This window comes from Talpa occidentalis, unplaced genomic scaffold, assembly GCF_014898055.3.
Source record: "Talpa occidentalis isolate TD23 unplaced genomic scaffold, MPIMG_talOcc4v2.1 talOcc4.5, whole genome shotgun sequence".
NCBI lineage: Eukaryota > Metazoa > Chordata > Mammalia > Eulipotyphla > Talpidae > Talpa > Talpa occidentalis.
The window spans coordinates 94,205,847-94,327,742 of record NW_023604861.1 but is presented as its reverse complement, the minus strand read 5'-3'; the positions used below and the strand labels follow the sequence as shown (position 1 = coordinate 94,327,742).

Below are 121,896 nucleotides of genomic sequence, written 5' to 3'. Positions count from 1 at the left end.
CAGGGTAGTGGGTTTAATAGGTAAGTTGGGAAATGTTCCTTCCTCTTCAATATTTGGAAGTTTAAGAGGGCATTTAGGGGCCTCCCCGGTGGCGCAGCTGTTGAGCGCTGGGTTGCGAAGCTCCCCGCAGCCTCTGCAGCGCTGATTCAATCCCCGGCTGCTACCCGGCCACAGGAGGAGGGCCCTACATGGCGCGCAGACCTCTGCCGCTCGCTGCTCCCCTCAGCAGTGTACTTCGGTCCTTCTGCCTGCTCTGGCTCTGGTGAATTCTCTCTCTCTCCCGTGCTTCTGACTGTACCCAGTGCTTGTATAAATAAATAAATAAAATAAATCTTTTAAAAAAAAAGGGCATTTAGATCTTTGAAGGTTTGCTGTTCGGTGGAATTTACCAATGAAAGTGTCTGATCTGGACTGTGATTTGGGGACTATTCACTACTAGCAATCAGTCTACTGATTTTTTTTTTATTTAAAGATTTATTTATACAAGAACTGGGGTATAAGCCAGAGGTGGGGGGTTGGTGAGAGGATTTACCAGAGACAGAGTGGGGAGCAGATCAGGTGGATCTACTGAAATACACTGCTGATGGGGGCAGCAGGCAAGACAGGAGAGGTCTGCTGCGCCATGTGGGTCAGCAACCTGGCCGGGGCTGGCAATAGCTTGATAGCGCTGTCTTTAACCCCTGCCCCACCAGGGAGGCCCTACTCAGATTTTCTTATTCCTTGTTCAGACCAAAAAGAAACTGACAGCAACACAGTTAACAGTGGATTTTAGCGCCCCGCTTTAATCAGCAGCTAGATTATACAAAACGAAACAATGGTCTTAAATGACACGTTAGACCTGATTGACTTTTTAAGTCATATTCTACCTCAAAAAAAAACACACCTAAATATTCTTAAAATACACACGGAACATTTTCAAGGATGGAGATGTTGGGATATAAAACAAGTCCTTACTGGTGGACTATCTCCTCATTAACTCCATAGCTGCAAAACATGTGAAAATTCACTTAGGACTTGATGTGGGGAGAGGTGTACCTACATTTTTGAGTATTGCATATGGCCCAGGAAGCAGGTGTTTGAAGGGCTCAACATAGGCTTCTGGTGTCTAACTGGAAACTGTGAACCAAGATTAAAGGCTAATCAGCCCTGTGTTTTCATTCATTTGCTTTGGTATGTCAAGGGGCTAATGGAACAATGTACATAAATACTTAAGTAGCTAATGGCTGTTTTCATCCTGTGTCCCTCCATTAGATGTCTTAATTTCTAACATTCTAGGAGAAAATATGAACAATACTCAGGATTCTGAATATGAATGGATGGGTCCTGGCTAGAAAGGGTCATAAATGTACATAACATGCATTAGTGTAGTATCCTTATGTCAAACCATACAGAGTAAGGATGAATCTGATCATCTGTGGAGAACAGCTCATGGGGTAGCCTTAGGAAATCTGATAAATAGGAGCAAAGAAGCCTGTGATGGCCTTTGTGAGACTGCTCCTGCAAACCTCACAAATTCCTGTTTGCTTCTAATACCGCCTAAAATTCGTCATTGTAAGCTAGAAATGCCAAAGACATTCTTGATCAAGTTGATTTTTAGTAATAACACAGTCATTGCGAGAACACATTTCAATCCTTTTGTAATCACAAGAGCTTTTTTAAGTATAACCCAATTAAAAAAGGTGCCGGCACATACACAGAAAGGGAGAAATGGAACATTCTTGCAAGCCCCAAGTCTAGGGGGAAGTGTGGCAAAGGCAATCTATATAAAAATAATGGCTACATTAATTACAGTATTTACATGTATATTAATTACAGTATTCAATCTTTATCCTGCCATTGTTTACTTTTAAGATGCACAATTTTTTTAATTTTTTTTTTAAGATTTATTTATTTATTTATACAAGCACTGGGTACAGTCAGAAGCACGGGAGGGTGAGAGAATTCACCAGAGCCAGAGCGGGGAGCAGACCAGGCAGACTGACGAAGTACACTGCTGAGGGGAGCAGCGGGCGGCAGGAGAGGTCTGCGCGCCATGTGGGATCCTCCTCCAGTGGCCGGGGAGCAGCCGGGGATCGAACCGGCGCTGCAGAGGCTGGGGGCAGCTTCGCAACCCAGCGCTCAACCACTGCGCCACCGGGGAGGCCCTAAGATGCACAATTTTTCACATCTAAATTTCCCTGAAATTGGCATACTATTAACCCAATACAAATTGAGATACAATTGTATAAACTTCCTTTAATCGTCATAAGACTGAGCAATACCAACATCACAGTATAGGCCACAAAGGCTAAGTCCACAACAGGCGAGGGGAAACCATACCCAAAAGTGTGTGAAGCCAATGTAGGTATGCGGAGCTCATGCTGAAGTCAGACCTATACATTCAGTATGTGTCTAAAGAACTGAAAACGTAGGTGCTGTTTCTGTTTAATGGTGACCCTTGAAGGATGTCTTGGTAAGTATCCAATTAGGAATCTGATCCAATTTACTTAGTGTTGTGTCAACTGTACTTCAGATTTAATCAAATCTGTATGCTGCATTTGTTCATCTATGGAGAACTTACAGGATGTGGAGAACTCAGAAAATCTGAGTATCAGGTATGAACAAAGACATGTTTTTATGTCATAGTAAAATATTACCATCTCAGTTCACAAGTGTGATTACAGTAACTATGCTAGGCTGGCAACTGCTCCTGATTTGCCCTCTTTATTTGCTTTCACTGGTGTCGGTGTCACTGTCACTATCGCTGTCACTGGTCAATGCAGTTAGATTTCCCAGGGCTTCCCTATAAGGAAAATAAAGCCAGAGGGTTACAATGCAATTCAGTCTGGGTGTGGAAAACTGCAGGTGCACTAAACTACAATAATAACAAATAAAGTTTCCAATAGTCAAATCTATCGGTCTCCCTGACTTAAATGACAAAAGAAATAACCATTTAATTTATACATCCTCACTTTTTGCCAAGGAAGAGAAAATTCCAGGGATAGGAGATCTATAAACATTTGAATGGGCGTATGGACAAATAATCAGTTCCATTTTGATCTTTCCATCAGACAGAAACCACTTACTGTTGTTCCTGGCTCAATGCAAAGTCTGCCATCACTCTCTTTGTCAGGCTCTCACAAATTGGTAAGCTGAAGGCACCTGCCAGCTTCACTACCTCAATTGCCTGGGCAGGGTTGTTGGATGCTTTTGCACTGTCCATAAACTCTTTCAGCAACTCATTCCTGTTAAAAGAATGGTAAAATGTCTATTGATATAGTAAGTCCTAAACTCTTCAACCCACCTCAGAAGAGTAACAAGCAGAATATTTTATAAAGGTCAGTCTTAAGTGCTCCACAGTAGCTTTGGAGGTAAAGTTATAGGAAGTCTAATTTTAAAGGGTCAAAGAGATAATGAACAGTGGTTCAATATGCATCCACTGAGGATCTATTCAATGTATCTAACATGTACTGCAGTTGCAAAACAGAAAAAGCATTGCTTGCCTTGGGACGCTTCAGGCGGTAGCAGCAACTGCCATTTGCTTGTCTATCAGAGACGCACCCAACTGCTGTGGGTGAAATAGATGAAAAAATTCCAAACAAAAGAAGGAAGAGTTAAGACCACCTAACAGGCTTCAACTTACCTAGGGATCTTATTATGCTTCCTGAAAAGTCCCAACATTTTCCTGTACAAGACAAGGTAGGAGAAAGATTATGAATACCAATAAAACATAAGTCAATCGGGTGACCACAGCTGTTTGCCTAGATTGAGAGACTAAGAGTCCTTGCTAACGGCAGTGGAAATTCCTAAAGACACATAGCAGTGAGCTTTATTGGTTCCCAGCGCCATTTTTAATCAGTCACCTGCAGTACTTTCAATCCCCTCTCCCTAACTTCATACACGTATATCACAAGTTTCACAGGCAAATTTAATTTGTTCCTAGTTTTGAGATTGGCTGGGGTATGTTCCTTTCATTGACGATTTTTTTCAGTCCTCCCAAGTAGGGACTATGTCCTATCGGCAGTGTGAAGAGATGGATGCAACAGATTATGTTCCCTTTCCTCTGTTACAATCCAGTATGCGATCCCTGTGTCCTAAAATTCCGGTATGAAGAGCAGGCTCAGATTGTGGCATCAGTCTCATGTAAGTGCTCACCATCAACCTGCCACATGCAGGATAAAGGAGAAACACAAACATTCAGCTCCCATGATTCAGCTGAGGTCCGTACCCCTGCGCCAATCATCACAGCCTGATTCATAACAAGTGTGCGCCAGCCTGAGTTAATGCATTTGAGCATCAAATGTTATGTCACTAGCAGTATGGCAGTTCATGTGTGTGATTCACACTCCTAAGACCATTTGAGGCAGCAAAGCCTTCACTTTTTGTAGAGATGGTGAAAAGCTACATTTTATACTGATAATCCTATGTTCAAATAAGGTTCCTTTACTGTGCTGAATAAGTTATGCACAAATATTCCACACACTGCTCTTAGAGGTAAAACACATTTATATCCAAAACAAAACAGAAGAAACAGTTAATTGTCACCACTACACCTATGAAATAATTCTTTAGTTGATATCTCTGCTTTTAGAAAAATGAATATGCATAAAGTCTCCATTCACAAACAGTATGTGAATAAAGTGCTGACTGAAATCAAAGTTGATTCTACTCAAGGCCATGTTTAGTAAATACTGGTAAATGCCAGTTTCCTGAAGTCCCAGTACACATTTTAAGCTGGGATGTAGGGAGAGCATCCACAAGTAAAATAATTCAATAACTAAATATCTAAAACATTTCAAAAGTTTCTTTGGTCACTTTGTTGTATTTAAGTGGGTTAGATAAGTGACTTATTTGCCCAGATACAGAAAACAGAAAGGTCTGTTTGCCCACTTAACCATACTGTTTGTTAAATACATCGTGTATTGGTTTTCTTCCAGAAGTCTGCTTTTCCATTGATATAGTAGGTCCTAAAATAAAGTTCTGTTACAATGTTGCTGGGCAAAAAAAATTCTTGGCCCAAGTCATTACTCAAGTAACTTAGTAAGTTCTTTGATGTAAATGTCACAGTTTCCAAGAACCTATCAATGATGTTGCATTGGACTTACTAAATTTGAAAGCTTGCATAGAAAACTCATTTGATACTCATTTGTGTAAAAATGAAGACCATGCAAATTAGAAAACCTGTACTAATCAGATTAAGTGTTTTCTGAGACCCAGGTATAAATACTTCTTATTTACACTTGTGGTAGGGTACTCACCAGGCTTCCTGGGTTCTCCCAGCCCTTAAAAGGAGGATAACTATACAGTTCAGAGAGGTGGCTGGCCATTCTGGAGTGGTCTGTCTGGCATCTTGGCTTTCATAAGTAGATTTGATATCTGCAGCACAGTCAGCAAATGCTACCTGAAGCTGAGAGATATTCTAGGAGTCAGCAGAGCTGCTGGATTGGTTTTACGATAATTGAAGTTCAGGAGACTCCACTGGCCCATTTAAACTGTTGAGCAGTGAATTTTTCATTAGAACAAAACATCACAGCACAAATAGTAGAGGTGAAAGGAAAAAAAACCTGGAAAAACACACTGCCCTGGGCAAACAATATAATTAGTCACTTCTTTTAAATCCACTATGGGTTTTCCTTTTAGATAGCAAAGAAAAAAATAACTGCAAGCTGCTACTGTCAAGACACAGCTATTTTCATGCTGCTTGCTTTGCTTTCTAAAACATGATTTTAGAAACATCCTGCAAGTACTGGGTTATGTCTAGATGTATAATTTTAATAACAGTAACAAAATGAACTTTAATAACAGTAACAAAATGAATGTCAATGTAGACCTACCTCTGGTGGGTGCTGATCCCTTGCCATGAGCACCAGAATCTCTTCTTTCAGGTCATTGCGGTAAGTGTGACCATATTCTTTACTATCTTGAAACAAAAAAAGAATGTAGTGAGAAGTGATCACAGTCATGTAAAGCCAACACCACTCTGGCTGACTTTCATCCAATGTCAGTTGTCATCCCTAATTCTTGGTGGATGAAAAGAAGCTGCTGACATCTATTTCAAGATTAAAAAAGGAGAATGAGTCATGATAAAAATGGACAGAATAGCAGATAAGTTACTGCCAGTAACCTGCTCTTGGTCAGGTGTTAAATACAGCATACACACTACAGTTGAGCGGGCACCACATCCATAGGCTAAGACTACAGTTTGGGCACTGTTAATGGTCTGATCTGTAAGTATTTCAGACCTGGAACCTTGAGGCAGGCAGAATCTGACTTTATGATCAGTCACCAACTATAGCCAACTTATATACAGAAGACACACCAACACATAGTCACGACTGTTAGAAACATAAGTTCTACTCACTGGTGTGCAACCAAACCACTGTGAAGCAACAACAGAAGAATGAAAAACCTTGGACTGGAGAACTAAATTTAGATTTAGGGTATGTTATATAGTTGGCACTGATCCTTGTTATGTCATGCCCATATCCACAAACCTCAGCTTATATCTGTAACATAGGTAATAATTTAGATCATCTTCAATATAATTTAATTCATACATTATGTAACATGAGCAAATGGCCTAAATTGGGGTATTCAATTTGGTGAAAAAGGAAAGTTTTCATCATACACAACGTTAACATGTTTCCTAGACAAAATGAAGCACCATATTACCTGGACAGATAAACTGAAACTGACCTTTCCAAACCTGAGGAATCACTTCTAGCCGGTTGGCCACATCTAATGCTTGGAGAAGATCTATCAATGTTTGGGAGTGGGGAAAAAAGACCTGATTAAAAGAAATACATCTTTATTCATCAGCAAAGATGACCACAAACATGTACAATGATAAATAACAAGCAATGAATCATCTTACTGAAGGTATCAGGTCCTTATACCACTTCAAGGTGACATCAATTTGTTCCATTGCACAAAGCAAATTGAAGAACTTGGAACTGCAATGGAGAGAAAGAGTATGTTTTATCTAAAATCCCTGTCTAACAGGGAAATTTTAAAAATGTATGATTGTGTGTTAACAATAAACAAAAACAGGTTGCAAGTTGCCAACAATTTCAAGTTACATGGGCCAATGTTAATATCTAGAGGTGCTAACTGTGCTTTCTGGACTTTCCAATGAAACCCTTATCCTCAACTGGTCATTCATGACTGCCTCCTCAGTATATTTTCACCTCATGATGAGATTTTAAAAGCATTCAGTGTGAAACAAAGATTTGGACACAAAGAACAACCATTACACACCTTAAAAAGGCGGCTGCCTTCTTAAGTTATTTTCAAAACAATGGTTTTGCCTAAAAGCAAACCAATTCACGGAGGCTACAGTATCTTCATCTTTAAAAACAAGAGGTTGTGACATTACCTTTAGGAACTCATAAATTCAAAAGTACAAAACGGGGTGCAAAGGAAAAATGTGTGGGTTTAAAGTTTTGTGAGGAGGGCCTCCCTGGTGGCACAGCGGGTTGAGCGCCGTGCTGTGAAGGTGTCCGCAGCCTCGGCAGCGCGGTTCAATCCCAGCCGGCCGGCGAGAATCCCACATGTGCCACAAACCTCTCCTGTCATGCCCGCTGTTCCCCTCAGCAGTGTACCTCAGTCCTTCTGCCTGTTCTGCTCCCTGCTCTGTCTCTGGTGAATCCTCTTACCCTCCCGTGCCTCTGGCCTGTACCCCAGCTCTTGTATTAAAAAAAAAAAAAACAAACAAAAAACAAAACTTTAAAAATAAAGTTTTGTGTGAGGAAATTAAACTTAGAAGATACACGTTAGACATCACAATCTGATACATCACTTTTACCAGACTGGTTGAATTTCAAAGCGCTCAACTAACATGTTGAATCTGCTGTGTGCTGTCTGAAATCAGAGACAAGATAGACCAACAGCCTCACACTTCAGTATCTACTAATGGCTGCTAAAGGTGCTCCACTAATATGCAGAAGGATACCTTTCCAACATACTTACTAATAGAAATTACGCCGATGATCAGGTCCAATGAACTTCCGATTGTCTCCAGTATTTAAAAGGCTATGTACTTGGTAACCAAGTTCTAGATCTCTGAGAGATGAGCACTGAAAATTTGCAAATGATAAGCATCACTCAGATCATTATCAACCAGTGGCTCATTACAGAGATAAAAAGTACAACTGTTTGTGGAAATACTTATGCTGATACACTATTGTAGTAAATGAGAAACTGAAGAAAAACCCCAAAACAAACCCTCAAGTTCTATTAAATTTAAATCAGAATTATTTTGTTCTAGTAATTACATACCTTTAGAAATCAATCCTACAAAAACACTTGGTCAAATACAGAAAAGAGCTCACTCTAGTGTAACAAAAAAAAAAAAAAAAAAAAAAAAAATCCATGAAGTAACTCCAAAATTCATATACAGAAGAAGAGTTAAGTAAATTGTCATCCTTCCCACCTATGAAATACTATGTTTCTGTCAACAAACAAAACACCATGAAATGTGTCTAGAAGGGATACACAGTAGATTGTAAAGTTACCTTAGAGGAATGAATATGCTTATCCTGAAACTGCTTTTAAATTTCTTATTATGAAGATGATAAAATGAAAAACCAAAATTATCAATTTAAAAGCTATTGATAGGCAAATATGAAATACTCTGAAACCGTATCTGAACACAGGTACGAAAAAAAATAATGTATACGATAAACACAGGTTAGGGATGTTATTATAGCTTAGTATAGATTTTAGAGAAAGAAAAAACCTAGAACCAAAGACACAAAGCAGTTAATAAGTGAAGGCGAGTCCCTTCATCTCCCCCATCAAACATAAATTGAGGGAATGGATAAAAAGAAAACAAAAGAAACAGTACTTACAACTCTCATGGCTGACTGGAAAAACATATCTGAAAATTAAGTTCATGACAGCATTGGTTACCATGGATAAGATGTATTTTCCAGTCAGTAATAATAAAAAAAAAGGCAACAAAATTGCTACTATGTAAGATAAACCTAAAGGAATACAAAGTTGACAGAATAGCAATGTGCCTTATGAGCTTTGGTTTTCTCAGAATAATCACTAAACTAGATCACACCTGGACCCTGCCACAGGGGTCTAGTAATGGCACTCAGGAAAACAGGCTCTCTGCCTTACACAAATAATTTCTGTACTTACCATCATCCGGGTCTTTTGGGGAAAATTTCTTTCCCATTATTTCATTCATGATATCATGGATTATTGAAGATGAGCCCTTTGAAGGGTTTTCTGCAAAACACGAAAGCACACTTCTGGTTACCACCACCAAGGGCACAGCATGTTACTCCAACTCTTGCATAGGCTTGGGTCAAAGCGGGGAAGGTACATACTTGCTCAAGTATGTATCCTACAGAGTGCAACTACCTATAAAATCTGGGATAGTTACAGGTTTTTTTCCATGAGCTGTGAATAGTCTTTTCCTTCTTAGTTATCTTCACAGGATTGTCTCTGTCTCTCTCACACACACCCCCACACTTGTACACTTAGAAAAATAGTATTTTTGCTAGTAATTCTTTATATTCTTTTTATAGATATATCTTTATATTTCTAGCATAGATGAGATGATCAAGAAAAAGAAAACTGTAGAATCAATGGCTATGGGCAGTCTTTTAAAAATCACATGAACTTTCTATCAATAGATCAGAAAATATACCTACAAACCCCCAAATATAGCACTTTATCTACATTCCTTTCTTACCTTATCTAAACACAAATTACATACAAAACAGTTATGATAGCAAGTGCATTTCTATAATTTCCTAGGCATGTTTCCATTTGCTCACATTTGTAACCATTTTATGAGTTACATAAGAACCTCTTTTGTATGTTTTCTTCAGTATTTTAGGCTTTCTCCCTTGGGTAAATTTCTAGAAGTTTTTAATGTAAACAATTTAAATACATAAGACAAACTAACCTAACACTTGCCCCCCTACCTCACTCCATGGTCACAATGTTACTTAGCAGAGGTACCGCTGACTTTGGTTAGCAACTGAATCATCAATGGTACGTGAAGGTAGAGAGGAATGCAATCGTTGGAGTCAGAAACACTACTTTCAGTACAATCCCACGAAGGTTAAGTTCTAGAAGATACACTCATTGTAGAAACTGTCTACCTGTTTCCAAGATGAAGCATATTCCCACCCTAAAATATAAAAAGCTTTTCTAGAAGTGAGTGTATGATTTTGTACAACTATCCATCCAAAATAATCAAGCTCTTCTCTATTGTTTTTATATATAAAGTATTACAAAAGAGAAGAACTAAAATTGCCTTTTCTGAACAAAGGGGTTCTTTTTCAGGTTGGGGAAAATGGACAATAATCATCAACAGATTATAAGTGCATATATATGTGTCTTCCAAGCACAGGGTAACATTATATATAACTCACTTAATCATCATACCCTGACAGTATCACTCAGGTAAGATCTTTAATGTATCCAGTCCCTTTTGATGCTGTTGCTAAATGGTAAGGATAAATTTCACCTCAAGTGTTTCCTGTTTTAGAGCAAAAGAACTCCCATGGGACTGGAGGACCTAAAAGTAGATGTCAAATGGGATCTTGAAGTTCTCCCACCAGGCTTCAAAATAAAATTAAGGTTACTATGGAACAGCATGTCCAACAGCTTTCTGTAAAGATGGGAATGTTCTTTGTATCACTGACTATGGTAACCAACATTTAGATGGGGCTAATGGGCACTATATGATGAAGGAATTTTAAATTTTAATAGCTATAACAGCTAGTTGCTATTAGCACAGGTCTGGAGAGCAAAAGAAACTCCAAATTCAAGTGCCTGCTGATCATTTCTAATTGTGTACCAATATTGCTAGTACACTGAACGACTTCACTCCAGCTCGTTTTACATCACAAAGGTTATTATTACTTCAAGCATAACTTCTTGCTTAGGCTGTAGGCTAACGTGAATTTGTGAATGCTCTATTATTATTTTTTTATTTATGCATACAAGAGCTGGGGTACAGGCCAGAGATGTGGGGGGTGAGAGGATCCACCAGTGACAGACTGGGGAGCAGAACAGGCAGATCGACCGAAACACACTGCTGAGGGGAGGAGCGGGCGAGATGGGAGAGGTTTGCCTCGCCATGTAGGTTTTTTCCTGGCTGGCCAGGGATCGAACTCACGCTACAGAGGCTGCGGATTGCTTTATAGTGCGGTGCTTAACCACCTGCGCCACCAGAGAGGCCCTCTTTTTTTTTTTTTAAAGATTTATTTTTATTTATACAAAAGCTGGGGTACAGAACAGGAAGACGGACCAAAAGCACTGCTGAGCGGAGCAGCAGACCCAACAGGAGAGGTCTGCCGTGCCATGTGGGAATGCCCCTGGCTAGGCAGGAATCAAACCTGCACTGCAGAGGTTGAGGACAACTTCACAGCGCTATGCTCAACCCGCTGTGCCACTGGGGAGGCCCTGTGAATACTCTATTCTTAACTCATAAGCAGAGAAGATAAGCTACAACAAGTACATAAACTTAAGGGAACAGGGTTAACTTTCTACACATATGAACATAAACTCATACATACCATGTTGGTAAAACAGCTGAATAACATAGTGATATGTTGCAAGCGAGGGTTCTCAAATAACCAAGCAGACAGGAAAAAGAAAAAAAGAAAAGTCAAACACGGCTATCCAGATTACTGAGGCACACTGAATTAAGAACAGTGATGCTGGTATGAAAGATGATGTACTTTTTCTTTCGAAGACACGCCCCAGCTCGTTTGATTAATGTAAAGGTGAAAAGGTGTCAAAAATCAAATCAAAAGTCCAGACCTATTACTAAAATGTTATGTATATTCTTCACTTAAGAAGACTAAAGCATACTGAATTGTATTCCAAAAATAACCTTATAAAACAATGAAAACTATATAAAATAATAGCACAAATTTGGGCTCAAATACCTAGTTACACTAAAAAATATCATGGGGTTTAAAACTTAGCTAATATACTAAGTGAACAATTCTCAGAATTAAGAGAAAGCACTTAAAATACTAAAAGAATCATTGTAATTGACTATAAAGAACATGAAGATAAAGGGGTTCCCACTCTAGTCAATACATATAACTAAGTATGCCAAATGATGGGAAGGAAATTTCCAACACATTATGAAAATAATAAAGAGTTTATGGTCTCTTTTTTGCTTCTCTGGACCTGAAACCTCTGGTCGGCAGACTCATTCTTTAGAACACATCCATACCTATTCCAATAGCTTTCATTTCACGCAATGTCTGTAAAGCTGGCAATTTTCCAAATGCATAAAATCTACGGAGACATTTCAGAATGGTATTGAAAGTCTGCAGATTTGGTTTTACCTTCTGAGCAACCATTTGTTTCAGCAGCTCCTAAATTAATAAGAGGTAGTTATTTTTTTTTTTTAATGCTGGGTAGATAATTTGTTAAATATTACATTTTAAGAAAAGAACGTTTCTCTGCCTATGTCTATAGCAAGTTAATAAATACATTCTTAAGTTACTAATTATGTTAGCAAGTTAGTACTGCTGCCTTTTAGAAGACCCCCTAGTCACCCCATTTCACATGATGAAGGTATCTAACCGTCTTTAATCCCTCTGGCTGGTGAGACTTCTGAATCTTAAGCAAAAGAACAGACTAGAATGGATGATGTGTTTTTTGTTTAAATGAGCAGCATGGTTTAAAAACGTGTTCCTATCCCCAGATTACTTCAATCCAGTGATTCCAATTTTTTTTAATTGTACCTGATAAAAAATTTTCAGAACACTTTTATATAGTAAAATATGTGAAATAAGTGAACAAAGCAACTTAGATCTTCCTGAATTCTAGCTGAATGCTCTGGGATTAAGTAGCTTTTTCTCCTCACATGTTAAGACACAGCTACTTCAATCACAGAATTGCTGAAAGAGCAGTGAGCAGGTAACCCCATCTAAGTAGACAGCACAGTGACATAAAATGCTCAGTCACATAAAATGCTCACTGAACACTATCTCCACCCCACATATTTGCAGCAAAACACTTTTGGGCCCACAGAGAAAAATGAAGGTAAAAATATCCTTACTAGTATGTTATTCCACTTTTCCTCAAATTTCTCGTTCGTTATCATTGCTGTTGCTTCTATCAATGCATTGAAAGTGTATACATCAGCTACAAAAGAAAAAAAAAAACTACTTCAACAAAATTTGGGGTTGAAGATTAACTCCAACATAGTTCAATTTAAGGCAAACTGATCATGTACATGTGGCTCCTTGCTCATTGCTAATGGCCAAAACCAGAAAACCACCCTTTTCTCTGGATTTCTATTCCTGCTTCAATCGCCAATACCACAAGATTAAAAGTGAGCCAGTGACTGAGGCAAGATTCAAGGATTTCACAAATTCTTGAGTGAAAAAAAGCAAAGGAGGTAAGTGGAGTTCTCCAAATACACTTACCATGTAGTCTGTTGTTTAATAATTCAGCATATAACTTTAACGCCTGCACAGGAGCTCGGTGCTAGAAAAGTTAAGTTAAAGTCAGCATCATCAAATTTGTTCATTTAAGAAAAATCTGCATACCTACAGTTCTAGGGATGTTCCTGAGAATACAGTGTGAACAAAACGAAGTCCTGGCGTCATGAAGTTTATACTCTTAGTGCAGTGATTCTCTACCCCTGTGCTTTCCAGATAACATCCTGGAGACTTTTTTTGGTCACATCTAGGGGGTGGTAGTGAGGATGTACTAAAGGCACACAGCAGGTAGAGGCCAGGGAGCTAACCATCCTACAATGCAATGGGGAGCCCCCTCAACAAAAAATTATCTTATCCCATTGATAACTACCTTGTCAATCATTCTAAGGTTGAGAACCCCCAATTTAGTAGAAACTAAAGATAAAATTAGAGAAATAAAACAAGTGTTACCTTCACCATTCCTCGGATCATTGTGCAGTAGGAATGTGCATTTTTCTCTGGCATTAGAGCAAAGATTCTCTCAGCATTGTTTTTTGCTCTAGAAGACACAAGAGAGTAAATGTGAACTAGGGAATACAAAAAAAAAAACAATAATCGCTACCACAATTTATTGAGTTTACAATGCTCCAGACATGGTGCTAAGCACTTTAGGCATGTAAATTCAAAAGTTTATTGCCACCAAATAAGGGAAATACGGCTGTCATTTCAAAAACAGGAACAATGAAGGCTCAAAAGACTCAGTTATCCAAGGATTTGCAATTAAAAGGTGGAAGACCGAACAGCAAGTTTTATGAAAAATTTATATTCAAGGTACTGAACCATACACACACAGGACACACAGTAATGTCTCCTCACTCCATTCAATCATATACAATTTCCAAGAGGCAACCAGATCAAGTAGTTTCTCCTGAAAGCTGCCATGTTCTAGCATTATGTATATGTCACATTATAACACATTTCTTTTGCCTTTATCAAAAACAAAGGTACCGGAGCCTCCCTGGAGGCGCAAGGGGTTAAGTCTCACCACCATGAAGCTATCCGCAGCCACTGCAGCATGAGTTCGATCCCCGGCCAGGGAGCTAACCCACATGGCACAGCAGACCTCTCCTGTCTCAACCACTGCTCCCCTCAGCAGTGTATTTCAGTCAATCCACCTCTTCTATCCCCGCTGTCTCTGGTGAATCCTCTGAACCCCTGCATCTCTGGCCTATACCCCAGTTCTTGCATGCATGCATGCATAAATAAAGGTACCATGTTATACTAACTTGTAAGCACCTTAATTTTCCCTCTTACCAACATGTCTTGGAAATCAGACAGAATCAGTAGCTGAGCCAGGATGGTACTCCAAAGACTATGCACTTAAATGGTACATGAAATTATTAAAAATTTACTAAAATTTAATTTTTGATTCTAGTCAATTTATTTTATCAAAACAGATTTTAAAATACATTTTGTTTTCTTAAGACACTACTACTCAGTTTATTTAAATTCTCAAACATTAAATGTTATTCTTTTGTTCAGAAGAGCTGAATACTTATGCTTCCTGGTCAGTACTTTCAATTTAGAACTACATTCTAGTAACTATGAATTCTTGTGTAATCAAAGATATTGAGTACTTTAGAATTTGATAACTATAAGGTAGGACTACTGACTAAACTACTAAAGAAACTATGGCACGTGAAGGTTTCGCAGACTTATTAAATGGGAAAAAAAATAAAGTGTCAATTTTTGCTGCTGGTTGGAGGTAAAGATCATATGCAGAAAGCCTAAACAAACGAGTGCCAATTGTGACATTTATACAGCACACTACAAAAACTATTTTAGAATATCACAGGATCACATTTTTTTCCAGAGGTGGCAGGAACATTCCATGCATCATAAGAAATTATAATACATGGTTCCAACATACCGCCAAATAACACCATGTAACTGATGAGAAGTCTTCTTCTTCGGTTTCTCATGGTTTTCCTCCGTGGCCTCTTCCTGAAATGAGCCATCATCATCAGAAACAAAAATATGATAATGGACTGCATTTTCCTAATCAGATAACTCAAAATCAAAAAGGCAAAGTAAACTCCAGGAAAAAAAAAAATACAGTTTAAACAAAAAGCAAAGAAGTAACTCAGTAAATGTTACTTCCTAAAAAATTAAGTGAGCATATTTACAGATGTAAGTCAAATTGGCCCTTAAATCAACAATTGGCAGCATGGTGGAGATGAAAGCAGTGCTCTGGATAGCCTGGTCCAGCAAGAGTAAAAGGAAATCCAAATAATATAACCTGTTCCCTCAGAAGCTGTTACCTGCCTTGACCCATAGAAACACAGTGTTCATTAAGGTAAAAGCAAGAAAAAACAACATATCTTGGTATGGAATATAGCTTATGGCTAACATTATACCAATACAAACTACGAATTTTTTTAAAAAGACTAAATCTTGTCCTTTATTTATAAACCAAGCTCTGGGATGAGACTGATGTTGCCCAGATCAGGACTAGCTCTGTTAACTGCGGCTGGAGGGTAACTGAGTAAATCAGGCCCCAGAATCTAGAAGATACTCTGAAAATATAGGGCAGGACAATAGCCCATTGCCTATACAGTTTAAGATTTAGTTACTTTGTACTAAGTAATCATATTTAGTGGCAAAAGATGAGAAAAGCTATACCGAAAGAAAAACACCCATAATCCTATCAGCAAGAAACTTTGATTTTCTTCCTTATGCATCTGAAAAATTTTTAGTAGACTGGAACAACATGGTATTGTCTAGCCTGCTTTCTCCATTTATCAGTAAATGCATCTGTCCATAACCATGCAAACCTACACTAGTACCCTCAACAACCACACAACACATTTACTACAACTTACTGACTACTAGAATCTAGTTTGCTTTCAAGATTTTCGCATTTGTAAGTATGAATATTATGAAAAACATTATATATACATCTTTGTTCACCAGATCCAAAGGTTTCCTAGGGATCTATTTCTAAAAATAAAACTTAGGTTTAGGGTCCCCCCCTCCCAGTGCCGCAGCAGGTTGAGCGCAGCTCTGTGAAGCTGTCTGCAGCCTCTGCAGCATGAGTTTAATCTCCAGCCAGGGAACAGCAACCCACATGGCGCGGCAGATCTCTCCTGCCTCGCCCACTGCTCCCCTCAGCAGTGCTTTGGGTCCATCTGCCTGTTCTGCTCCCCACTCTGTCTCTGGTGAATCCTCTCACCCTCCTGCACCTCTGGCCTGTACCCCAGCTCTTGTATAAATAAAAAATAAATCTTAAAAAAGTTTAGAGACAGGCTACCACCAGTACTCCCAGGCCAGCCTTTAACACCACACTATACTAGCCCCCCCAGGACAGTGCACTCACTCCTCTCTGGCTGCATGAAGTGTAAGTATTTGAGGGGGCTGATGTCTACTCCACATCATACTGTCACTGTAAATAGCAACAAACCTGCCTGCCCAAACTTGTCTGGTCTAAGCTTTGCCTACATGTGGTATAAGCAAGATTAAAATAAAGGAAACCAGGATTAAAATCCTCGCCCAAATTCCTCTAGTTCCATACCACTCGTTATCAGGGCTACTGTACCATACCACATCTCAGAATAAATCTTTACCTACCTAACACATGGCACAAGAACCTGCCTTAACTCTGAGAAGGTATTTCTACCAAGAGAAACTTAAAATCACTGCCAAAAGCCATTACCAAATCCTCTGATTGTTCACGTTGCTGGAAATGATAATCAGCTGAGGGTTCTTGGTCACCATAGTAACACAACAAATCCAAAAGACAATTTGTTGTTTCCAGAGATACAGTGGTGCCTGTGGGTAGGAGGGGAAAAAAGGGGAAATATTTTGATATTGAAGAACTACACAAAGAAAAATACAAAGATACTGAAGAACTAAAACCTATTAACTAAAACTCTTCACATTTTGTGTGAGCTGTGGCTTTTGGGCTATTTATTCAGTACCACCACACTATTTTATCAATAAACAGAACATTCATACCACATCACCTGGAGTGATTCAGACAAGGACATAATCCTTACTAGCAAGTGGTTTGCAATAAAAGATTTAAAATCCAACATGAAATCTGATTCTGTTCTCACTTATTTTATGTAGTCATATCCCCATGGTCTTAACTTTAATCTCCAAACTGAGATTAAAGCTTTTTGCCATTTAGCTTCCCAGATCCATTTTTACAAATGCAAGAACTATTCCATTTGGATCCAGGCCTTTATATAAACTTTATATAAACACGGTTATGAGGCAGAGTAACTTTTACTCACAACCAACTGGATCGTGTAACTGTGGCCACTTGCAAGCTCAGGTTCCTAGAGGGGCTTTAAATGAACCTAGTCACCTGCTTGCAAGAGCTGATCGAACATGTCCACAGAAGCTTTGACTTTTTTGAGCTTGATTCGTTCTTTCAGCGCAACTTCATTTGTATCTTCAATCTGAGGTTCAAAATACTCAGGCATTAAACACTAGGGAAATAAGATGGCTAGCATTAGTACAAATAGGTAAAGGTGAAAGGATAACTGAGTAGGAAAAAAATTTTTAGCACCAACACACCAAAACCAGACTTCACTGTTCTAATTCATGTTTCATGTGCTAAATATCATTTTAATGTGCTAATAAGCCTTTGTAGAGGATATTACTGGGGGTGAGGGGGAGGATGCTTTCTTTTCAGGTTTATTGAAGTTATCTCCTATCTTAGAAAGGAGAATTTAAAAGCATCCAAACAGGGGCCTCCCTGGTGGTGCAAGGGGTTAAATCTCATCACCATGAAGGTATTGGCAGCCACTGTAGCACGAGTTCCATTCCTGGCCAGGGAGCTACCCACATGGTGCAGCAGACCTCTTTTGTCTCACCCATTGCTTCCTTCAGCATGTATTTCAGTAGATCCGCCTGTTCCGCTCCCCACTCTGTCTCTGGTGAATCCTCTTACCCCCGCCCCCACCTCTGGCCTACACCCCAGCTCTTGTATGCATATATAAATCTTTAAAAAATAAAAGCATCCAAACAAATATTTAATATATATCTGAAGAATCCCATTTCCAAATAAATTTCCCAACTTAAAGCTAAACATTTTCCCCCACTAAAACCACCTTACTTCCTTTTTTTCTCCTAATCTTGGTTAAAAGTGCTAGAGTCCACCCACTTTCTAAAGTAGAAATTTTCATCCTTGATGCTTTTTTACTCTAAACATTTAACACATACTCTAAATATACACGCATATATATCGTATATATATGAAAGTCTTCTACTTTACACCAGGTACTAAGTTTGGCAATGGGGATAAAAAAAAGTGACTGTACCTCAAGACTAATGGACAAAGCAAGTAATACAACGTGAATGATAAATGACATGAGATCTTAGCAATAATAGGTGCAGTCTGCCAGTGAGGCAGGGCCCACACGGGAGGTTTCAAGGAAAAGTGAGCTAATAAGCACTTTGAAAGGGAGGTGGGAGGGTAGGGGACAAATCATTAACATTGTTGCCACTGTCTTAGTTCAGGATTTCAATATATTAACCTATGCAAACTCAGGCTTCCTTAATTATCACTAGCAGGAATCACTGCTTAAGCAGCAGAAGGGATGTGCCTGGATGTGTGTTTTGGGGAGCAGGGAATATGAGGAGGAATACTTCTTTAGACACAGTAATCTGGGGTTACTATTTCTACTAATAAACTCAGAAGGGCAAACACATCTGTTTCACTCACCACTGTATGAAAGTACTAAGTACAATGTCCAACTTATACCCACACTTCAAGATTATAGAACAAAGAGGAAGCTGGAGATAGATTTCAGAGTTCAAAGTAGGGGGACCCAGGCCAGATACTCAAGAATGCCAAATGGAGTGAAAGAGTGATTAAATCAGGAAGCCTTCAGACAGGAAAAAGAGAAAGTAAGTGAGCATGGAAACCTAAGAAAGGAATCAATGCTTGAGTAGACAGAATGAAACTGAAAAGGAAGTCAAAGAGGAAAAGACTGGATTCTGGTGTCACAGAAAAACAAATGGGGAAAAAAGATGGTAAGTAAACTATACAGAAAGAATTAAAAAGGCTTAGTATCGTGAGCAAAGGCGACTATACACGTAAAAGGACTTTTCATTCAAATACTGAAGCACTCAAGTGGCTACTCAAATATTAGCCATGAATATATCTGGTTTTACATACATTTTACTGTATTATCTGAAAATGAAAAGCAGGTACCTCTCCTTACCGGTATATGAGGTTCAGCTATGTCCTTCTGAAAGTATTTGGGATGTGAATTAATAATAAACTTTGCTGCATTCTCCCCAGACTTCTTTGCCAATAAAAATGAACGCTGTATGAAGAAAAAGATTAGGTACCAGTGTTTACATGGAACTTAGAGGCAAAATATCAACCCCCACCCCCACGGCTTAAAAAAAAAAATCTCACAATTCACAGAAAACTGATTAGAAGTTAAATTACATAATATCCACCCCTGCTCCTGTGTGTAAAATAATTTCAGTTCATTTCTTATCTATGGTCTGAGGTATAGAAAACCTAATGCATATGAGCCGAGTGGTTGTTATAATATCAAAGAGCCCTAGATATTCAAAACCAAAAACCCTTTCCATAGCCAATCTCTAAAAAGTTAACTTTTCAAAGGTTTTGTTTACAGCTAAGTTATACATGCACTCTTATACTCAAACCAGCAATATAAAACATAAAACTAAAAAAGTTACTCAAAAATACTCACAGACTCCACAGAGGATGTTGGTATGAGATAAGGATCATCTTGAAATGCATAAGGGAGAGCTGTAGCATCCTGTAGGGAAGACACAAAAGTTTCTTTGGTTAGATTTTTAATGAGAACCTCGCAAATTTTGGTGAGGACCAAAAATTATGAGTTTTAATTATTAACACGTGCAGAAAAATGCATGTTATATTAGTGCATATGTATATTTGTGTGTGCATATGTGTAAAAAAAACTAACACCTATACGGATTCTTAGCTTTGCAACACTTGGCAATAATTATGTACAACTTAAACACAGCGGTGGAAATCCCAATCCTTAAGATTTGAGTCTATCATGAGAGGATACTGATATTTATTTATTTTTTCTTTTTTCTTTTTAAAATATATTTATTCATTTACACAAGCACTGGGTACAGTCAGAAGCACAGGAGGGTGAAAGAATTCACCATAGCCAGAGTGGGGAGCAGCGGGCGCAGCAGGAGAGGCCTACACGTCATGTGGGACCCTTGCCGGTGGCCAGGGATTGAACTGGCGCTGTGGAGGCTGTTGGCAGCTATGCAGCCCAGCGCTCAACCACTGCACCACCAGGGGAGGCCCAGAGGATACTGATATTTAAACTCAGGGTAAAAGCCCTTTGAATTAATTAGTCTGCACACCAGCTTCCTGGACCAGGATTTCCTTCAAAGCATAGTCACTAACCATCCAAGAGTTCCACCCTCAAATAGCGGATACCCTCACTGGACCCTCTCAAAAGGTGGACAGCACAGCAGCAAATTCTCCTGTGTCTTGTTGCCCAAAGTAAAACAATCCTTTAAATTGTTCTAGAGCAAAAGCCACTCAACAGAGGCTCACTTACAACTGTGCCCAAATTACTTTTATTCCCCTCCTTTCCCCCAGAGCTCCCTTTCTTAGGCTTTCTGGGACTTTGTTCCATAAGAAAAACTCACCCTGTATCCTGAGTTTCTTCTGACTGTCCCTTGATGCTTTCCTTGTCTTACTGATCTGGACACTTCTGGGAGCATCCCCACAGTTCTCAAGGGAAAGCTGCTCATACCTAGGGCCTGGAGGCAGTATGTTTTTTGGATCCTAACCTCCTGCTGCCACTTTTAAAACTCATAATCCCTTCCACACCTCATCTGAGGTCACATGGTTATATCATTCCCTATTGGTATGTGAGTCTGAAAAAAAAAAAACAAAACCAGAGGTAGTAGTTTAAGCTCACCTCAACTTCTCCTGTTGCCTGGCTCTGGCTCTGCTACCCTCATATACCTATATGGGGCCTCCAGTTTTGGTAACATGCTGGATGTCTTTTAACTCATCAAACTTATTCTTCCTCATGTCCTTACTCAGATGCCTCAAAACCAAATGCATGCACAAACTTCCCGACATGGCTACTCTCTCTTCTATCTTTTCTCTGTAAATGGTACTGACCACTCTGCACTCCAATCCAAAGATCCTTTCCCATTATTTCTACTCAAGGAACATGTCATCAGGTTTGGGCAACCCTAGTGCTTTTTTTTTTTTTTTAAAGATTTATTTATACAAGCACTGGGTACAGTCAGAAGCACGGGAGGGTGAGAGAATTTACCAGGGCCAGAGCGGGGAGCAGTGGGTGACAGGAGAGGTCTGCGTGCCATGTGGAACCCTCGCCTGGTGGCCGGGGATCAAACTGGTGCTGCAGAGGCTGCAGGCAGCCTCACAGCCCAGCGCTCAACTGCTGCGCCACCAGGGGAGGCCCAACTCTAGCTTCTTGATACCCCTCCTCTACTGTCCCTTATCCCAACTGCCAATGCTTTAGTTCATATTCATTTGGTCAATATTTAGTGAGTTCCTCTTATGACTTAATCAATCACTTTTCTAGTTATTAGGGATATGACAAAATCCCCACCTCCAGATAGAGCTTAAATCTAATGGGAAAAAGAAACACTCCAGAAAAACACAAAACAAAAACAAAGCCCAGTAAATTAAAAGATTACTATGTAAAACGTAACAGTAGAGAAAAGGAGAAAAAAGTTTCAGAAAGTATCAGGGAAGGGCCTCCCTGGTGGCACAGGGGGTTGGGACGCAACCTATGAAGCTAATTGCAGTCTCTGCAGCATGAGTTTGACCCCCAGCCAGGGAGCAGCAACCCACATGGAGTGGCAGACCTCTCTTGGCTCGCCCACTGCTCCCCTCAGCAGTGTATTTCAGTCAATCTGCCTGTTCTGTTCCCCGCTCTGTCTTTGGTGAATCCTCTTACCCCCTGCACCTCTGGCCTGCCCCCCCCCATTCTTGTATGCATAAATAAATAAATCTTAAAAAGAAAAAAAAAAGTATCAGGGAAGGTCTCACTGTAAAGGCAATAAAGGAAAGACAGAGACTATCACAGGGAAAAATATTCCACAGAGAAGGAACAGCAAACATTAAAGCCAAAAGGCAAAAATGTGCCTGCTGAGAAACAAAATTAGCCAGGAGGCGGAGAGTAGCTAGAGTAGAGTGAGCAAGAGAGCAGGAAATTCACTTAGGGCTAGTAGGCAGACATGAGGGAAGTGTGAAAGAAATACCATATAACGTGTATGAGATCATGTAGGTTCTTAGGAGGCTTAATAGAGACTTGTTTTTATCTCTATTATTAGAGAAGTTACTTTTGCATTGTAAGCATAAAAGTGATATGGCTCTGTAAGAGGTGGAAGAAATAAAGTCTGTTGTAATTATAATGCAAAATATATGAAATGATGTTGGCAATGTGTTCACAATCTTGATATCATAAAGAAAACAGCTAACAGGCCTGAAATTACTATTCATAGAAAGGCCTACTTTTCCAAGGCTGGCATCTAGGGAGTTGTATTTGGGGACAGTTCCCACCATTCCCAATGCCAGTAAGAATGGATTCAGTGTGATGAAACCTAAGAATGTGGTTCATGCTAAATACCTGCTTTCCTTTCGGGAGTCTGAACTCGGTATATCTAATATAGAGTTGTCTTTGTAACTAGATTCCAAGAAAAACTCCAGTCCCTAATGACTTTTCCTGGCAGACAATTCTCTTGCTGGAAATTTAAACTTAAAAGACCACTGGTATATAATATAAAAATACTGAATTTGGAGACAAAATACATGGAACTATGTCAAGGCTTTAATATCCTAATCAGCCCCAGGTCATTCACTTTAAATTATTATTATTTTTTTTTAATATAGAGGCATGTTTATTTGTTTGTTTGTTTATACATGCACTGGGTACAGTCAGAAGCGCAGGAGGGTGAGAGAATTCACCAGAGCAGAGCGGGGAGCAGAGCAGGCAGAAGGACCGAAGTACACTGCTGAGGGGAGCAGCGGGCGGCAGGAGAGGTCTGCACGCCATGTGGGACCCTCCTCCAGCGGCTGGGGAGCAGCCGGGGATCGAACTGGCACCGCAGAGGCCGCGGGCAGCTTCGCAACCCAGTGCTCAACTGCTGCGCCACCGGGGAGGCCCCATTCACTTTAAACTTTCTAGGTTCACAACAGTTTAATTCTGGATAATGAAGAGGTATGAACATTAAATGTACTATTAGTTAAGTTAGACACAAACCGTATATTCTTACTTACCCTGTTTACCGTGGATGCAAGTGCCTGAAGAACAGCCACTTTATCCCTAAGAATGAGAATCACAAGTTAACCCTCATTAGGGCTTTTCACACAAAGCCAGTAAGTGATTGTACTCTCAGAATGGACTGGTGAATTAAAAAGTTCTGGTCCTAAATGAAGTTGGTTCTCTCAAGATCACTAGAACAACAAGTTAGAAAATGGGAAAACTGTCTAGTTCTTTTGCCTAAAGGTGCTTAACATACATTCCTATAATGTTTTATCTACACTCTCTGGTCAATACCCCACCCTGGGCTAGTGATTTCTACCCTCGTCTGTCTTACATATTATATCCTCTTAGCCATTTCCCTATTCATTCTTTCTGAAGCTTTCTGGAATACTTTTGATTTTATTATCTAAATTGGTGGCTCTTAATTCAAATATTTATGCGAATAAATCACAAGTTGTACTCTGGACCTATTGAAAACCTCCAAGTTCTATGAATTGTCACATGCATTCTTAGCATATTCCCAGATGATTCTGAAATACCAATCTGGTTTAGAACCTCCCAAATACAGACTAGTATAAGAGTTTCAGACCAGCTGTCCACTGGGCCTGTGGGTCCACTGACATACTGAAAAGGAGGTTTCAGTGGAATAACTGACAAACAAGACAATTTGATTTCAAATGTATTTTTACTTCTGCATTAGATTTCATGTTTCATTTCTAAGAGGGAAATAGGCAAATTTAGTAAAACAAGGTGTTTTTTTGAGGTAAAGTTTTGAACACAGCATTCAGTCTTTCCTGAGAGAAATACAGAAAATTTTATATTAAAATGGAATCACTTCTATTAACTTTGTTTTTTAAAGTCACGTTTATATAATCTTATCTATTTAAATCTTTTATCAAATTGACACACCTTCTAAGAAATTTCAGTGAAAAAATTATGGTATTCAGACTTTTTAAAGTTATTTAAAAAATGTTAATATATTTTCTTAAAAACAAATATTACAAGTTATGCTAAAGTGTCTGCCTGCAGTCATCTTTTTTTTTTTTTTTAAGATTTGTTTATGCATACAAGAACTGGGTTAAAGACCAGAGGTGCTGAGGAGGGGGGTTGGGAGGATTCACCACAGGCAGAGTGTGGAACAGAACAGACAGACTGACTGAAATACACTGCTGAGGGGAACAGCGGGTAAGTCAGGAGAGGTCTGCTGTGCCATGTGGGTTGCTCCCTGGCCAACCGGGGATCAAACTTGTGCTGCAGAGGCTGTGGATAGCTTCACAGTACTGTGCTTAACTTGTGCCACCAGGGAGGCCCAAGCCTGCAGTCATCTTGTGACCCCACTTATCCACCCTATTGAGTTTGGGTTATTTCCAAAACATTTGTGGTATTCTTATAAACCATCACTAAAAACATACACTGTTATTCTGTGTTTATGTAAGTATTATTATTCTACCTCATTACTTACATACAGATCTAATTTCTTTAAACGTTATGTAACTATCATGCCTCTTTGAATATAAGCAAGTGTGCCTCCAGAATGGCTAGCTGGTAAAGTATGCCCATTTTAAATTCGATTTTCCAAAATTCCCTCTAAATTATTGTTCCAACTGACTGCCCTATCAACCAATATATTTGAACACCCATCTGTTCACATCCTCTTCTTTGCAAACCTGGCCAAGTTTTAATATACATTTCTTTATGACCCCGGTTACGTATGCATAATGGTAACTGAGCTTCAGTCCCTCCCTAAAATATTTACACAAGGTCAACCTCTTTGGAACAGTTTTTATAATGCCACATTAATATTATGAAAACTCACAATGACTATATAATTTCTTAAAGTCTTCTGTGGCACCTGAGGAACTGGGAAATCACAACCTCAGAAGATGCTTCATATCTAAAATAAGGCAACAGGAACTTGTGGTTCTTATAGTTTCTTCTAGGTCTAAAGCATAAATCCCTAAGCCTGGAAATCAGAGGCTCTATATCAGGGGTTACACAGCTTTTCTGTAAAGAGAGTAAATATCTTCAGCTTTAGGAACTACTTGCAACTACTTAGTTTTGAGTGTAACATAAAAAAGTAGTTACAGACAATACTAACAAATGAGTGAAATTGTGTTTCAAAAAAAATTTTAACTGATACTGAAACATGAATTTCGTATAATTTTCAAGTGTCATGAAATAGTCTTTCAACTGTTTTTGAACTATAAAAAAATATAAAATTCATTATTGGCTCACAGGCTGTTAAAAAATAGATGTTAATTTGCTAACTAACGCTCTATGTCAACTACCTCATTTTCTTTATTCTTACAGATCATTTTTCACAAGTCTGACTGTACCTGGCCTCCTACCACTAGATATATCACCATGTCTTTTATGACCTTACCGCTCCCTCTGTCTGTGGGTATCATGTAAGGGTTTGCAAGAACTACCTTCAAGAGTGGCATTTTATTTTTATTTTTTTTAATAGGTTTTTTTTTAATAGAGGCATGTTTTATTTATTTATTTGTTTGTTTTGTTTATGCATGCACTGGGTACAGTCAGAAGCGTGGGAGGGTGAGAGAATTCACCAGAGCGGGGCGCAGAGCAGGCAGAAGGACCGAAGTACACTGCTGAGGGGAGCAGCGGGCGGCAGGAGAGGTCTGCGCGCTATGTGGGACCCTCCTCCAGTGGCCGGGGAGCAGCTGGGGATCGAACCGGCACCGCAGAGGCCGCGGGCAGCTTCGCAACCCAGCGCTCAACCGCTGCGCCACCGGGGAGGCCCTCAAGAGTGGCATTTTAAACAAAAATTTCAGGTGATTCTGATGCCAGTAAAATAATCTTAGCCCTTTTAAAGTATAAGTTAATCTCTACATTTTCAATAAAACTCACCTTGACTAGGGCAATTCAACCTCTCTTGATCATATCACATCCTATGTTGCCTCTAGACATGTGTATGGAATTATGTACACTTAGAACTATAACATCTAATGTATTTAAAAAAAGCAAACAACTCAACTAGATCTTATGTCATCTACCCACATCCTCCAAATGCTCTTTTTTGTATTCCCTGTTGTACCTATTTCAGGGATAGAGGCACAATGACTGGCAAAGTACTTAAAACTTCAATGCTATTCAGGAAAATGCCTTGTGCATGGATATGTATATACCTATTCTCATCTTGATTCTGATTCTTAGTTAGGCCAGGGATGACAGAAGTGAACCTGAATATATCCACATAATAAAATACAATGTAGTCATTAAAAAGTAAAAGCAGAGCATGAGACAGTATATTTACAAAACTATATGCATAAAATTGATATAAAAAGAAATGTTATACCCCAGAACATTAAAATAACTGCTATAGTCTCTTGAGTTCTAACTACTGACAGTCACTGTTCAAAGACTCATTCAATTCTTTGAGTAGGAAATTAACCATTCTGTGCTTTGATACAGATTAAGCAACTTATTTCTGAATAGTGTGGTTGCTGGTAATTTTCTTCCCTTTTTTGCATGCTAATGTGTTTATTTCACCCCGCCCCCCCACAATCTTTGGCAATAACCATATATTACTTGTGATTTAATCTTGTTTTTTTCTTTTTAAAAATGAACCTCGGCCTTTATATTGCACACAGGAATGACTTGACTTTTTGATGGGCCTTTAAACACATCCGTTTCACTACTACAAAACTTCTGCAAAGGTTTTAGTTCTTAATATAAGTTGAATAAATAAGGCAGTTCATTTAGCTATCTACCCAGTGAATTAAAAAGGCTGAATTCCATAATCCACAGCATTTTGTTTACTTTATTAAAAACCATAAAGATAATACTTTAGATTGGTCTCTCAACCATGAAAGAACTTCCTTAAAAAAAAAAAAACCAAAGTAAACCCCACTTCTTTTGAAGACTTTCATAATAACCGTTTTGCCATAAATACCAAACTTAGTTCAGAAGGTTTTTTAACTTTTGAGTAAATCTCCTTCCCACTCACTTACCACACTCCATATTCCTCTTTCTACACTGTTTTAAATTCTCAACCTTTTGAGCCTCCCCAGGTGGCGCAGCGGTTGAACGCTGGGCTGTGAAGCTACCCACAGCCTCTGCAAAGCCAGTTCGATCCCCAGCTGCTGCGAGGGTCCCACATGGCGCGCAGACCTCTCCTGCAGTGCCCGCTGCTCCCCTCAGCAGTGTATTTCGTCAGCCTGCCTGTTCTGTTCCCCGCTCTGGCTTTGGTGAATTCTCTCACCCTCCGGCGCTTCTGACCACACCCAGTGCTTGTATAAATAAATAAATATTTAAAAAAATTAAATGAATTCTCAAGCTTTTCTCTCCTCAGTTGTTCTTCCTTAAGTATGCTTTTTTATTGTTCCTCACCTACCAATGTTTCACTCATAATAAGCATTCAACCATTTGATGAATGAACACTGGTTGAATACTTACCAAGTTTTCTTTTTTGGAATGATGACTTCCTCAATGCCTTAAATGAAGGAAAAAAAAAAAAACAAAGCAAATCAGCTTCTGATACTACTATTAAAAGAAGTACCATGTGTTGATGTAAAAAATGGATTATTTCAATAGCTCTTTAAATACCTGTTACATCAGTTCCTTCAACCTTTGGAACAGCTACACCTCCAGAATAAAATCTGCAACAACAAACAAAAAAGAGTCCTACAGTTAATATTCATTAGTGAACGTCCCATGTTACCTCCCACTATGTGCATTTTCAGCCCAAATTATAGATCAAACTGACTAGACAACTCATGTCAATACACAGAGAAGACATGGCCTCAATAGCATATTCAATACCATTACAAAATGGATACAATGATTTTAAATCAGGGGAAAACTGGGAAACTTTTTTTAACACTTGAAAAAAATCTGAGCAGCTGTTTGAAATACAGGGGCTTTCAATTTTAGAAATGTAAAACACTTTGAAATTCAGAGAAACAATTTAATGAGCACCTCATGGTACATATCCTCATTTGCCCTTCCCTTGTAAATAAACCTTTTATTAACCTTTCGTGTGTGAGCATTGATAAGTCCTTTTAAGCGCGCGGGTGAGGACCCAAAGTCAGGCAACCCGTTTTGTACCAGGGCTGCCCTGTAACAATTACACAGAAGAGGAAATCTATTATCACCCAACTAAAGAAATGGTGAAACATAAAATTAGATTTTTCTTAATTTATCACTACAAATTACTGCCTTAAATATTTCCACAATCCTGCTATTTGTACTAAATGAAAAAGAATTACATAAATTTACACGTTCCAAGCTGTAAAAACCACAGCAATCCAAAGGGTTTTTCCTGATCTTTAGCACTCTGCTCTTTTTCTTAACACCTCTATCATGTATTTGGCCAAATATCAAATTGCCTTAATTTACGGAAATCTTGAGTTCTCCTCGTTCTTCCCAGCTGGTTAAATACGACCAGGGGTAACTGATTCTTTTTCTCTAGTTGCGCCTTCAATTACACTCCTAACTCCTGCGTAGGTTAGACAAGCAGTAAAACTTTTCATAATGGGTGGGTTTTGAAAGCCTTTTCAAAGACTTGGCCTCCGCGTGTTGGGTCCCTATAGCATGTGGCCGAGACAGCGCGCATGCGTATTCCACTCCACCCCCCCCCCCAGTTCCATCTCTCGGAGAAAAATATACGAAAGATTAAATTGACCTCCGAGTCTTCCTAATAGAATCCCCAAGCATTCTCTTACCTGTAACAGGGGGCCCACGCACACAAACCTGCCTGCCGACCTGACCGAGGCAGGCAAAGTCTGCAGCGGACCCTAAGCCAGCGGACAGACCCCAAGGCCGCCATCTCGGGCCGCTACGCACAGCATGTTGGGAAATCACGCCCGGGTCCCGCGGGGTTACGGGGGCGGGGAGAATAAAAAAGTGGGCGGGGAAAAGCTCGACTATTGGCTGCGACGGAATAAAACAAAAGCAATCATAGATGAGGTTACCAACGCATGCTATGAACAACTTCGCTATGAAAATTCAAGATTAAGCACCCTTATCTGCCTCGAAGAACTTTTATGAAATAATAATATTAATGTTTTATAAATATATAATTGTTTTTAGAACGAGAGGGCGGGTTCCGGCCGCGAGACTCTTCTCTTCCCCCCCCCAGAGCGAAAGTGAGCTCGTCCGCGGTCCCGGAATGGCCCTCGCGCGCAAGCGCACTTAGGTGTCACATGGTGGCGGCGAACCTGAGGCTGAGTTAAGCTTTTACCTGGGGCGATTAGAATTTTTCTCTGCATGTCAGAACTCAAAACTGACCTAGAAGATGTTGGGCTCAAAGACCATGCCCTGGCGGCGGCTGAAGGGCATTTCCTTCGGGATGTATTCGGCCGAAGAGCTCAGGTAAGGAGTTGGTGGGAAGCAATGTGAGCGTGGCTTGTGAGGTCCGCCCCGTAAACTACTGTTCCCGAAAGGTCTTACGCCCGGTTTGTCTTCTGAATCCATGGTTTTCGGGCGTGTGGCCTGCTGGGACTCGTAGTTCCGGGAACGTCTTGGGCTGGCGTGCGCTGCCTGGCGAGGGCCGGCGGGGCTGGGCGAGAGTGTGCGCTGAGAAGGATGGGGTTCCCCGATTGCCGCGTTTTGGGTCGCCCGTCTCCTCGTTAGTTAACCTCAGTTTGTGGAGCTTCTACAGTGTCTCTGACGCGGTTATTGAAGCTCATAGTCTTCTCTTGTCCTGAAAGTGGTTACCCTTCAAGACTCAACTCAGAGGATAACTTCTTTCTTTTGCCAGGACCCCCTATATTTCCCGCCTAATTATTAAATCTTAAGTCATTTTGATCACCGTAGCTTCTGACAGTCTTGACCATACCTTCAAAACTTTACTCTCTTCCCTGACCTTACTGTCTTCAGGTTCTATTTCGGTGACAAGTACTCTTCCTCCCTTAATCATTTTATCAAACCACAAATATTTATTGATCATACAGTTTTTGCAAGGCACTAAGCTAGACATTAGTGACACATTGGTGAGCAAGGTCCCTTGGATTCATGATCTATCTAATTCATGTCAGGCTTCTTAGTTGATTCCTTCTTTCCTCAAATCTTGTTTTTCCTCAAGGAGCTACTGGTTATACTACTTTTAGTTGTCATTATGCATATAACTTTATAATTTTGGGAGTACAACTTCACACCTCCCTTGTGCACATGCTTCACTTACCTTATCTTATTCCCAGCCTCCCCCACCCCATTCCATCAGTATAATTCTTAGAGTCTAAGAATTGTGCTTACTCTTCTTTGTTAGTTTGTTTTCTTTGGTTCTGTAAGTTCCATGAGTGACTGAAACCATCCAGTAACTGTCTTTTATTATCTGACTTATTTCATTTGGCATAATCACTATACGATCCATCTATTTTGCCCCAGAAGTCACTATTTCATTGTTCTTAATAATGAGTATATAGTCCACTATTTGAATATAAGTTCCACAATTTCTTTGTCCAGTTGTCTGTTATTGGGCATTTATGTTGTTTACATGGCTTTTGCAAGTAATGCTCCTATGAATGTAGAAATGCATAAATCTTTTTGTATGAGCGTTTTCATATTCTTTGAGTAAATACCTAGCATTGATATTGCTGGATCATGTGATATTTCCTTTTTTTTTTTTTTTTAGGGATTGTCCATACCCTTTTCTGTAGAGACTGTACTGTTAGGTTCTCAGGTGATTTGTGCAGGCATGTGGGGTCAGTGCTCACATGTTCCTGAATAGGACCATACTGTGAGCTTTCTAATGTTCTGGAAAACCCATTTTCCTGAACTTTCTCTTAGTTGAGAGCAGATTTAGAGATCAGACCTTTCTCACCCCAAAGCCATGTGTTTTCCATGAGCTGCTATGTAATGCCATATAATGAAAGATTTTGCTGTGCCAAAGACTCATGTTTCCAAGGAACTTTTATTGACAAAAACACTATTGATGCTAATTGAAAATGGATAAATGCAATGCTAGAAATTTAAAATGATCCCAGTTATGGTTTTTTAATGTACCTATAGGAAAAGGTCTGTGAACATTGTATAGTGATTTTCTTTTAGGTTCTAAGGTTTCAGTGGTTTCTTTGTATTTTATATTCTATATCCAAACAACGTTTCAAAAGCAAACTTGACAAGAATGTAGTTTTTGTGAAAATTAGTGTCTTATTTTGGTCCAAACATAAAATTCTGTGATGATACCTTCAGTAAAGCAGCTTTTATTTCTTAAAAGTTTGCAAATTTGTATTCAGTTTTCCTTAATTTGATATTCTTACATGCAGGGATTATTGGTTGAAATCGTCATTATTGAACAGCATGAGCTTTAGAGTTAGTGTGATCCATTTCTTGCCCACTCCATTCCCAATCTGTCTATTACTTGAATTGAATCTACCAAATTGCTCTGAGCCTCTTTCCTCCATTAAAAATTATGCATAGTGGGCCTCCCCGTTGGCACAGCGGTTGAGCGCTGGGTTGCGAAGCTGCCCGCAGCCTCTGCAGCGCCGGTTCGTTCCCCGGCCGCTGGGCAAGGGTCCCACTTGCCGCGCAGACCTCTCCTGCCACCCGCTGCTCCCCTCAGCAGTGTACTTCATCAGTCTGCCTGTTCTGCTCTCCCTTCTTGCTCTGGTGAATTCTCTCACCCTCCTGTGCATCTGACTGTACCCAGTGCTTGTATGTATGTATATATGTATGTATGTATATATGTATAAATAAATAAATAAATCCTTTAAAAAAGAAAAAAGAAAATTACGCATAGCGATGCCCATCTTGAAAGTCAAGACTAAATGCTGTTTTTAGAGCATTTAATTGGTAAGTACTTAACTCCTTTTTTATGAAGTCTTCCAATGTGCAAGGTTTGCACTAAATCTATTTTTAAAAAGATTTTACTGCTCTTATTCATTTAGACTTTTTTTTTTAACATTTATCTATTTATTTATACAATCACTGGGTACAGTCAGAAGCGCGGGAGGGTGAGAGAATTCACGAGAGCCAGAGCGGGGAGCAGAACAGGCAGAAGGACTGAAGTACCCTGCTGAGGGGAGCAGCAGGTGCAGCAGGGGAGGTATGGGCGTCATGTGGGACCCTCACTGGGTGTGGGGCCCTCCCGAGGACCGAACCGGTGCTGCAGAGGCTGCGGGCAGCTTCACAGCCCAACGCTCAACTGCTGCGCCACCAGGGGAGGCCCTAGATATATTTCGTGAGTAACAGCTGAGAGCAGACTCTGTGCCAAGTATAAGTACTGAGCAGCAGTAATCAGCAAGGCAGATACAGATTTTATTCCTTGGAGCTGTCCATGTGTCTGAAGAAACAGACATTAAATCATCACTTGACTATGGTTTTGTCAACACCAAAGAGGAAACATTTGAGATGTATGGGTAACCTTAGTTTTCCTGTGGTCTTTTTTTGTCTTTTTAGGAAACTAAGTGTTAAATCCATTACGAATCCTCGGTACCTGGACAGCCTCGGGAACCCATCAGTGAACGGCCTTTATGATTTGGCTCTAGGCCCTGCAGATTCCAAAGAAGTGTGCTCCACCTGCGTGCAGGACTTCAACAACTGCTCGGGACACCTGGGCCACATTGAGCTCCCACTGACAGTGTACAACCCTCTCCTCTTCGACGTATGTTCTTCCCCGGATGCCTGGGTCTCAGGGCTGCTGGTGGGGTTTCTGAGTGCACCCCTGTCATGACAGGTGGTGTCTGAGGAGGTTAGCTCTGGACACTTTTAGGTAAAGTACTCTTTACCATGAGATTTCAAACCTTGAGGAGCCAAATCTAATACATTCATCTTGGCTTTTAGCTCTAAGTCAAATGTCAGTTTGGTTCCATTTGAGAAAGAGCCATACTTGATTCTATTCATGGGAGGTTGGAAGCGGGGAGTGGGCAGGGAGATGCATTCAGATTCATGCCTGCTCTTCGTTTCAGGGACTTCATGTCCTTCAGAAGTCCAGGTAGACCCTCCCTGGCAATAGAGGGACCATTAGAGTTCTCCAAATTTCCCTGACCCTTCCAGCTTGATTTCTATGCTTGAGCATGGTGGCAAGAGGAGCAGAGTTCCAGAAGGCCCAACAGTGAGGTTAAAATGAGGTGCCATACCTCAATTAAAAAAAAAAAAAAAGAAAAGAAACAAAGAAAAATAAATTTTTTTTAAAAGGAAAAAAGGAAGCTCCAGTCTAGAGACTTACTTCACCATTTTTAGCTTTTTATATCTGTTAACAAGCCTCCAGGTTTTGTTTTAAGCTATAGAGATGATAGTGTACATTGACTTTTAAGATTTATTTACTCATTTTACACAAGAACTGGGGTACAGGCCAGATGCGCGGGAGGGTGAGAGGATTCACCAGAGACAGAGAGAGGAACAGAACAGGCAGACTGATAAAATATACTGTTGAGGGGAGCAGCGGGCACAACAGGAGAGGCCTGGTGCGCCATGTGGGGCCCTCACCGGCCGGCTAGGATCAAACCAGCGCTGCAGAGGCTACAGACAGCTTCACAGCGCAGCACTCAACCGCCTGCGCCACCAGGGAAGGTCCACTGTTTTTTTGTGTGTTTTTTTTATGATTTATTTATTTATTTATACAATCACTGGGTACAGTCAGAAGCACGGGAGGGTGAGAGAATTCACCAGAGCCAGAAGGGAGAGCAGAGCAGACAGACTGACGAAGTACACTGCTGAGGGGAGCAGTGGGCTGCAGGAGAGGTCTGCGCGCCATGTGGGACCCTCGTAGGCGACCAGGGATCGAACCGGCAATGCAGAGGCTGTGGGCAGCTTTGCAACCCAGCGCTCAACTGCTGCGCCACCGGGGAGGCCCCCACTGTTTTTTTTAAAAAAAAAAAGAAGCTCCAGTCTAGAAACTTACTTGATCATTTTCAGCTTTTTATATCTGTTAACAAGCCTCCAGGATTTGTTTTAAGCTATGGAGATGATAGTGTACATTGACTTGATTTTTGTCTGCTAATTATATTAGGGGAAGAAAATTGTTTCTGTTATAAAATAAAATTTTATGTTTAGTATTTAGCCAAATACTACAATGTTTTAGACTTAATATTTTACTTAAATAAATACTAAATTTAATATTTAGAACATAGTTAAGTAAACGTTGTTCCCCACCTTGGACCCAAAATAAATTTCATATTTTAAGGATTAAAATGAAACCATAAAAGAAAATATAAAGGAATAATTATCTAGTTCTTTGGTTCCAGAAGGCCTTTCTAGTTATAAAGGATGAAGTGGGAATCTTAAAGGAATAAGCTTACTGCATTAAAACAAAAATTGTAAGTGCCTTAAAAATTACCTTGGCTGTTACAGCTCTTTCTAATGTCTTATTTCTTTTTATTCCCTCTTTTCAGAAACTCTACCTGTTGCTCCGGGGCTCCTGTTTAAACTGTCACATGCTGACTTGCCCCCGGGCTGTGATTCATCTCTTAGTTTGCCAGCTGAAAGTTCTGGAAGTTGGGGCCTTACAAGCAGTCTATGAGCTGGAAAGAATTCTAAACAGGGTAGGTGGTTAGGGATGACTTAAGACCAGTTGTGTTTTAGGATTTGTCTGATTATTTTCCTCATAGCATTCATATTTTGGTAAGAATGCAAGCTACGTGGCATTGGATATGCATCATTTTACCAAGCATTAGCTGTCTGGTTGGACCACTCTTGATCTTACTGAATTTTATTACTTGGATAATGTGTGACCATCTCTCTCTCTACCATAAAGAGACATTTTTCTTTGTGATTAATAATTGCATAATTTTCTGGTGTTTTATAATTTTTTTTTGTTTTCATTTATTTTGTGTTTGTAGATGAAAATATTACTGCTTTGTGTATTGATTTTGTATGAAGCAACCTAGCAAAAGTGTCTTCTTAATTCTAATATTTTTGTCTGTAGATTGTTTTAGATTTCCAGCACAGTCTTATCTGTAAATAATAACAGTTTTGTCTCTCTCTTCCTTAACACTGTTCCTTTTACTTACTTTCATCATTAGAATCTATTTTACTATGTTGAAGGGCTAGAGGCATCCAGGCATTCTTATTTTTTTCTTGGCACAAGAGAAAACCTTTTACCGTCCCTTTCCTGAATAACTCAGTCTTAAAGACATTAGATAGAGCACATAGGAGTCTACACAGAGGTGTTGCCTAGTGTGGGTTGTAAGAGCCCAAACAAGATGAGTAAAGCATTCAAGGGGATAGTGTTCTGTCGGGGGGGACGGAAGGGGGTTCTGTCCATCATGCAGTTCAGAGCTCAGATAGGGTGAGGAGGATGTTCACTTAGGGATAAAGGCTCAGCATGAGACTGTTGGTGCACAAGTCAGGTGAGAAGGTGCACATGCTGGTTAGCCCAGCTTGAGATGTCAGAGCACAAATAGGGTGAGGAGGTGGTTCGCAGTTTGGGTGACCTGGACTGTTTAAAAGAGATCACCTCAGTAAATATAGGAGTCACCCTGGCCTCGAGGCCCCATGCCCCAATTAAGAATCAGTATTTTTGTGAGTTTTATGGACCCAGTTTCCAGAAATCTTGAAGGACAAACCTAGTTATCACCAGAAAAGTTCAAGTTGTGGCTTCTCATTAGGTATTTATAATTCATTTGTAGACTTTCTATTTCAGATGTGGTATAGCCAGTCGAAGTCATTTTTACATCAGCTCTACTGTCTGCTAATACAGTTGATATTTCCACTTTGTTAAGTTCAGGGAACAGAGCTAAAAAGTTAACCCAAGATCAGATTTGTCCAAAAAAAGAGAGAGAAAGGATTTCCTTAAAACATGTACTCAAAATAGATTATATTTTTCTGGGAATTTGTTCATTTTTACCTCAAGTTTCAAATTTATTGACATAAAATTTGTGATGTCTACTGCCTTAAGCAATCTTTTTGTAAAATACACACAGAAATGTATTAATTGTACCTTGAATGGTTAGAAAGTAACCATCACCCGTACAGTCACCTTCAGTATAAAGATAATATCCATATCCTCAAAAACTCCTCTTCCCCCTGTCCTTGTGTGCTTATTTTTGGCAGTTTATCATTATATGTAAAAAATTTCTTGGTAGGAATAATTGAGCAAAATACGGTACTCCCTTGCTCCAGAGAGGTTCCTTCTTGTTTCTGCCACATACTTAGTAACCTGGTTCAAAGCTTAAAGCCAACAGTATTGCAGGGCTATTGGGTCTGTACAAGATCTGGTCTGAGTCCTGAAGAGGTAGCTCTTGGAGGTCTCCAGCTTCCTGTGTTTATATGTTGGGATTGGAGGGAATGAGATTCCTGTCTTCATGCTACCTCTAGATTTGATCTCTGTCCCTGTCATCATTAGAGACTTTCAAAATGAAAACTTCAGAATTACTGAATTGGAAAATGCCCCCAGACTGGGGCTGCCACTTGGCACAGCTCCATGCCTCATTCTGAAAGGCTGTCAGTATCTTTCCCCACAGGGCCTCACTACAGACAGGGTTGTCCTGTAGCTGTGCCCCGCTGCAGTCCTGCATCGGACCTCCTGGGTTCTGGTTTCCCTTTGGATTGGCCTACTTATTCCTCACTGACCTATGAGATCTTCAGAGGTTTAGAAAAAATTTTAATTTTTAATATTTTATCATATTTTGGGTCTTTTTTGGTTTTAGCTTAGATATGAATAATCTAACCCACCATTATCAGAGCAGGATAGTCTCTTACATGATTTTTTTTTTAATAATAATGATTTGAAAATCAACACAACAGCCGTGAGATTTCTTTTTCTCCCCTCAAGCTAAACTCTCCCATCTTTGTAGAGGCTGGCACCGGACTGCTTGCTAATCATGCACTCAGTTTACTGCAGCAATAGGGTTTTCTTCTTTTTCAGTTTTTAGAAGAAAATGCTGATGCCACTGGCTTCGAAATTCAGGAAGAGTTAGAACAATACACAACCAAAATTTTAAAGAACAACCTTCCAGGATCCCATGGTGCACATGTGAGTTATCCTGTCTCTCCTTTCTGGAACTTTCTGAATTAGCATAGTTATCAGTTTCCTCTGCACTGTCATTTGTGCATTCTTCTGACTTCCCAAGGTAGACTTAGGTTTGCATCCCTGTGCTGCCTCTTCCATGGCCTGTGACCTCACAAGTTACATATTTGACCCTGAGTCTGTTTCCTGGTCTTTAGGACCCATGAGAGTATTAAATGAAAACTGGTGATTTCAGTACAGCATCCAGCAAGATGTGGCATACAGTCTCATTTGGAGAATGGGGTCTGTGTCCTTTTCTTCTTTCTCTTCTCAACCCTATAAACCACTGTTGCCTTCTCATGCCCCCAATAGCCCATGTGTACTTGCTCAGTAGATGGATAAATGAATGGTATAGGTAACCAACAGTGCCAAGTTTCATACCAGAGATTGTAATTTAACTGGTCTGGGGTAGGTCCCAAGTGATGGTTACAAAAACTCCCGGATGGGTTTTACTTGCAGCCAGGCTCAGGAAGCTTAAGTACCGATGTGCTGTTTCTGGTGTTTCTGAGGGAGGCAGCCGGGAGGGTTCACCAGCTACATTGAGAGGTTTAATCTAAGGTAACTAGCCTTCATTGAATACTTTGTTCCAAACTCTCCACTGCATTTACTATCTCCATTTTAGAAACAGCTCCTTAAGGTGGTTATTCCCATATTATGAATGAGGAATCTTAACTTGTGAAGAAGGCACTCAGTAATTGGCAGAGCTTGGCTATATTAGGGTTCTGTGGGAAATTTTGTTTAAGAAAGGGAGGTGACTTCCTGAGGTTTTTCAAGAAAGGCAAAAACCCACAAAGGAATACATGCTGGATTCTCTTCTGAATGGTACTGCAAGGTTCACTGGCCTGTCTTACAGGTGAAAAATGTCTGTGAGAGTAGGAGCAAGCTCATTACTTACTTCTGGAAGGCACATATGACTGCCAAGCGATGTCCCCAGTGCAAGTGAGTATGTGCTGCTGCTTTTCCCCTTGCCCAGGACAGAAGTCTGGCTGGTTGCTCACAGTTGTTATTAAATGTCTTGTTGGTTTTTCTCTCTCTTTAATCACAACCATCTTCATATCTAGAACTGGGCGATCAGTTGTCCGAAAGGAGCACAACAGCAAACTGACAATCACATACCCAGCCATGGTGCACAGGAAAGCTGACCAGAAAGGCACCAAGCCTGTGGGTAAGCAGCCTGGACCCTGGGAGGTCTTGGCCATGTTTTACATGCACAGCTCTCAGATGTGTCCCAAACCTTGGGAGAACCTGGGCTTCTGTGCTATGTGTTTCTTAGCTGTTTCTTTGTGACAGGCCAATGGAGTGCACAATGCCCAAATCTCTCAGTGCTGGAGGGAGGGATCTTGGTAGGTGTCCAGGCTTGACCTCTCATGCAAGAGAACAGACAGACTGAGCTACATTCTGAGGCAGTTCTAATTGAGATGCCACTTTGCCTCAGTTGGCTATTTTTCTGGAAGATTTTTGAGGATGATTGTTCATTGTTGTTACAAAACCTTATTCTAAGCTCAAGTATATGAGATAGGCAGGGAAATATGTTCTCATCCTGGAGATGTACAGTCTACTTTTTACATTGATGACACTGTCAGGCTTGGCATTCAGGCTGCTATAACAAAGATGAACTTGGGGCCTTCCTGGTGGCGCAGTAGTTGAGCGCTGGGTTGTGAAGCTGCCCGCAGCCTCTGCAGCGCCGGTTCGATCCCCGGCTGCTCCCCGGCTGCTCCCCGGCCACCCGAGGAGGGTCCCACATGGCGTGCAGACCTCTCCTGCTGCCCGCTGCTCCCCTCAGCAGTGTACTTCGGTCCTTCTGCCTGCTCTGCTCCCTGCTCTGGCTCTGGTGAATTCTTTCACCCTCCCGTGCTTCTGACTGTACCCAGTGCTTGTATAAATAAATAAGTAAATCTTTAAAAAAAACAACAACAAAGATGAACTCGGCGACTTATAAACAGTGAACATTTATTTCTCACAGTTCTGGAGGCTGGGAAGTCCAAGATTGTGGTGCCAGTAGGTTTGGTATCTATTCAGGGCTGGATTTCTCACTGATGGCTGTCTTATAAGGGCACCAGTCCCAATCATGAGAGTTTTGCCCTCATGACCTTATCACCTCCCTAAGCACTGTGCCTTATCTGCCAGCACTATCATTTTGGTGGTTAGGCTTTCAGCACATGCAATCAGAGGGGACACAAATACTATCTTAGTAGTAGCAAACTTATGTGTTTCTTTTTTTATCAAGCCTTTTACTTTAAAGTGTTAAAAGATAAAGCAGAGCTAATAGTAGAGTCCCTAGGTACTCTTTATTCAGTTTGCCTAATAAAATATCTTAGATCATTTTGACAAATGTGATGGATTTGTCAAAACTAGGAAATTAGCATTAGCACACTGTCATTAACTGAACTATAGACCTTACTTGAATTTCACCAGATTCGCCAGTAATGTCTTTCTTATGTTCTAGTATTCAATTTAGAATACAACACTACATTTTGAAAGCTTGTTTAATTTTGTTCATTTTGGTTATTCTTTCCTATAAATACCCCTAAAACTATTTTCAGGGTTGGGAATTGCTACCATAGCCCTTATGGTGCCTTAGAAAATGTTCATATATTTAGAACAAAGGTAGAATTCTAGGAGATAACTATTTCTTTGGGGTTACTATCTAACAGTTAAATAACCTTTCAATCCCTTTGTGAAATCCATTCTTTGAAGTGATTTTTCACTGCAGCTATTAGAATATGATGCCAACCAAAAGTCTGTGCATTAGACAGACATGTGTTACCAACAGATTGATAGTAGTCTCAGTGATACCAGGATTGGGTTTTTGGTATATAACATTTCCTTGGTGGGCACTCAGCTTCATGCCAAGGACCATGCCTATGACGAGTACAGGTTCAAGGTGGAAACCAGACTGTGACCTCTGCTTTTAGAGGAGGCTACAGGTGACACGGGTCAATAACTCCAGGGTCAGTTACCAAAGGGATCCAAGCAGTGAGGCCTGTACCTCAATGGTCACACACACTGGTGATCCCAAAAGGAGCCCCTGAAGCTTGTAAAATGCTGCACATGTTCCAGTGGGCCCCATGATCCCAACAATGTACATTAGCTTTTTCAGAGGAGAATTCTTAATAGCCAGCACTCTAACCATTGTGATTCAATCTTCCTCAGGTTATTTGACCTCAACTCCTTTTTCACATGGCAGGTCTCACAGCTGAATCAAACACACATTAGAGATGTTCTAAAGCCCCATCCAGGCAGATTTCAGTTTTGCAGACTGCAAAAATGCCTTGTTAGGAGGGATGTTGCTCATGTGAAGAGGTGGCAACCTGTAGGTGTCTTCTGACTCAAGTCCTGAGATTGACCAATTCTGGTCTCCTTCACAGTGACTAAATGGCAATGGGGGCACTTTGTGTCCTGGCAACTGCTAGGATGAACTGGGGAGCACTTTCACATCTGATTGCTCTTCCTCAGCTTTTCAAACCTGTGTAGTAGGAGAGAAAGCTCAGAGGGTGGTTCCAGAGATGCCAACAAAGTTGTTCTTCAGGTTAACGGGTTATTTTGTTTTCCCAGCAGGCTCATACAGCTTTCTAATGCTGTGGTTATCACTGGAGGTCAGAACTGCTTTTCATTGCATCCCTATTCTGCCTTCAATTGCATTAGCTGTTGGAAACGTTTCGCTTTTATTGGGACCAAAATTTTTAATGTTGCATACTTTTTGACCTAGCAGTTGCACTTCTCTGACTTCGCAAGAATTAAACATCCTCATAGTGTTGTGTAAATAGTTTAGTAGTCTTCATGGAATATCATGCAACTATTAAAATGATGGTCAGGCATATACTATGTAGCAGCAGGCAGGAATGCTCACAAAATGACACTAAATGAGCAAAGTAGAATACAAAATGAACCAAGCTGAAGATTTAAGTATTTGAAACACTGTATAAATCAATGAATGGAATATATTAAAGTGATAATAATGATACTGGGATGGAATGGTGGGTAATTTTTTTCTTCTGCTGTATTTTTTAGGTTTTATGCAGTATTTTAATGTTTCAATGCTTTAGAAATTTGATTGGGTAAAGAGAGAACCGAGAGCTGAGAGTATGCTTAGAGATTGATTTTTGTGGTCAAGTTAAAGTCTTGTTAATGTTTTATTTATTTATTTATTTTTAAAAGATTTATTTATTTATTTATTTATACAAGCACTGGGTACAGTCAGAAGCACAGGAGGGTGAGAGAATTCACCAGAGCCAGAGCGGGGAGCAGAGCAGGCAGAAGGACCGAAGCACACTGCTGAGGGGAGCAGCGGGCGGCAGGAGAGGTCTGCGCGCCATTTGGGACCCTCCTCTGGTGGTCGGGGAGCAGCCGGGGATCGAACCGGCGCTGCAGAGGCTGCGTGCAGCTTCGCAACCCAGCGCTCAACCGCTGCGCCACCAGGGAGGCCCTTGTTAATGTTTTATTGTGTGATTCTCTTCTTCAGCTCCAGTGATTGAGGATGCTCAGATGGGAAAACGAGGATATCTCACACCCAGCAGTGCCCAGGAACATCTCGTTGCCCTTTGGAAGAACGAAGGTGCTGTTCCAGCTGCCCTGTTTCTTCTGACTTTACTTACTCTGCCTTTTCAGTTTTTCAGAGTTGAACATATTATAGCTCTCCTTTTTTATTTTTGCATACTGGAGTGTAGGCCATAGTGGGGGGTGGATAAAGGATACACCAGAAACAGTGGGGAGCAAAACAGGTGGATTTACTGAAATACAGTGTGGACTTAATACCCTGGGGAGCAGCTGACAGGAGAGGTCTGCTGCACTGTATGTGGATTAGCTCCTTGGCCAGGGATTGAACTCGGGCCACAGTGGTGATAGCCCTGAGACTTAACCCCTAGGCCACCCATGAGGTCCTATTAGAGGTCTCTTGAAATTAACCCATAAGGTTGGGGATAGCCTCAGGATACATTGTCATTAACGCATTATAAAGTGGGGAAGATCATTATCTGAAGCCATGAACTTGACAATTGTAACAACCTGGTTTTAAATGACAGCTACAGGTGGGCCTCACTCTAGTTTGACATGTTTCTGGAAGGTTCATTGGTAATTCATTTTAAATGTTGGCTAATAAAAGACTTTAAAAGGCTATTGGAGACTTAAAACAGCTTTGTTCCACAGAAAAGCCCTTCTTGGTACCATCTGTGGAGGGCTTTTTGTTTTGTTTTTTAAAAAAGCTAACTTTTTTGGGGGGTGGGAGGTTGATTTCCTTTTCCTTATTTTAAATATTTTTAAAAATAAATACCAAAGGTGTGTGTGAGAGTTTAATAGTCCAGGAGGTAATAAGAAGTAAGTGAAACTTTTTGTTTCCCATCCCTCCCCATTTCAGTTCCTGGATCAGCACTACTGTTCCTTAGCGCTTATCCTGAAACTGTCATGTCACCTATGTGCAGTCTTTTGACACCCAGAGGCTACTTTGCTTGTTTAAATTTTTTTTAAGTAATTCTTTATATTATTCTGTATGTTATTCTACATATTATGTTATATTGTTTTATTTTACTCATTAAAGTTTTTGTGCCTATCTGTTCGTGCCCCTACATGTAGATGTAAGTGATTTTTTTGGTTTATTTCAAACACAGGATTCTTCCTGAATTATCTTTTCTCGGGACTGACAGAAGTTGGCATGGAGTCTGGATTTAATCCCACTATGTTTTTTCTGGATTTCTTGGTGGTGCCACCCTCAAGGTAATGCCCTTTATTTGACTTTATTCCACCTGGGAAAAGGTTTATTGAGTAATTGAATAATGATCACTTGAAGAGAATGGAAGGGTCAGGGCCACTGAGAAGTATGGCAGCAGTTGTGCTGCCAGGTTTCTGGTTGTGGGAGTCTGCCCCTCTGTGTCCTGAGTAGGGTAGCTACTGGCTGTTTTTTGAGCCTAGTGGTATGTGAGTTGCTTGTTTTAGGGATAGGTGAGAGACTGAAGAACATGACCCTTTCCCCATGCTAAGCATTCCCTGATTCTGTGTGTTTTCCTGCAGGTATCGCCCTGTCAATCGCCTGGGGGACCAAATGTTTACCAATGGCCAGACAGTGAACTTGCAGGCAGTCATGAAGGACATAGTTTTGATCCGAAAGCTTTTGGCATTGATGGCCCAAGAACAGGAGCTGCCATGTGAGGTGACAGCCCATGCCACAGATGAGGTCAGGACTGCCTTGAAACTGGTCTCCTAAGTGCACGTGCTTAGTTCTAACTGTGCAGGGTGAATGCAGATGACTGTGGGGGCTGGGAGATGCTGACTGGGATTCTGAATGGCTCGGTTGGTTGGGAGGAACATAGGTAATACTAGGGAGGAGCCTGGGAAGATCTGATGTCCATACTGCCATTACCTTGGTTGAGCTGCTTTAATTTCACCAATTCATCTCCATTATAAAATGTGATAGTTTGTGCTAAGAATTTACACATAGATTGTTCTGGGCCACCGGCCCTAACTGGTACTTATTAGCAGCTCTAGAAATAATACCCTGCTTCCCTTGGACTCTTAAGATTGTCCTTCCTGGGTTACAGTACTGGAATCTCTATCACCCAGCTTTGCTGTTGACTCATTAAGGTCTCCAGTGTTGGGGTCGGGAAGGTAATTATAGATTCTAGGAATTTCCTAGAATGTGACTGTCAGGGTTGGGGCTTCACCATTCTCTTCATCAAATGGTGGAGTTGAATTCAGTTTTCCCCTTTCAGCAAATATTTCCTGAATCCCTTCATTGTGCCAGGTTTTCAGTGAGTGTAAAGATGAATCAGACACTCAGAAAGTTTGCTGATATCACTGAGGTCCTTGCTAACTCTAAAATGTTATTTGAGGGCCTCCCTGGTGGTGCAGCGGTTGAGCCCTGGGTTGTGAAGCTGCCCACAGCCTCTGCAGCGCCGGTTCGATCCCCAGCCACCGGGCGAGGGTCCCACATGGCGCGCAGACCTCTCCTGCCGCCCACTGCTCCCCTCAGCAGTATACTTCGTTAGTCTGCCTGTTCTGCTCTCCGCTCTGGCTCTGGTGAATTCTTTCACCCTCCCGCACTTCTGACTGTACCCCAGTGCTTGTGTAAATAAATAAATAAATCTTAAAAAAAAAATAAAATGCTATTTGAATGTATTTAAGAAGGCCTGTCTCAGCCTTCAGTACACTCTCCAGCTCCCTGCCAGCTGCTGGGACAGTTTGGCTTTGAACCAGGCCCATCACCAGGTGGCACTGGTGATTCTCTTGGACCCTTTGCTCTGGGTCACCCAGCTTTTCCGCTTGGGGGGTTTGGTTTGGTTTTGCTTAGGTTTTCTGATCTGCCAGTATAGGTGTGCTTTTAAAAATCTTAGTGTAAGAGAACTCTATCATCTGCAAGATGCTAATCCAGTTTTGGAAAAAAGACCTTAGGATAACTAACCAGGTACAATGACCAAGACTAAAAACTTTATTTTGATGTCCCTTTAAGAGCAATAAAACAAAAAATCCAAAAACTGAGTGCAAAAATAACAATATTGTCTCTGATTCCTAAGGTCCTTACCTTAGAAAGTCATGGTGTCCTTTTTCTGTCTGATTAACAGGGCATGTTCTTATTCTTTCCTCACTCACTTCCTATATTCCATCCCCCTGGCAGCCCTAAATCATGAGTACCTGGCATAGGCCAGGCATTGTTCTAGATACTGAGGATGAATGAGGCTGTCTTATTTATTTTACAAGCTATTGTGTGGCTCTGAGACCGGTAATGCCATAATAGTGACTTAGGCTGATAGGGCCCTGTTATCATGCAGTGAGGTTCTTTTAGCTAGAGCAGAAATATATCTGTCCTCCCCATAACTAAAGAAGAACGCTGTATTTCTCAGATAGGTTTCTTCTTTCATAGCTGAGTGGGACCAACAGGTGACCAGAGAGTGTCAATAGGTGGTGCTCTAAGGCCACTTAAAATCTCCAGGCCTGTATCCTGGACAGGTAGAGGGAAAAGAAGAGGAGGTAGGGTTAAGGACAGAAATATTAATTGGTTAAATATTCCAGTGGGGCTTAGAAACTAGCTAGTACCTTAACATATGCTCAGTTGGGGGACCCAAATCTTAATTTGTGACATGGAAAATCATAGTGCAACATTTTCCTTTTTAAGAAATTTTTCCACTGGCATTTTTATAAGTGCTTTGGATGAAGTTTTCCCCAAACCATCAAGTTGAAACTGTATGTGAATCAGTTACATGGTAGGATAATAGAGCTTCAAAAAGAGTATTGATGTAGGAAGAATTTCTAGGGTTGCCTTAAAAATTAGACATTAAATGGCTTTAGCTGGTGCCTTAAGAAAGGTATCTGTTGTTACAGATTTGGCCATTACCTTTCTGCTTGTACACTTTGATGAAACAAGCTACCATGTTGGAGAAATAATTGAAGGTGGCCTCTGGGCAACAGCCAACTAGGAACTGAGGCCCTCAGTCTGGCAGCCCTCGAAGAACTGAATCCTGCCAGCAACAATGTCAGCCTAGAAGTGGATCCTTCCCTAGTCAAACCTTCAGATGGCATCCTAACTGTGACAGACTCTTATATAACTCAGAAGCAGAAAACCCAGTTAAGCTATGCCTATGTTCTTGACTCAGAGAACCTCTGAGTTAATAGTGTTTTAAAAGAAAGGAAAGATCCTGCTTATAGATTTGAGTTTATTTTACTACTAGGGGGAGATGAACTGAAAAATATACAATAATAGAACTGATGTTTTGTTGATATACACTGGTAAGATTGACCTATTAGCACTTTTCCCACTGATCTTTTGGGCTCAGGAGACATAAAGGTAAACTCCAGAGCTTATCATTTGTCAGAGCTAGGTTAAAAAAGAAAAATAAAACCAAACCTGGCCTCTTTGAAGTTTTTTCCATCATTCCTGCTTTCTTGATTGTGTCTTGCCAGGAAAAAGACTCTTCGATTGCAATCGACCGATCCTTTTTGAGTATGCTTCCAGGCCAGTCACTCACCGACAAACTGTATAACATTTGGATTCGCCTTCAGAGTCACGTCAATATTGTGTTTGATAGCGAGATGGACAAATTAATGATGGAAAAGTTCCCTGGCATTAGACAGGTGAGCATAGATGGACCCTTGTTTCTAACTAAAGGGATTAAATAATAAACATTGATACTGAAATAAGAAAATAATAAGCATACTTGATTTTTTTTTTAATGCTTTCCATGAATGTTTTTCCCTCATAGATCCTTGAAAAGAAGGAAGGCTTGTTCCGAAAGCACATGATGGGAAAGCGAGTTGACTATGCGGCCCGCTCAGTCATTTGCCCGGACATGTACATCAACACCAATGAAATTGGAATTCCCATGGTTTGTGGAGAGGGGCCTCGTTTGCTAACTTTGGGTGGCAGACAGGAATGTTTAGGAGGGATAGGGCAAAAGTGTGCACAGATTGTGGTAGCTTGCGTAGAGTGGAAACAGTTGCCCTCTTCTTGGACAAGCCATTTGGAGGGGACGTTCTGCTGTGATAATATTGGTTTCATCACTTGACCGGTCTCTTGGATATTCCACATCCCTGCCCCCATCTTCCTTCCGCCAGTCCTGGCCTTTGTCTTAGCTTTTAAGTCAAATTGAAATCATGACAGAAGAGGGGAAAACGAGAGAGGATTTCCATTCCATATATGTGCTTGACTTTGGGAGCCAAGAATGTGTACCCTTATTTGCCAGGGAGAAGGAGCAGGAACCCTCAGAGAGAAGGCTTGTGCTTATCATCCATCCTCCCAGCCTCATGGGGAAGTGGTTCAGCCCCTCCACCCATTAGTGTTCCCTTGGGGAGCCAGCCTTATTTTCTCACTTCCCCACCAGTTCAAAATGTGGTGCTCATTAGCAGTAGCCCTTTAATAGACTTCCTCCTTAATGGGCCTTGAGGTCAGTAATGTGAAGGTGGTTTAATTCTCTCCATGGAGAGTCTCATTTCCTTACACACTGCCCTCTCCTCTCTCAGGGGAGCCCTAGTAATGAGCCGAGCTCAAGTGTTGCGATTGCCTTCTGTTCTCCGGCTGCCTTGTCTCTTAGGCACACTCAGGCTTCCTGGGCAAGTGGATGATGTGTGAGAGTACAGGAGTCAGTGAGCATTCAGTCCTGTGCCCATCACTTCCTGGGAACCACAGGTCTTTGCAGCTGAAGCTGCTGAGTTGTTTGGCAAGGAAGGGCATTGTGATATTCTGAGTCAGAAGCCTTGGGAGGAGAGTCCAGGATCAGTTGTTCTCTGAACAGAGGGCAGGGCTGCCTCTAGGAACTCACAGTTCCTAGGGTGTCCCTAGCTTTGGAAAAGACCTTTAGGGCTGTCTCTTTCCACCTTCAAAGTTGCCAGGCTTCTCTTTGTTGGATCTGGGTTCATTTGACTTGTCCCCTGAGGAGAGACTCTGAAGTTGCCCCTCTGCTCACCTCCAGCCTGCCCCAGGCCTCAGAGCCAGTCTGCCTGGATCTCAGGACAGTCCATGGTCAATGCATCAGCAAAAGTATGGCAAGCCAGGGGAAAGGGTGCAGGGTAGGTGGCAGTTGAGGCTTCTCAAGGTGCCATTCAAGCAGAACCTTGAACAGAGTTCAATAAGGTACTTAGGCAAGTTTTCTCAAAATTTCTGACATAGTTGTGTGCATTTTGAAGTGTCTTAGGGTTTACAATACTAATTCAGAAACGCTCTTAACCAGGAATTTCATTTTTCTTGGAGTATGTTGCCGGTCTATCATTAAATGAAGCACTTCATTTTCTCATGTATCAGGAGACTAAATTACTTTCATCTTAAGCCAAATAATGAGAGTCTGGGCTCAGGGCAGAGACCATGATCAATTAGTGACGTCTTCTGGGCTGGAGGGGGCCATGTGGTGGTTTTTGAGGGCAGGTATTTTTTACCACTCTAGCAAACTAGTATCTCATGCTCTGTTCCTTGTAGGCAGATGAAGAAATAATGAAGTTTTATTTTTTATTTTTTAAAGATATATTTGTTCATTTATGCAAGAACCGGGGTATAGGCCAGATTCACGGGAGGGTGAGAGGATTCACCAGAGACAGAGTGGGGAACAGAACAGGCAGACTGATGAAACACACTGCTGAGGGGAGCAGTAGGCACGACAGGAGAGGTCTGCCGCGCCATGTGGGACCCTCGCTGGCCAGCCGGGATCAAACCAGCGCTGCAGAGGCTGCGGACAGCTTCACAGTGCTGCTCTCAACTGCCTGCGCCACCAGGGGAGGCCCGAAATAATGAAGTTTTAGAGTGAGCTAAAGAAATTCAAACATGTAAAATGCACACTCTTCAGACAGATTGCTAGGAAAGGAGCCCAATCTGTTCCTTTAAGGGGCCACATCTGGGAAAGTGACTCTGTAAAGAAGATAGGTAGGATGTTGCTTTGACCTTCTTAGCTAAGGTAGAGCCTCCATGTCTGCGTAGGGGGAGGTCACAACCTGTTGAGTCAAATTTTTCCTCCATGTAACTTTTTCTGCTCTCTTTGAATTTCCTTGTTTCCATTCCTTTTCTAGGTGTTTGCCACAAAACTGACCTACCCTCAGCCAGTTACCCCCTGGAATGTTCAGGAACTGAGGCAGGCAGTCATCAACGGCCCCAACGTACATCCAGGAGCCTCCATGGTTATCAATGAGGACGGCAGTCGCACGGCCTTGAGCGCTGTGGACCTAACCCAGCGGGAAGCAGTGGCCAAACAGCTCCTGACACCAGCCACAGGGGCACCTAAGCCCCAGGGCACAAAAATTGTGAGTAGTGGGCACATATAACCAGGGGCTTAGCCAGCTTCTGTCTGGCTCCCTCTTGGCTGCAAACCATCAGTATGGGGGCACCCACGTGGAAATGCTGTGAGCAGTACCTCCCTCCTCGAGATGACATTCCCCCACATGTGGGTGTTTGTTAGGGATTTTGTGGCACTCACCTTACCTCCCAACTAGAGCTGGAACTCCTAGAGCCTTGACACCATGATTAAAGCTTCATTTGGTAATCCCACTCCATGTTGCACAACACCAGCTGCACATCAGGGGCTCAAGAAAATTTTTCACTAATAACTCAGTTGTGATCCTGCACAGGAGGAGTTGCTGCCCTTGATTAGGGCTACTCAGAGGGTGATCCTCAGATTAGCAATAGCAGCATCCCTGAGCTTGTGAAAAATGCACATTTACCCTCTCTCTCCACCTCACCCCCACCTACTAATATAGAATCTCTAGGAATGGGACTCAGGAATCTGTTTTTTAGCAAACTCTCCTAAGGGTTCCTTTGCATGCTAAAGTTTGAGAACTGCCCTAAAGGATATCTGTCAGTGATACCTGATAACTGACAGAATCCCAATTTGGTATCTGCATTCACATCCATCGCCCCTGCCAGTAGTTGAGTTGTTTTTTGAGGTGAAGACCTGCCCCTTTGTACCTATATTTCCTGGGTACATATTTAATATTTGTTAGATTAAATACAAAGTTTAAGAAAAATAAGGAAACTGAGGTAAGACAGTAAGATTTGTCCAAACGAAAGTCACCTGTGACCTAGGAGAATAGTTTGAACAAAGTGGGAGGAACCAGATTTCAGAGACTGTGATGAGACAGTGAAGCAGTAGCAGTAGTAGGACATTTGACAGAAAAGGCAGAAAGACACTGCAATGTAATTGGGGTGTAAGGATGAGGCAGATGCACAGGGAACTTCCTTCATGTGGCTTCATTTCTAGTCTAGGGAAGGTTGGCCTCACTACCATGTGCTGGTCAGTTATTGGGAAGTGACTGAAATGGGTTCTGAGCAACAGTGAGCTTGAATGGGGTTGACCCGGTCACTTGTCTTCAAACGTAAGTTTAAATCCTGATCACATTGTTTTGCTTTTTCTTTACTCACTCCTAAATGCACCCTTCACACTCCTCAGCCCTGCAGACAGTCCTTCAGACCTGTCAGTCTCTTAGTTCTCAGCCAAGCTCTAATTCCTCTAGCCCAGGGGTCCCCAACTTTTTCAGCACAGGGCCAGATAATAAATAGTGTAGGTTCTGTGGGGTGAAGAATCTCTCTTGCAGCTACTGTGCCCAACCCTGTACTGTGAAGGACTGGGTGATGTGACTTGAAAGGAGAGACCCAAGTCCAATATAGATGAACTATAAGGTCCATGAAAGGAGGATAGGATGACAGAAGGGACCTGTTGCCCCTGTGAGGTGTGAAATTTTTGCCTCTTCCCCTGAACCATGTAAATCAGGAGGACGTGGTCAGGACCGCAGAATCTCATTTCCTGACCTAGCAGGCAGAAGCAGATCTTTGGCTCCAGGTCTGCCACTGAAAATTCTGACCCACACACTAGGGCACACTAATCTTCACTGCAGTATTTATTTGGAGACAAGAGAAAGGAAGGGTCTCAAGTTTGGGTTGGCACTGGGAGTGCCCAGTGCTCCAGGGCTTCTGTTTGAATTGGCTGGTGACTGCTAAACTGGCCTTCGTGCCTTCCCAGCTGTGAGGTTTGCTTATGCTGGAGGATGTCTCAAATTTGTGAGACTCAGATCTGAGGCCTAGCCTGGGGTTTTGGGCCTGGGCCATGGGTCTGGGCAGTTTCTCCCTTGAGAGGCTAAAGAAATAAGACCTTGAAAGTTAGTTTATGGTCCATGACATGTCCTGGGCAGATACTCATTGGAATCCTCAGATCACTTCTCCTTGGAAACATAGATGTGGGGGCGGGAGAAGGCTTGAATTCCTTGGGGAGCAGAAACACTGTCTCCCTGCTAGGTGATTTTAGGATTGCCTTTTAGAATTAAAGGAATTTATTCCCTCTTTTCCTGTGCCTGAGCCAGAGGAAACTTTTGGCCCAGCTGAACAGGAAGCGGGTGAGGGAGGGGGGAGTGTCTCTTAATAACATTTAGCCCCTCTCTGTGCAGCTTCATAATGTGTACAGCATACGAAGACGCTAGGTTGGGAGTAACTTTTTGTGTGCCCTGGTCTGACTTAGAGGAGACTTGGGGTAAAGGAGAGCAATAATTTCTCTGGGCTACTCTGGAGGACTTGCAGAATGGTTGGGGTAGCAGTTACCTTCATGCATTTATTTTTCAAAGTAGCATTTCTGTTTATCACTTGGGGACCCCAATAGTTAACAGAACATTAGGTAAAGTTCAGTGAAAGGCTTAACAAGCTTTACATTAAAATCAGCCTTGATGGGAAGAGGTGTTCTGTTAGGACAATATGACTATTGGCATATTGGTAAGGAAAAAAAGCTGTGTAAACAATGGTTATCTTAATGAGTAAAATTATTTGTGATTTTCATTCACTTCTGTGTTTGTATTTTCTCTTATTTTTCCCCAGTGAGCATATTGCTTGTAGAGATTTTATTGTTTTCTTTAAAAACAGTTGATGATCCCTTTGAAAAATCCCATAGAAATAGTAAATGCTCATTGTAACAGGAACAGTATGAGCTATATGAAATAAAGACACCAATCGATGTCTTACTCTCCTTTCCCATGAACCCCCTGCCTTTGATGAGATTATACCAACAGCCTGGTGTGGTATCTAGTGGGCTTTTCACTTGATTATATAAACATACAGAATCAGGTTGGGTTTTAAATGCCCATCTTGTCATTAGATCACACTTTTTTTTACTAGGATACCTTCATTTCAGGACTAACATAGATTTAACCCAACCTTTTTAATCATTGCGTAATATTCCAGGGTATGGGTGCTATGACTTGTTCACCCTTGCCCCTCCTATGGGGCAGTGAGATTATTTCCAGTTTCTGCCACTGTTACCTCTGCTACATAAATATACATGGTCTTATAGTCATATATTAACACTTTTTTCCTTCTGAAAGGTCAAAAGGAAATGTTTTATTTTTTTTTTTCCTAAAGATTTTTTGTATTTATCAAGCACTGGGGTGCAGGCCAGAGATGCGGGAGGGTGAGAGAATCCGACAGAAACAGAGCAGAGAGCAGAACAGGCAGAATGACTGAAATACACTGCTGAGGGGAGCAGTGGGCGAGACAGGAGAGGTCTGCCGTGCCATGTGGGAATCTCCCTGGCTGGCCGGGAATCGAACTGGTGCCACGGAGGCTGCAGACAGCCTCACAGCACTGTGCTCAACCCGCTGTGCCACTGGGGAGGCACAAAAGGAAATGTATTTTAAATGTCCTGATAGCCATTTTCAAATTGTGTCCCCCAAATACTCTAGCAATCTAAACTTCTTATTAATGTTTTAAGTACAATAAAATATTTCAGAGAACTATAAATTGGGAGCCAAGAACCATGTGTCCCAGTCCTGGCTCTATGAGGTTGGGCAAGGTATTTCTAAAATGTGGAATTCGTGTTTACAATGACATAGTCATGTGTGACTATGGGGTTCAACAGGTCTGCCAAGTTCTTTCAAGCCTAGGGGTTTTGTGGTTATATGTAGATATACTGTCCTTAGGTCTCTCCATTTCCTTCTTCAGATTAGTTCTCAGAGGAATTTAAGACTATGGAAAGGCTGTGTATCTCTGAAGAAGATAGATTACTCAACAGGGGCCTGTAATTCTGTCAATTTCTTGTACCTCTGAATCAGGATCAGGGTTTGCTGGACTGGCAACTATTTCTCAAAGTACCAGAGGGGCCTAGGAGCCCTTTTTCTAGGGTTTTGTTCCAAACCAAAAATTCCCTTTTTATTTAGTTGAATAAAACATGAGCTAGCAGAAGCCACACTCATGCCAGGCTGAAGTGAGCCCTTAGAATAGTAATGATGATGCTAAAGTTGCCACTGGTCACACACCCTGTTCTCCACTCTGTCCCTAGGTATGCCGGCATGTGAAGAATGGAGACATCCTCCTACTGAACCGACAGCCCACCCTGCACAGGCCCTCCATCCAGGCCCATCATGCCCGCATCCTGCCTGAGGAGAAAGTTTTGCGGCTACACTATGCCAACTGCAAGGCCTATAACGCTGACTTTGATGGAGATGAGATGAATGCCCATTTCCCCCAGAGTGAACTGGGCCGGGCGGAGGCCTATGTTCTGGCCTGTACAGATCAGCAGTACCTTGTTCCCAAGGTAGGTTTGACCTTGAGACCATTCCCATGGTCGTTGCAGCACAACTTAGAACTTCAGATCTTGGCCCTCACCAGGGTAGGGGCATGTGGGACAACAGGTCTTGGCTTCTTGCAGGTGGGATTTTCAGCCCTCCTTGCTTAGAGGCAGGAAAAGATTACTGTTTTTGCTGCCTTTTAAAATGTAAGTCAGGGGCCTCCCCGGTGGCGCAGCAGTTGAACGCTGGCTTCTGAAGTTGCCCGCAGCCTCTGCAGCGCCGGTTCGATCCCTGGCTGTTCCCCGGCCACCGGAGGAGGGTCCCGCATGGCGTGCAGACCTCTCCTGCCGCCCGCTGCTCCCCTCAGCAGTGTACTTCGGTCCTTCTGCCTGCTCTGCTCCCCGCTCTGGCTTTGGTGAATTCTCTCACCCTCCCGCGCTTCTAACTGTACCCAGTGCTTGTATGAATGAATAAATAAATAAATAAATAAATAAATCATTTAAAAAATAAATAAATAAAATGTAAGTCAGAAGAAAAATGTAATCCCCAAAAGGCAAGTTTAATAACTTCTTAATATGTCTTGTCTTCCAGACATGTGTTAGGATTCTATAACTTACTAGCCTCTGGCAAATATTAGCATCCAACTGTGATGGCTCCAGTGGTCCTCAGATGACTTAGGTCCTTTAAATTTCAACAAGTTTGGGTTTTAAGAGACACTTAACCCAAAGGGCTCAGATGAGACACACACACCCCTCCCCCATCTAGCCCATGAAAGTGTCTCCCCTTTGAATTCCTTCCTTCTCCCAAGTTAATCCTGAGAGGCAGACCTATGTGGTCTGTCTGTCCAGAGGAGCACACGGGAAGGATGTGGCTTCCTTACCCTTCCCTGGCCAGCTGGCCCATTTACTGGCCCAGTAAATGCAGGGGCTCATGTCAGTGTGTGTTCATGGGAGAGCAGAGCAGGGGGAGAGCTAGGGAAAGGGACAGATTATATTCCAGTATCCACTTAGCCCTTACTACCCAAGGGCCGATACCTTTCACGTTATAAGCTGTTTGCTTCACTTTGATTTATAGTTATAATCGTTCACTTGGGTTGTGGTGGATTACAAAAGAACTAGTGGTAATAATATGAATTATGGCCACCATTTGCCAAGCACTATTTTCATGCCACAAACTGTGCAAAGCACTTTGGAGTACGGGCCATTGATACCCACATTACAAGTGATGAAATAGTGTAACTTGTCCCAGGATACATACCTGACTAGGAGGAAGGGCAAGGAGCTCCCTTGCCTTTGTGACTTTTGTTCCTTTTACCTGGTGGACCCTGCACCCTTGTGCAGAAGAGCTGGAGACTGCACTTGGGAAGCACTGGCGGCTGCTTGAAGATGCCCAGCATTAGTTAGTACTCTCTCCTCCTAGGTGCTTCTCTTCCCCCAATATTCATTCACCACTCAGGGTATCAGGCAGGTAGCTAGGGCCCTTGTGTCCCAACCTCTTTGCCCACCAGAAACACCGCTGTGGCTTTATATTAGACTCAATTATTGGAGCTTAACCTTTGTACCCTTCTCTGCCCATATTAGCAAGTGTTGATTAAGGAAGAGGTTAAAAGTAGAAAGAATGATTAAAGGCCTACTAAGTCATTTAGAAGTTAGAAAAAAATTTTATCAATTATTTAATTGGTTGTCCTTTCACATGAATGACAGTCATAACTTAGTAGTAGTGGGAATATGAGCCACCCTCTGTCAAGTACTCCCTGTACATCAGGCTCATATCTAAGCAGTTTGCAAACATCCTCTTATTTAGTGCTCACAACAGCCTTCTGAGGCAGATGACGAAACACAAGTGACTTGCCAGTTAGGGATGAGGCGAGGACTGGCATCCAGCACCTGTGATTCCTAGGCTGTGTTACTGTGACAGGAGCAGCTGGGGCTAGGTGAGGGCACATGCAAATAATTGGCTCCCAGGGCTGAACCAACTCTGACTCCCTGGAGACAGGGTCACATTTCACCACAGGAGACACTACCAGGGAGTGGCAGGTGGTCCTTGTTTTGCCAGCCTCTGGACATTAGCAGCATGGGGAGTTAGAGTGCTCAGTGTTCACATGCCTCTGAGCAGATCAGTGAACTGGAATGTTTTATACTTAATTTTGATTAGGTAAATTATAGGGGCTGCATGCATACATGGTGTCCCACAAAGTGCTGACCTGTTTAAATCCAGATGTGCTTCAGCACACGTTCACATGCCTGTGAGTTTTAGGTCAGGAAACAGGCAGAGCGCAGGTAAATAAGCTTAGCTCAATAAATTAATTTCTTAATTTACTGCTGTAAAAGTAGTAAATTACTGCTTGAGGGTCTATTTTTAATTTATTTTGTCGGAGGTGTAAATGCCAACAATTAGAATCCTTATGTTTGCTAATGTTTATAAAAAATATGTCTTGAATACTTTGTAGTATAAAGCACTGTAAAACACTGGTTTTGTGAAACTAGGAAGCTTTTTTTTTTTTTGTAATTTTTTTTTTTGTGCTTGTCTATATTTCCCTTTCTTTACATTTTTCTTTGTATTCCGTTTCTTTTCTATTTCCAGGTTCTCTTCCTTAACAAATACCTGATTAGAATACATTTTAGTGTTGATTGTATTTATTTAATAGAGCAGTGGTTTGTCTTACTTAAAATAGTAATGGAACTTTACTTATCGAAATGAATGGAACTTTAGTTATTTTTTTCCTAGGAAACAGTTAAACTTTTCATTTTGTGTTTTTTTGTGTGGATTAATATTTTCTTCTTCTGTTTGCTATATTTAGGTGGGATCAGTCCTTTATAGAAAAGTTTTAACAAGGCTTGAGACAGTTTCCTGACTTCTACTTAACTAGAAAATTCAAGTCACAAAATACTCTTAATTGTAATGTCATTTTGCTATGATATTAAGTGGAATATGATAGCTGACAATTTACAGGGTTTTTAATTCAACGATGGTCTTTCTGATCCTAAGCAGGATTTAAGAAATTCAGAATTATAAGTAGACCCTTAGAAAATTGCTTTAATCAGCATTCCACCCTAGAATTCATGATCATTAAATTGAAAGCAATTTAGCCATTAAGGTAATTTTATAGTCATGGAAAAATCTGGACAGTGAAAGAAGGCACTGAATAGATCATATAACTTGTAATTATGTTCTTTAAGGAAGAAAAACAAAAGAAAAAATCTCTATCTGCCTCTAAAGACTGTGGGATGAGTCAAATGTGTAATAATAGTTTGGGTTTCTCCTTTCTCCCCCCAACTCCCCAAGCAAAATAAGACCTTGTCTTTGCAGAGTATAATTTTTTACTCGTGTTCAAAACTCAGAGCCTTTATGAGTAGGGATGTGTGCTCCATCTTACCTTCCATCTACAGCACCTATTCAGCCCATCTGTAATCTTTACGTTTTCTTGCTGCATTGTTTAGACTATTTGACAAGCATTCTTTTTAGCCTTTGAATTAGTGGGTTAGTTAGTAGTTAAATTCTTGGCTCTTCTCCACGGGTGCATTTATGACTTCCTTTATCCTTAGTTTTGAAATATGGCCATAATTTTGGATAGTTTTTAACAAATAAATAATAACAAACTTGACATCCGAGGCACAGATTTTTGTCAGGTTCCCATAAACTGAAACATTTAGAAAAACTACTTCTTAAAGAATGTCTGTGGGAGCACAGCTATTTTTACTTTAGTTTGCCTTATGTTGCCATGAACACAGGCCTCTACACATTTAGGTTCAGGAAACTGGGGATCAGAAAGACAGTGAAAAGTATCAAAAGAGATGAATGTACTCACCAAAACTGGGGCTTTTATAAAAGTCCTTATTTGGACATCTGGAAGATACCACAACCATGTTCTGCGTTGTTAAAAGTCTCATTCATAATGCATGTTCTTTCCTTCTGTTGTCATGCACAGAAGGCCCTCTTGAAGAATGTCTCGTTCAGTCCCTCTGCTGGCCAACTCCAAGTCACTCTTCAGGCTCAGCTATAATACTACTCACAGAGACCATTCCAGACCATCCATACACCTCAGACCTATAAGATCATCCATCCTGTTATTCCTCCATGGCATTTCAACTCTTTTTGATAATGTATTTATCCAATTATTTGTTTACTGTCTGCTCTTGCTCATCATAGAGGATTGTGTCTGTTTGGTCCACTAGAGTGTATTGAAGGTTTAAACCAGTGCCTAGCCATACAGTAGGCTCTCAATAAATATTTTTTTAATGGATGACTGATTTAGTGGAGAAACAGGCCAGAAATGTGTGAAAAACACTAAAGCATAAAACCAAAATATAAAAACAAGCACACAACTCACAGCAGCCAGACCAAATTTATGCAGAAATGCCAAAAGTATGCTAAAGTAATTAGTACCAGATGAGATTATGGAAGGGAGGCTTGGGGAACTGGATGAGTTTGAAGCAGTTTTGATGTAGAGCAATGGGCAGATGGCATAAATAGAAACAAGTCAGGAAGATGCATAGGGAGGCAGTTTGCTCTCCAGGTGGGAGATCCAAGCACTGGGCTCATGAGGCTGTGGAGCAGGACAATATGGGGATCTAAGAGAGGACTATTGCTAGGAGGTGACCTCCAAGCAGATTTAGGAATTACGATGTGACTTAAAATTATCTTTGTTCTTCTTTTGTCTGTTTTGGTTTGTAGGATGGCCAACCATTGGCAGGGTTGATCCAAGATCACATGGTTTCAGGTGCAAATATGACCATTCGAGGTTGCTTTTTCACCAGGGAGCAATACATGGAGCTGGTGTACCGAGGACTCACAGACAAAGTGGGACGTGTGAAGCTCCTCCCACCTGCCATCCTGAAGCCCTTTCCACTGTGGACTGGAAAACAGGTAATTGGGAGAAAACAACCAGAGTATATAAAAAAGGAAACAGGCCATTCACAATAAGAGGTTGTGTTCCAAGAGAAGCTAGGCCAGAGTCGGAGAAATGTGACACATCAGATAGCAGTCTGACTTTCTCTTTGGTAAGATTCCTAAATCTGATTGGTTTCAAGGGAGTTTGTCCACTAATAACAGGCTGCTTGGTTTCTGTTCTTTGCTTTAAACTTAAACATGATGTCCTCATAATCCAAAGATGGTAGTAATAGCTGATAGTTTTTGTAATTGTTGGGAGGGGTTGGTGAATGCTTTAGATACATTATCTTATTTAATCCACATAACCAGCCTGCAGTGCAGAGGCCATTATTATCACCATTTAACAGATGAGGACACTGAGGCTTAAAAAAATTCAGTTGTGTGCCCAAATATATAGGCGGTTGTGTTGGGATTCAAACCCAGGACTTTCTAACTCCCAAAGCATTGGGATCAAACTCAATACTTTTTATCTTTTTTCTCTGCGTGTGTGTAAGTGTAACCTAGGGCTTTCTCTCCCAAAGCATGACACTATACGTTCTCTAGAGTAATACAAAGTGATCACATAATGAAATGCAGTAAACACATACTTCTAGTGCTCACTGCGTCTCCAGACTTAACTACTAATCAGCTGTGTGATCTTGACTCTGTGGATCTCAGTTACTCAATGAAAAAACAAAGGAGTTCAGATTGATGACTTTTTTCATTTTTTATATTAACATTTATAATTTTTTACATTTTTTTAGACAATATTTGCTTCCCCCCACCCTCTCAGATTGAGTCCCCATAGAATCTCCTTCCCCAAGGCACCCGTGCACCATCAGCACAGTTCCCTGTGCTCCTCCCTCTCACCCTTCCCTCCTCCCCCCCTGCAGTATATCTCTGATTTATAATTGTCTGTTTTTGCTTTGTTGTATTTTGTACTGTTATTATTATTATTATTATTTTTGCACTGATGTCTTATTTGGTTCCCCTATATTCCTGTTATAAGTGAAAACATCTGATATTTTTCTTTTTCCTTCTGGCTTATTTCACTGAGCATAATTCCGTCTAGCTCCATCCACATTGCTGCGAATGGTTGCGTTTATCTTTTTTGATTGCTGAATAATATTCCATTGTGTATATATATACCACATCTTCTTGATCCAGTCATCTATTTTTGGGCATTTGGGTTGTTTCCAGGTTTTAGCTATTGTAAATAGTGCTGCAATAGCAGATTGATGATTTATAAGCTCTCTTCCAGCCCTACAGTTCTTTGGGTCTGTGGACCTTGGACTTGATTGACTTTTAAGGTATTAAATCAACTTTGCATTCCTGGGATAAACCTTGCTCGACCTTAAGGTATTACCCTGTCTATATATGGTTGAATTCAGTTTGTTAAAAAATTTTTTTTAAGATTTATTTAGTTATGCATACAAGAACTGGGGTATAGGCCAGAGGTGCGGGGATGAGAGGATGCACCAGACTCAGAGTAAAGAGCAGAACAGGCAGATCCACTGAAATACACTGTTGAGGGGAGCAGCAGGCGAGTCAGGAGAAGTCAGCTGCACCATGTGGGTAGCTCCCTGGCCGGCTGGGGATGGAACTCATGCTACAGAGGCTGTGGATAGCTTCCCAGTTCTGTGCTTAACACTTTGCACCACCAGGGAGGCCCAGTTTGTTAAAACTTTATAAATTTTTTGCACCTGTGTTCATGAGGCATATTCTCTGTAGTTTTCTTTTCTTGTAGTATCTTTGCCTAGTATAAGGATAATTAATGCTGGCCTCAAAGAATAAGTTGGTAAATATTTCTTCTTTGATTTTCTGTGTGTCATAGTTGAATATATGTATTTATCTACTTTATTACTTCTGTTTATATTATTTATTATTCATATTTGTATGTCTTATTTTCTAAACCATCTTAAATTATCTTGGGAATGAATAGTTCATAATTCTTAAGTAGTTAAGCATCTAGAAGTTATTAAAATTTTGTCTCATCATAAGCAATATATTCAACATACAATTAAATAACGGACCAAAAAAATGGTTATCTACAACCATAAATACATAATCCCTTTGATCTGAGAATCCAGCCTAAGGAAATAATCTGAAATGTAGAAAAAAACTTCTTGAAGACAGAAGTCCATTATACCATTGTTGGGATTGGAAGAAAATTAGAAAAGCCTAGCTTCTCAAAATTGGGGTTAAGCAAATTGGGGAACAATCATTTGTTAAGCTATTGAGTAATTTTAAAAAATAGTGGTTTTAAAAGGTCATGTCGTTGGGCCTCCCTGGTGGTGCAGCGGTTGAACGCTGGGTTGCGAAGCTGCCTGCAGCCTCTGCAGCGCCAGTTCGATCCCCGGCTGCTCCCTGGCCACCGGAGGAGGGTCCCGCATGGCGTGCAGACCTCTCCTGCCGCCCGCTGCTCCCCTCAGCAGTGTACTTCGGTCCTTCTGCCTGCTCTGCTCCTTGCTCTGGCTCTGGTGAATTCTCTCACCCTCCCGCGCTTCTGACTGTACCCAGTGCTTGTATAAATAAATAAATAAAATTAAAAAAAAAAGGTCATGTCATAATCTGTAAATTTCTCTGGCCTAATGTAAGAAGTAGACCTCATGATTCTACATGCAATCATAGCGACCATCTAAGAAATGTGAGAAAAAGTGTGGCATCAAAATGATATAATAATTTAGTTTGTAATAGTATTAAATTTTCTTTTTTTATTTTATAATGTTTCTGGGTCATTTAATTATAATTAAATGAAATAAAATAGGCGCAGGTTTTGCTTTGTCGCACTTGAGATTTTTTAGTATTTTTTTAAAAAGATTTATTTATTTATGTATACAAGAACTGGGGCACAGGCCAAAAGTGCAGGGGTGGGAGGATTCACCAGAGACAGAGTAGGGAACAGAACAGGCAGGCAGACTGAAATACACTGCTGAGGGGAGCAGTGGGCAAGACAGGAGAGCTCTGCTGTGCCATGTGGGTAGCTCCCTGGCCAGGGATCGAACTTGTGCTGCAGTGGCTGCAGACAGCTTTGTAGGTTCTTTCTTAACCCCTTGCCACTAGGGAGGCCCAAGATTTTTTAGTATTTCTTGAGAGGTTAGTATAAGTTATTATTTCTTCGCAGATAGATGAAAAGAAGAAGGGATAACTGCACTGCACAAAAATCTGTTAGTGATTCAGTCTGATTATGTAAAGAAAAGCCCTATTTAGAAACTTGGGAAGTTTATTTGCACTACCCCACCAAAATCAGTGCAGCTTTACTGTAGGGAGGCTAGACAGGAACAAGGAAAGTCGGAGTCTCAACAGGAGCTCCCATCACTTACCAGGACTGCCAGGCCCCAGGTCTGTTTGGAAGCCAGGAGAGGATTAGTATCCTGTCTGCTTCAGTACATCCTATGGACCAGGGGCCCTTTGCTACTTAAGCCAAGGCCTTTTTTATTTTCCCCAGCATCTTCCGCACAGTGTCTGCTGAGTGCTCAGCATCATTGTAAACCTTGCTGGGCAGATCACTGTCAAACTGAACTCCTTTAGGCTTGTCGAGGGTCTAAGTGACCTCATGAAGTTAATTAGCCTTTACCAGTGATGTCCAGGAAGAACTCATGCCCTGGCAAGACTGCGGTATTGCCAGTTTTATGTTCATTCTGTATCCCTGCCCTGCAACTTTGTTTACTAGTGCCAGTAGTATTTTGCAAGATCATGTCATATGAAAACAGGTAATTTTTCTTCTTTCTCTCCAATCTGGATTCCTGTGTTTCTCTTATTGTCTAATTTCTCAACTAGAACAGCTGGTATGTTGTTGAATAGAAGTGTCCAGTGCAGACATCATTGTTTTATTTTTTTTTTCATCCTGACAGAAAATCTTTGAAGAAGGAGTATGTAAGCTGTGGGCTTTTCTTTTCCTTTTTTTTTTTTTAAGTTTTTGGTTTTGTTTTTTTTTTCAATGCATACAAGAACTGGGGTATAGGCCAGAGGTGCTGAGGTGAGAGGCTTCACCAGAGACAGTAGGGAGCAGAACAGGTGGATCTACTGAAATACACTGGTGAGGGGAGCAGTGGGCAAGATGGAGAGGTCTGCCTCGCCAGGTGGGCTAGCTCCCTGGCAGGGGATCAAACTAGTGTCACAGTGGCTGGCAATAGATTGATAGCAATGAGAATTTAACCTGTGCCATCAGGAGGCCCCTAAGCTGTGGGTTTTTCCTGGATGCCTTCTCTTTATTAGGTTGATGATGGTCCCTTTTAGTCCTAGTCTGTTGAGTATTTTTTTAATCATGCAAGTGTGTTGGTGTTTATATACTGTCCCTTAATTTGGTAGATGAGATGGCAGGTCATATGTCCCTGAGTTTGGATGGTTGGAAACATGTATTTCTGTTACCTTTCACACAGACTTCCCATCCTGACTGTGCATTGCCTGGTAGTTCCCGAGGTACACTTGGCACTTTGGTTGAGGTGCATCTTTTGATTGGCATCCCAGAGAACTCTCACCCTCCTGCCTCCTTGTCTTGCAGTGCTGGCCTTGTGGAGAGAATGGATTATGCATGACCTTTCTGGTTGTCTGCTGAGATAATAAGGGGTATTGTCTGTCTTGTTTAAAGATTCTGGTGTAGCCACTTGACCCTCAACTCCTTGCCTGAAAAGGTAGCTGCTCTCATTACTGTTCTTATCCCATTGTGCACATATGAAGATGCTTCTTGGACTCTTATACAGGCATAGAAAGAGCTGTTGATGCCAGATGACATTTCCTAGCTCCTCCTCAGCCCTCATGCCTGTTACCCCAACCTGTCTGCTACTTGCTGCATCTGAGAATGTGTGCTCTTGATCGCTCTGGAGACAACCCAGCATTATCCCTAGATACAGCTGCTTCACATTGGTTCTCTGTGGAGTGACTGCTTAACAAATTGTCTCTTCTGACCTCCTGTAGTCAGCTACTTTTTGAATGAATGATCACTGATGGGTCCCCTTCAGGTAGGTGCAAGACTGCCCAGCCTCTCAATAACCATAATGAATTCCAGTCAAATCAATTTATTTCTGGCATTAAATCTATAAAAACTAATTGTATGGGAGCTACTGAGTTGCTGAGCAGTCACAAAACTAGCGTGTCCTGTGATGTACCTCAGACAGCGTCTCCATCGTGCAGTATGCCCCACTCAGGTTGCTTTAATAACTACTTCTAAAGCACTAATCCTTTCTGGCAGTGTCTCTCAGGAAGCTTTTTCTCTATAGCATTTTTTTCATCTCAATACTGCGATCAAAACCTGCCAAATGGCTTTTTTTCTCACTCAAACTAAAAGCCTACAACCTTGCTTTCCCCCCTAGAAATAACATGATCTCTCACAGCTTCTTTCCTCAATGCCTTCTTGGAGAGACCCTCCCTGCACATCTTATTTAAAATTCCAAATACTCACCCCCCACTTGCTATTCTGGTCCTCCTTCCCTATTGTTTTTTCCTCCGAAGCATGGATGCCCTCAAGAATGAAGGCACTGAGGACAGCGGCTACTTTGTTCATGACTTTTCCCAGCACTTGGTGCCTAGTAAGCACTCGACATGTAATTGCTGAATGAAAGGATCTTGTCTAGTTCTACAAATGAACATGCTAAGGCTAAGTGCATTGTCACTTGGCCCGCAGCACATGACCAGTCAGTGATGGAGTAGACACTGGGACATCCCTTGTCTGCAAAGCTTCACTCTATAGTCTGCTTCTCAGGTGGATGCCTCAGGCCTTCTCTGTGAAGCTCTTCAGAGGAAAAGCTCTCAGTTCTTGTCTTTGCTCCCTTTTCTTCCTTGGCACCCACCAGAAAGCCAAAGCTGCTGTAGGGGAGGATGTTACTAACTTACTTAATCATTGTCACCTATCTTGATGTGTTCTAAAGCAGGGGAGGATGCCTCGAAAGTGTTCTTCAGCCTTTACCTTAGTCCAAGGCCTGATGTTGTGTCAGCTGCCTTCTCCTGGCATAGAGCAGTGTGAAGAGCCCCTTTATCTCTCTCAACCCTGCTGTCTTTATTTTTGTTTTTTACCACATACTGAAATCCTTTTTTTACTATAACCCACAGCAATTTACTTTTGTCTCTCCTCCCTTTGGTCTGTTCAGGCGCTTAATTCAAATCTAGGTAATTACTCATTTTATTTATTTTATTTTATTTTATTTTTTTTATAGAGGCATGTTATTTATTTATTTGTTTGTTTGTTTTGTTTATACATGCACTGGGTACAGTCAGAAGCACGGGAGGGTGAGAAAATTCACCAGAGCCAGAGTGGGGAGCAGAGCAGGCAGAAGGACCGAAGTACACTGCTGAGGGGAGCAGCGGGCGGCAGGAGAGGTCTGCGCGCCATGCGGGACCCTCCTCCGGTGGCCGGGGAGCAGCCGGGGATCGAATCGGCGCCGGCGCTGCAGAGGCCGCGGGCAGAGGCCACGGGCAGCTTTGCAACCCAGCGCTCAACCGCTGCGCCACCGGGGAGGCCCTAATTACTCATTTTAAAAGAACTGTTTTGGGAAATGAAAATCCCGGTGAAGTTCTTAGTGATGGACTTTCCCGCTCCTAAGCTTCCTTTCTATGTCAGTAGAAAAGAACTGAGAGCAACTGCCCCCACAGCTACAACTGTTAGTCTTCTTGCTCTGCCTATAAATCACTAGAATGGACTTATCTGACTTTTCAGGATGAACAGAAAGAGGAGGTCCTAAAAGGCAACATCTCACTTCTCCTCCCCACACCATTAACTTTGTCTTCTTTTTCTTTTCAGGTAGTATCAACGCTGCTTATCAACATAATTCCAGAGGATCAGATCCCACTGAACTTAGCAGGAAAGGCGAAGATCAGCGGGAAAGCCTGGGTGAAGGAGTCTCCTCGGCCCATTCCCAACTTTAACCCCAACTCAATGTGTGAGTCTCAGGTATGGCTGCAGAGTGTGGGTTGAAGTCTTCTAGTCCTGGATTTAGACACCATGATTTAAATCAGAGAAAAATGGAGGTCCATGTGCAGAAACAGTTGCCACGCCTCAAAACCTCCCCGCACTGGTGTCAACTTTTGGTTTTGGAAAGGGTCAGAGTTAATTTGTTAGCATTTGACCCTTAGTGGAAAACTCAGCCAGCCTAGGAAGTGTTCTCCAGCAGTAGGCCTCTGGACTTGACTCTGCAAAGCTTGGAAATGCAGAATCTGTTTTCTCTTAAGATCCTTTAGTGACTTAAGATCAGCAAATTGCTACAAGGTTCCACACCTTCCAGCTCTGTGTGTTGGGAATCAGTCTTGGGCATAGACCCAGGGCAGTCAAACTCAGGCCACAGTGAACTGCCAGAGAGTAAGACTGTGCCCGACCACCCACCTCCAAACCCCCCACACTCCCCAAAGATTTCTAAGGCCTCTGCCTGTTCTTGGTGGGGAGCATCCCCAAGTCCCCAGCTCACAAGTCCTAAGCTTCTAGAGTCTAATAGACATTCTATTCAGAACCAAAGCTGCTTAATGTATGCTGCATTATATAGCAAGAAATTCTTTTTTTTTTTAATTCATTTTATTTATGCATATAAGAGCTGGGGTGTAGCCCAGATGTGTGAGAGTGGGAGGATTCACCAGAGACAGAGTGGGTAGCAGAACAGGTAGATTGACTGAAATACCCTGCTGAGGGGAGCAGCGGGTGAGACAGGAGAAGTCTGCTGTGCCACGTGGGTTAGCTCCCTGGCTGGGGATCGAACTCGTGCTGCAGTGGCTGCCAATAGCTTCATAATGCCGAGACTTTAATCCCTTGCGCCACCAGGAGGGCCCAGCAAGAAATTCTCACAATGCTCGAACCCAACTTTGTGAAAGTACAAATTCAGGCTTTAAAGGATATCAGAAAGGTTACATTGTTCTTAATCCCAGAGTATAAAGTAGGGGGTACCTAGGCCAACGGCACAATGATGAAGCTTTGATTCTAGATGTTGTCACTTCCACTCACAAGGTCTTTTACCTCAAGATAGTGTAATTGATGGGGGAGCAAGAGGATGGATGAACACACTGAAATGTTCACATGTATATACAGAGTGTTGCCCCTGAAAACAATTTTTAAAAACTCATGGGTCTATATGTGCTCACTTCGTTTGTTTAAAAAACCAAGCCAAAAAAACGCTTGATTCCATTTATACCCTACTTTGCATCAAAGACTAGTGGCAGGTTATGGTGAGGGAACATGTATTGTAAGATTAAGAAATGTGTAGAGGAGGGAGATGGCTCACACAGCAGGTGTCACCTCCAGCCCAGCATTGATGGCCGTCTCCTTCACAGGTGATCATCAGAGCAGGGGAACTTCTCTGTGGAGTGCTGGACAAGGCGCACTATGGGAGCTCCGCCTACGGCCTGGTGCACTGCTGCTATGAGATCTATGGGGGTGAGACCAGTGGCAAGGTCCTCACCTGCCTGGCCCGCCTCTTCACCGCCTACTTGCAGCTCTACAGAGGCTTCACCCTGGGTGAGTGCTGGCCTGTGGCCTAGGGGAGTTGCCAGGCTCCTATCTGAGGACACCTTCACTGGGCCATCAGTGACATTTAACAGCCTCACTCCTTGGGGCTTTCCATACATCCTCCCCCCAGCCAGTATTTCTTCACCATCAACCAGCAGTGACACCTCTGTCCGCATTTCCATTCTGTCTCTTTTTTTTTTTTTTAAGATTTATTTATTTATTTATACAAGCACTGGGTACAGTCAGAAACACGGGAGGGTAAGAGGATTCACCAGAGCCAGAGTGAGGAACAGAACAGGCAGGCTGATGAAATACACTGTTGAGAGGAGCAGTGGGCGCGGCAGGAGAGGTCTGCGCGCCATGTGGGGCCCTCGCCGGCAGCCAGGGATCGAACTGGTGCTGCAGAGCCTGTGGGCAGCTCCACAGCCCAGCGCTCAACCGCTGCGCCACCAGGGGAGGCCCCTCTGTCTCTTTCTTGACTTCACCTTTTATGGGACAGAAAACGTCCTGAGGCTATTTTTCATACTCACATTCCCCTCCATTCCTTCCTGTAGATTATTTTAGTTGTGTAGATATATAGTAGTTTATTTATCTGCTTCCTATTACTAAACATTTGGACCATTTCCAGACTCATGATTTTTGCTGGGATGAGCCCCCTTGAATAAAAAAATCTTGAAAAATGCATAGAAGTCCCATACCCAGATCATCATAAGGACCAAATAGTGACAAGCAAGCTATGCTTATAGCTCTCTTTGGCACATGGCACAAAGAAAAGTTGGCCTCCTGGGTACAAACTCCAGTGCAGATCACATGAGACTGAGAGAGCATATCAAGCTGGCCATCGAGCTCTGAGGCAAGGGCAGACTAGGGGTGTTGCCTTCATTCCAGCCCTCACCACCAGGGAGCAGTTAGTGAAGGGGGACAGCATGATGGGTCCATACTGACCTCATGGAAGGACCCACTTTTGTGGTTATAGCTTTCTCCCAGGAGCACTGTTTCTTTCCTCTCCCACTGAAGTATGTTCTGTAGAGGCCCTCAAGCTTCCACCACATTGCACTGGGAATTCCAGGTGTGTTAGCCCAGCTTTTGAACAGAACAGCTATTGTTTTCTTTCCCACTCACATCGCGACTGAAAGACTTGAGTCCAGTACCACTTATAGAGGTAGAAAATAGTTTTATTGAAAGTTGAAGTAGAAAGAGCTATTGCCCAAGGTGAGACATTCCTCAACCCTTTGGAGCCAGGATAGGCTTCAATGGAGTGATCCAGGCTCAAGTGTGTTTCTGTGTGCCTGCCACGCACATGTATTGGGTAGTCTCGGTGACTTCTAGGGGCCAAGACCATGATGTCTCTCCTTCCCTCTCTTCTTTTAGACTTTTCTAGACCCTACACCTGGATTTTCACTCCAAACCTTCACCTCTAGCCCATTTATCCAACATGTATTTATTGAGCGTTGGCATTTAGCAAGTAGCTAAGTTTGGAGCTTAGGTCTAGGTTTACTTTCTATCTGTGTAACTTTGGGTGAGTTGCTCAAGTTTGAGCTTTAGTTTCATCATTATTAAAATGGGGATTATAATGTTTGGCCTCTGGGAAGCGCTTAAGACATCAGGACAACCTCTTAATAACATCAATACATCATTGTTCACATGCTCCCTGTGTATGTGGCATAGTGCTCCATGCCCTAACCACACCGAGTTTCTAGTCTGGTGAGACGTCACCCCTGGTCCCATCCAAGCTTGTCTGTTTCACTTCACAGGCGTGGAAGACATTTTGGTTAAGCCGAAGGCAGATGTCAAGAGACACAGGATCATTGAAGAGTCCACCCACTGTGGGCCCCGGGTGAGGAGGGCCTGGGAGGCTTCAGCCTGCCACAGAGGGATTGGGTCGCCTACAGAATGCAGCCCATACCTTCCTCAGTTGCCTGCAGCCTCCAACATGTTCCTTTTCTCATTCTAGGCTATCAGGACTGCATTAAATCTGCCAGAAACAGCAGCATGTGATGAGGTCCGAGGAAAATGGCAGGATGCCCATCTGGGCAAAGACCAGAGGGACTTTAACATGATTGATTTGAAGTTCAAGGAGGAAGTGAACCATTACAGCAATGAGATTAACAAGGTTAGTCCAGTAATGCATGCACTGATTGCCACCATTTTTGAATGCTGTCTTTTGGTGGGGTTTTTTGTGTTTTTTTAATTACATTTGATTCTCACCCAAGACCCTTTGGAACAGCTGACTAGGTGAGATGCAAGATGGGATGGGTAGGATTTATCATCTTGAAAACTCAAGGACTTTATTCCTTCACCCAGGTGTAGGGTCTGTAATTAATGCTAAGAAGGAACACTAATTTTCTTTTAAAGTGTATTTTGGGTGACCGCATTAAAGGGGACTGAAGGAAGAAAATCTTTCCTCTAGGGCCACTGCTGAGTAGAAATGCAGAATGAAGAATCCTGCTTATATAGCAGGGCAGGGGATGAAGACCTGGGTTCAAATCCAGACTCTGCCATGTATTTGCTGTGTAACCTCAGGAGTGGGATGTAACCAGTTCCTGCTTTAGTTTCCTCAGTTGGGAGTAGGGATGTGAGGACTACCTGCCTCATAGGGTTGCTCAGAGGATTGATGAACAAATGTCCACAGTGCTCTTGCACGGTGGGAACTCTGTGCAAGTTCGCCAAAGCCCCTTCCTGTGCAGTTGAGAAAGAAGAGTGAAAACCCTCCACAAGTGAAGAGCACAACTGGTTCTCTCTACCTTTCCACCCCAGAGGCAGGACTCTGAGTCCTGTAGCCAGCCTGGCCTTGGTCCTGACTCCTGTGCCATGAGTCTCAGCCTGAGGAGCAGGCAAGGCCAGTGTTCAATAAAAGTCAATATTTGTCAGTGTTGTCCTTTTGATTGGTGTGAACACAGACCTCAGTTTGATACAAGTTCTGTCCTTAAGAGGTTTTATTCAAGGGCCTCCCTGGTGGCGCAGCGGTTGAGCGCTGGGTTGCGAAGCTGCCCGCAGCCTCTGCAGCGCTGGTTCGATCCCCGGCCACTGGCGCGGGTCCCGCATGGCGCGCAGACCTCTCCTGCCGCCCGCTGCTCCCCTCAGCAGTGTGTTTCATCAGTCTGCCTGCTCTGCTCCCCGCTCTGTCTCTGGTGAATCCTCTCACCCTCCTGTGCTTCTGACTGTACCCAGTGCTTGTATAAACAAATAAAAAAATCTTTAAAAAAAAAAAAGTCATTTAATTTAAAAAAAAAAAAAAAGAGGTTTTATTCAACAGAGCCTCCCCAGCACCTTCCAGAGAACCAGAGCGCTCAGCTTTTAGGGTTGATTGGGAATGCTGGGGTGGGGGTGTTGTCTCAGAAGCCTTTCAGAACTACTTCCTGTCTCTCTAGCTCCCCTATTCCCACTCAGACTCCATCTTTCCTGTTTGGCCTTGGTCTCTGCAATCCTAAGGCAGAGACTTAAGTAGAGTCAGAATCCCCTCCCAGCATCTCCACCTGGCTCCACCGGGGGGGCTTTACTTGTTTTCATTAGCCCTGGAGCTGAGGCAGGGCTCCCACATGATGCTCAGGCAGTGTGTTCTTAGTGAACATGATGTGGTCATTGGTCGTCATTGCCAGGTGTGTAGGAACTGAGGACATGCTCTGTCAGGTGAACTTACCTTTTGACCATGTGTTTATTTACTCTGCAGGCATGCATGCCCTTTGGCTTGCACAGACAGTTCCCAGAGAACAACTTGCAGATGATGGTGCAGTCTGGAGCCAAAGGTTCAACTGTGAACACCATGCAGGTGTGAGCAAAGGCGGGCTGCCTGGCCGGTTAGCCAGAAGATGGGGTTATCTTAGGAAGCAGTTTTTAGATTTGTTTCTGATTTTCAAAAGGACCTATGTTCTGTATAAAATATGGCAAGTATTAAAAAATATAAAAGCAGGGCCTCCCCGGTGGCGCAGCGGTTGAGCGCTGGGTTGCGAAGCTGCCCGCGGCCTCTGCGGCGCCGGTTCGATCCCCGGCTGCTTCCCGGCCACCGGCGGAGGATCCCACATGGCGCGCAGACCTCTCCTGCCGCCCGCTGCTCCCCTCAGCAGTGTACTTCGGTCCTTCTGCCTGCTCTGCTCCCCGCTCTGGCTCTGGTGAATTCTCTCACCCTCCCGCGCTTCTGACTGTACCCAGTGCATGTATAGACAAAACAAACAAACAAACAAAAATAAATAAATAAATAAAACATGCCTCTAAAAAAAAAAAAAAAAAAAAATATAAAAGCATATAGAGTCGTTACAGGTGCTAGTTACTGTTGGCATGTGAATGTTAGAGACCAAAACAGATATAAACATATGTCGATATGTATAATATGGGTATATCTTGTAAATATGTGTATCATAAAATCATATTAAATGTGTTTATACTATTTATAAACACTGTGATACATAAAGACTGTAGCTGAGATCCTTTAATTTTGCATGATGTACTTTTTTCATTTAATATAAGCATTGTCTTGCAGGATTCTTAGTCCTTAATGTGAGGTACATTATCTCCTCAGATTATTGCAATGCTATCATAGCAGTTTCACAAATTATACCTTTTTTTTTTATCTTGATGACCTTGAGAGGGTCTTAGAGATCATCTCTTTGTTGTTGAGTATAGAGCAGTAGGAATGGGTTTCAAAACCCCTTTGACTAAAGTGGAATCTAGACACACTGCTCTATTTCCCAAGAATATTTACAATATTTATATTATCACAACTTCCTTTTTCCTGCATGCCTTGGTTTCCCCAGAAGGACATGCTGGCCTCTTCCAAGTATAACGTGATGAGTTTGAAATAACTTCTTTAATGAATATCATCATTTTCAGTTGACTACAAATATAAAAAATCTCTTATCAGTCAACAAAAGAAAGACTTGGTTATCTTCTTAAAATGCAAGCTTCCCTGGCATGTTTAAAAATCCGGGTGAGGAGGGCCTGGGAGGCCAATCCCTCTTTGAGAACTCAGTTTCTTTGCAGCTTTTCTTGCAGAGCAGGCCCTCTTCTGCTAGGACAAAATGTTCTCTAACACCCATGTGGGTCTTGAGTTTCTTTTGGGTTTTCTTTTCCCTAGATTTCATGCCTGCTGGGGCAGATTGAATTGGAAGGTCGGAGACCCCCACTGATGGCATCTGGCAAGTCACTACCCTGCTTTGAACCTTACGAATTCACCCCCAGGGCTGGTGGCTTTGTCACTGGCAGATTCCTCACTGGTATCAAACCTCCCGTATGTATTTTTGTTTTTCCTTTTAGCATTTTTCCTCATTTCTAGACTCGGTGGGAGGAGTCCTGTGACCTTCACCAACAACTCCAAGCAGGGAAGGTCAAGTAATAAATGTCCATTTGGTGCTTGCCCACTAGATCCAATGCCCCATGAGGACCAAACAGATACAAGTATGTCACATCTTTTAAAGCCAGAGCCTAGTACAGGGCCTGGCACGTAGTGGGGGCTCAGTAAGTGTTTGCTGATAGATGAGAAAAATAAGAAAATAAGAAAGGGCAGAAGTGACCAGGGGCCACTGGAACTGTTAAACCCAAGGGCCCTGAGAGAGCAGGCAGGTCACTGGAGGCTTTGGCTTGATCCTGCCTTCAGGAATCACACTGTCCTCACTGCCACATCCGGGACCTGGTTCCCATTTCTCCCACAGGAGTTCTTCTTCCACTGCATGGCAGGACGAGAGGGTCTGGTCGACACTGCTGTGAAAACCAGCCGCTCTGGCTACCTCCAAAGGTAAAAAGCCCCTGCTCTGCCACCTCTAGATGCATCAGTGTCCCAGCACCATTCACCTCTCTCACTTTTCATTGACAGTGCACTGAAGAGTCCCTTGGCATGAATAAACTTTTAAAATATTCATGGGTGACTGAGACAGAGAGTAGCCAGAATTATTCTCCTTTTAAAGGCTTGGCAGAGCATAAGCTCAGAGGTTCACATGCAGGTTCCCTGTGTTCCCTGGGTGTGCCACTTCCTGGGGAAGTTACGGGTGTAGGAAAGTAGTGACGAGCTTGGCCTCCACCCTGGGAGGACTCAGCATCCTGGGACAGTGCAGAGAGGGTTCTGGGCCCAGGGCCCCTGCCTGTGAATCTGTTACTGTCCCTTCAGGTACAGGCATCACAGTGGGGAATCCCAGCCCAGACCTGCTTATTTTTGTTCCTTTCTGGGAGGAAAGGGGTCACAAAGCCACTCTGACAGGCCTATATGGGCAGGTAGGAGAATGAATTAAAACTAAACAGGTTTGATTCCACAGTACCTGGCAGAGTGGGGTGTCGGTAGTAGCAGACCCCTTTACCACATCCTCCTTCCTTTGGGTTTTAATGTCTCAAGGCTCTGACTTGGGGGTTTTTTTTTTGGTGTTTGTTTGGTTGGTTTTGGTTTTGCCTTGGTAATCTTTCTGAGCCTAGAGACCCTGTGTTATAGAAATGGTAGTGGGAAATGGAGGAGACAACAAAAATATATCCGCATACTCCTCGGGCCTGATTTTATATTATGTTCCCAGGAACTAGATAGACTGCTAGATAGCGCGGCACAGCTCCTTTCTTTCTCCCTGCAAGGTCTCCTGTATGCTCCAGCTTCTCTTTTTTCGTGCTTCCTGCTTCTCTTAGCTCCAGATTTTTTTTCCTGTTTCTCTTAGCTCCAGATTTCCTAAAGCGGAATACCCTCCTTCTTGACTCCCAAGGCTGCATCCGTGTTATTGGGTTGAGAAGGGGATGTAAGGGCTTGGGTGGACACACACCTGGATGGCCTGTTGGTGAGGTGCTAACCTGGCAGTGCCAAGCCGGGAGTGAGTACCCTGTGATTGGGCAAGCTCTCCTCTTAGGGTCATGGATCAACTCCTTCCATGAGCAGGGTTTACTCCACTGTCGTAATTTTAAAACATTTAAGAATGAATATGCAATGTAGGAAAAATGAGAGACCAAAAGTCTGTAGACAGGGGTCCCATGGATGGGACGGGAGTCCCTAAAGCTGAGTGAATACAGGTGGGAAGATGGAGAGTATTGAGGATCTTGGCTGGAATGGAAGGGTAGCCACTGGGGCAAACATCTACGGCATCCACCGCAGATGGAGGTTTATGACAGAGAGGGCAACTTCAGGGCTTCAGGTTGGTTTGAAGGAATCTAGCACAGCTGTGGTGAAGGTTCAGCTAAAGGTTGGAAGACTGATTTCTGAGGGTGGCAGTGGTTAGGAAAAAGCCAATGCAGCAAAGACTTGGGGCAGTGGGCAGTAATGTATGAGAGGCAGTGAGGCATCCGATGCAACAGAGTTTTCAGACACCAGTGCACAGTGCACAGTGGCACAACTGATAAGAGAGCAAGATGCTGCAAGGGACATGAGAGACAGGGTGGGTGGTCTGAGGCAGCAACAGAGGGATGTTCCAATAGACATGTCTAGTGGACCCTTAGATACAAGGCGTGAAGCTCAGGAGAGGCCGGGGATGCACCTTCAGAGGCTGTTGCAGGTGCTAAGAGCTAGAGCCCAATGAGGTAAGGAGAGAGCAGAGGGCACGAGTGACACTTAAGCCTTTCCAGCAAAGGGGAGGTGGGTTTTTAGCCCCAGTCTTGCCAGTCCCTGAACTTGGTGCCAAGAAGACAGTGGCAATCAGCACTGAGCTTGTCCTTGGAGCAAGATAAATCCTGTTGCTTTGCCTACCTTGTGATCTAAGGGCACTGGTCCCCAGCGAACTCTGGTGCAGAAGAGGAAAAAGACAGACTGTATAGCCCAGCACCTGGGCCTGAAGGTGGGAGTGAAGGTGGAGCAATAGGATCCAATCTGTCCTGGAATCCCACTAGGCTGCAAGACAGTAGTCCTCTTCCCAATTCCACAGCCCCACCTCACACCCTACCCTCTGCTGTCCCTGTCCCTGTCAGAGACTGTCAAGGGAGGTGGTGAGCCTGGTGGTGGGCCCTGAGCTGGTGGTCTCTGTACAGGTGCATCATCAAACACCTGGAGGGGCTGGTGGTCCAGTATGATCTGACAGTCCGCGACAGTGATGGCAGTGTGGTGCAGTTCCTGTATGGGGAGGACGGCCTCGACATCCCCAAGACACAGTTCCTGCAGCCCAAGCAGTTCCCTTTCCTTGCCAGCAACTACGAGGTAGTGGGCCTGACCCCTGGCACCTGGGGGTGGGGGCAGGACCTGTGTGATGGGTCTCCCACCCAAGGAGAGAACTCAGGCACCCTGAACTTTGTCACCCAGTCGGAGAAGCTGTCAAAAGTGGAGGTGGAAGAGTTTTTAAAGCACTGATCCGATGCTTGGACATACTTGACATTTTGTTATCCCCTTTGTGGGCTTTCATCATATCAGAGGGCAGAAAGGCACACACATTTCTAGAACAATAGCTGCCACTTGGGGGCGTTTGCTGTGTGCTGGGTTCTAGATTATAGGGCTCTACCCCAGCCATCTTCACCCGATGAAGTTGTGTGACTCTCACATCTTGTCTCATGTGTGCTATTTAGGTGATAATGAAATCGAAGCATCTGCATGAGGTTTTATCCAGAGCAGAGCCCCAAAAAGCTCTACGCCACTTCAGAGCCATCAAAAAATGGCAAAGCAAGCATTCTAGCACCCTCCTGAGAAGAGGCGCCTTCTTGAATTATTCCCAGAAAATACAGGCAGCTGTGAAAGCCTTGGACCTCGAGGATGCAAACCAGAATGGCCGCAGCCTTGGGACTCACCAGGTGACTTGGGGGCTGTATCCCCGGTGCCGGGCACATACAGGCCTCAATCAGGGTTGGAAGGAATAGGGATTGTTTTCCTAATAGAAGGTATAATATTATAATCTGGCTTCATTCACTGTCAGTCAGGGAACAAGAGGCACTCAAATATTTTAGGAGGGAACTCATTCCAAAGATATGGGCAGGGTTTGGGGAAAACTAATAGAGATTCATAACTGGGCTTCCTCGCCATCCCAGATGTGAAGGAACAGGGAGAGCGGTCACCAGGAGTGGAGAGGGTGGCTGTGGGCAGAGACCCGTTGACAGGAGTCCTCAGTAGAGAAGCCTGGCCTCACGCTGGGAGAACCTTAGAATAGGTGGGGGATAAGTGCTCAGCTTCACTCTTCACTCTCCTCCTACCTCCCTCTCTGTTGCTGGGCTTCCCATTCGTGAAACAACTGGAATCCTGGGAAGGAGACAAGGGGACTCGTTGGGGAGGGACTTTGACGCAGTCCCTATGGGGTGACTTTGGGCATCGAGCTTGTGAAAGCCTGGGCAGGCACAAACAGCGATCCAGCATGGTCCCTAGCTTTGCTTCCTGTCTTAGCGTTCTTACTAATAGTTCCCCACTTTACTGTCAAAGAATCCCAGTTTAGACAGTAACTTACATGCGCTCCATACCTGTGCATGATTGAGCCAAGATGAAGAGCTCCTAGTCATGGTGAAGGAGCATTCCTTGGATGGATTGGTTTCTCCTTGCTTTAAATGCTAAAATGGTTTTCTCAGGGCAATCTGATTTCTGTCCCCTTTCCCTGCTGTTATATAAAGGCAGTGCCTTTGATTCTCCTTACGTTGCTGTGTGTCCCAGGAAGAGAAGCCCATTCCTGGCATTGTTCAGCATTGCTAAGGTCCATCCTTCATTTCAGATGTTGAAGATGTGGTATGAGTTAGATGAGCAGAGCCGGAGGAAGTACCAGAAGAAGGCAGCCCCTTGTCCTGACCCTAGCCTGTCAATCTGGCGCCCAGACATCTACTTTGCATCAGTATCGGAAACATTTGAGAAAAAGATGGATGACTACAGTTGTGAGTGGGCATCCCAAGCAGAGAAGAATTATGAAAAAGCAGAGCTTTCTCTGGACAGGTAATGCCTTTCATTTGTTACATGGTATACACCAGGTATATACCATTTGTTACATGGTATATACAGAGGGCACATCTCCCCCTCACATCCATCCCTACCCACTCTGGAAGGGGAGGGCAGCCTCCTGATGTGAGACTCAGCAGAGGGGAGGAAAGTGAAACAGAGGAGCAGGGCTCTGGACAGACAAGAGCAGGTAGACAGAGTCGATACCCGCCTTTGGGCAAGACGGAGAAGAGTCCTCTGCTGGGACAGGCTTGCAGATAAGACCTCTTTTGAATTTGGTGTGTCAGGGAATCTGATCACTGTTAGCAGCTGCCAGCTCTGTGCCCCAGGGTAATGCACTGCCCTGTGACTTCTCAACCTTTTCATGGGTTGGATTTGCTTACTCTGGTGGTCCTTTAAGTTTTGGGTTTTAGATCCTCAGGGAAAGGACCACGTGAAGTCCTCACCTCCACACAAGAAGATAAAACAGGAAAAATTTTGGTGTTCTAGGCAGGTGAGAAGCCAGGCATGAAGCTGCACCAAGCCACAGTGGGTAAAATCCTTAAAAGTGCCCTCAAGGAATGCCAGCGTGAGGGGTTGATCTTGGAGCGGTTCTAGGGGTCCTTCCTGATCAGCTTACTAAGCCTGACCTGCAGAACTAGAAGCCTCTGAGGTAGCTGCCCCTGCCTGGCTTTTCATCCTGTACCTGGTGAACCCAGCAAGGTGTGTGGAGAGGCTGCCAAGGTCAGCGTGGGGCTGCAGCAGGGGTTGGGAATTAGTAAAGGCAAGTGAGCAAACACAGACCCTGGAGTGGAGCAACTAGATGGAAGGGACAGAGCTTTCTCTTTTTGCCCCTTAGAGTAATCTCCAGCCAGCTCTCAGATTCCCAGATATATTAAATCATGCTGGATTAGCCCAGCTGCCAGCAGATTTTTTGGTTAGAGTGAGATTCTGGTCTTGCTGCTTTGTGGCTCAGGATGCCGGCATTGACCATGTCATTGACCATGTCAGTGGCTCCCTCCAGCAGTACTGTGTCGGGAGTAGGGGGAATAGCCCTGGTGAGCAGCTCGTGGGTTCTGAGGGCCAAGACAGAGAAGCAGTTGTTTCCACAGCTCTGGCAGGGGACCTGTTAGTAAGTAGCAAGCTGGTAGAGTTCCAGAGTTCGGCAGGTATTCAAAGACTTTCCTATCAGGAATACTGATACCACGCAACCTTCACTGCTATTCGCACATACATCCATTTAATCTAAATTTGTTGGGCTACTTCCTTGTTCCATATGTTGGGGTATTAGTCTCCCTAGTGGCTGTTCTAAAAGGGCCAGCTTTTCTAGAAAGAATGGTTAGTAAATTACAAAACTGTGTAGCATGTATACTTCTGATATGGCCTGCAGTGATTTGCACCAATTAAGAAAATAAACACCCCAGTCTCTTGCCCTTCCCATAACAGCTTAATGAACCCTCTTCCTAGTTTGTACAAAGGGAAGTTTGAGCCCTCACCAAACTCACGAGTGGGGAAAAATAATAGACAAAGGGAAATGTGACTCATGAGACCAGGAGTTCTCACTGCTTAGGGGGCTGGTGGTACAGAGTGCACACATGACGTTTCAGGAAATGGAGCAGTCAAGTGTTTACACCTAGAGCTTCAGCAATCCAGCTGGGGTCGGTGCTGTGTAATTCGGGACATCCCAGGGTTTCTAGAAGGAATTTAAGGATTAGAAGGACCATTCAGCTAGGAAAAACAGGCTCCAAAAAAGGGAGAGAGAACAGTTCGTGCACCCTGGTTTCGGGTGGTGGTGTCAGCTCCTAACAGACACGTCACATCTGCTCCTAACCCCTGCCATCTCCTGCCTCATCAGGTTGAGGACCCTGCTGCAGCTGAAGTGGCAGCGCTCACTGTGTGACCCGGGTGAGGCCGTGGGCCTGCTGGCTGCCCAGAGCATCGGGGAGCCCTCCACACAGATGACTCTAAACACTTTCCACTTTGCCGGCAGAGGCGAGATGAACGTCACTCTGGGCATTCCAAGGTGCAGGACCGCAAGGGTACACAGGGTGGGGTCTGTCCTGTCCCTTCCCAAAAAGTCATTAAATGAGAGAGTTAGCATGTGCATGCTTGCGTGTGTGACACAGCCCTGTCCTAGGGTCAATATTCCAATGGAGGACACTGATATAGAGTCACTGGGTGTCACATATCACTGGGTGTCACATACGGGGCCAGAGCTGGGACACTTTGGCCCAGCATATTTTTCTGCAAGATCCATAGGCCTCTGTCAGATCCCAGGACTCGTATATCTTTTACAAGAAAGGTCTCACACAGATAGGGAATCTGTGTAGCTTTGGTGATTGGGTGCTTCCCTGTTCTGTGTTACAGGTTGAGGGAGATTCTCATGGTGGCCAGTGCCAACATCAAGACGCCCATGATGAGCGTGCCTGTGTTCAACACTAAGAAAGCCCTGAAGAGAGTGAAAAGCCTGAAGAAGCAGCTCACCAGGGTGTGCTTAGGAGAGGTAATGGTCTTCCTGAGACGTGTCTGCCCGGGTGGAGGCATTTACCTGCACCCCTATCCATGAAGGACAGATTTTGTTGACTGAGCTCAGACTTCCACCAGTGAGAGAAGCATTCTCTGCTAGGTGTTGAGCAGGAATGGGTCAAGAAGCTTTTAAAGTAATCATTGGTGCTGCCATATTCACATGTGCCTTAAAGAGGAAATGCTTCCTGTGATATTTTGCCAGCCCCACTGAAGCCCACTCTTCTCAGCCTACGGCCATTTTCTGGGGGTGACCTGCTAACTGCAGGACCCATTTTTTCCCCCAAAAGATCTTGCACCAACAGAGTTCACTGGAGTTTCTTTGGGGCTTTAGCTTATGGCCCAAACCCTCCTATTTCCCATAGCCCCCTTACAATGCCCAGTCCCCTGGGACCCTGGCATATTGGGTTCTCTCTGTTCATCTGGTTCAAGGTGTTGCAGAAAATTGATGTCCAGGAGTCCTTCTGCATAGGGGAAAAGCAGAACAAGTTCAGAGTGTACCAGCTGCGGTTTCAGTTCCTGCCACATGCATATTATCAGCAAGAGAAGTGCCTGCGACCCGAGGATGTCCTGCATTTCATGGAAACAAGGTCAGGACTGTTATTTGACTTGGTCATTGGCTTTGAGTGCTCCTGGCTGCAGAACTCTCAGAGTTTGGACACATTTGCCTAAATGAGTCCAAGAGAAGTATTTAGGAAGACAAATAGACCTTACAACCTAATCTGGAAACCTTACCCTTAATCTGATGAGGTGATGGCATTAACCACATGCCACCCCTGGAATACTCTTCTTTTCTCTGGTTGATGTGTCTTAACTACTTGAATTTGTAGGTTTTAAGATGTAAAGGTATGTCCCCTAGAGAGCATGGAGCCACATTACAGAGATGCTGCGCTATCACCAGCACGTGGTGTTAATACATGACAATATGTGGTATTTCAGGCAGCATAACGTGGTTCCTAGTACATTTATAACCTCTTAATAATGAACAGGATACGGTTGGCATGCTGCTCTAGGCCCACAACTAACTGGGTTACTTCCAACTTCTTAGAGAGAAATTCTGGTGCCTTCTGGTAGAAAGAATGACCTTTTTCTCTAAAGGTTAAGTTACTATTGGACATTTGAAAAGTCTAGGCCACAATGCTCATTGCACAAGAGTAGTAGGATGAGTGTATTGGGCCTGGGGCAAGCTGGAAAGAGGCAGCCAAGTACATTTGACTCACCAGCTGACCCTAAATCATGGAGTGCAGACTCGAGTGGTTGTGGGCCCGACATGTGACAGATGTAAAGCGCACTGAGGGGAGTCCCCAGCAGGATGGCACTTCAGAGCCCACCTCAAGGGAATGGGAATATGGGGTGGGGTGGCCAGATCTTCTGGTTCAAAAAAAAGAAAAAGTCTCTATCCCCCACTTGTTTTTTGTCTGTCTGTGACTACTTGGTTCCTTACTTTTGCTTTCATAAATAAGTTTCCTAATTTTAAATATGAACAAGTCATTCATATGTTTTTAAAAGCCTGGGAAGGCTCCACAGATCCCACCTGTGGCAGGATTTGGCCTCTGACCACTACTATAATCTAGATCAGCTCCCAGGGCCTCCTGGAGCAACTCAGATATGGAGCAGCTCAGGTATGCCGGTAGAGGCAGAAAGTCCTCTGCATGTAGTCTTCCCACATGGGTACTAAGGGATGCCCATTTATAGTCCAGTCTTGGGGGTAGGGGGCAAGGAATTCACTGGGAGAGAGCAAGTCTTCTGCCATTTGGCCCTATTGTTCCCTCTCACCTGAGGGTGGTAACTGACTTCAGGCTGACCCCTCTAAACAAATGGCACTTAGGGTGGGTGGTGTAGTGGTAGATGAACTTGACTGTGAACTCAGCCCTTTGGACAGGATTCACTGACTGGGCCTTGGGGAATACCTGCATTGCCCTTTGCCTGGATGGAAACGGTTCATTTTACAAGGTGGGCCAGTGCTCTCGTGATGCAGGGCCGTGTCACAGGAGACCTGTCTGTAAACCAGCTTGCAGGCTCATTAATTAACAGGAAGGAACATAGCTCCCAAGTGCACTGCATGTTTGTGCTAGCCAGGCAGCCCTTTTCTGAGAAATCGGAATTAGGATCATGTGACTCTTGAGATTTATCAAAAGCAGGCAGAATTGGATGGTCTCCCACGTTTCTTTTTCCCTGGGGCTTTAGGCCTGCCGAGCAGGTAGGTCAGAGTGAGGAGTGCACCAGGCTTTGCTTACAGTTCTTTTTACTGACATTATCTTGGGGAATTGAAAATCCATTGCTTTTTAAAATTTCTTCTTGCTGAAGGATCATCCTAGCTTCTTCCCAGCAGTGAAGTACTCTTTCACCTCCTAGCTGGCAATTTGCTGGTGCACTTGAAAAACTATGATTGCCAAAACCTGTGCAGTAACTCTCGGTGGAGCTGCTCTTTGCAACTTCAGTAGAAGAGGCCAGAGATGAAAGAGCACAGCATGTGAATTGGGTGTGGTTTGAACTACTTTGATCAGGCCCAGGCAACCACATAGTCACAATCAGGCCTCTTCTAGTCTACAGGGAGGTATGAGGGCTTTCAAAGGAGTAACCCTCCACCTCACAAGCTTTTTCTCTTCCCTTTCTCCCTTCCCTTTTCTGTCTCCCACCCCCTTTTTTCTTTTCTCTCCTCCCCGCTTCCGCTTCCCTGGTTCTTTCCCAGCTGTGGGAACATGAAACACTGTTTGTTTGTTTATTTATTTATGCATACAAGAACTGGGGTACAGGCCAGAGGTGCAGGAGGTGAGAGGATTCACCAGAGAGAGTGGGGAGCAGAACAGGCAGATCCACTGAAATAACACTGCTGAGGGGAGCAGTGGGCAAGATAGGCGAGATCTGCTGTGCCTTGTGGGTAGCTCCCTGGCCGCTCGGGAATCAAACTGGTGCGGATAGCTCCACAGTGCTGTGCTTTACCCCTTGTGCCACCAGGGAGGTCTGATCATGAAACTCTTGACATAGATTGGAAAAAAGAGTACACAGAGGCACTTCCCTAGATGGAGACAAATAAGCACCAAAAGTCCCTGAAGCATCTATACTGGCATCTGTCCTTTTGAATATTTGTGTATATTATCTAGAGGTGGGTTGTGGGTGGTGGAGTAGAAAGAGCACGTTGCTAGGAGTCAGGAGGTATCAGTTCTGGCCTGTAACTATAAAATGACCAAGTGGGCAGTGTCTGCAATTACAAGTTGTGAGTCTAACTGCAGATGGCAGGTGGTGGAGTTGTTGCCAGGCACTTTTGGAAACAGCCAAGGGTCATGTTCTCTGTAATTATTTATGTGTGTGGGAGGGCTCTCTGCAGCCAGCCCTCCTATTCACTTGCAGTTGCTACATTCTGATAAACAGCAAAACCTCAGAGAGTGTCACTGTGGGCGGTCAGTGCCTCCTTGGTAGAATCACAGAAGGGGGACCTATGCCCCCAGAAGTCTGGCACACTGATACCATGTCAGGACTTACTCTCCTTTCTCACCTTCTCTCGGCTTCACCAGTCCTGTTCATCTAAAGAGGAGGTGAGGTACAAGGGATTCCCATCCGGGGTATTAGGAAAGGACTCTTCTGGGAGTGACATCCACACCTAATCTGGCTTGGCACACAGGTGTTGCTCAAGCAGGTAGATAATGGACTGGTAGGGGGAAAGGCTGGTGAAACAAATGATTTGAGCAAAATCCCAGAGGATGCAAAAGGTGGGTGGAAGCAGGTGAGTAGTTAGGATTGAGGCCAGTTGTGAGTGGCTTGATATTCTGGGGAGAGGCTTCTCAGAGAGATGACAGACACAAAGTGACAGGCCATGAGGGCCGGCTGAGTCAGAGCAGCAGCCCCACAGCAGAGGAGGGAAAGAGTCACAGCAGCTGACCCTTTTCCTCTCTTACGCCCTGTATAGTGGACAGAGCAAGATGTGCGTGCACACAGTGCATGTGAGAGCCAGGCCCTTCTCTCTGTTGCTTGCAGAACAGGGACTTGACCCTGAGGCTATCATTTCAGTCAGTCAGGTGGCCTGTGTCTTTCTAAAATTAAGCCTGATCTCCCCTGGTTTGACCTTCTTGTTCCCCTCCCCAGTAACTGGTGACCAAGCTCTTGAATTGGTAGGTGAGGAATCTTATTTTTGCCAAGGGTAAAACCTCAGCACAACCACATACAACTTTAGTAAGTGGAGGAGGGTCTCCCCTGATGGCTCAGCGGTAGAGCGCTGGGCTGCTAGGCTGCCCGCAGCCTCTGCAGCGCCGGTTCGTGCCCCAGCCGCCGGCGAGGGTCCCACACACACCAAAAAAAAAAAGTGGGGGGAAAATGATGAGAGAGTGTGCAGTCTTATTTCTAATGAGCAAAATGTTAACCATTTGACCTGCCTCCTTCTTCAATTCAGACACTAAGCCCCTGTCTTTCTACCCTTGCTTTGTCCCCAAGCTGGCATGTGATTGGCATGTTTGGGTTCCTGGACAATACAGGGTGCATGGATAGACCGGTGAGGGACCTGAAACTATTTAATTAAAAGCACTCATCTGGTGTGCTATTAGTGGCCTGATGAAGAAAATAGATAAGAGACTATATGAGATCAAGAAGATGTGGTACATATATACCCTCAGCATTCAAAAAAGATAAACACATGCAATTTGCAGCAACATGGATGGAGCTGGAAGGGATCATGCTCAGTGAAATAAGCCAGAAAGAAAAAGAAAAATAAGGATGGTCTCACTCATAGCAGGAATCTAGAAAACTTAAATAAGGGACCAGGAAAATGAATAACTATAAGAAAGTGAAAATCAAAATCAACAAAAAACTATGAACCAGAGACACTATGGGGGGTAGGGGGCGGGAGGGGAGGGATTGGGGTCAAAATAAGGAGGTTGCAATTGTATGGGGCATATAAAAATAAAATTTATTATTAAAAAAAAGAGAGACTATATGAGAGGAGAAGCTGCAGGGAGGGGTTTTGGGGTGGAACTTAAAAATAGATACTTAGGAGGAATGGGTGGGGCCAGGAAAGGCCTGTGTGTGTGACTTCAGGTTGGTTCTTTCAGATTGGCTTACCTGGTCACATAACTCATTGCCACAAAGTCAGTTACCTCTGCCTTGCCTATCTGCCATCCTTGTTAATTGACAGCCCTGCAGCGCTGGTACCTGTCCTTTCCTAAGCACCTGCTTTGCCAGGCCTTGTCACAGGTGTCAAACAGGGTTGTTTCTAGTCCTCGAAATAAAACTGCACGACACATATCAACACCCACAGGTTCCAGACAAAGGCGTTAAAGCCCAAGGGACTGGTGCTCAGAGCCAGGCACCCTGGGGTGGCAGAGAATGTATTCATACCAGGCCCATTGAGCTGTGGTCCACATTCTTTCCTGAGTTGCATTAGGCTCTTCAGAAATGATGAGGGGCCTGGAAAGTGAGCTGATAGGAGAGGCCTGGTCTCTGTCTCAATTACAGATACCACCTTTGGTAGTGGGAGATCCTTGAACAGAACTTCCTACACCTGCAACAGTGGAGATGCGGGCCTTGAATGAAACTGTATGACTTTGTTCTCATTTTAGGTTCTTTAAAATTCTAATGGAGTCCATCAGAAAGAAGAATAGTAAAGCATCAGCTTTCAGAAACGTAAACACTCGGAGAGCTACCCAGCGGGATCTGGACAACGCTGGGGAGTCAGAGAGGAATCAGGTGAGTGAGTCCACAGCAGCACAGGGAGGGCCCTAGGACTGAGAAGTGCATTGCATGGTGGCTTGCTTAATCTGAGCCCTTGTGAATCTCCGTGACTGTCCTTAGCCCCCCCTTAACCCGCTTTCTGGAGTTTATCCATTTTTCTACATACCTTAGCTTTTATCTGCTGTTCTGTGAAGGCCCAGAAACATCTAGTGCTTGCAAATGGTAGGACACTCCCAGAAGGCTGCCAGACAGCAAGGTCTGGTTGACCTGGGTGAGGGCCCTGTAAGGGCAAGACTGGGCACAGTGCAGGTTTTCTGATCCCATGCAGACCGGGTAAAGGAGGAGTCAGAGTCCTCAGTGGTTTTGCAGGTCTTTTATTGGGGTTCACCAGGCATATGGCAGGCAGGGGTGCTGGCTGGGGGGCTTGGAGGCTGGCAGGCCTCCCAGCCCCCAGCAAGTCTTTACTCTATCTAGGCTCTCTGGCGTTCTCTGCTTCTGCGTCGGCTTCTTCTTCAGGTTCTGCTGCTGCTGGCTGGAGCTGCTGGCGTCCTCCCGTGACGCCGCCCTTAAAAGCACAGTCTTAGCCCAGGTGAATCCCATCTACCTATGCCCACACCCTATTCCAGGTGCCCGCCATCAGGCATGCATTCAGGACAAGGATCCATCATCTATCCTGATGGCGGAAGGGCAGAAAAGCCTGATATTTTCTTTACCCTACAGTCCACCCCCTCAGGGTTTTCTGCCATACAGTCTATATACATATATACAATTTTCTAAGCTAACAAACAATGCAGCCATGGCCCACAAAAGCAAATACATCAAATATAACAAAATACAACAGAACACAAATAAGTCCAGACAGGGCACCAACCAAGTGCAAAAGACAATTATTGGTACCAGCAGATGAGCCACCAAATCTGCTGCCGAAGGCACTGCTCATATGAGGGAGGGGAATTTCTCACGGCATCTACTATAACATACCAGGAGCTGTCAGGCTTCCTGGCCTTCTCCGGCTGTAGTCTAGGCTACAAGGCACACACAGCATCCACCCCCAGGATGCACTAGCTCTGGGATTGGCAATTTTATTCTCTTGGGGGTAATCGCCAACCCTCAGGGTTTCTGTCTGCAGTCGCTCCAACACTCGGCCTTCATGGCCACCCATGCGACTCGCAGACCCCTGCACTCAGGCCAACCCACTGCACAAGCACATGGGTTGGGGATCCAAACTTTGCATTCGGCTTGGGCTCCACCCCAAGCCACATTCCCCACCCGTCCCCCAAGGACAGGTTCCTCAGCTCCTCACCCTCACTCAAGAATGAGCAGGGCATCACCCACAGGGGATTTTACGAGACTCACAGGTCTTCAGCATACCCAGGCTGCTTAACAGCCACTCAGGGCTTCTCAACTTAGCATCAGTACCAGCTTTTGCTTTCTTAGTTGGCTTTTCTCCTCCACCTGGCTGCTGGGCATAACAGGCTGCTTTTGGCCATCTAGGCCCACTGGCCACCCCCAGATTCCCATCTCCTGGGGTTTACAAACAAAACTGTTCCACCCCCAGGGTCCCAAAACATATCAACCTGCAAGGTCCTCCGCCTTCTGGCGGGAATGTCAGTCCATCAGTTCAAGTCCATTGGCCTCTCCCTGCGTCAGCAACGGCCTGCTGCCTCAGGGGTCATTGGCTGGTCCTTTCCGGTGTCGTTGGCTGGTCCTATCAGGTGTCATTGGCTGGTCCTTTCCGGTGTCGTTGGCTGGTCCTTTCGGGCGTCTTCTTCACGCCAGGTCTCATCCTGTAGCTTGTGGACGTATCCATCTTTTGTGCCGGCATGGCACCTCCAGCGTCATCACAGGCAGTCTGTTCTCCTTAGTCCCTCCAGGTCTTTGGAAGACTCCAATACCCGTCTGCATGGATCCTGCCGACTTACGCCAATTGTAAGGGGCAGGAACTGGACCACAGTGCAGGTTTTCTGATCCCATGCAGACCGGGTAAAGGAGGAGTCAGAGTCCTCAGTGGTTTTGCAGGTCTTTTATTGGGGTTCACCAGGCATATGGCAGGCAGGGGTGCTGGCTGGGGAGGCCTGCCAGCCTCCCAGCCCCCAGCAAGTCTTTACTCTATCTAGGCTCTCTGGCGTTCTCTGCTTCTGCGTCGGCTTCTTCTTCAGGTTCTGCTGCTGCTGGCTGGAGCTGCTGGCGTCCCCCCGTGACGCCGCCCTTAAAAGCACAGTCTTAGCTCAGCTGAATCCCATCTACCTATGCCCACACCCTATTCCAGGTGCCCGCCATCAGGCATGCATTCAGGACAAGGATCCATCATCTATCCTGATGGCGGAAGGGCAGAAAAGCCTGATATTTTCTTTACCCTACAGGCCCCAAGTCATCCATCTGTCTACTTTTAAGGACCCCTCTGTAAGTGATTTTCATCCTGAGGGTAGACACAAAGTAATGTATGCATTGGGCTTTTAAGTTCTTTCTTTGGTTTCATTTTGCTCAGATGAACTGAGGCCCACAGGGTACTGGCAAGGGTCAGGAGAGGCATTTTGAAGCAGGAAAATGGGATTGTAGTGACAAAAAAGGGAAGCAACCAGGGGAAAGCCCTTGGAGACAAACTAGTCTGGGAATGATGATCTCACATGTGCCAGGAGAGCAGGGCAGCACGGTAGCAGGTTCTTGAGTCATCTGAGCCGGCTGTTCTAGGGAAGTGCAGCAGTGGGCCATGTCTCTGTAGCAGGCCCGCTTGGGTGGGAGTAGAAATAAAGAGTGGACTGATGCTGCCAGACTGCTGTCAGCTGTGTTACCTCCTCTTTCCAGACCTGTCTCTTCACCCCTAAAATGAGGGACTAGCTTAGAGTAGCGACAGTGCTAAGTCTTCTGCTATGGGGGTAACTCAGGCACCAGTGGCATGAACTGTCTTTGAAAAACTGCTGGTCTTAATTCTTAAATCACCTAGAAGGAGACTATAAAGAACTGGGTCAGAAGAGAAAGGTATAAATATTTGTTTTGTTTTGTTTTGTTTTGTTTTTTAAGATTTATTTATTTATACAAGTACTGGGTACAGTCAGAAGCGCGGGAGGGTGAGAGAATTCACCAGAGCCAGAGAAGGGAACAGAACAGGCAGACCGACGAAGTACACTACTGAGGGGAGCAGTGGGCGTGGCAGGAGAGGTCTGCGCACCATGTGGGACCCTCGCCCAGCGGCCGGGGATCAAACCGGTGCTGCAGAGGCTGCAGGCAGCTTCGCAGCCCAGTGCTCAACCGCTGCGCCACCAGGGAGGCCCTTGTTTTGTTTTTTCAATACTCACTAATACAGTCTTTTCATCCCCACCTGCAACAAAAATATTTGGAATATTATTTTGCAATCTTTTAATGACTTGGAAAACCCTGGTACTTTAAAAGTTACTTACTTTAATGCAGGATTTTGTGAGTGGTACTTGTCAAGATAAAGGCTGAAGACAAGAGGGATGGAATCCAGGACTAGCACAGAGTAGATTCTGGATGCACGGAGGTGGTTGGGTGGGTAGATGCAGGGTGCGTGGAAGGTGGATGTGTGCTGAATGGATGGTAGATAGGCAGCTGGGTGGATAGATGGATGAGAGAGCAGGACAGTAGGTAGAGGGATGGGTGAATAGGTTGGTGGGTGGAGAGCTAGGTTCACCAAGCAGTGAGTGTTAGAGCTAATCTCTTTCTTCCTGTCCCCAACCTACAGGGAGAGCAGGATGGAGATGAGGAAGAAGAGGGGCACATTGTGGATGCTGAAGCTGAGGAGGGCGATGCTGATGCCTCTGATGCCAAGCGCAAGGAGAAGCAAGAGGAGGAGGTGAGGGAACTGTGGGGTGAAGAGTCTGGGTGACTGGAGGTCTGGTGCTCTGGGTGGTCAGTTAAGCCACCCAATGTTCACCTGCCACTGGTCATGTCCCTCCTCTTTGCACCTGACCATTCATTCATTCCTTGTCATATAAGGCCACTCGGTATCATACTGGAAGCCATCAGGAACCTTGAAGAGTCAGCCTGCCCAGCATACCTCTAGGTTGAAAAGATGGTGTTCACAGGGTAGAACTGGCAGGGGCCATCTTTGGGTCTGGCTGTGCCTGGATTTGAATCAAATTCAAGGACCCAGAGGCTTTTGACAAATAGAAAAGTGAGATTGCCTCCTATTCTTTTAGTGAAAATATCATTCCTCCTCCTCCAAATTGGTCCTCTACAATCATGATTATGAAAGGTCAAAGGGCAGAATAGAGGTGCGGAAGGAATTGACAGGTTAGAGAGCATAAGCTGAGGGGTAAGCTCTGAGGTGGGGGGTTGGGGCTGAGGGACTGGTATTCCCAGGGGGAAGGGCCACCAGGAGAGGCTAGAGCAGAGAAGCCAGGACTGTGGAACAGGTGGGGTCTGGATGGGCCCATCAGATAAGGCTTTGCAGGGGTGTTTGTTCCAAAAAGATGGTGGGGACCCAAGTGGCTCAGCACGTACTCTGACTCCTGTTAGGTGGATTATGAGAGTGAAGAGGAGAAGGATGAGGACGAGGAGGACGATGACAATGACGATGGGCAGGAGCAAGGGTACGAGGGTGGGCATCTCACCTACAAGGCCCAGGAGCAAGATGAAGAGGCAGACTTAGAGCCTGAAGAGGACTCGCTCCCTGCTGCATCTCTGACACAGCCCCCGAAACCTACCCGAAGTCAGGAACCCCAGGGAGATGAGGCGCGCCGGGTGCAGGCCGTGCGAGAGTCCCACCCATTCATAGAGGACTACCAGTACGACACGGAGGGGAGCCTGTGGTGCCAGGTAAGTTCAAGTATGGCCCAGGGCCAGGTGTCAGTGAGGGCATGCTGTTGAGCTCCTGTCGTTTAGGGCCTGTGAGACTTGGTTACTGTGTTTAATCCCAAGTTATTTTTTTTTAAAGGTTTATTTATTTATACAAGAATTGGGGTACAGACCAGTGGTGTGGGAGGGTGAGAAAATTCACCAGAGACAGAGCGGGGAGCAGAACAGGCAGACAGACACTGCTGAGGGAAGCAGCGGGCGAGGCAGGAGAGGTCTGCCACACCGTGTGGGAATCTCCCTGGCCAGCCAGGAATTGAACCCGCGATGCAGAGGCTGCAGGCAGCTTCACCGCGCGGCACTCAACCCACTGCACCACGTGGGAGGCCCTAATCCCAAGTTCTTTAAAGAATCTGGTGACAGCCGTGGACCTTCTACCCCAAAACACAGCCCCACACCTTTGACTTTCAAACCTCTATTGGGCCACTTCCCTCTGAATTTTCAAGAACAGTGTATATGTGAGTCTGGTCTGCCAGACCGCGTAGGTACTTTTAAATAACACCTCATAATTCTCAGTACAAGTATGTTAACATCTATCAAAGTTGGTACAGAGGCAAGCAGGAACACTATCCTTACACACATAGCCCCTGGTAATCACCTTGGAACTGCAAAGTCCCCTTGAAGACTGGTGGTTTGGAGGCTTAGACATCTACCCACATGCTTCCTTTTTTGTCCTTCCCTTAGAGTCATTCCACTGGCTCACAGATGGTGGTATGGATAAAAACCATTGATCAGCATCATACACAGAACAGTGTGTATTATGCTTTGTGGTAACTGAAAGGATATTGAAGCCAATTTTGAGTGGACATGATGTTTACCCTTCTCGCTGACGTCTGTGAAAGTGTTGCTCCACCATTTCACCTCAGTCTGGGTGACTGGAGGTGGGTGCTCTGGGTGGTCAGTTAAGCCACCCCATGTCCACCTGCCAGCTCACCCAGTAAAGCACCCACTCCCAGCTGAAGCGTTTACTGAGAGGAATTTGAAGGAATCTCCAGAGCCTCTGCTCCCTGCCCTCTGTACCACGCCTTCTCCTCTGATCCAACTCTCTCTTCTCTTGCAGGTGACATTGAAATTCCCACTAATGAAGATTAATTTTGACATGAGCTCCCTGGTAGTGTCCTTGGCTCATGGCGCTGTTGTCTATGCAACCAGGGGCATCACGAGGTGCCTTCTGAATGAAACCACCAACAGTAAGAATGAGAAGGAGCTCGTCTTAAACACAGAAGGAATCAACCTCCCAGAGCTGTTCAAGTATGCTGAGGTATGCTTGCCCTGTCCGGGTTCTCTGCTGGCCTGGACAGGGTCCTCACTCTGTCTCAGGCTCTAGCCCCCAGGAGGCGAGGGTCCAGCTGATTTTCCTGAGCTGACTGCACATCTAGCCCAGTGTTCCCAAACCAGATTTACTTGTCCTGACCCACAATGTGGGAGAGCACAATGTGGCCTGGAGAGCCACAGTGTGTGTTAGCTTAGCTAAGGCTTGCAATACACAAACCTACTTAACTTTAACCCAGAGTTTCTCAAACTAATTTGAGTATGATTGTTTTTCCTTGAAATAAAAACCTCTGCAAGGTAGAGTTCATAAGAAATAGTTTGCTCAGGTACTGACTTGGGAGCACGGGTAGCCAAGACCCAGCCCCCTCATGTTGACGGAGACCTGTGCTCCTATCCCACCTGCTCCACCGGCATGTCATCCTTTCCTCTGAGCCATCTGTCCTAGTCCCCCTCCATCCGCTTCAGTGAGTCTCCCAGATCCTTCTGAGATGCTCTCAGCACCTGGGCGTAATTGTTTTCCTATCAAATACTGAGGAACTGGTACTCTTCTAACCAACTCTCCCCTAATCTGCACCAAAGCTCTCCTGCTGCACACACTTCTTCCCCACGTTAGCTGCCACACAAAGGCCCCTTCTCCCTGGATCCTTTTACCTAGCGCTTTTCCAGAGGACAGAGCGAAGACAGTGGGGGAAGGGTTAGTACCTCCTGAGAGACAGCCACTACCTGAGTCCCTCCAGGTCATGCTTATAAGGTTTGTTTAAATAAGACCAAGCAGGCAACCAGGGTCTCCACTTCTCCTGGGGTGGTGACCTGCCACAGCTTGGAGTCACCACAGGCCCTTGACGAGGCCCAGCTGACCCATCCCTGCTCCACATACCCCGGGAAACTGTTGACGGGTCTTTGCTGGGGAGCTTTCCCTCCCCTACCAAGGAAAACTTCAATCTGTATTAAATGAAAAAATAACTTCGGTTCCCATTGACTCTTAAGCCGGTGCCAGTAATCTCTTGCTCTGGTAATGACAAGGATACAGACCTTGGGGCACAGGCAGTGCCTCGTCAGCAGCTCTGCCTACACTGTCTCCTTTCACTCATCCTGGGTTACCTCATGACCACTTTGTCCTTAGCTGTGCTTGGCAGCTAAGGTGGAACTGAGCTAGGCCCTCCAGACCAACCCCTCCTTCCTTCCCCAGGTTCTGGATTTACGCCGCCTCTATTCCAACGACATCCACGCCATGGCCAGCACATACGGCATTGAGGCTGCGCTGCGGGTGATTGAGAAGGAGATCAGGGACGTGTTTGCTGTCTATGGTAAGAGGAGTTTTGATGGACTTGGCTGTGTTAAGACTGTGTGTAGGGTGACTGAATACAGGGTGGTGAGGTGGAGCTTGTAGGAGGTCCTGAGTGACTGTGGGGAGAGGGTGACTGGTCATTTAATCTTGTTGGGGAGGCCTGTCACCAAGCTATCTGGCTGGTTTCTCATTTGCTCTCTGGGTAAGCTTCTGTCTGATAACTTGGCCCATCCTTGCTTTCAGGGTTTCAGTTCCCAAGTGAAAGTAATGCTGTTAGATTCTCTTGTTCTGCAAATCTGTAACACTCTGTCCTTTGTTGGGGGTGGAAGCAGAGAGGAGGGTGTGGTGATAGCCACCAGGGGTGACCGCCCAGAGGAGGTTAGGGACTGATCTGAGTGCTTAGCTGGCAGAGCTGGAGTGGTGCCCTGCGAGCTGACACCAGAGTTCCTGCACTGTTTCATGCCAGGTGATTCTGCCCCCACTGTCCTCTCACTGCTTAATGCTTGATGTGCTGCCCCTGACAGGCATTGAGGTCGATCCCCGCCACCTCTCCCTGGTTGCTGACTACATGTGCTTTGAGGGTGTTTACAAGCCATTGAATCGCTTTGGGATCCGGTCAAACTCCTCCCCGCTACAACAGATGACGTTTGAAACCAGCTTCCAGTTTCTGAAGCAGGCCACCATGATGGGTCAGTATGTGTGGGCAGGGGCCTTTGGCTTTCCAGACCTCTCCAGAATCAATTCTGGGCTAATGAGCTTATCCCTTGGGCACACAAGCCTCCCATGTGCCTTCCATGCACACAGGAGCTTGGAATCTGAGAGCAGGAGGCATTAGGGAGGTGGGGGCAGCACACAGGAAAGGCATGTGCCTTTCCAAGGCAGAAGCAATGCTGCCTTATATAATCTCATCAGTCTTGGGTACTCTGGACACTCCTCATGGCCTCCAAGATGTCCCATCCCCTGCCCCCAGTATGGAGTCCCCTGGTCCCTTTACATCACGCCCAACATCTTCTTCAACCACCTAACAAGTACTCTGTGTCTCTTCCAGGATCTCATGATGAGCTCAGGTCCCCTTCAGCCTGCCTCGTGGTTGGAAAGGTCGTCAAGGGTGGGACAGGCCTGTTTGAGCTCAAGCAGCCCCTAAGATAGCACCGAGGCCCTGTCTACCCTTCCTAGAAGATGGTGCAGCAGACCCAGATGGGAGCCTGGGCTGCCCATCACAGAATCCTGGGCAGTTCATGGTGACAGTGCAGAGCACGGCAGTGACTTTCAGTTCCACAAAGCAGCTGGCCTCTGGGCCCCTTGCTCATCCTTGCTTATTCCTCTCTCTGGATGTGAACAGAGGAACAAGGCCCACCAAGTTCCAAGTCCTTAGAGATGTTGGGCCTTCCATCCTGCAGGAGGCCTTGGAGGCGAAATCCCTAATGTAAACTCTGTCACCGCTAGGATAGGGAGGCAAGATCCCACTGCTGTGAACAGCCAGTGACTGCAGGCAAGGTTCCTGGGCACTCTCAGGAGCAGGAACATGGACCCTGCAGCCCCATAGCTAGCTCCTCCCAGCTGCGCCAGCTCCTGCGGACAGAGTTCCCAAGGAGTCTCCACCTAAGGCTCTTCCCCTGCCAAGCACAGGGTGGTATGGACCTCTAACTACCAATTTCTGTGCCTAGGGAAGGGGCTGGCTCTGCTGCCCTGTGGTTGTGTCTTTCTGCCGTTTCTCTCCAGGTTCCTGAAGCTCTCCCACATACAGAAACGCAGCTCAGTGCACTGTTTGAACAAGTTGTTATCTTTTCCTGGCTCTGCTTTCGTCCAACCTTGAGGCCGGTGTCCCTCTCTGCAGCCTGCTCTGTCTGTGGCCATCCAGCCTACCTTGACCTCTGGCACTAGCAGCAGGGGCCCTGGCATGAACAGAAAAGTCAGAGGACTTGTACAAAGACTTTGTAAAAGCAGAGTCCGTTTCTATTTTTGTCTACTGTTATTCCTCCTCAAGCCGAGTAATAAACATCACTGGAACTAGCTATCAGGAGAAAGAAAAGTAAAAGGACTTGGGGTTTTTTGTTTTTCCCCTTGGTTTGTGGTTCTGCATTTGTGATTTGAGATCTCAAGATTGGGATTTTTTTTTTTTTTTTTTTTTTTTTTTTAAGAAATGGGGTACAGGCCAGAGTCACGGGGGCTAAGAAGATTCACCAGAGAGAGTGGGGAGCAGAACAGGCAGATGTACACCACTGCTGAGGAAAGTAGCGGGTGAGACAGGAGAGGTCTGCTGTGCCATGTGGGTTGCCCCCCAACTCACACTGCAAAGGCTGTGGACAGCCTCACAGCACTGTGCTCAACCCCCTGCACCACCAGGGAGGCCCTGGGATTTCTTAGAAGTCAAATTTTGGTTTCTTCCTAATCTTGTGAGAGGCTGAGAGCTCAGCTCCTGCAGCCACCCCTGCATACTCCTCTCCCAGAAACAGCTTCTGCTCAATGGCCAGGAGAGTAGAAGCTAGTGGAAGTTGCTGTGTGTGTCCACAGTGGGAAGGCTGCCGACGAGATCTCAGGAGTGGGCCTGGGGGTGAAAGGGAGAACTGGCCTGGAACAGTAGCCATGATGCTCCCTCCAGGCACATCACCTCAGCCTCTGCCACCTCTGCCCTGACTGGGAGAAGAAGGTCCCCCGGGCTTATGTGCAGAAGTATATGAACAGCATCACAGGGGTGAGGGAGAAAGGCCACTGTGGGACCCTGTACCACAGATTAAGATGTGTGTCTTGAAATTAAAGAGCCAGTTCACTGCTTGATTTTCACTCAGATAGGAATTGTGGAGAGAGTCCTCCAAGGGGATCATAAGGTAACCTGGTGGACTGGTTGTGTGGGCTAAGGCTCTGCTAAAGCACAGAAGTTCCATTGCTCAGCCCCACCCAGGCTTGAGGGTTCAAAGTGAAGGAGCAAGCCTGGAATAAAGGCAGGGTGTCACTCATGCACTTGGGAGTCAGACCCCTGAGCTCTATTGGGAGGTGAGGGGACAGCCCCTGCCCTTGCTACCTGGTCAGGCCACATGTTTCCTGAGCGGCGATTTTGCACTTCCTTCCTAGGGTGTGTAAGCGACGTTTCAGGGCTTGCACATCTTAATGAGCTGGCATCTGTCACTGTCCCCCCTTGCAGGATGACGTGCTCATCCCAGTGGCTCTGGTCAGAAGCCTAAGAGTGGCCTCCTTGGTCATTTTAGATGGCAGAGTCTATGGAATATTCTCACTATTGTAAACACTTTATCAGAGGGCACATTTGGTTTTTGGAAAGAGCCACAAGTAGGTCCGGCATGTATCAAGGTGCATCATCATTTTTAAACAAATAGAATGGAGGAAGAGTGGTTGACAAGTGTCATGGCCTATGAGTCTCTCAGATCCCTGAGACACCACAGCAGCCACAGTCTTGGTGGCTGTCCTTGGTGCCTTACCCCACGTGTGGCAATATCTCACCTCTTGGTTTTGGTTTTTTTTTTAAAGATTTATTTTATTTATACAAGAACCAGGGTACAGGCCAGATGCGCGGGAAGGTGAGAGGACTCACCAGAGACAGAGCTGGGGACAGAACAGGCAGACTGAAGAAATATACTGCCGAGGGGAGCAGCGGGCAAGACAGGAGAGATCTGCCCGCCATGTGGGTTGCTCCGAGACTGGCGGGGATCTAACCGGTACTGCAGAGGCTGCGGGCAGCCACACAGCGCTGCGCTCAACGGCCTGCACAACCAGGGAGGCCCTTACCTCTTGTTAACACGTTAATGTTTTTGAAGTCTCCCCTTCCTGGGTTTTACCAGCACACTACCAACATTCCCACAGCTAGCCCTGTGTATCTTTGAGGTACCTCCTATCTGAATCAGGAAGAAAACTGAGGAATGAATGAAGTACTTTGTCCATTCCCTGTTTGGAACTCAAACTTTCTCTTCACTGTCCCCGGTCCGCAAATACATTACAAAATACATAGATTCCTCCCTGGCTTCTGTGGTCCTTTCTGGGCTTCCAGTCCTTTATACTAATGAACCATTTCCTCCGAAAGTGTCAACTCCTTTCTGTGTTTCCATCCCAGACAGGGTTGTGGATTTGGGTTTTTCTTAATTTTGGTAAAGTACACTTAAGAAAATTTACCATCTTAATGAGTTAAGATCAGTAGCCTTAAGTAGCCACGTTATTATATAAACCACACCTCCTCCCTTCCCCATCCACAGAACTCATCTTGTAATACTGAAACTTCATACTCGTTAAACACCATTCCCCTCCCTGCCCCCCAGCCCCTGGCAGCCACCATTCTAACTTTCCCAATTAACTATCTGAGGTGCCTCCTATAAATGGAATCATAGTATTTTCCTTCTGTGATTGGCTTGTTTTGCTTAATGTCGTATCTTCAAGTTTCATCCATGCTGTAGTGTATGTCCACATGCCCTTTCTTCTTAAGACTTAAATAACATTCTGCTGTATGTACACATCATATTTTATCTATCCATTCATCTATTGGTGGTCACTTACGTTGTGTCCACCTTTTAGCTCTTGTGAATAATGCTGATGTGAACATGGATGTATTTACAAGCATCTTTTAAAGTCCCTGCTTCCTGTTCTTTTGGGTTTAGACTCTGAAGTGGAAATTGCTGAATCATATGTCAATTTTATTTTTAAATTTTGGAGGACCTGCCATACCATTTATAGAATCTGAACCATCAGCATACAAGTGTTCTCATGTTTGCATACTTTGCCAATACTTGTTAGTTTCCATATATATATATATGGAAATATACAGCAGCCATCCTGATGAGTAGAGGTGGTATCTCAGCTTTGATTTGGGTGTTTTTAGTCAGATGTTGGAGCCCTTAGGGGGTTTCTACCTGTGGACAGTTAGGAATCACTTAAGTGTCTCTTGCTTGCCCAATACATTTTTTTCTCTTACACGTGAATTAGGGTCTGGAGGAGTCTAAATAATATTCTTTAAATAGTGGGCTGCTAGGGGCGGTGGGGAGGGCAGTGGCTGGACCAGAGGTCATGTGCTTGCTGTGCTTGCCATGTGGCTTGCCAGCCTAGTGCAGTTTTACCCTCTGGCCTCACATAGGACTCTTCAGTCACAACCACCCAAATAACTACAGTCAAAAGCTTCAAAATTCTTATACTATCAAGCACCCCTTTTCAGCAATATTCACTTAAAACATAGGTTCCCAACTCTGCATGCTAAAAGCACCTGGGAACTTATTACAAGATTGTGATTCCAGGGCTCCTTGCCCAGAGATTTTGATGTAATGAGCCTGGGTGTAGCCTGTGCATTAGATCCCAGGAGAGTCTAATGTGCAGCAGAATCAAGAACCACTGACTAAAAGACCCTAAATGTGTTGATAGCTTCTGTCACCTAGTAGTGCGCTGTCTTCTCAAGGTGCCAGGCTTCCCCACAAAGATCTTAAGTCTGATTTCTGCCCTCAAAAAGCAGTGTGTATGAAGTAAAGCTTGCCTGATTACCATGGTCGATGTCTACAAGATACTGGGGGGTTAGTAAAGAGGTGTGATGCTTCCAGCCAGAAAGCAGGAGGCAAGCACTCACCTCCCTGCCAAGCACATTAAGGACATTCCTTGTTCAAAGTCTTGCCAGCAGGACACCTGCAGGGGCAGGAGGATACCTGACTAGCCAGTATTTCTTAGAAGCAGCTATGTGAGAGATTGAAAAATTTCTTAATAAGCATTGTGCCTCTAGTTCTTTGAGCAGCATCTCCCTCCCCCATGCGTGGTAGTTGGGAGCTCTATTCAGATGACAACTCCCTACAGTACTAGTTTATTCCTAGGCTGAGGAAAGGCCCAGAACCTGGTTAGAGAGAACAGGGCATAGCACCTCATCTTGACAGGGCTCAAGGGTCACCAGAGCTGCCCAGGTGATGGCCTTTGAGCAAGTCTAGGACCCAAAGGGGTTGGACTCATGACCTGGAAAGCACCTGCCAAACTAAGCATCCCAACCATGCTGGCTCTGCCCCCCTACCCCACTCCTGCACCAGCCAGGGTCATGATCTGTCATCCTTATATGCAAAACAGGTAATAGTTCATATACCATGGTTGCATGCATGGTCCCCTAGAGCACCCTGAGCATGCCAAGCAGACCTGGGTGGTCATGCTGTGGAGGAATACACTGCACCTGAGCAGGAGCATACCCAGGCCAAAGCCATCGGTCTTGCAGATGCATTTGCAGGCAACTGGCAGCAGGCTGGTTTGCAGCAGCTGCAGCACAACCCCACATAGTCAAAGGAGCTGTCAGCTATCAACAGGAGCCTGAAGCCCCAAAGTAGGGTGGTTGCTGTAAGGGGCAGAAGCTGCTGTGGCCCCTGTTGAACCAGCTTGGAGGCCGTTTCTCCAACAGTAGGAATCAGTGGGAGAAGTCACCCTGGCTGAGTTGGCAGGAAGGGCTTAGCTGGGAGGCAGGATATAGGCTGTGAATTGAGAAATAGATGAAGAGGGTGGGGAGCAAGGATTAGCAGGCTGGTGAGTACTCTGATTTGTCATTCTTGAATGTGAGAACAGGAAGCCAGGGAATACTGTTAATCTGGGACGTGATATCAGTAAGGTTGCATCAAGCCAAGGCAGATGTGACAGCTGTGGAACAGACTGGATAAGAAAGACCAGAGGCGGGCCTCCCCTGGTGGCGCTGCGGTTGACCGGTGGGCTGCGAGGCTGCCCACAGCCTCCAGCACTGGTTTGTTCCCTGGCCGCCAGCGAGGTTCCCACAAAAAAAAAAAAAAAAGAAAAGAAAAGAAAGACTAGAGGCATGGAGATCTGTCATAGGCTCTTGTTATAGCCAAAGCCCAAAGCTAGGCAGGCATGAGCCAAGATGGACAAAATGGATTCAGTTGATCAATCCCATGGATTTGGGAGTGACAAACACAGAGAAACACCTTCTGTTCACAACCTGTGTGGTGCTCACTTTGGAGCAGCTGTGTCCTAAGAAAGAAAGAGGGTTCTAACTGGATTGGTAGTATATTTCTAATTCTTTTTTTGTGAGCCACATTCTCCAAGGAAAATGGAGAGCTTATTACAAAAGAAGTCACTCCTCCCAGTGTCCGTGTAGTTTTTTTCACTGCTACCAGAACTGGATATCTAATTTACTGTGTTTATCTCAAAGAGCTCCTAGCTCTTTCTCCACTTCCTACAGGAGCCGGAGTGAGGCAGGCAAGGAGACAAAACTGTCTCCCTCCACCTATGGTGTCATCAGAGACTCAGGAGGAGAGAGATGGCAGCTCAGAGTTACAACTCAGCTACCAGAGAATATAATGAACTATTTATAAATATGGGAGCAAGATGAGTAGAAACCAGCAAGGACTAGTACAGCACCTCCAGGACAGTTGGGGAGCCATCACCACTGTGAACCTGAAGGGACAAGGAGAGAAAGAATTAAAGAACCCAGGGAGGGCTAAGCTGAGGGAGGGGCTGCTGGAAAGTTGCTGTGCCTTCAGCACAGGAACCGACCACAGGACTGCCCACTCGGCCCCACCGCCCCCCACCCCCACCCCCACCCCGACCACTCCAGGCCAGGAATTGGAACAATAGTATCCGGTGGTGCTTCTTTCCTGCCTCCTGTTTCCTGCTGGTGTCCACTATGAGCTGGACTCACCTGAAACTCAGCAGGTGAGGGAGCTCAAATTGACACAGTTCACACAAGTCAGCAGCCCCCAGGGACCAAACCAGATGGAGAAGAGAGAAGTGGGTCTGGAGGAACGAGCGGAAATATTCTGCTGCTAATATTGACAGACAACCCAAGTCACACAACAGAAGCTGACTGTCATTTCCTGAGCACTAGCTATGGACCTTGCCTGAGGAAATGCTGTTAAGCCAAGGCTGTGTTGCAGAAATTGGTCCCTGTTTATTTAACCTGGCCCTTGTTTATTTCCTGGTCCTTGTTTGTTATTATGGAGTTAACTGGGTCCTTGTTTGCTTATTGAGTTAATATGGTAAAACGCTGGCCAGCCAATACCCCGCTTCCCTACTGTTGATCAACCCCATAAAACGGGGATTTCTGCCGCTCCCAGCCCTCAACTATTGTGGGAGCTTTAATAAACATTCCATGATTGAAATCAGTTATTGGCTCTTCCAAAATTTTTATGGAATTAATTGAGGAAAGTCGGACAAGGACCCTTGAGGATCAGCAACAGCTGGACTTGGAGTAAGTGGGAAAGAGAAAGCTGCCGAGAGAACACTGGCGTGGAGGCCCAAGAGAGCAGGCTGGCCAGATGAGGCGACAGAGCAGAAAGAGCCCAGGGCAAATCCCTTTTCAGGTTTCTGCTCCCAGTGACCTATTTTCACAAAATTCCCCTTGATTTTATACGAGAAATGTCCCTTTACATAAGGCAGAATTTGGGTACATTTCTTTTAACACAAGTTTGAGAACACTTGCTAATCCACAGAACATGGAAAGATAGGGATCCTTTCTTCCATTTTAAAGATGAGGCTATTCAAGGTGTAAGTAAGATCAGGTAAATCTCATCAAGGGATTCAGGGCTCACGCTCACGTCTGCTTGACTCCATGGCTCCAGAATTTTCTTGGATTCCACAAGCTGGCTAAGCTGGCCGAAAGGAATTCCGAAACCAGAAGGGAACTCCACCCTTGACCAAGGCACCCTCAGAACTGGCCTCTCCAGCCCCGTTTTCCCCACTAAAGCACAATGGAGCTCTGCGGAGGAGCTGGCAGGCATGGCCACCCAGGCCTAAATGTTTGACAGGAACCAGCAAAGGACCAACCTTGCACTTGTAAAACTGCAGCCAAGTTTTTTAAAGTCCTCCTAGGAAAGCAATGTATTTGCAAATGCTGTGACTCCTCTGCTAAATACCGCGGGCTAGCTTGACTGCTGACAGGACACCCCCACATCCTGAGTGTCTAGAGTCTCCAGCCCCTGTGGGAGGCTGAGTGGTTGGAGGAGGATCTGCTTCCCAGCCCAGGAGCCTGGGGTGGCGCTCTCAGATCCCCCGAGATGGTCCCATCCCTAGATCCACACCCTGTCAGCTTCCCCACCTCGGAGCAGGAAGGTGAGATGAGGTAATGTCTCAGCTAACCCACAGTGGCAAGGAGATGAAAAGAATCTGAGAAATGCTGTGTTTAATTTAAAGCAGACCCAGTCCGCCTTAGCCAGGCTGCAATTTCACTCAGAATAACCAGTTTGTTTTTCTTGGACATTCCAGGAACTCACTGGCAACCCCCTGTTAAATCTTGACAGAGTTGTTAGGGGGGGTCCCTTGCTGGAGGCCACACACTATCTGATGCTCAACCACTTGCTCTCCTCCCTCAGGCCAGGGATGCTGCTTGGGGTAGGTCAGGGTTGTTCTGGGGTCACTTGAAGGGCCCCATTTTTTCCCAGTGACTCCTTTATCCCCTTTCCCTTAACTTGATACCCAGTGTTCTGGGGGTAGCAGGTTGTCATACAGGTAATAATGGTGACATGAGCTGTCACCATGCTGGCCATGTGATCTGTTTCTCATGTGCTCTCTGACTTTTGCCAAACAACTTCTATTTATTTTTTGTGAAATTCTTAAAATATCTCATTAAAAGGTGTAGAATTTTTTTTAAAAAGATTTATTTATTTATGCATACAAGAACTGGGTACAGGCCAGAGTTGCAGGGGGGTGAGAGGACTCACCAGAGACAGAGTGGGGAACAGAACAGGCAGACTGACTGATATACACTGCTGAGGGGAGCAGTGCGCGAGACAGGAGAGTTCTGCTCACCATGTGTGTCACCTTCCTGGCCAGGGATCAAACTCATGCTGCAGTGGCTGTGGATAGATTCAGAGTGCTATGACTTAACCCCTTGTGCCACCCGGGAGGCCCTAGAATTTTTTTTTTTTGTTGTCACAAAAATTTTCACTTTTTTCCTCAACACTTTTTATTGAGGTTTATAGTATTGGTTTATAACACTATTATGAATTAGAGGAATAGGTTCGAACTTCTTCAGATGTATGTTACACACCTGTAGGGTAAGGAAAAAATGTCAGGCTTTTCTACCCTCCCGCCATCAGGATAGATGATGGATCCTCGCGGTCCTGAATGCATGCCTGATGGCGGGCGCCTGGAGTAGGGTGTGGGCATAGGTAGATGGGATTCGACTGGGCTGAGACTGGGCTTTTAAGGGCGGCATCATGAGGACGCCAGGAGAAGCCGAAAGAGAAGCCAAGAGAGAAGCGGAGAAGCAGAAGCAGAGATCACCGGAGAGCCCAGACAGAGTGAGGATTTACTGGGGGCTGGGAGGCCTGCCAGCCTCCTGGTCCCCCAGCACCCCTGCCTGCTGCATGCCTGGTGAACCCCAATAAAACACCTGCAAAAACCACTGAGGACTCTGACTCCTCCTTTGCCCGGTCTGCCGGATCATAGAAAACCTGCTCTGTGACCATTCCTGCCCCTACAATTGACATAAGTCAGCAAGATGATCCATGCAGACGGGTATGGAGCCCTCCGAAGACCTGGAGGGACTAAGGAGTAACAGACTGTGTTTGCCTGTGTTTGTTTGTTATATTGTGAAGCGTCATGGCGGCACAGGAGAGGGACAAGGTCCGGAGCTGCGGGACGAGACCTTGCATGGAGGAGATGCCCGAGAGGACCAGCCAAAGACCCCTGAGGCAGCAGAATCATTGGGGGAAAAAAAGGACCATGATTCGGAGCTTGCCAGTGCTGATGGTAGGGAGAGGCGTGATGGACTTGGACTGACAATCCTACCAGAAGGCGGAGGAACCTTGGCAGGTTGTTACATTTTTGGGACCCTGGGGGTGGATGCTGTTGTTTGTACACCCCAGGAGATGGGAATCTGGGGGTGGCCAGTGGGCCTTGATGGCCAAAAGCAGCCTGTTATGCCCAGCAGCCAGGCAGAGGAGAAGAGCCAACCGAGAAGGCAAAAGCTGGTGCTGATGCTAAGTTTGGGAAGCCCTGAGTGGCTGTTAAGCACTAAGGAAGCTGAGGAAGGCCAGTGAGTCTCGTAAAATCACCTGTGGGTGATGCCCTGCTCGTTGTCGAGTGAGGGTGAGGAGCTGAGGAACCCGTCCTTGGGGGACGGGTGGGGAACGTGGCTTGGTGTGGAGCCCAAGCCAAATGCAGAGTTTGGATCCCCGGCCCATGTGCTTGTGCAGTGGGCTGGCCTGAGTGCAGGGGTCTGCGAGTCGCATGGGTGGCTATGAAAGCCGAGTGTTGGAGCAACTGCAGACAGAAACCCTGAGGGTTGGCGATTACCCCCAACAGTGGAATAGAATCACCAGTCCCAGAGCGAGTGCATCCTGGGGGTGGATGCGGTGTGTGGCTTGTAGCCGAGACTGCAGCCAGAGAAGGCCAGGAAGCCTGACGGCTCCTGGCGTGTTACAGTAGATGCCGTGAGTGATTCCCCCCCCCTCGCATGAGCAGTGCCTTCGGCAGCAGATTTGGTGGCTCATCTGCTGGTACCAATAATTGTCTTTTGCCACTAGGTTGGGGCCCTGCCTGGACTTAATTGTGTTCTGTTGTATTTTGTTATATTGTGATGTATTTGCTTTTGTGGGCCATGGCTGCATTGTTTACGTTTGCTAAGAAAATTGTATATATGAAGACCATATGGCAGAAAACCCTGAGGGGGTGGACTGTGGGGTAAGGAAAAATGTCAGGTTTTTCTGCCTCCCGCCATCAGGATAGATGATGGATCCTCGCGGTCCTGAATGCATGCCTGATGGCGGGCACCTGGAGTAGGGTGTGGGCATAGGTAGATGGGATTCAGCTGGGCTAAGACTGGGCTTTTAAGGGCGGCGTCACGGGGACGCCAGCAGCAGCAGAAGCTGAAAGAGAAGCCAAGAAGCAGCAGAGAGAACGCCAGAGAGCCCAGATAGTGAGGATTTGCTGGGGGCTGGGAGGCCGGCCAGCCTCCCGGCCCCCCAGCACCCCTACCTGCTGTATACCTGGTGAACCCCAATAAAAAATCTGCAAAAACCACTGAGGACTCTGACTCCCTTTGCCTGGTCTGCTGGATCATAGAAAACCTGCTCCATGTCATTCCTGCCGCTACAACACCATACCCACCACCAAAGCATCCAGAGTCATTTACCATTTGCTCCTCCCCAGAAGGTGTTGAGATTTTTTTTTATTCCTCTCTTTATATATGGTGAAACGGAGGTGGGGCATAAGATTTGGACATAAGATTTGGACATAAGATTTGGAGCCTCCCAGCTCTGGGCCTGACCCAGACTCCTCTGGGCTACCCATGCCATCAGCCTGGGATCTCCAGAGCCTTTGCATCGTTGTTGCAGAGGCATGTTCATTGTTAGGGGAGGTGCCATTTTCCCCACCCACACTTATCTAAGGGCGAGCTGAGTGACCAATTGAAGGCAGGTGGGCTCAGGGGACGATATGGGGGGGAGAGGGGCACTTGCTTCAGTGTTTGGATTTGCACTAGGGACTTGGGGGACTTGGAGGAGACACTTGAAAGAGACATTGGGTGAGAGACACATGGTGGGGGGATGACATTGGGCAGCTGTTATCTTAACATGGTATCTTCTTTAGCTCCAGCTCTTTGGGACTTGCTTCAGAACCCCTTTCCTAGGGTTGTCTGCCAGAGGGTGCCTTAGACTTTTGGCAAACTTTTCAGTGGCCCTGCTTCAAGCCAACCCTGTTTGGCTGGACATTTACCCGTGATGGGTAATTTGGGTATTTTATTTGGAAACTATTCTTTCTTGTCTCTAGATGCACGCTAATTCTGTAACTTGACTTCCACACTAAGAGTTTCCTTTGTCTTTGTGTACGTGGATGACTGGATCCCTTTAAAGCACTCAGGTTTGGAGTTCCCAAGGTGCCCCTCAATCTGCATGCTAACATCACAGTCCCTTTGTGATTATGGCTGTATTAGTGTCTGTGAAAGGAGTGGCTCTGGGGTCAACTGGGGGACAATGGTGGGAGGGATACAGCTGTAAGAAGCCCTCCCTTTTAGTGATTGACATCCCTACTTTGGAATGGGCTGGGGGCTTCCAACCCTGTGGCTTTGCTGTTTCCAGAGGTCTGTTGGACTCCTGGCTCAGGAACATCAAGTCCTAGCTCAAAGCAGGCCAAAGCAGCCCCCAACCCCCACTCTGAGAAATAGCTGTGGAGACAGAGGTGGGCTCCTGGATCTGGGCCAACCAGTGGTCTCCAGCAAGTCCTTCCCCTCTCAGACCTGAGCTCCTGCTATTAAAACAAAATACAAAACAACAACAACAACAACAAAAGGTAACTGGGGATGGAGACGGGGAGGGGCACAGGGCTCAGATTTCTCAGGCCTCTTCTGGCCCGACTCTTGATTTTGCTCTGCTAGGATTAGAGCAGCTGGGCTTTAGGGGAGGGGGGAGACAAGGGCGCTGCTTCCAGGACTTGGGACCAGAGAAAAGAAAGGGCGGGGCCTGCAGCCAGACCAGGGCCTGGGTGGCCCAGATGGATTTATTCTGGGACTGAAGGCTCCTTCTAGAGGCATTCTCAGAGCCAGTCTTCCTCCTGTAGGAGGACATAGCAGATGGCTTACTCAGGACAGAAGGCTGCCCCTGCCAAAGAACAGATTTTCCTCATTTCCACTTCAAAAGGGAAACAGCAGTGCTGCAAAGTGATTCCCTTCACGCTCTCTGCCCCTTCCAAGCTCAGGGCTCAGAGTGGCTAAGAAATGAGGTCTCTTGCTTCTATACTGGGGCTGCCTTTGATTTCACAAGTGGTAGGGACAGGAAGACAGGGGATGGATCCCAAGGCAGGTGAGATCCCTTAGGTTGGCCAGACAGGCCCAGCAAGAAGAAAGCTGGTGCTGCTATGATACTGAGGGTTGGGGAACCCAGAGCTGCCAGCCTGGGAGGGGCCAATAAGGATCCTCTCAGGAGGTGCTGGCTCTGGGGACAATGGATTTAGTGTGGGAAGCCTCTGGGCTTCCAAAAAATGTTTCCATGACACCCAGATGCTGACTGGGCCACAAGAGCGTGGGAGTGCTTGAGTCCCATCTTCTCCCCAGGGTGTGGGGAAGGGTAAAGGTTTCTATGGGCTTCCCAACCTCACTCACCACCTCTGCAGGAAAGGGTGGAGATGTTGGGAGCCTTCCTCAGGTTGATACTGGGTGAGGTCCTCATTCAGGCTGCATTCTTCAGGAGTTGCTCATCTGGGGGAGAAGGTGACCTGCACCCTTTTTGTGTATTTTTCCCAAACCTAAACCTATAAATTAACTCTGCTTTCTATTGACTCATCTGTAAGAAGAATACATTTTGGTGCCAAATTTAGAGAAATGAGAGAGGCATTTTACAAATTACTGAGCCATCAGGACATGCCTCTCACTTTTTTTCTTAATCAAAGAAGTGTTGTAACTAAACCTAGTTAAGCTTTAACGCAAGGCTGTTGATGGCAAATACTATCAACAATGTACAAATAATGCTGTGGCAGTGATCTGGGTTTCCAGGAAGATTTGAGAAGATCTGGTATCTGAACTGGGCCTCACTAGGCAGGGTCAGTACTGCAAAGGTGTGGAGGTGAAAATGCCTAGGGAATTGAGGGCTGTGGGTTCTTGGTAACATGGAATGGGAGGTGAGGTTCTGGCAGATCACAGGACCCTGGGTGTAGGGGCAGGAATGACACAGGGCAGGTTTTCTAATCCAGCAGACCGGGTAAAGGAGGAGTCCAAGTCCTGGAGCCCTCAGTGGCTTTTGCAGACTTTTTTATTGGGATTTACCCGGTACACAGCAGGCAGGGGTGCTGGCGGGGCCGGGAGGCTAGCAGGCCTCCCAGCCCCCAGCAAGCCTTCACTCTGTCTGGGCTCTCCGGCGTTCTCATCTTCTCTCTCGGCTTCTGCTGGCATCCCCATGATGCTGCCCTTAAAAGCCCAGTCTTAGCCCAGGTGAATCCCATCTACCTATGCCCACACCCTACTCCAGGTGCCCGCCATCAGGCATGCATTCAGGACCACAGGGTTCCCTCATCTATCCTAATGGCGAGAGGGCAGAAAAGCCTGATACTTTTACCTTACCCTACACTGGGTCAGGCTTCCTAGGCTTTTTTTTATTTTTTGGCAGGTGGGGAGACCTCTGAAGGCTTTGAGTGGGAGATAGGGGGTGCTAATTAAAACGAAACTTCAGAAAGCCTCCTTTGGCTAAAGCCCTACCCTAGTACCCCAACTCTCACACAAATGTTATGGTTGATTGTGAAAGCAGCCCTTTATCTTGTTTTCCCAGTAAACTATCAACCTGATGGAATCCTGCTGTATTCCCCTGTAAAGTCAGGAACGGACGCAGTGCAGGTTTTCTGATCCCATGCAGACCGGGTGAAGGAGGAATTGGAGCCCTCTGTGGTTTTTGCAGGTCTTTTATTGGCGTTCACCAGGCAAATGGCAGGCAGGGATGCTGGGGGGCCGGGAGGCTGGCAGGCCTCCCAGCCCCCAGCAAGTCTTCACTCTATCTGGGCTCTCGGCCTTCTCTCTGCTTCTCTCTCGGCTTCTGCTCTTCTCGGCTTCTTGGCTTCTACCGGCATCCCCGTGACACTGCCCTTAAAAGCAGTCTTAGCCCAGGTGAATCCCATCTACTTATGCCCACACCCTATTCCAGGTGCCCGCCATCAGGCATGCATTCAGGACATCTATCCTGATGGCGGGAGGGCAGAAAAGCCTGACATTTTTTCCTTACCCTACATCCCCCCACCCCCCCACCCCATGGTGCTAGCCAATGCTACTAAGTAAGGAATAGAAATGGGGCTGGGGAAGGAAGGACAGATAAGGCACAGTGGAAGTGGGGGCTGTGGAGGGAAACAAAAGGTAGAGAGAGAGACAGTAGCCTTGGCAAAGGCCCATTTTACAGATGAAGAAACTGAGGCTCAGCTAATACTAGACCTGACCTTGATTCAGCAAACTTGACTTCCTGTGGAGATTCCAAGAGTGACCACACAATGTTTTAGGAGGACAGAAGTGCAGGTGCACCTCCCCAAGGAGCTCTGGAGCTGGGCTGACCTCTGAGAACTGTCCTGGATTGGGAGTAGGAGAATAGCCACTGGGGAAACAGACCCTTCAATCCTGGATGGAACTCTGGGCAGCACAGTTCAAATGGGGCCTTTGTCTCCAGCAAATGTAACTTCCTCTGAGTCTTAGAGGCCACATTCCTGAGAGGAAGAATGTGACTGATCCAATTCATTTTTCTGAGTCATCCTACACAGGTCAAAGATCACAGGCCAACCCATGGATTGGTTGTGTGTGGGCAAACCACATCAGAGTATCCAAGCTAGAATCTCTTTTTAATGAGCATGTGTAACTTCTTTATTCAGGGGGAAAAGTATATTTAAATTGGAAAATCTGTGACTTATCGTAGGGTCAGTGAAAAAGTATCAGGCTTTTCTGCCCTCCTGCCATTAGCATTAATGATGGAGGCCTGTGGTCCTACACGCATGCCTGATGGCGGCCACCGGGAGTGGGGTGTGGGCATGCATAGGTGGGGACAACTGGGCTGAGACTGGGCTTTTAAGGGCAGCATCACAGGAACACCAGCAGAGAAAGACAGTAGCAGAACAAGAGAGAGAGAGAAGAACAAGAAGCAGCAGAAGAGAGAAGAGAAAGAGGAAGAACAGCACCAGCAGAGAAGCAGAGTTCACGAGATGCCAGAGTGCCCAGAAAGAGTGAAGACTCGCCGGGGGGGGGATGGGGGGGTTGGGTGGCTGGGAGGCCTGCCAGCCTCCCGGCACCCCTGCCTGCCGTGTACATGGTAAAAGCTCAATAAAAGACTGAAAAAGCCACCGAGGGCTCCAGGACATCAGCTTTATCCATCTGCTCAGATCAGAGATCCTGCACCATGCTTTCCTGTTGCCTCTACACTTATGTTTGTCCTGTGCATTGTGAGGGAAGGTGAGTGACTGATAATTGCATGAGGTAGAGAAGGGCTGTAGGACAAACATTAGTAGCCATGACTGACTGTGCCGTGAATCCATCATGGTTAACACCGGAAAGGGTTATTTTCACTTTCAGCAACAGGGATGTGTCTCACAGATGAGCAAAAGAAAGTGGACACAAAAGAGTCCACCCTGTCTGAATCTATTTATGTGACGTTCATAAACAGGCCAAACTAAAAGTTCTCATCACAGGAGAAATATTGTAGCTATGTGAGGTGATGGATGTGAACTAGACTACGTGTGGTGATCATTTTGCAGTATATACAAATATTGAATCATTGTGTTAATCAAATATACCTGGAAATATAAAGTTATGTCAATTATATCCCAATTTAAATAATAGACAAAATTAATCTATAGCAATAGATATCAGAATGACGTGTACCTTGGAAGGGGGGGGGGCTTTTACCTGGGAGGAAGCCAAGGGAGTCTGCTGGGGGAGTGATGGAGACCTCTGTACTGATCCAGGTCCTAGCCTGGAGGTGTGTACGCAGAAAGCCACTGGGCCATATTTGTAAGATGTGGCCTCTTTACATGTTACACTTTAATATTTTTCAAAGGAAGGAAAAGATGAGCCATTTTCTTCTGGAGTTATTTGCATTTCAGTGAGGATCCGGGCCAACAAAGGCATTGGCTCTGATGATGGAATTTTATGTTTTCTGGAGAACTAAGGAAGCATTAAAGATGCTCTATGTGGAGCTATAGCATTTCCATTTTTATCAGTTTTTGAAATTCTGTCTCTGATTTGCTTCCTTCTCAGACCACTGAACATCCTACCACATGGTAAGGACTATTTTTAGAGCTGGTTCCAGAACTTCCTCCTGGCTCAGCAGAATTCTGTCTTGTGACTGCAGAAAGAGACCCAGCCTGAGCACAAGGCTCCTTAGATGGATCAGGACCTGTGTAGCCCCTGGGCTCTCTTATTTCTTTTAAAAAGACTGTTCCTATTATGCACCAAACATGTTAAAGATAGCCCACATTATGACATAATGTGTGTGTATATATTTGTTAAAAGATTTTAATTTTGCTTTTTTAAATAATAGGGTATCACTGGTTCATTGGCCTCCCCTAAAGGAAGGGCGAGGAAGGCTGATGGAACAAGGCAGGTTGCTGTGTGGCAAGCTATGTATAACTTTAAAGAACTCAGAGTCTCATGTGCAATTTCCCTTTCAGCCTCCAAAACCAAGAATAAATTTATGTCATTAATAAGGTCCCCTGAGGGAGCCCACTAAACAGAAAACAAAAGATATCATGACAGGTCCCAAGAGATTGAGGAAAGAAGAACAAAGCTTTGTATGTTAGTATCTTTTCTTTACTATCGTTTCCTATTTGTTGAATAGTGACCCTGGTTTCGTTTTGTACTGAGCCCAAAAATTATGTAGCAGGTCCTGAGCCAAAGCAGTGGCTGGAAGTCTCCCTGGGCCGTGTATGGACAGTTTCTGGGAGGTGGTTCTCCTGGTAGCCCAAGGCTCCAGGGAGACCTCAAGGCAGAAATGGGTCTGCCACGGGTCTTGAAATCTCGGGTGTGTGTGTGTGGGGGGGGGGTGTTGCCAACAAGGGAAGAGAAAGCACGCCTTAAAGAAAGGAACAGAGGTGGGAACTCAGGGTCTGCTGGGGACTGCAAAGGTGGGGGGAACAGAGCCCAGTGTGGGGGGATGGGGGAGGCAGCATAGCACAGGAAGTGGGCGGGCTCAGACCAACTGACTCAGGAAGCTGGACTTGTTCTGTCACCAACAGGAAGACTGACAGTTCCTGATCAGGAGAACAACAGGTGATGGAGATGGTGGTGGTATCCCGCAGTGGCAAGAGGCCCAGGACAGGGAATTCAAGGCTGGGAAGGGGCGAGGTGGGGCCTCCCATGGAGTTAACACAAGTAGCAAGTGGCACTTTCCTTTGTGAACTTTGAGAAACCAGGGACTGAATTGCTGCAAGATGTAATTCTGTGAGGAGAGAATGAGACAAAAGCTGAGCGGGTGCGGGGGGGTGTTCCCAGCAGGAGAGAGGCCAGAAGGGTTCTGTGCAGGCCAAGAATGAAGGAGCTATTTCAGAGTCTCCCAATTCTTTAGATCATATACCCCATAAGATAGTTTTGAGCACACACCCTAATATATGAATCTTTATGCATAAATTGTGTACTTGCACAATTCTAATATGGTTGTTATAAAGCAAAAACAGAACTTTCAGAAGGGTAACTATGACAGAGAATAAAAAGAGATTCTAATATCCTCCTTTGGCCCCCACGCTCCCTCATGTAGACGGCTGTGGGTGAGACCTGGAGCTTGGTCATCCTGCCTGTTCTATGTCCACAGCAGAGGCTCAGCGCTGTCCTCTGAGATCTTCTCAAGTAGCCAGGGCCTGGGCGTTTTGTGTTTTATATGTGTGCAGAGGGATGTAGATGAGTTGGGGTTTATACAAATGCTGACTTAGTCATGTGTCAGAGAAATATCTGGATTGGCAGCCTCAGGGGATCCTCACAGCACCCCATGGGCAGAAAACGTTACCTGTCAGCTGTTCTGAGGATACCCATAGCTCATCCGCTGTCACACAGCTTGTGCCAAGACTTGGATCCAGTTTTGGTGGGCCCTAGAGCTGAGTCTGTCCCCAGGGCTGCACCATGTCCCTTTGTTAACTTTAGGTCAGGCCTGTTTTTCTGCAGCAGCACGATGTTGTCGTGGAGCTCCACTGTCAGTAGAGGGCTGATCACCCCTGCATGGGACAGGGCACTGGACAGACACTGTTGGCACCCTGTCCACATGTGCCAAGGGCATCCACCCACAGGCTGTGACATCCATTTCAGGGTTTCATCCTGGTGCACCCTGGAAGTCAGAGGGTATTAGAGGATAAATGTCCCCCACTAGATGGGACAACTCTGTGCTTTGTGTTCCCCACCCCCACAGAGGTACCCCTGCTGAGTCTCGGGTACTCTTATGATGACCTACTTATTGACCACCTGCACTAGCTCTGCACCCCTTCCCTGATCCACTCCCCATTCCTGGGGTCACTTCTCCAATAAACGACTTGCATAAGAATCCTTTATTGCTAAGTTGCTCGTTGGGTTGGAGGACTTGTCTCAGGCAAGTCCCCTTCTACATAGGCCCTGCAGACATTGGCAATAAAGCACAGTATTCTTTTCTGTAAGCCCCAAGTCTTCTGCAGGCACCTCAGACCACTAATCACAATCCATTGGCCTTAACAAATGGGTTGGAAAACATTTCCCAGAGACAGAGCCCAGGCGGGGTTACCCTAGGGGAATGATTATACCCTCTTGCTTCTACCCATTGTGCAAAGTGAACTGACTGGCCGGCTTAGCAAAAGAGGGTGGGCTGAGGAAGAGAGAGCTTCTTTCCTGCCAAAGAATACCTGTCTTGGAACAGTTTTGTGGCAAGTCCCAGCAGGACTCAGGAATGGAGAATAACAGTTAAAGGTAATACCATCAATTTAGTGCCTGATGTGCAGGCTGTTTTGGTATCACTGCTAATCCTCACAATCTCTTGGCCAGGGACTCATCTGGGGTGGCCTTAGATGAAAATAGGGGACTTCCTGCTGCCAAGGTTGGGCTTCCCACCACCTGGGCTGGCCTGTACACCATGCCAAGCCTCAAAACCCAGCTCCCAATTTCCCAAACCATTATCACTTAGCATCACACACATGATGGTGGACATCCATCCAGTCTGTCCAAGGTGGTCTGCTCTTACTCCCTTTGACCAAGCATTAAGGCTTGACTAAATGTCAAGCTCTAGGTCAAGCTGCCTGAAGTGCAGCACCAACAATCTTATATTTTTCTACATAAATACAATTACAAGTCAGAAATCATATTTCAGATCATGAGCCTTGATATTTTCAATTTGGAGACTGTGCTCATCCTTATGTCCGAGCCAGACATCCCGAGGGACGGAGAAGGGTGGTGAAGGCCCCATACTTTGGGGACTAGGGAGGGTGTAATTCACAGCTGCAGATTGCTCAGAGCCATAGGCTTAGGTCTTTGAGATGGGGCCTTCTTTGGATGATCATGTAGCAAGGTCTTGAGAACAGAAAACTGTTTCCTCTCTTGAATGTGATATTGAAAAACACAACATAGATGTACCTTGCTTTCTGCAGCTAAACCATTTCTGGAAAGAAATGGTTTTTTTTTTTTTTTTTAAAGTGTTTCCATACAATTTGAATTTATTGCATTCAGTCCATGATGTAAAATATCCTGTTTCCTTCATAGATTCCTCCACTTGGGACAGTCACCTGGGCAAGTGGGGTGCCTGGGAGACTCTGTGGAAGTTTGCCACAGTCCTTGCTCAGGCTCCTTTCCCACCCCCTGACTGGCAAGTCTCGACCCAGCTTTGTGTAGACCCAACTTTTGCCTTTTAAGGATAAGAAATCTATCCTAGCATCCACATGTCACCTGGAATGGTGACAAGAAAATCAAGGTGGTAGCAGAGGAAGTCCAAGGCTCTTGGAACACCAAGAGATGAGTTGCTCTTCTAGATAATCTTCTCTCCCCAAGTATCACTTCACTCTCATCTGACTCCTACTCTGACACAATAGCATTTCAAGTCCTATCTTTGCATTAGGGAGGCCTTGGTTTTATTTCCTTAATTGATTTTTCATTTTAGAATCCCACATCTTCCTCCTAGAGTTAATGTGAGATACAATGAAATGCTGGAACACAGGAGAGGCTCGTGGTGAGGCCCTCAAATGAACAGGCTGCCCCAGAGGAGGAGGTGAGCGGCACCTGCCAACCCCATGTCCCCACCTGAATGCAGAGATGGTAACAGTTCACTCACAAGGTATTCTTGTGAGGTGCAAGTAAATTTTATGTAGAAGTATCTGTTTAAAAATGGCAGCTGGATCCCCACTGCTGACAATTCCTCAGGAAGGCTTCGTTGTCCGGTCTCACCCTGAAATTATGAGATGTAATGAGATTTCTGAGCTAGCCATTAGCTTATAGGAAAACAAAGTGCTGTAGAGCACCTAGAATCAGAGATGGGGGCAGGTAGGGGGAAGACATGAGCGATGGCATCTTTAGGGAGCTCACAGACCAGAGGAGGAAGACAGATTGTTTCCTGCCATTGACAAATGCTAAAAGGAGGCCTGTAAAGCTGAGTGAAGGCACAGAGAAGGGAGCATGACTGATCTTCTGGGGGCTGCGGAAGCTTCCCAAGTGAGACCCTTGTCCTGGATGAGCTGAGTCTGTCAGGCAAAGAAGGGGAATGAGCATTCGAGGTGTAGAGAAGAGAGTGACAAGAATACACGAGCAGGAAATCACCTGATGAGGTGGAATAAAGCTTGGTGGCTTGGAACATAAGGCAAGAGGTGAGGCTGGAGAGGACCAGGATTTAACTATTGTCCCAACATCATTGATAGAGCCTCGAAGTCCCTGCCCATCCTAGTTCTCTACTTGTCTAGGGTCTGGGTTCTGTCTCTTCAAGAGTGAAGAGTAAAGCAGGACTTGAAGGAGCCGGGGAAACACAGGTATGACAAGTTTGACATTTTATACAGGATGCTCAGAGAAGAGCTCTTTGATAGGGTGACTTCTAAAGTAAGGGAGTAAGCCATGCGACTCTCTGGGGGAAATTGTCCTAGGGGAAGAGGGAGCGTCCAAGTGCAAAAATTCCAAGGTAGGAATGTGCTCCCACAGCAGGTGCCAGTGACTAAAGTGGAGTGATGTGGGGAGAAGTAGGAGATGAAATCAGAGGTAGCAAAGGTCAGATAAGATCTGTGGGTCATTGTAAATGTTTGGGGTATTGCACTGGAGGGGGTGAGAAGTCACAGGAGGATTTTTAGTAAAAGAAATTTAATTTGACTTGAGTTTTAGAAAGTGTCCACCAGCTGCTTAATGGAGAATGGGAGATAAGATTGAGGACTGAGGCAGGGGGACCAGTTAGGAGGCTACTACAACAATCAGACAGGAGACGATGGTCACTTGGCCTATACAAAAGCAGTGAAGAGAAAAAGAAAACATGATTCACCAACTGATTGCATGCAGGGTGTGAGAAGAAAAAGGACTCAAGATGAATCCCAGGTATCTTTGGCTGAGTGGAGTTGTCCTTTTCCGAGATGACGTTCAGGAGGACCACATTGGAGGGAGAGGACATGTTAATTTTGAGATGAGCATTAGACATCCAAGTAGGGGCATCAAGATAGAAGTTGAAGACAGAATCTTTGAATTTAGGGTAGAGATCTGGGCTGGAGATTAACTAGAGATCATTCAGTCCTTGGACTGGATGAGGACAGTCAGATATTGATTGAGGAAGGTCCAAGGTCTGAACCTCAGGGTCCTCACATGTTGGGAGTCAGAGGGGAGTAAGAAGGAACAGTCAGTGAGGTAGGAAGAGAGCCAAAGGAAGTGCATGCCAGATCCAGGGGAGAGGCAGGAGGATAGAGCCATGTACCCTATCACTGATGGTTCTGATAAAATGGAGCCTGAGAGTCACCCATTGGATTTGGCAACTGGAAGTCATCAGGAGTCTTGACAAAAGCTATTTAAATCAGGTGAGGTGACAAAAGCCCAAGGGTGTGTGTGTTCCAGAAGGAACTCTTAAAGAGTTCTTGTCTAAAGGGAGCAGAGATGTGGAGCAAAGTCTGAACCAGGATGAGAGGAAAAGGAAGAGTTGCTTGTTATCACTTTGCTTCTCCTCCTTGTTTTTGACTTGGCATGACAGTCTGCCTGAAATGGTTCTGCTAGGCAAGGACAATGGAGGGTGTCAGGGTGTGTGCAAGAAAGTACTATAATGGAACTTTGAAACTGAAGTTAGTTAAGGAAAGAAATAAAGCATTGAGGGGATTAGTTATTAATAAAAACCTGTTTGAATCATTGATTTTAGGCTCAATTGGGAGAATTATTGGAGGTTGGGTAAGAGAAGGAGAGAGCTAAAAAGATAGGGTGTGCTTGAGAGTGGGGTGTTATGAACAGAGATAATGAAGGTTGCAGTCAGTGCTGGTGGTGGCTTCCAGGCCATTGCCGTGGAAGTGAAGAGTTGAGAAGGAGGTGACAAGGTGGCCAGCTCAGAGTAGTAGTAGAACTGAGAAACTAGGTCCCAGAGACTGAATTTAGGCCACACACCATTCAAATGTTGAAACTTAACCTTCATTGTGATGACATTTGGTGGTATGTGATTAAGTCCTCATTCTTCTGGAAGGGAGTCATGTCTTTACAAAAGAGACCTGAGAAAGTGCCCTTGTCCCTTCTGCAATGTGAGGACACGGCAAAATGGATCACCACTATAAGGCAGAAAATGAGTCCTCACCAGACATCCAACTGGTGGGTGCCTTAATCTGGGTGTTCCAGCCTCTAGAACTGGGAGCAATCAACCTCTATGGTTAAGCAACTGCCCGGTCTATAGTACTGTGTTACAGTCGCCCGAATAGACTTCAGACACTGGGACATGGGAGGATCATCTGGATGGACACTGAAATCACCATGTGATAAAACGAGAGCAGTGCTGCTGGAGCGTGAGCATGAACTCAAAGTCCTCCAGGAACAAGAAGGAACCTGGCTCAGCAGGGCCTGCCATAGGAAGGGCAGTGCCATCAGAAGACACGGGCAGGGAGATTCAGTTGGGTGGTTCTATGAGAGCTGGAGAGAGAACAGCCCCCCTGGAGAGGCAGTAAGAAAAGTGATAACTCAAGTAGGGCAGCTTCTGAACCTTTAATCTAGTTTCCCACCTATATTCACATCACCAAATTTGCTTGAGAGACAGCACTTCCTGAACTTCCCTGTGAGGCTGACGTTGAAAAATGTTCACTTGCATTTCACTTACACTTCCTCAAAAATTTAGGACTATTTTCCTCCCACCCTTACCTAGTAAGTATAAATATATTTATCATCTCCAGAGCTTGTATTTTAAAATGACCTTTAAAAGTTTTTTAAAGAAACATGTATTCTTTTCCTTGTCGTATCCCTAGGGAGACTTGCTAAATCTGTGTTCAAGTTTCTTTGCCTATTTTTTCACCAGTGTCGTCAGGTGACCTTTATAAATGTACAAACTAGTGGGACTCCCCTGGTGGTGCAGTGGTTGAGTGCTGGGCGTGAAGCTGCCTGCAGCCTCTGCAGCGCCCGTTCAATTCCCGGCCACTGGTGAGGGTCCCACATGGCACGCAGACCTCTCCTGCCACCCGCTGCTCCCCTCAGCAGTGTACTTCGTCAGTCTGCCTGTTCTGTTCCCCGCTCTGGCTCTGGTAAATTCTCTCACCCTCCCACGCTTCTGACTGTACCCAGTGCTTGTATAAATAAATGAATAAATCTTTTTTAAAAAAAGATGTACAAACTGGTATTGATTGAAGTCATTTCAGGCTAAGGTGTCTTTCCGGGACAGTTGTCTTTACTTAAAAAGATAAGGAGGGACAGAGGGAAGCAGAATGGAAGGAAGGGAAACAAGAAAGAAAAATATGGAGAGGACAGGAAGGAAGAAGAATGGGAAGAGGAGAGAGGAGGGGGATTCAAGTGTGCAGGCAGGGAGGTGTAGGAACCCAATGTAAGACTGCTTGTAATTAGTATTTTCTGAGGGATCATTTCACCCAAAAAACCCTTGCCTTTATTCAACCATTTTTGGTGTTCATCTTGGTAGTTCTAATGTCTAGAAGTGTCGATAAATGTTTGCAGAATGAATTAACTGAGTGAATTCATGAATTATTATATATTATAATGAATTAATTCTAGTCCTAGTGAAGGTTTTTCCATGACTCTTAGCACCTTGGGCCTTTGGTCCTAAGAAACATCACCCCCTGAAGTACCCACCCCATGCACTGTCTCTGCTCAGCTACTGAGCTCTAACTTGCTACTTTTCTCTTCCAACATGTATGTTCGGAAGCTCTTTGGCTTTTATTAAATGCAATTCTACTGCTAATACATTACAGAACTGAATCTGGTGCCAGCCACACCCTGGCATTGGACCAGGCCAGGCAGGTTGCCAGATTGGGAGTGAAGTTCTCCCTGTTGGAAATCAAGTTTGGTCAAGACATGAGACATTCATTGCCAGATGCAAAAATTCTGCAATGATTTTCCAGCCACATTTAGGATTCTGGTAGTTTCTGCCTCCAGTGATGAGTTTGGAGGTCAAGTGAACTGGGAGTTCCTCTCATCACAGAGGAAGAAGCAGAAATATAAACAGAGGTGAGGGCAATGGGGAAAACTGAGTCTAGCCAGAAAATAAAACTGTGTTGTTAGAAGCCTCTCCCATACTTTCACCCCTCATCTCATCTCCTTGGGTTGGTGTGACTTTGAGAGTTCTACCAATGTGCATTTTTATAACATATGAGTTTTTAAACCAATGATGTGGTCATTGTTCAGGAAATGCATGACTAATTTTACAGCTTCCTATGGGTTCAAGTAGCTTTGCTTGCTTCAGGCGAGTACTGTGTCTCAGTTGTGGGAGCACAAGTCCATGGTGTGGACAGAGCCTCAAAAGTTATATCCTTTTGGGTTGTGACTATATAATATGATAGAATACTCATTGAAGACCCAAGTCCTTTATGAGCTCAAGTGAAATAAAAAGGCAAAACTCCCAGAGTGAAGCTTTGTAAGCCCCATTGAAGATGTCCTAGTAGAACATTAATCAATTGATAATAAAAGCGTGGGGAGGCAGCATTCTGCACCCCCTTTCCCCAGAACCGGAAAACTACTGCAACTCAAGGCTGGGACAGAGACAAATATTTTAGCATAAAGGGTATAACAGAGATGCTAGCAGGAGGTTTACTCCTTATTGAGTGAACATTCCATTTTGTAGATGCACTGCCCTGAAGCTAGTCATTACAAGGTCTAATCAAATCCACCAACCCTCCTTTTACTTCCCCTGTTCACTAATGAACCATGGAAGCAAACATGGTGGACAAGGCCCTGCCTGGCATACTGAATGACTGACAGGCTCAAAGGGTCTAGCAGTAAGGGGCCAAGAGGCTGGAGGTACCAGGGGAGCAAGAAGGAGAATGTAGGGTAAATGGTTTTCAGGCTTTTTTGCCCTCCCACCATTAGGATTGCCCTGCCTGATGGGATACCTGCTGTTACATTGTTGCAAGCTATCTTCACTTCTGTGGGCCATGGGTGGAGTATTGAGAGAGTCACCAAGAGAAGCAGAAGCAGGAGAGAAGCAGGAGAGAGAAGGGGAGAAAGAACGCCAGAGAAGCCCACAGGGAAGACTTGCTGGAGGCTTGGAGGCCTACCAGCCTCCTGGCCCCCCAGCACCCCTGCCTGCTGTGTGCCTGGTTGCCACACTACATGTAAAGCTCAATAAAAGCCTGAGAAAGCCACGGAGGGCTCCAGGACACCTCCTTTACTTGCCTGTCTGCTCAGATCATAGATAACCTGCTCAGTGCCCTTCCTGCCACTACAGAGAGACTCTGGGGGAAAGGAGGGTGATCTCTGCATACCAAGAAGGTGGCCACATGGACTGCCTGGGCCCTTCCACTCTGGGAAGGCAACAGGAACACATTCTACTACATAGAGAAGTCACACCCTGGCTCCATGAATTCTCTATGGAGAGACCTGGACTCTGAGACTCCACAGGATGGAGGCACGGGAAGAATGCTTTGGCTTGAGCCCTTGGATACTTCTCCCTTTGCAACGGCACAAGGGTTACTCTAATCTGTGTTGGATGCCTCCTAGGTGCCAGGTACTTTAACACACATAATCCCTCTTGGCTGAGAGAAGCCAAGTTACCTGCCAGAGGCCCCCAACTAGTGAGTGACAGAGCAGTGTAGCAGCTAACAAGCTGAAGTGTGACCCATAGATGAGAAGTTTTTCTTTTTTAATGTACAGGCTGGGTTCACCTCCTGTCCAAGGACCTTCACACACCCTGAAGGTCCTCCCATCCAAGTTGCTTTCCTGCCTGGGTTGGTCATGTCAGACATGTATCCTTTCCAGTCCTCTCTGATTATTTCCATGCACACCCATCATTTTCATGTAGGCATTTCTTTGAAGGTGAAAAGAAAATGTTGGAAAAAAACTGAGAGGAAAAAAAAGGAAGAAACACATTTTTTATACTATTTCCCCCTTGAATTCTATTTCCTTGGAAAATAGCCTCAGCACAGATCAATGGTCCCATTTTAGGGGAAGGCAAGAGTAAGGACTGACCCAGTCCTATGTCCTCTTATTGGCCCCTTAGATTAGGACCTCTCAAATGTTGTGGTGCTAAGAACCACCTGCAGAACTTGCCAAATACATTTACTTTACCACCACCTGCAGAGATTGTTTCAGTAGGTCTGGTTGGTGGTGAGGGCAGAATTGTCATTTGTGACGAGCTCCTGGGTGATGCATGTGTTGGTGCTCAGGACACATTACCCCCAAATATGGCACCTTGACATACAATTTATCTTAGTCTGACAGAGTTTGAGAAAAAATGGCAGAAGCAGGAAGATCACTCTGAGCTCTCCCCACCTTGCCTTTCCTCCTCCAAACCTGTCACAAAACTCCCATGTGAAAGGTGTTCTACCTGGACCAGGAGAAGGAAAATATTCTTGTTCCTGAAACAGGGAATGTGGAGCTGAGAAATCTGTATAAACAAACCTTGTTAAACTAACCCTTACCTTCCTAGTTACTTCATCACTTATTACTTTTAGCCCAAACCCCTTTGTCTTTGCCAATTCTTTACAAATGTATTATTTTTCTGAAAGGTATAAAAACTTCCTGCTTTGGTCACTTCTTGGGGTCTTCATTCTCTTGTGAAAGCTCTTTTGTACATGTAAAAATCCAATACAATTTGTTTGCCTTTCTCTTGTTAATCTATCTTTGTCAGTTTAATTTTCAACCAGGGACCTTAAGATGGTCCAGGAAAACTCCTTCTATACACAAATGCTCCTGGTCAGTAAACCAGGCACTGAGTGGCACGGTCGTAGGGATGTCACAAGCAAATCTCTAATGGCTTGATTTGTCTGCAGTGCTAGAAGAATTGAGAACTTTCTAGATTGCCATCAGTCACTCCGTTGGGTGTTACTATCATTCAGAAATATCAGATTATGCCCACCTCTCTCTTCCTCACAGCCAACTTGGTGGGTAGAAGAGAACAGAGACCTGGAAAGTGATGAAAGAGGCACTAAAATAAACCTTGTGGAATAGTAGTTTTGCTGAGACTACAGCTGCCAAGAGGATTATTCAGAAACAATGTTTGCCTTTGATCCCAATCTGAAGACTTGAGGTTCGACATACCTATCAGTTTCCTTATTGGTAAAAGATGGAAACGACTACTACCTTGGGGATTATTGTGAGGACTAAATTACAGCAAGTTAATGTAGTGCCAGAGTCAAAATCTGAATCCTCAGCATCTCAGTACAGTGCACTTACCGGTGTCAGTGGTTTCCCTGAAGTGAGCACTTACTGAGTCTGAGCATGTGCTCACTGTTTTGTAGACATTTTTCCACTTCGACCTCATAATGCCCTGAGGAAGAAGATAGTATTGTCCCTGTGGTTTCCTTCCCAAACCCACAGATTAAGCGACTGGCCCAAGGTCTTTGAGTGAAGTGAGATGAGACTGTAAACACCTTGTCAACCCCAGGAACCCTCCCATTTGTGTCTCTCACATACTGTCATCTTCGCTGAGAGTGGCGAGATTTGGGTATAGAAATCTGATTGACTGTGCTATAATGAAAAACAGTGTGGGTTTAGCAAGCCATTTTCCCTGTCTGGACCAGTTTCTGTATCTGTAAATAGGTATAAATTGGTATAGCCCATATCTGTAAATTACTATAACCCATTCTAGGCTAACATATCACACTCTACTATTTCTTCATTAGATTGTAGTTACCAAGTTGAGTTCCAGAAGTTTCTGACCTTTCTAATGTGCTACCTCCAGAGTTGCAACAATAAACCAGGTGTCAGGAGAAGACTTAGACTCCTGTGATTCTCTCAGATTTAGAGAGAAGGCACCCGCAGGGAACATCAGCGGGGACAGCCAGGTCTCAAACACAGAAG

General features: G+C 44.7%; 2 protein-coding genes and 1 non-coding gene across 4 annotated transcripts; 1 reads left to right on the top strand and 2 right to left on the bottom strand.

The window, feature by feature from the left end:
* Positions 1-325: 325 nt before the first annotated feature.
* On the bottom strand, positions 326-29,500 carry PTCD3 (pentatricopeptide repeat domain 3). Of its 2 annotated transcripts, XM_037527762.2 has the most exons (24): positions 29,359-29,500; positions 28,241-28,293; positions 28,091-28,127; positions 23,689-23,734; positions 20,129-20,197; positions 19,625-19,729; positions 17,761-17,884; positions 17,104-17,219; positions 15,322-15,395; positions 13,863-13,950; positions 13,398-13,458; positions 13,028-13,113; positions 12,194-12,338; positions 11,523-11,573; positions 9,127-9,216; positions 8,829-8,857; positions 7,948-8,054; positions 6,854-6,932; positions 6,676-6,766; positions 5,814-5,899; positions 5,238-5,386; positions 3,623-3,664; positions 3,066-3,224; positions 327-2,782 (listed from the first exon to the last, which is right to left on the bottom strand). In XM_037527762.2, the coding sequence occupies exons 1-24, from the start codon at positions 29,460-29,462 to the stop codon at positions 2,704-2,706; spliced, it is 2,070 nt and encodes a 689-aa protein (XP_037383659.1). In that variant the 5' UTR covers positions 29,463-29,500; the 3' UTR covers positions 327-2,703. The 2 variants fall into 2 exon arrangements, with proteins under 2 accessions (XP_037383660.1, XP_037383659.1); XM_037527763.2 differs by lacking the exons at positions 28,091-28,127; positions 28,241-28,293; positions 29,359-29,500 and adding an exon at positions 21,075-21,305 and having other exon boundaries at positions 326-2,782; positions 23,689-23,728.
* Positions 4,095-4,231, bottom strand: LOC119260043 (small nucleolar RNA SNORD94). The gene has a single exon (XR_005128682.1). It is a non-coding gene; the product is annotated as a small nucleolar RNA SNORD94 (small nucleolar RNA).
* A 317-nt stretch (positions 29,501-29,817) lies between the features above and the next one.
* On the top strand, positions 29,818-96,630 carry POLR1A (RNA polymerase I subunit A). Its single transcript, XM_037527761.2, has 34 exons — positions 29,818-30,007; positions 33,035-33,239; positions 34,969-35,118; positions 37,443-37,550; positions 38,437-38,522; positions 38,645-38,748; positions 42,046-42,138; positions 43,187-43,292; positions 43,587-43,749; positions 46,470-46,640; positions 46,769-46,891; positions 49,059-49,289; positions 53,300-53,554; positions 58,203-58,394; positions 65,134-65,283; positions 66,648-66,831; positions 68,577-68,659; positions 68,777-68,935; positions 70,493-70,591; positions 71,894-72,046; positions 72,468-72,550; positions 74,743-74,908; positions 75,271-75,492; positions 76,395-76,609; positions 78,447-78,614; positions 78,959-79,094; positions 79,547-79,704; positions 84,664-84,790; positions 88,476-88,586; positions 89,252-89,551; positions 90,648-90,848; positions 92,049-92,166; positions 92,672-92,836; positions 93,196-96,630. Exons 1-34 carry the CDS (start codon positions 29,931-29,933, stop codon positions 93,294-93,296), a joined length of 5,163 nt encoding a protein of 1,720 aa, XP_037383658.1. The 5' UTR covers positions 29,818-29,930; the 3' UTR covers positions 93,297-96,630.
* The last annotated feature ends 25,266 nt before the right edge of the window (positions 96,631-121,896 follow it).

Excerpts from the sequence above, each read along its gene's own strand:
- PTCD3 (XM_037527762.2), bottom strand. The coding sequence starts at position 29,462 with ATGGCGGCCTTGGGGTCTGTCCGCTGGCTTAGGGTCCGCTGCAGACTT. Across the intron at positions 17,220-17,760 it reads CGATCAGCTCTTGCAAGCAG|GCACCACTGTATCTCTGGAA; the intron begins GTGACTAGGTTC and ends TCCTACCCACAG. Across the intron at positions 8,858-9,126 it reads CCCAAAAGACCCGGATGATG|ATATGTTTTTCCAGTCAGCC; the intron begins GTAAGTACAGAA and ends CTTAATTTTCAG.
- POLR1A (XM_037527761.2), top strand. The coding sequence starts at position 29,931 with ATGTTGGGCTCAAAGACCATGCCCTGGCGGCGGCTGAAGGGCATTTCC. Across the intron at positions 46,892-49,058 it reads ATGAAATTGGAATTCCCATG|GTGTTTGCCACAAAACTGAC; the intron begins GTTTGTGGAGAG and ends TTCCTTTTCTAG. Across the intron at positions 74,909-75,270 it reads TCCTTGCCAGCAACTACGAG|GTGATAATGAAATCGAAGCA; the intron begins GTAGTGGGCCTG and ends TGTGCTATTTAG.